This window comes from Halictus rubicundus, chromosome 15 (genome assembly GCF_050948215.1).
Source record: "Halictus rubicundus isolate RS-2024b chromosome 15, iyHalRubi1_principal, whole genome shotgun sequence".
NCBI classification, from domain to species: Eukaryota; Metazoa; Arthropoda; class Insecta; order Hymenoptera; family Halictidae; genus Halictus; species Halictus rubicundus.
Genome location: NC_135163.1, coordinates 4415728 through 4556009, shown reverse-complemented (window position 1 = coordinate 4556009; position 140282 = coordinate 4415728). Strand labels below are relative to the sequence as shown.

General features: G+C 37.4%; 17 protein-coding genes and 2 long non-coding RNA genes across 41 annotated transcripts; 10 read left to right on the top strand and 9 right to left on the bottom strand.

The window, feature by feature from the left end:
* The first annotated feature begins 47937 nt into the window (after positions 1-47937).
* Positions 47938-49919, top strand: Smug (Single-strand-selective monofunctional uracil-DNA glycosylase). 4 transcript variants are annotated; one of them, XM_076800552.1, is made up of 4 exons: positions 47938-48115; positions 48680-49212; positions 49561-49710; positions 49781-49919. In XM_076800552.1, exons 1-4 carry the CDS (start codon positions 48109-48111, stop codon positions 49889-49891), a joined length of 801 nt encoding a protein of 266 aa, XP_076656667.1. In that variant the 5' UTR covers positions 47938-48108; the 3' UTR covers positions 49892-49919. The 4 variants fall into 4 exon arrangements, with proteins under 4 accessions (XP_076656667.1, XP_076656666.1, XP_076656664.1 ...); XM_076800551.1 differs by lacking the exon at positions 47938-48115 and adding an exon at positions 48364-48495; XM_076800550.1 differs by lacking the exon at positions 47938-48115 and adding an exon at positions 48369-48495 and having other exon boundaries at positions 48603-49212.
* A 129-nt stretch (positions 49920-50048) lies between these two features.
* Positions 50049-50582, top strand: LOC143361282 (tRNA-specific adenosine deaminase 2). The gene has a single exon (XM_076800553.1). It carries the CDS (start codon positions 50049-50051, stop codon positions 50577-50579), a length of 531 nt encoding a protein of 176 aa, XP_076656668.1. The 3' UTR covers positions 50580-50582.
* A 46-nt stretch (positions 50583-50628) lies between these two features.
* Positions 50629-52672, bottom strand: Ttll15 (tubulin tyrosine ligase-like 15). Its single transcript, XM_076800548.1, has 4 exons — positions 52556-52672; positions 51271-52451; positions 50996-51200; positions 50629-50927 (listed from the first exon to the last, which is right to left on the bottom strand). The coding sequence occupies exons 1-4, from the start codon at positions 52595-52597 to the stop codon at positions 50829-50831; spliced, it is 1527 nt and encodes a 508-aa protein (XP_076656663.1). The 5' UTR covers positions 52598-52672; the 3' UTR covers positions 50629-50828.
* Positions 52673-53184: 512 nt separating this feature from the next.
* Positions 53185-54126, top strand: Rps29 (ribosomal protein S29). Its single transcript, XM_076801506.1, has 3 exons — positions 53185-53345; positions 53723-53822; positions 53932-54126. The coding sequence occupies exons 1-3, from the start codon at positions 53284-53286 to the stop codon at positions 53938-53940; spliced, it is 171 nt and encodes a 56-aa protein (XP_076657621.1). The 5' UTR covers positions 53185-53283; the 3' UTR covers positions 53941-54126.
* A 148-nt stretch (positions 54127-54274) lies between these two features.
* On the top strand, positions 54275-57698 carry LOC143361627 (transmembrane protein 256 homolog). 3 transcript variants are annotated; one of them, XM_076801192.1, is made up of 4 exons: positions 54275-54366; positions 56935-57082; positions 57248-57366; positions 57455-57698. In XM_076801192.1, the coding sequence occupies exons 1-4, from the start codon at positions 54364-54366 to the stop codon at positions 57596-57598; spliced, it is 414 nt and encodes a 137-aa protein (XP_076657307.1). In that variant the 5' UTR covers positions 54275-54363; the 3' UTR covers positions 57599-57698. The 3 variants fall into 3 exon arrangements, with proteins under 3 accessions (XP_076657307.1, XP_076657305.1, XP_076657306.1); XM_076801190.1 differs by lacking the exon at positions 54275-54366 and adding an exon at positions 54408-54639; XM_076801191.1 differs by lacking the exon at positions 54275-54366 and adding an exon at positions 56385-56453.
* Positions 57699-58505: 807 nt separating this feature from the next.
* Ctrip (E3 ubiquitin-protein ligase ctrip) lies at positions 58506-77117 on the bottom strand. 7 transcript variants are annotated; one of them, XR_013083496.1, is made up of 26 exons: positions 76976-77117; positions 73991-74326; positions 73186-73494; positions 71270-71356; positions 69245-69602; positions 68267-68460; positions 68007-68180; positions 67202-67578; positions 66851-67135; positions 66380-66760; positions 65715-65887; positions 65452-65626; positions 65137-65359; positions 64778-65015; positions 64292-64700; positions 63643-63834; positions 63389-63574; positions 63112-63303; positions 62154-62359; positions 61642-62064; positions 61307-61559; positions 60820-61065; positions 60410-60739; positions 59887-60205; positions 59510-59758; positions 58506-58702 (listed from the first exon to the last, which is right to left on the bottom strand). XR_013083496.1 is itself a non-coding variant. In XM_076801185.1 (25 exons), the coding sequence occupies exons 2-25, from the start codon at positions 74295-74297 to the stop codon at positions 59562-59564; spliced, it is 6234 nt and encodes a 2077-aa protein (XP_076657300.1). In that variant the 5' UTR covers positions 74298-74326; positions 76976-77117; the 3' UTR covers positions 58699-59561. The 7 variants fall into 7 exon arrangements, 5 of the variants coding, with proteins under 5 accessions (XP_076657300.1, XP_076657301.1, XP_076657302.1 ...); XR_013083497.1 differs by having other exon boundaries at positions 58506-58579; XM_076801185.1 differs by having other exon boundaries at positions 58699-59758.
* An 83-nt stretch (positions 77118-77200) lies between these two features.
* Positions 77201-81680, top strand: LOC143361880 (uncharacterized). 3 transcript variants are annotated; one of them, XR_013083544.1, is made up of 3 exons: positions 77201-77360; positions 77969-78026; positions 81525-81665. It is a non-coding gene; the product is annotated as an uncharacterized LOC143361880 (long non-coding RNA). The 3 variants fall into 3 exon arrangements; XR_013083543.1 differs by lacking the exon at positions 77969-78026 and having other exon boundaries at positions 81525-81680; XR_013083545.1 differs by lacking the exons at positions 77201-77360; positions 77969-78026 and adding an exon at positions 78813-78948 and having other exon boundaries at positions 81525-81630.
* Positions 78107-81076, bottom strand: LOC143361878 (uncharacterized). The gene is made up of 5 exons (XM_076801585.1): positions 79919-81076; positions 79772-79857; positions 79401-79716; positions 78993-79096; positions 78107-78932 (listed from the first exon to the last, which is right to left on the bottom strand). Exons 1-5 carry the CDS (start codon positions 81072-81074, stop codon positions 78240-78242), a joined length of 2355 nt encoding a protein of 784 aa, XP_076657700.1. The 5' UTR covers positions 81075-81076; the 3' UTR covers positions 78107-78239.
* Positions 81681-81687: 7 nt separating the features above from the next.
* LOC143361879 (follicle cell protein 3C-1-like) lies at positions 81688-82405 on the bottom strand. Its single transcript, XM_076801586.1, has 3 exons — positions 82050-82405; positions 81911-81982; positions 81688-81826 (listed from the first exon to the last, which is right to left on the bottom strand). The coding sequence occupies exons 1-3, from the start codon at positions 82317-82319 to the stop codon at positions 81716-81718; spliced, it is 453 nt and encodes a 150-aa protein (XP_076657701.1). The 5' UTR covers positions 82320-82405; the 3' UTR covers positions 81688-81715.
* Positions 82406-82542: 137 nt separating this feature from the next.
* On the bottom strand, positions 82543-84017 carry LOC143361881 (uncharacterized). Its single transcript, XM_076801587.1, is given in 4 exon segments — positions 82543-83180; positions 83183-83462; positions 83535-83702; positions 83770-84017. Coding segments are annotated over 4 exon segments (1053 nt in total). The 5' UTR covers positions 83879-84017; the 3' UTR covers positions 82543-82684.
* Positions 84018-84696: 679 nt separating this feature from the next.
* Positions 84697-89626, top strand: Stt3b (catalytic subunit 3B of the oligosaccharyltransferase complex). Of its 3 annotated transcripts, XM_076801492.1 has the most exons (8): positions 84702-85051; positions 85143-85349; positions 85544-86242; positions 86317-86627; positions 87156-87696; positions 87785-88246; positions 88453-88543; positions 88695-89626. In XM_076801492.1, exons 2-8 carry the CDS (start codon positions 85171-85173, stop codon positions 88773-88775), a joined length of 2364 nt encoding a protein of 787 aa, XP_076657607.1. In that variant the 5' UTR covers positions 84702-85051; positions 85143-85170; the 3' UTR covers positions 88776-89626. The 3 variants fall into 3 exon arrangements, with proteins under 3 accessions (XP_076657608.1, XP_076657606.1, XP_076657607.1); XM_076801493.1 differs by having other exon boundaries at positions 84697-85349; positions 88660-88841; XM_076801491.1 differs by having other exon boundaries at positions 84701-85349.
* LOC143361807 (uncharacterized) lies at positions 89000-90774 on the bottom strand. Its single transcript, XR_013083526.1, has 2 exons — positions 89759-90774; positions 89000-89679 (listed from the first exon to the last, which is right to left on the bottom strand). It is a non-coding gene; the product is annotated as an uncharacterized LOC143361807 (long non-coding RNA).
* Positions 90775-91231: 457 nt separating this feature from the next.
* L(3)l1231 (zf-C3Hc3H domain-containing lethal (3) L1231) lies at positions 91232-97597 on the top strand. The gene is made up of 3 exons (XM_076800783.1): positions 91232-92348; positions 92844-94364; positions 94462-97597. Exons 2-3 carry the CDS (start codon positions 92984-92986, stop codon positions 94626-94628), a joined length of 1548 nt encoding a protein of 515 aa, XP_076656898.1. The 5' UTR covers positions 91232-92348; positions 92844-92983; the 3' UTR covers positions 94629-97597.
* Positions 94984-99647, bottom strand: LOC143361417 (protein phosphatase 1 regulatory subunit 36). 2 transcript variants are annotated; one of them, XM_076800787.1, is made up of 6 exons: positions 99502-99647; positions 99264-99396; positions 98694-99201; positions 98403-98609; positions 98100-98332; positions 94984-97908 (listed from the first exon to the last, which is right to left on the bottom strand). In XM_076800787.1, the coding sequence occupies exons 1-6, from the start codon at positions 99555-99557 to the stop codon at positions 97708-97710; spliced, it is 1338 nt and encodes a 445-aa protein (XP_076656902.1). In that variant the 5' UTR covers positions 99558-99647; the 3' UTR covers positions 94984-97707. The 2 variants fall into 2 exon arrangements, with proteins under 2 accessions (XP_076656902.1, XP_076656903.1); XM_076800788.1 differs by having other exon boundaries at positions 98403-98603.
* A 636-nt stretch (positions 99648-100283) lies between these two features.
* Mrpl9 (mitochondrial ribosomal protein L9) lies at positions 100284-101439 on the bottom strand. Its single transcript, XM_076800791.1, has 2 exons — positions 101254-101439; positions 100284-101039 (listed from the first exon to the last, which is right to left on the bottom strand). The coding sequence occupies exons 1-2, from the start codon at positions 101347-101349 to the stop codon at positions 100320-100322; spliced, it is 816 nt and encodes a 271-aa protein (XP_076656906.1). The 5' UTR covers positions 101350-101439; the 3' UTR covers positions 100284-100319.
* A 4068-nt stretch (positions 101440-105507) lies between these two features.
* Positions 105508-107567, top strand: LOC143361749 (mitochondrial nicotinamide adenine dinucleotide transporter SLC25A51). Of its 4 annotated transcripts, none has more exons than XM_076801358.1 (3): positions 105508-105736; positions 106148-106411; positions 106512-107567. In XM_076801358.1, the coding sequence occupies exons 2-3, from the start codon at positions 106265-106267 to the stop codon at positions 107220-107222; spliced, it is 858 nt and encodes a 285-aa protein (XP_076657473.1). In that variant the 5' UTR covers positions 105508-105736; positions 106148-106264; the 3' UTR covers positions 107223-107567. The 4 variants fall into 4 exon arrangements, with proteins under 4 accessions (XP_076657473.1, XP_076657474.1, XP_076657475.1 ...); XM_076801359.1 differs by having other exon boundaries at positions 105508-105740; XM_076801360.1 differs by lacking the exon at positions 105508-105736 and adding an exon at positions 105739-105777.
* A 491-nt stretch (positions 107568-108058) lies between these two features.
* Positions 108059-113201, top strand: Syn2 (Syntrophin-like 2). 2 transcript variants are annotated; one of them, XM_076800785.1, is made up of 10 exons: positions 108059-108421; positions 109654-109758; positions 109923-110121; positions 110218-110343; positions 110419-110580; positions 110663-110847; positions 110930-111088; positions 111199-111423; positions 111498-111701; positions 111769-113201. In XM_076800785.1, the coding sequence occupies exons 1-10, from the start codon at positions 108359-108361 to the stop codon at positions 111874-111876; spliced, it is 1536 nt and encodes a 511-aa protein (XP_076656900.1). In that variant the 5' UTR covers positions 108059-108358; the 3' UTR covers positions 111877-113201. The 2 variants fall into 2 exon arrangements, with proteins under 2 accessions (XP_076656900.1, XP_076656901.1); XM_076800786.1 differs by having other exon boundaries at positions 108060-108421; positions 109926-110121.
* Positions 113202-115367: 2166 nt separating this feature from the next.
* Pka-r1 (protein kinase, cAMP-dependent, regulatory subunit type 1) lies at positions 115368-124532 on the top strand. 2 transcript variants are annotated; one of them, XM_076800789.1, is made up of 5 exons: positions 115368-115739; positions 121545-121854; positions 122489-122755; positions 122988-123191; positions 123277-124532. In XM_076800789.1, the coding sequence occupies exons 1-5, from the start codon at positions 115575-115577 to the stop codon at positions 123447-123449; spliced, it is 1119 nt and encodes a 372-aa protein (XP_076656904.1). In that variant the 5' UTR covers positions 115368-115574; the 3' UTR covers positions 123450-124532. The 2 variants fall into 2 exon arrangements, with proteins under 2 accessions (XP_076656904.1, XP_076656905.1); XM_076800790.1 differs by lacking the exon at positions 115368-115739 and adding an exon at positions 118612-118890.
* A 1698-nt stretch (positions 124533-126230) lies between these two features.
* LOC143361414 (leukocyte receptor cluster member 8 homolog) lies at positions 126231-130953 on the bottom strand. Of its 2 annotated transcripts, XM_076800782.1 has the most exons (7): positions 130802-130953; positions 130578-130719; positions 129731-130143; positions 128470-129650; positions 127994-128327; positions 127502-127709; positions 126231-126824 (listed from the first exon to the last, which is right to left on the bottom strand). In XM_076800782.1, the coding sequence occupies exons 2-7, from the start codon at positions 130646-130648 to the stop codon at positions 126662-126664; spliced, it is 2370 nt and encodes a 789-aa protein (XP_076656897.1). In that variant the 5' UTR covers positions 130649-130719; positions 130802-130953; the 3' UTR covers positions 126231-126661. The 2 variants fall into 2 exon arrangements, with proteins under 2 accessions (XP_076656897.1, XP_076656896.1); XM_076800781.1 differs by lacking the exon at positions 130802-130953 and having other exon boundaries at positions 130578-130726.
* Positions 130954-140282: the final 9329 nt, after the last annotated feature.

Sequence of the window (140282 nt, the reverse complement as noted above, 5' to 3'; positions counted from 1 at the left end):
TATGAGCCCCTCGATACCAGGCAAGTTTGGTCTGTTATCCAGGTGACCTAAATGCTCCACCCTGTAGGCATATAAATTGTCTTTATCTTTTAGAAAATTATGAACGACAAAACCGTGCTAACCATTGTAACCGTAAAATAAATCATAGTGCAGGGCGTTCAAAAGGGAATCAAAACCACTCGATCGAATCCCGAAAGGGAGTGGGGGGCCGTTCTCGCACTGTTTATACGAATCCTTTATTCGGTCCTCCGGGTAACTAACGGCCCGTGGCTTGGCGGGGATCCATTGAAGAAAGGATCTCCGCGGGAAGCGTGGAATTTTAAGCGAGCTCTTAAATTTACTCGCCACCTCGCGGATAAGGCGCGTGGGTTATCGAGTTATCGAGTTATCGAGTTACGCCGGCGAATATAAGGCTTACAACAGGGCGGTCTTCAGGGCGAAGCAAGTTTCTCGGGTTGAGCGGGAAGAGACGGGTGAGTATTGCCGATGATTCACCCTTCGGTTTAAAATCTAGGTAGCCGGGAAACCGGGGGGTTAGCGCTCGTAGGGTCGGAGAGAGCGAGGACGAAGTTTCGGTGGATGAGGTTTATCGAAGTTAGGTTATTGAATCGCAGCGCGTTGTTCACTTTCGAGAGGCTGTGGAGTTGTTGCTCAACGGAGAGTGTTTTTCAACTTCGAGGACCGGCGCGGCGCGGCGCGGACGCGCCGTTCAGAACACGCTGATCGACGTTCTCTGAATGACCGTTGCACACGGGAAAGTACTATGTAACAACGTGACAATATTCGTAAGCTTCCTCCTCTCGAGTGATTTCTTTGAGAGCCGCTGCTTGTTATGTTTCGTCGCTGAATCGCGGAACTGTACGGATTTAGAGCGCGAAAAATGTCTCGAGCACTTGCAAAACAGACACTCCAACGTGTTTGGTTGCCGACTGGGCAATAAAATTTCACTAAATTGAAGCAATTTACTTAAGTATACTGGAAGAATACTTTAGTGAACTATGCTTCACCCTTTATATCGGTGAATTGTCTTTTATTTAGAGTGTTTACTCGATACATGTCCAAAACACGGGTCTAGCCAGGGACATAGATCGTATACATCTTAACACGCGATGTGTAATGGCGCGTATGTCATTGTCATCGCTCGAAAACAGTTTCTACTCAACACATACGTATATTAACGTCGTATTCAACATGTTAATATGGTAAAGTGAATTAATAATTTTGAAGTTATGACCTTAATTGTAAATGTAGGAGTACCGAAATTGTGAATCCTCTATTGATAAAGACCGAGGATATTACTAAAGATTTCCTCCTTACAAAAGCACGAATGGATCTTTAATAACGAATATCGAAGAAATTACGAAGTCTTGCTACTTAAGCACACGCAATAATATTAATTACAAAAGTCAGCCACTCTGCCGGAGTACAAAGTCTCCAGGCTTATTATTTCATTAATACGACCCAACTTTCGAGCCCAACTTCTCGAGCCTCTTTGTAGGTCCAAGGAAGCCTCAAATTAAAAAACTTCTTTGAGTTATTTAAATCTCTCTGCGGCGTACGAACCTACCAATTGAATTGTATTGTCGTCGAACGAATTGTACGGACCTGTGGTTTCATACGAATTGTTTGAATCATCGTGAAGTATTTCTGTCTTAACAAATTGAAAATCCAACACCAAAATTTTAATATAAATCAAATCGAATTATCGGTAATCATTACAAAGTCTTTGCAATCGTTACAAAGAATTTGCAATAGGCTATCACATAGCTTATCCGAAGAAAACACTTTGTGCCAATTTTCAACCCTGTATGTCAACGTGGGGGGTAGTAACGGGGTGACGAAGAAAATCAGATTTTTCCGTAATTGCTCTTATCCCCTTCAATTGAAAATTCTGAAATAAATCAGGCATATTTTAGCTTTCAGAATGCACATCTATGAATTTTTTCGGAATTTTCAGCTTCGAAACCGAATTTTAAAAAATAAAACAAATGTTCAAATGACGATTTCTTGTAGAAGTTACGAGATATAAATTTATATTTTTACAGTATTAACATCTCGTTATGGTTGTTATAATTTTTTCAGATTTTTCAAAGTGGGGGCACATAGTTAAAGAAATCCAAATTGTTTCGATAACTACTTTCCTCGCTACCCATTGTTATATTCATCGTTACAACCCCTAGGATGGGGCAAAGATGTCGGTGAAAGTCCAAGGTGCTTAAAACGTGAACGCGTCTAGCTCATCCATCATTCATGTCATTCAAGAGTCTGCACACTGTCAAAAGAAAATGGACCAGTAGCCATCTCGAACATTCTATGTGCTCTTATAGATCCCGGCGTGCCCTTTGTCAGAGCTAGAGACGCGTCTCGCGAATGTTACAAAAATGTTGATTTCTCTATCATTTGTGTGACACTGTTTCGAAAACATCGATCAATGGATGGATTACCAAACGGTGCAAACACAGTTTCCGTTTTTAAGTAATTTAATCAATTTTATGGGTCTATTTTCGGTAGTCTCTGGTGCGGACGTTTATCCTGCTTGCTTTAGTATGTGCATTGCATACTATGTGGAATGGAAATAGATATCATTCGTTTTCAGTACAGGTATACTAGGTTCACGACACACGTCGAAATGACGGGTTCTGATATAGTTAATTCTCTCCCATTAAGTGAGCGAACACTGTTCATCGCGACCGCAGCTCGTCGTCGAACCTTTCCGTGGAAAATCAATGGAAACGTATCGACCGTCCCCGTCGATGCAAAAACACCGTTCCCGTCGAGATTGTCGAATCAATCAACGTCCGTCGAAATCTGGCAAAAAAAAACCCCCCGGTAAAAGAAGATACCGACACGAGACACCGTGGATAGTAGCTGTTAAACAACCAGCGGACAAAATCCCAGCAGCTTGTGAGAACGTTGTTGCATAGATCACAGCCCCGCTGCTGTTCATGGATCTCGGCTGCCGGAGGGTGAGAACGAAAAAAAAAAGAAACGGGGAAAAAGAGTGGAGGAAAAGATAGGAAAGCGACCGAAATCCAGCCGAATGTGACTCCCTCCGGGTTTCTGGGCTCTGTCTCTCTCTCTCTCTCCTCTCCCTGTTTGATATGTGTAAGGGATGAGAGAACGGGGTGGAGCGGAGTGTAATAAAATCGAAATTTGTCCGTGAGGCCGCGGGGGTTGGAGGGGGTGTATATGGGGAAAGGGTGTCGGGAAAGGCGAAAAGGCGGGAAACGAAGGGACAGGGAGAAGAGGCAGAGTCGCAACCGAGGACACACAGGGTGCCAGCGAACCAGTCTCGGCTTTGTCCGAGGGCAAGTCGCATGTCGGCCGTGCCGTCTGCGACTATACTTCATAGCCTCGCGCGTCGCATGCAAGTTTAATCTTGTGGAAGTAACGCAAATGCAGTACCCACACAGTGTCGGCGTGCCCGTGCCCGCTGTCTGAATAATGCATTTATGTATGTGTCCGCGGATATGCACCCGGGCTAACGCGGATCCCCCGCGAGGATACAACCCCCCTGGCTCACCTATTCGACCCCTATTCGAGGACCAGGACACAAGCGGCGGCCGGCTACTTCGAGGCTTCGATGACCGGCTCTGCGAGAGCATCGATACGACCTCGCCGTTCCTATTACGATCGCCAGACCCTTTTCCGATGTCTATCCTGTGCCACATGATCCTTTTTATCCGCCGTTTGCGCGCCACATCTGCGACGAATATTTCCTTCGGGAGTCACTGTCTAACCGCCATGTGGATCTTCAATTGTCTTCAATTGTCTACGCAACCTGCCGGCCTTGAGGAGTCCTCGCGTGTCCGAAGTCGTTCCGGCGGAATTGCTTGGATGCAGCAATTTGCGGACGTTCGAGAGGCTACTGTGCCTCCCATCAACAGAGTCCGTAGCCGTTTCGCGCACCTTACTATGCGAGCTTCGACTTCCGTTCTATCAAGCTAGAGTACACCTGCCGCGAATGTTTACAGGGAGAGGCAAAATTGAACCAGTGAAACCATTTTCTTTTTCAAAAATTATTCTACTTACATATGTCTACCAACAGTAAACCCACCAAGCTCAGAACATATCAAAGTGAAACGTCTTATAGAAGGGAGAAGATTTACTTAAACTGTGTACGATTTTTATTATATGTGCTTAAATGAAGAAGTCAGTTCAATAATTTTCTATGAAAACGTTTTTATAATTCCAATCATTGTGAAACGGAAAAACGACCATTTTGACCGTGGTAGGTTTAGTGTCAATATTTTATTCCTGACTCGATTTTGCACCAATCCGAAATACTAATCGAGACATATATTTAATAGTTTCCTGACAGGTGCAAATCGTTTAGGAGTATTTGTTCCTAGATCTTTACTATATTCTCGAGATAATGGCCCCCATTGTATACTGAAGGGTATTTTCATTACCTTGGTGATGGTATTCGCGTTGTTATTGTCCAGCTTTTATCTTGAAAATGGTAAATATGGCATTATAAAGAGTTGCACACTGTTTGGAAACTGTTGCAATAACAATTTTTCATATTTACAGCAGCTTCTGAGAGTTTGACCTTCAGTTTTTTAAATGGAACACTGTATGTCTCCTTTTGCCATACGAGAGGGTATGTCGAGACGAATTAAAATGTGTAGTTGGCGATGTCCTTCAAAGTTTTGTAGGAAGAGAAACTGACATGATTTGAAGACTTCAATGTGACCGAAGGGACGGCATTGGAGGGGAAAGTTACCGAACTCCTATTATCCGAACAATCCAGTTATTTGGATCGTCTTATCCCCCGAACGGTTCGGATAAATGGAGTCCCACTGTATTCTAATTCCTGAACTGCTCTTCGGTGGAGCTTTCGGTAGGGGACATGCAAAGTAGGAGTACAGCCAATTAGAAACGAGGTGCGCAAGAAGGGACGAAAACTGGTACCGTTTATGGCGATGGGAAGTATAGTGGGTCACATAATCGAGTGATATTATATCACCGAGTATCGCAGTGCTCCGGTTTTAAAAATATTGCGGACGTCTTTTTTGTAATAAAAAAAAATCAGAGAACACGCGAAGCACGATTCCCTACCAGTTTCTCTAAAATCTGAAAAATCTGATTTTTAAATGTCCATTTTAGACTTTTTGCGAAACTTAACTGTCGATTTGAATTTCTCCGTTCTCGCCAGAACGGAAGCTCACTTTCAGCGGAACAAATGGTCACAAGTGTTTGATTGGATCGATGAAAGATGAACGAAGAAGATAAACGAGATGGTAACGTACCTATATATATATACTTGTTCCACTAAGTCCATATTTGTACTTGGGCTTATTGTTACGGGTAACATTCGCATAGAGGTATCCGGGGTTCGGAAATATCGATTCGCAAATAATGGATGCCGCTCCCAGCTGGAAACCGCAGTAAATCCAAATATCGACACCGGCCGCGAAAGCCTCGGATCCACAAATTTTTATCGGCGGTGAAATTGGTCCAGAGTATTCGGGCCAGGTACCTTATCACCTAGTACTCCTAGTATCCCGAAAAAAGGAACATTTTGTAGCTATACGCGCTCCGAAAATATCGAGTCGAGTTCCCGAATATTCCCTTTAAAATATTTCCATTTCAAACTGGAATAATCACTGATAAAACAGCGGAAGAACCTAACGTGAAATCCGACGCGTTATACGCACACATTTCTCACAACTATTTGAACGATTGATGATAAGATTTTTGCGAAAAACAGAAATTTTTCCATCACTATTTTTCTATCAATTGCGACGTGACAAGCTAATTTGTTAGCTGAATTGAATTGTCGATAATTACGTCTGTCCGTCTACTAATACATTTCATTGCAAGTCATTTTTCCTTTAATTAAAGAATATTTCTTTCAAAGGTTCCGGCACTCGAAATATAAAATGAATGTAGCGTAGGAACGTTTGAAGTGATTTTGCTTACGTTCGGTACGCTCTATCCAATTATAAATAATGGAATTCTGATTCGCACCGAATATTGAAAATCGTTTTCATCAGTTGATTCTGACGGTTTGTTGAAACGATACAGAAACAATGGCACACTTTTACTCGGCTTTAGTCCATCAATCAGCTTACACGTATGGAGAAGATGAATTACAAATTTGACAAACTACAAATTTGAAAAAATACAAATTCGACAAATTTGAAAAATTAACTACCTACTATTCAATAATGTCTTATTTTATTTTAATACCAATCATGGAATCATTAACGAAGGTAACTGAGTACAGTGTCGTCTACTCGATACATGTCCAAAAGACGGGTCTGGCCAGGGACATCTATCGGCCAAGAGATACTATTTTGGGGTCTATTTGGTTTATATAGAGCTTTGGGGCCCCTCACGGGGTACACCCGCGGCAGTGGGGACAGTTCTGGGACTTTTATCGGCCATTTGGGACATATATCGAGTAAAGACTAAAGCAGAAGAGTGGGGGAAGCGTGGGTGATCTCTAACTCGTGCCACTGATATGTGCAGTGTCGCCGGATGAGGGGAGGGAGCACGAATTGAGGGGAAAGAGTTGCCCTCTCCTCTCTGCCAGTATGCACGACAAAGGAGGAACGCGTCACGTGACCGGCCCGCGGCGGAGGCGTGGGGGAAAGCGCGGTAGTAGGGGAAGTTAGAGTGGGGGAACAAGTCTTGATCTGGCGACACTGGATATATGCCTCGTGGAAAGAATTACAGGAGGGGAATCTGACGGTGGAGAGGGAAGCGTACACAGACAACGCACACTGGCAACTCTGATTCCTACTCTCTCTTTCAACGAGGATCGCGTGACGTGAACATGGCGGCGTACCTTTAATTCTTTTCGTAAACTGTACGTCGGCGTACAAACGGTCAAACTGTTGAATCACTGGGCGGGTTACTTCCTCCGCAAATACCGTCCGCTTTAACAGTATGAATGTGTCTTTTATTTTAGCAGCCGATGAAACGGATTCGTGTGTCGAAATGCCACGTATCGGAAAAGGCTACGAACTTTCGTTCCAACCCAGAGGATACGTTGCATACAGTAGAATGTTACGGCTATTAATACTGAGACAATCGCTGGAACGTGTAAAGCTAGTATTCTTACGGGGCTTTGCGACCTTAAAAATGTTTGGAGCCACGAAGATCATTTTCTCAAAAACTGGTTGCATCGATTCAATTTCGCTCCTCACTGTACATCCCGTCAGCATGATTATCAGCTTGCCTACAACCTAGCTTGCCTACAAGTTCCAATTAGCGGATGGACCGTTGAGAGACGAAATGCTGGCCGTCACCGAAGATTTCGGGATCGTTCCATCATACGAGTCTTGTGCCGTGCCTAATTGTAAGTTCGGTAACGCGCCGCGTAATCTGATATAGTATCGGTAATACTGCAGAGTGGCTTGGATGTCTGCGGAGGTACACGGTTCGATCGATTCTGACGGGAACGTTGGATTTCGAGGGTCTGGACGCTGACACGGTTCCAATAGAATTTGCAGATTCTTGGGGAAACTTTGCTCCTTTAAACTTTAATTCCGAGGGCCACGCGTGAACGTTTCCTCGCGCGAATCCCGAGCAAGCGTCGTCGTCGTCGGTGGCGATCCATGGGAAAAAGGGTTCCCGGATCCACGACGGCAGGAACCCTAGGGTGCCCCGCGTGCCCCGTAAACCGGCGACCGGTGAACTTTTCATGGACGCTTAGAAAGAACGGACCCAAGTTGCAGCCCGGGTATACGGATAAACTTTCGGTCCTGCTGACCGTGGAGTTTTCCGGTTATTTGCATGCGACATGCATGTGCTCGCCGCGGAAATTGATCCATCGACTGCTATCCCACATAAAACTTCGCCTCGCCGCGCAACACTTCATTGGAGCCGAGATTAATACCGGCCTGTACTCGCGTCACCGCAGACTGTCTATTATACACCGTCGCGTCGCGTCCCAGGCTGCTAAACTTCGATCGATCCAGCTGGATTTGAAGTTCCGAGATGTCTTCTTATTGTATCCAGCCCTTGCCCTAGTCAATACCAGCATTTTCACCGGTGTTTTTACAAAAATACACCGGTATACAAATTTAACGGTCCGGAAATATTTCAAGGTTACTTCCCACCATGTCCAAGCTATTTTTCATACGAAGAGAAACTGTGAACTCAAGATTTTCATATCAAGTATAAAAAGGAAAATATTTATATTTTATTTTATATATGTTTATATTTTATTTCTTTTTATTTTTGCCGCCACATACACGGCATTGGACCCAGTAAGTAAAAGTGCCATGCCGCTTATATAGCGGCATTGGTCCGTTAAGGGTTAAACCCCGGGTCAAAAAGATAACCCCCCTCTAAGAATTATTTCATTGCTTTTTATTAAATAATTTCTTTTCCTTAATAATTGCTTTTTCCTAAATATTTCGGTAATTATGCAGATCAACCATTTCTCACCGATTTCTATGACCTTGAAATATGTCGTCAAGGACACGCCTTTTAGGACGGAGCCCCTGCACCTGCATTTTTGACGATATTATCGGTATATCGTTAAGTACCGATAAGATATCGATAATCGATAGTCACGCCTCTACAAAGGCCGTGGCCATATATCCGGACACCCCTGTAATTTAACAATGCAGTAGAACAAAACCCGACCGCTTTATTCCACGAACTTTTGTTCAAAAAACATAAATAAGGACGCGAGCTATTCCGCGTCAGGTCGCAAAAAAATTTACCGTAAAGTCACCGATTTTTTTTTTTTTTTTCGAACTAGCAGGATTTTCCGCGTTGGCTCGTCCGCCGAATGGCATGGCATACTTTTCGCGTGACAGCGAAAAACCGACAAATGACCGATTGAGCCCGTTGCGTATCTTCACGTCAAATTTTAGTACACATCGCTCGTCCGTCCACACTGATTCGAAACGGCCGCCGCAGCGACGTGAAACGCAACAAGTAAAATAGAAACGTGAAATAATGTCAGAATTATAAAAAAAAAATATATATAAAAATATAAGAAGAAGTCTTTTAGGCGACCACCGGCTGGCCATTTTCACCGTAATTGTCACAATTATTCGACTAATTGTAAGTCGCCTCATGTAATTCTAATTGTCCCGTGTATATACAGGGTGTCCCATAAATGTACTTCTGTGAAACAAATGATTCCTGAGATCATTTAAAATAACTTTTTCCTTTGCTGAAACGTTCTCCGCGGCCTCGTTATGTAGTTATTAACGAAAAACGCCGACCAATCAGAGCGCCGCTAACGTTGACGCCATTGGCCGTGCCGGGATCCGTCCTCCATAGCGGCGCTCTGATTGGTCCGCGTTTTTCCTTGATAACTCCTAAACAAAGCCGCGGAGAACATTTTCGCAAAGGAAAAAGTTACTTCAAATCACCTAAGGAATCATTCTCCTCAAAGTAGTACATTTTCGGGACATCCTGTTTAAACTGAAAAATATTAATATTCTCCAATACGAACACATTGGTTATTACAAATCATTCATTTCCATGGTGTCTTACAATTTTGTCCTGTTATCGTTTCGTCGCGGTTGACATACACTAATTATATACCACGGAGTTCGTCCCGTTCAATAATAATAACAACAATGCTTATTAAAACTGTTTGGGTCTCGGCATTTACGCGACCGACCCGATACGTACAACACCGCATTCGACCGTAATGGCGGAGAAGTTTGCGTTGCTTCTCTTGCACGAAGTCCTATTATCTTATCGTAGCCAGGTAAACACCGCAGCGAATCTTCGATAAAATCACAAGTAGACGGGTCCAAGAGACAAGAGACAAGAGACAAGACACAAGAGACAAGAGAGCAAGGGTCCATCCACGCCCCGGAATGTTCTCACGGCGAGACGGTCCGGCCAAACGAGGCTCGTCGTTAACCGGCTTAAACGCGTAAAATACATCCAAGTGGAATAAATCGGCGTAAAGCGTGGCAAATCAATTCCGTCCGCGATTTCCAGGCTCCGGCTTGTCGGAGGTACAAACCGGCCCCGAGCATTTAAGCGCATGCCACGTCGACCGGCAACCCTACCCGACACAGGGGGGAGGGAGAGGGGGGCCGGTTACATTATTCAAAAGTATCGGCGCATTGCAGGCTACGTAAGGGGGCTTGAATTATGCACGATTTATTAGCCTTAGGAGAGACTCCCTCCCTCGTGGTGATTCGTACTTGTGTACACAGTATATCTCAATTATATTAGCCTCCCTGGAAAATTGATACCCCCTCATTCTTGCTGGAGCGAGCCCGATCCGCTTGTTAATGTCATCCTCGTCCTGCGAATCGGATTTCTTGTAATTTCATTTTTGCGCCCGGCGATCATGCTCCACGGCCAAAGAGCGTCTACGCTCGACGTTGCCACGTGAAAGCATTAGGCGTTCGACTATGCTCTTTCCGCACAGATTCATGCAATACAGGGTGAGCAACCTAAAACCACCTAAATAACTCGGCTCCTCGAAGTAAAATATTTTCCGTCGCTGTTGACCTTCAACCATCTCGAATGACCTTGAGTCTTTGGTCACCGTATACCTCTTAAAACGCCGTATTACATAACACATAGAAAAGTGTATAATTCCAATTTAAAAAACGGAGCTGACCTTCATATGTCCTCTACGCGTCGACCCACAGGGAAACTATTAACACGCAATTATGCCACCCTCGGAACCACTCAAGTTTCGTCTGACACATTTTTTTCCTACCGTCAACAGCAACCGAGTTATTCTAAACACGCATAAGTTTCGAGATCCCTCACGTTAAAACTTGGATTTTTGCCATTTGCTCGTCAAAGTCTACGGAATTATATTAAAAAAATATCAAAAATTTGAGGTCCCCTAAGTGAAAGTTTAACCACAACATTATCTAGCAGAGTTTTTCGTCATTATCGAATGGCGAAGGCTGATTAATCCATCACGGTTTCCAACAGAGAATTAATAACATATTACGAAACTATAGCTCACCGATTCTTTATTCAATTTCACTATTTCGGTGCATTGAACAAATTCAGCGTGACCGGAACTCCACAGAAAGGGTTCGTTCGGGCGCCCTGCAGATAACATTTCGAACGTATCGACTGCGAATAAAAGGTTCGCCCGTTAATCAATGACGCGTCGACAGCCATTTTGAAAGTATCTGTTGGCCTGGTAGAAAAGCAATTAATCGTACATCGAAGGGAAAGAGAGCAGCCCGAAATATATCGGGACGGACGCCGGGAACGCAACAAACGGCTGCGAAAATCCCGCGTGCAACCGGTGTATAACGCGTGTTCACTATCAATTCAATATTGAATCCTCTGTGCTCATTTCGCGGTAGAATTTGCAACTTCATCCGCGGCCGTATTATTTCAAATCTAACCGAGCGACGCGCCGTTGCGTTGGCATGCCGACACGCGTTCTCGTGTTTGTATGTAATCGGAGTCGCGTGTGTGTCCGGCACGAAATCATTTCGCAATATCGAAATTGCTAGCTAATGTGCGCAACGAAAATAATATCTCTGCGGACAATGGATACGCACGCCGGTCGCTCTCGCCGACGATTCTACACGGACAATATGTATTGCAACGGGTTCAAGTTGCGTGGGGATCGATCGATCCGATCCGATCCGATCCGATCCGAAAAGACACGCGACGCCGATCCTGTCCGTGACCGTTAACCGTGCTCGACAAACTAATTTTCATTTCATTCACGGTGCCCGTATTGATTGTTTATCCTCTGATTAATGGAGTATCGAGCGCGCAGGTTAATTGCGGAACACGAGAAAGTCATGTAAATACGGTTATTCCGTGTCCCGCTCGGCATGCACGCGTCAGCCGACCTTTATTACACTAATCGAATGCAGTCCCAACGACATACGGAATGGATTCCAAGCGTTCCTCGGATCCGAGTTTCATCGATAAGGTAACTAATCATGTTTCGAGCAAATATGACACGTGCATCGGAGTAATGGAAGATAAGTTGTGCCGCAAATTCGAGGAATATTGGTTGCTCTCTGTGACCCCTCGACCTATGGTATCCGTAAGTGTCCCGGTAATTATGAAACTGGTCGTTTATGTGTTAACTGTTCTTTTACAATTTCTTTCTGTGTCTTTATCATCGATTATAGAATTAAATTTATTCCTTGATCCAAAACGATCAATTGTTGCGAATCTGATCTTTTATTTATTTACGTGTCAATTACTCAGACATAATGGCCATTCTGGCATATACATAGATAGTTTTCTTTGATTCCTTGATTGCAAGTTCCGCAGACCCGATAACAATAGGTTCATTATACCTTGCACCCAGCCAGGTCCCATTGTATGTTTCCCATTCACGAGAATAAATTTTCCAGACATTATTGCTCGTACTATTAACTCGTATCACTTCAACTAGCAATAGTGCGCGCTAGCAACTGCAAGCCAGTATTTCACGCGAACCGAGTAACATTGTCGGAACTTCTGCGTTTCAATATGTAGTAATTATAATATATTATGTGTAGACAATGAAACGCAAAATTCAATATACAACTCGATGTATTCATGTTCACTTACAATTTGAAACATGCTGGAACATGCAAAGTATGTTTGGTTTCTAAATGTGCTATGTGTACATTGTTTACAACAACTTGCATCCCAGATGCAGAAAACAGTTTACGATCGTTTATAACTTGCATGTAGTAACTTTCGCTAAAATATTTCTCTTCCTCTTTGATGAACAGTGTTTTCTCGATATATGTCAACAACATGGGTGTTGCCAGCGACATATATCGTCGAGATACTATTCTAGAAGATACTATTCTTTCTTTCCCATACTGTCCTTTTTGCGCCCAAAAGTATCATCGTTCATTAGACATGGAATCATCGGAATTATGTCATGTTTTTGATAAGTTTTGTTGTCGCATTAGTAGTGGTCTCCTGGTCTCACACCGATATACCCTCTCGAGCTTCGGGTATACCCCGCGAGGGTTCCGCGACTTTTATCAGCCATTTATTTGCGACATATATCGAGACAAGACTGTATCTATCTAGCGGTTCACGTGTCTTATAACATTTTGGCTAGACAGTTGTCTGAAGTTCGTTGGAGTTTACGAACTTGTAATTAGCTGTGCAGTCACGTTGCATACCAATGTAACCGCACGTTGCGGTAGCAAATTTGTTGAATATTAACGCAATTATGCGTTATTAAATGGATAACTTGTATTTCAGTCTTTGATCATTTAGAAGAATATCTAACCTGTTCACGCCTTTTCACTAAAATCTATGTAACACTGAAATTAAGTATTTCATACGCAACAAATCTACTATTTCTTATTTTATTTTAGCTTTTCATTTCTGGTCCGTGTTACCATCCTGGAAGTTTTTTCACACAATTTCGGAAATATGGCACAACTTCGAGACAGTTGAACCAACGGTCCCTTTTAAAACGGTTACTGATAGGAATGAAATCTCGTATCGATGAAGTTCCACTTTATGAGTAATTTGTACATTTTGAGATAGTGTGTTTCTCCTGGAACTAAATCAAAAGGTGGTCCATATTCCCACCTTGTCCCTCCCGCAGTATCGTGCGAGCGAACTCGTTCGGATATTGCTAAAAGATTCATAAAGGAATTCTTCCCCCTCGTCATCACACGGCTAACCGCGTTATCCATTTATTCATCCGTGTACTTGTCGTGTTTTATCACGTCAGGAGAACGCAGGGGAGAGAGCATGAAAAATACATCCACGCGGGCATGGCTGAAGTGCTCAATAATTCTGCGGCCGGCGGAGGAGCACCGCCCGGTCTGACGGCGAGGTCCATGAATGTACATAATAATCTTTTCGAGGGGCACAGGTATGCAGAAACTCGCAGGACCAGCACGATACGTTCCAAAATGCACGTGTACGCGCACGGTAATCCCGTAAGAGGTGGGCCCAGCAATCCCCTTCGAGTAGCTTAAAAGCACTTTGCGAGCTTAGCCGCAGACATTCGGAATTCCTGCTGCCGATCGCGTATGAAAGAACCTGTTTTCACGGATCGCCAGGTTTCCATGCGCGCCCACGTGCACTTCGACCCAATCATGGTTGCCCCGTCGCATGTTCCGAGCCAGCAGCATGTTTGCCGAAACTTGGCAAATCGGGATCAATTGGGCCAGCGGTAATATCACCCCGAACCGAAAGTGTTTTACCATAATCGTTCGCATGATCGTCGGGAAAATGATTCGCGTGCTCGCCAAAAATACAGTGTTTACTCTACATATGTCAGAAATGCCTAGCGGATAAAAGTCCCGTGGGGTATATACCCTGTAAAGGGCCATGAAGCTCGGGAGACCTCAAAGAACAGCATCTCCTGGACGATATATGTCCGTGGCGAGACCCAAGTTTTGGACATATATCGAGTAAACAGTGTATTCGATGAACTAGCCTTATTTAAAAGGCATTTCGTATTCTAAAGTTTGAGGGTCCTAAAAATTGTGCAGGGTGCCCCATTTGAAGTCAACTACTCGAAAATTTCTGAGATTGTTATTGTAATTAATATTAAATATTTTTTGCTACACGTGTTTCTAATTCAGAGTGATTTTTCACTTTCGTACGTTGTGGACTGTAACATTGATTGTTTAACCAACTTCCTAGTCGCATGGCACAGCATTTTGCAACAACAATTTACAATTTTATGCTCTATTTCTACGTAGCAACAGGTTTCATTTTTTCCCACTATTTCTGCAAGCGTGGAAAGTAGAAATAAAGTGTAACGTAGAAAAGATTGCAAAATGTTAGACGTGCGAAACCGTTAAAGGACTCGGGAAACGTTATAATCGAAACAAAAGGAGGCTGAAGAGGATAATATGGACATTACGGAACAGTTACACGTTGCAGAAATTGCGGATAAATTTCACATATTCTTATTTCATCATCAAAGCATCGTTAAGCAAAACTTTGGCCCTCAACTGCCTAAATGGAGTCTCGGGAGCTCCGCGAAAGCACTTCGGCCAACAATAATTTGAATATACGTGTTATAAACAAAATTTTAACAAAGCCACTTACTTCAACGCATCGGCCAAATCGGCTTAAAATGCTGGGCTTCGGAGAGGGTTCGAAAAGTTTTCCGTGTAAAGAAAAGATATTTAAGAAACCGTTTAAAAGCTTCACAGTCTTTAAACAATCTAAAGAAGAAGACACAACTTGTTTATATATTACATAGGCACTTGTTTACTACGGAAGCTTTTATACAAAATTTCTCTCCATAAAACGATACTTTTCCCAAAATTAAAATTTCGAAAAACCCGTATGCGTATTGTTCAATCAATTTAATGGAAAATATAACAATTTTCCCCTCTACGTCAAATCGAATGTAAACACAGCTCTGTTGCAGCCATTTTGTCGAAAATAAACATCAAAATAATAAAATAGTTTCGTACAACTCAACCCTTGCGTCATATAGGGAATTTTCTAGTTGACAAATTGAACTTGTGGCTTTTATAAAATGATCCATGCAATTTAGAATTTGCAAGAAGATCCGCCCCCTTTATTCATAACAGATTCCCAATCGATTTCACAGCTTTCCCAAGAACAATGTCGAAGAATAGCTATGATTTACAGGTCCACGCAAGCCTGTAGCATATTTCTTCGGCGAAGCACGTCCGAGGGACAGCATCGTCTTAAAATACACGCATGGTCGTCGCAATTTGAGGAATCCAATATCCAGGTATAATAATTCTCGCAACGGCAGCCTGCAGGGGCATGACACATAACCGTGTTATCAATCTATGGGCCACACATCCACGTCATGCCGCATCGCGTCGGCCTCAGTGACGGGTCCTGCCAGCCTGAAACCCAGCGAACAAGCTTCCACACTCTCTGGCTCTAAATTCCGAGCGCGAACAATTTACAACGCGGCAGTAAAAATAGAGATGCGGCGCCATAAAGATAGGCAATGTAACACCGGCCGAGTAAAAACAGTTGCTGGCAAGATGTCCCGATGAAATATGCATCTTCGAACGGGCGGGACGCCGCGTCTTGCATATCGCGTGTCAAGCGGGGACAGTTTTATTCGTCAGGTTCAAACGAAACCGTCCTACGAACGAAAATTCTCGTCGTCGATCACCGTGCTAGCCGATGAAATCTGACCGTGCAACAAATGAAAAATATTTCACCCCTTACACCTGGCGCGCCCGACGCGACGTCGTCGCCGAGGAGAGGCTGTCGAAAGGACGTGTCGAGTATCGGCACGTGTACACAGTGAATACTCGATATACAGGGTGGCCCACATAACTCTGAACAGCTCAATATCTCGAAAACTATGCCATCGATTTTAAAGTTCTTAGTCTTAAATTGCATGGAGGAACTGAAGGGCCTTTCTGACTACATAAACGTGAAGTGGCCTCCCTTCCCCTTTAACGGGGGAGGGGAGGTACCTTTGTAATTTTAAATGGAACCCCTATAAAATGTTACATATATTTAGATTCTACCGGAAAAAACAAGTCAATTTTGTCTGAAACATTTTTTTGTCAGATACTTCCACGATGAGATATAACAGTTTGAAGTTTCGAGTTGTGGGTACTTGAAGCGCTCGGAAATAGCGTTATGGAATTATACGCGCTTGAGTCCTTTGCTTATTCATGAAGAAACACAAACAATAATATTTACAATTCTTGAGTTTGACTCACTTATCTATGAAAACGTTTTCAGTTTAGAGCTGTTATTCAAGCAGTAACATTGTGATTGTGGCTACTTTTGACACAGAAGTGAATATGTTATTAACGTTAGGTGAATGCCAACAAAATTATCGGCGTGCAGCAGTGATGTTTTTTGAACGTTATGGGATCAAAAAATGTCATGCAACATTTCATAATTTAGAAAAGCGGCTTCGCGAGCACGGTGAATTGTGTAAAAGAACTCGCAATAAACCTAAAGCTGTCACTAATGAAAATAATAGTGCCAGTATTCTTGCTGCAATTACATTAAATCCTCATATTAGTCAACGTACACTTGCACAAACATCACATATTAGTCGTTCATCAATTCAACGAATTTTGAAACGGCAAAAGTATCATCCATATCACATGGTTTTATCACAAGAGCTTTCGATAGCAGATTACGATCACCGCGTAAGATTTTGTGAGTGGCTGCAGGGTGTTGTGGAAAATGACTTTTTGTGCAAAATACTTTTTTCCGATGAGGCCACTTTTATGAATTCAGGGCATGCAAATAGACATAATCTGCATTATTGGGCCGTGGAAAACCCAAATTGGATGCGATGTGTTCCCTTTCAACATCGATGGTCTTTAAATGTTTGGTGTGGCCTAATAGGAGATTTTGTGATTGGACCTTATTTTTTTCAAGAAACTGTAACATCTGCAAGTTATTGTGATTTCTTAAAAAATCATTTGCCTGCGCTTTTGGAAGATGTGCCACTGCACGTTAGAAGAGAAATGTGGTTCCAACAAGACGGCGCTCCTCCACATTTTGCAATCATCACCAGGCAATTTTTGAACGAAAAATTTGGGAACAAATGGATAGGTCGTGGGGGACCTCGTCAATGGCCTCCTCGATCCCCCGATCTAACACCATTAGATTTTTTCTTATGGGGATATGTAAAGGACAAAGTTATGTTTGAACCACCGACGACAAAAGAGGTTATGAAACAAAGAATACGTGACGCTTGCGCTTCAGTGACTCCCGAAATGTGAACAAATGTTAGAACAACTTTGATGTTTCGAGTAAATAAATGTTTACAAGCCCGTGGTGGACATTTTGAACATTTAATTTAAAGTACATTTTATTTCTTCACGAATAAGCAAAGGACTCGAGCGCGTATAATTCCATAACGCTATTTCCGAGCGCTTCAAGTACCTACAACTCGAAACTTCAAACTGTTATATCTCATCATGGAAGTATCTGACAAAAACATGTTTCAGACAAAATTGACTTGTTTTTTCCGGTAGAATCTAAATATATGTAACATTTTATAGGGGGTTCCATTTAAAATTACAAAGGTACCTCCCCTCCCCCGTTAAAGGTGAAGGGAGGCCACTTCACGTTTATGTAGTCAGAAAGGCCCTTCAGTTCCATGCAATTTATGACTAAGAACTTTAAAATCGATGGCATAGTTTTCGAGATATTGAGCTGTTCAGAGTTATGTGGGCCACCCTGTATGTCAACGACACGGGACTTGCCAGCGACGTGTATCGTCCAGGAGACCTACCCGAGTAGTATTATTAGGGGTACCATAAGTAATCAATTATTTGCGAAGAATCCGATCGTTGAAGAGGAAACACGTATTCTTTTACAGTTTTCGGTAAAGCAACCTGTGTTCAAAATATTCTAAAAAGTATGATTTCTTTTTACAACACTAATGAAATGTCGGCGTCCGTACCTTCCGAGGATCATATTCGTCATTGCATACTTTTTCATTTTCATGCGGGATTTAACGCAACGGTGACAACAAAGAAAATTACTACCTTAGTGTTGTTTACTACCGAGTCTAAGCCGTCCTTGGTGTGGATCTCGATTAGGACACCGTTATTGCCAATTTTGCGGAGCTCAATGTTTGGAGCGTTATGAATATTTATTTCCTCCTTTACATCATTGGGAACTCCATATGTAATCATACGCGGTTTTTTCTTAGCGGGAAGCTCTGCTTTGAGGCTGGCCTTTACCAACAACGAAAATTTGCGAAGTTTATGGAGATGTATTGAAGGTCGACTAGTGTCAACGTTGGTTCAGAATGTTTGCTGCTGGTGATTATGATCTCCCTGACAGGCCTCGAAGTGGACGACCACTTGAATTTGATAATGACACCCTAAAATCTCTAGTGGAAGCTGATCCAAAATTAAGTATACAAGAAAAATGAATTTAAAAAAGTAAAAACTGGAATTTACTACAAAGTTTGTTTTACATTTCAAAATAATTGATTACTTATGGGTCCCCCTAATACGTTTACACTCCTCGGCGAGGCCTCTCGAGCTTCGGGGCCCCGCACGGGGTGTACCCCGCCGGCAGTGGGGATAATTCCGCGACGTTTAGCATCGAGGCCTCGGCGACATATACAGAGAAATCACTGTAATTCGATGGCCCGGTTGTCTCGGGACCCGCTTGAGGAATAATAGGACTCCCTCAGACCGCGGACAAGCGAACCCCCACTATTTACAAGCGGATGGATCGCCATAGAGATGGAATTGGAAATGCGAGGAAGACGGCCGCGCGCCCGTATCGTCGACGAGGCTTTCGAGGTCCCGACAACTCTTTCGACGCGGAACGGAGAGAAAAGATTACCGGGAAATCAGATTCGGCTTATCTTAATTCCCGCGTTACACCCCCTCTTCCCCGTTCCCTTGCCTCCTCCCGCATCTCCGTCGCCCGATCCGAGGATGCGGCAAGGGAAAAAGGAGACGGTAAAGTCTCTCTCCTCTCGGCGGAAGTACGACGCTCAATTCAGAATCTCTTCGGACCCGCTCGAAACCGAAGCCTAATCCGGCGAAGCCTTCACGGTCCCGGTGCCTAAGTTTACCGGCACCGAAATTGCCGGCTGCACGACGTTCATAACCAGCAACTTCGCAGAATTTGTAATCAGGTATGCGATGGAATTGCGCCGCGTTCTTGGGCGAAACGGAATTTTCGACCCACCACCACCCTCCCCGTACCCTAACTCCCCCCCTCCTTTCACCCATCCCCGGCATCCTTCTAAACCCCGCCACGATAAATTCTATCGAGACACACGGTGCTGCACCTCCTTTATTGCTCGCGCTCCTTAAGGCGGATTTAACGTACTGCATGCAGTACACATCGATATCGTGCGCCTAGATGCGCGACGGGTTAATTAATGCGGCTCTACTAGCCGGCCGTCTGGCAATAATTATTGCGAACTGCGTTGAGCCGAGCTTTCTCGTGTAACGACGGTGAAAACAACTGATTTTTAGGAATTTCGTTGCAGAATAACTATTGGACGCACGGGGCTACACCTTTCGGAGATTTAAACAAATAGTCTTGGAGTAGGTTTTCATTTAGTTCAATTCTTCTTATTGTTTGTTGTCTAGTACACGCGTTTTTCGGAAACTGTGTTTAGAAAAACTAGTGAAATCATTGACTTCGGACGAAGCTCGTTCCATTCTTTATATATTTCTTTAGGCATTGTATGTTTGATTTTTTATTCATATCTTTTTAACTGTCAAGCTGAAAGCTAACTGTCAGAAAATTTAGGACTTTTTGTGCTTTGATCACTATGACAGACGCCACATTGCACGTCAACAGTGCCGAAGCTGTTAAGAGGTCTTGCATATTACAGTCTTTTCTCGATATATGTCGCAAATGCATGGTCGATAAAGGCGCAGAACTATCCCCACTACTACGACGAAACTCGAGAGGCCTCGGACGCCGAGGAGTGTAAACATAATACCGTGGATCGAAGAATAGTATCTCCTTGAGTATATATGTCGCTGGCAAGACCCGTGTTGTTGACATACATCGAGAAAACACTGGTATCTCAAGACTATCTGTTTACATACCAAAAAGGCTCAGTTCTTAGTTATTTAAATTATGCTTTTTTATTATTTAACCCTTTGCACTCGAAGCTACTTTAACGCCAAAAGGAAACATTTCTTCCCACCTAGAACATCTCCCTTCTATATATTTGTTTTCATGTTATACATAAGAAAATGATGCAATTTACTCGTACAATACCGAAATGTTTAGTAATTTATTAAATACGAACAAATTCAATAATGCAAAACATATTTTGAATAATGTTACAGTAATTTTTAGTGGTGCCTTACAGTCACCATTCGAGTGCTAAGGGTTAAATTTATGCTCTCTTCTTTCACAATTTCTTATTGACCCTTAGGCAGCGGGATTCGAGTCCGTTTTGTTGAAAAATGGAAAAATTGTATGATGCTAAACATTTTCGCGGGCGCTAAATGGCCGAGACTGCGCTGACAATAACGTTCTCAAGAATCCTGTCAAGGACAACAGCAATTAAACCTTCAGCCAAGAAGCATTCAAGATTCCGAGCATTCTCGAAGCTTTCCGTACTTCCAATAATAACAGGCTCGTGAAGAAGCCGTTCGCGTTTCGAACTTTCTCGCCCGATGGAAGACGGCTTAAAACTGTTTGAGGCGCCTTCCGCAAAATAAACTGGCGGCGAGAAAGAAGAAGAAAGGATTGACAGAAAACTGCGAGGTGGAAAGTAATTAAGCGAATTGAATCTTTAAGGATTCCCTCCTCTTTCAGCGCTTTCTATGCGCGAGTTGCCGCCACGCCGGCACAATGGGCGAAGCAGAATTGTTTGAAAAACTTTTCGAACCGGTTCCGACAAGGTAAGTCCCTCCCGCATGAGCCCGCGTCTCGTAAAGCGCACCCTGCTGCATTTAATAGCAGAAGATGATACTCCGAGAGTCAATTCAGTGGCAGGATCGACCATATGGGCGTCGACTCTTCTGGACATCTGTGTTGGCGCAACAATGGTCTCGTCCAGTGGGCCACGAGTGTTCTCGCACACTTGACTTCTGTAACACAGTTGCCTCCTCTATCTCGCTTCGAATCTAACCCCGAGCTTTTTCCCTCTCTCTCTCTCCCTCTCTCTCTGCCGGTTCATTGAGCTAGATCGACGTCCCACAGCGTGCGAGTCCTATTTCGGCCGAATGAATGTTTAATTCGAGCGTCGTTGAGGTCTCTCGCACCCTGTACGAACGCGATCAACGCATTAATTCAATTTCGCGCTAATTAATGGACTCGCTCGACCGTTGATTCAATTTGAATAGACTCCTGGAGTATGTCCTTCCTGTCTCTCTCTCTCTCTTTCTCTCTTTCTCTCTCATTCTCTCCTCTTTCTCTGCCTTTCTTCTTTGCCCGTCCGAAACGCAAGGATCCAAGCTCGTTCTTTTCCACCCTTACGTTCGCGTTTTTACTTTTCCCGTCTAGGCACCGGGTCTGTCTGTCTGATCGATCTCGTCCAGTGCCTCTAGGCTCTGGGCTCTCTCGAAAGTCGTTTCAGGGATTTTCAAGGACCAGAGGGCCAACCAGAGCTGCTGTGCAAACGGCTAGGCTGACTCACGATCGGTTCCACCTCGGAAAATACACGGAGTACATTTCTTCATCAGCGAATTCTTCTACTCTCGCCGAGACCCGGGAAAATGCTCGAACAGTCGATGGATACGAATCGTCCAGGCCGGATAACCGGTTCCGTGTTATTTTTCTCTTCCGGGATTTATATACAATATTGCTGGCTGGATTTCGAATTTTCCTGGCGGTGCTTGCAAATCAATTTTGGAATAACATTATTTCAAATATCATTTCAAGCAGCATGTTATTTTGTTTCAGAATTACTTCCGTGCCTGTGATATCACTTTTGAAATAACATCTCGCTCGAAATATTATCTCGAACAACGTGTCGTTTTTTATTCTATGATTATTTCAGATAATTGTCAGATTCTTCTTCAAAATTATATCGAGTGACCTAATTGGCAGGTTCGAGTCTCGTTTCTACCGATACCTTGTGTTGCATATTATTTTCAGGATTAGTTCTTTTGACAAAAATTGAAATATCGGAATAGTACAGGGTGTCCCAAAAATGTTCGACTTCAAATCAATCAATGTTATTCTTGTTTCCAAATAACAGCATTGAAAGTAACGGAAATAAATGATTCCAAGTACAGTGTTTTCTCGATATATGTCAACAGCACGGGTCTTGCCAGCGACAAATATCGTACAGGAGATACTATTGATCCACGTATCATGTTTACACTCCTCGGCGTCCGAGGGCCCTCACGGGGTATACCCGGCAGTAGTGGGGATAGTTCTGCGACGTTTATCATCCAGGCCTTGGCGACATATATCGAGGAAAGACTGTAGTTAGTTCTTATTTTCAGTTCAAATAAAATTCTGAAATCTTTCTTTCTCTCTGCTTGAAGATAAATGTTGACATATTACGTCTAATGAAAATTCGAATGACACGGTATTTTACTATTTCGCCTTACTCCCGCGAATGGTAAATTGAAACTCTACCTCTAATAAATCTGGGAAGAAAGAAATGTACGGACAGCCCTGTAATCCCTTCCGTTAAGGGTGGAATACTATTTAATTCGGTCATAGAAAACTCGCGTACCCCGCGTTTCATATCTTTCGGTTGACCAGTCGAATTCATCGCGCGGAACAAAAGTTCGGATTCGATTTTGTTCTCGTTGAAGCATGTTCCCGTTGCTCCCCTGCCAGTCATATAGTAACCGACATTTTCCTAATCCCTCATCTTCGTACATTACCCGGTCTGTTTCCCCTTGAGGTTCATTTCAACTCCATGCATCACGGAATCACTGTGTTGGAACCGAGTGATTTGCTAGATTAGGGGAACGCCAGGGGCTTAGAGTAACACTTGACAGGTAGAACACAGTCCGGGATCGTATTTCGCATGTCTTGTTTCGCGAAACGGACAATATTAACAGTGGCATGTGTTCCTGGTCAGTTTTCCCCCGAAAGACATCAAACTGTGTATGTAGGTTTAGTTTACTCAATAACAGGGTAAACGCGACAAAGTTGCATTCCCAAAGGAATTTCCAAAAACTTAAAAATCAAGTTTTACCAAAATCTATGAAATATTCTACATTTTATTAGAATCTATGAGGCACGAAAACGTTACGGACGTTACAAAAATCTATTCTTGTACTACAATTTAAAAAACTGGTTTGATCTTGTTGTAACTTTTGGGCACTGGTGTGTCACTGAATATGTTAACCCTTTGCACTAGGCGCTAGTTTCATTCTAAAACTAAATTTTTCTTTCGTCTTAGAATCTTTTCATTTTATTCATACGAAACTGATCCGATTTCCACATATAATACGTAAATGTTTAGTAATCTGTTAAATACAAATTTTGTAATGTAGCGAATACATTGTAATATTTTTTGTAATTTCTTTGAAATAATGCCACAACAATTTCTAGTGGTGCTTCAGAGTCACCACTCGAGTGCAAAGGGTTAACACGTTCGTTAGTTTGTTTTACTCACAAGGGAAGATCCGGAACCCGGAAATTCAAACGAGTATTAAACTTTGAGGATATGTGCAGTGTTTGCTCTATGTATGTCCCAAATTCCTCGCCGATAAAAGTCGCAGAAATATCCCCACTCGTGCGGGGTATGTGTGAGACCAACAAGCTCGAGAGACCTCAAAGAACAGTATCTCCTGGTCGATATATGTCATGACATACATCGAGTAAACACTGTATACGCCGAAAGTTTTAATTACCAGGACTTCGATTTGATCGAGCACCGTGCCGAACCCATCCGAACGACGGGTTTCAAATTTTTAGTTAATTGTTGAAATTGTAAGGATACATTTATGAGAAAGGTATAATATATTTATTTCTTCGGGCATATATTATTATAATTTTCTCTCGTGCTCCATCGGAGCGAACTCCGCGGAAGGTGAGAGAACCGGCGGAATTCTGAAGAGAAACTGGAAGAAACGTGAAAAGGAAATAAGGGGTTAACCGGCTAGCCTTTGAGGCGCAGCGAATAATCTTAACGTGCGTTCGAAGCACTCTGATAACGGTGTAAAACTCTCCTGGCATTATATTCGCGACAAAAGGACTCGACGACTCTCTGTGATCCTTCGACGAAATAGCTTTTCGAAAAACGGTAGGAAAATGAGAGTACGTATTTTAACGCGGGCTAAAAAGTTTCGTTTATCGACCGTTCGCGATGAATGCAACAAACTTTTTTAACGGATATAATTGCAAAACAGTTATCAATAATTTTTTTTGTGGGCATAATTAATGGTACTTATCCGCAATTTATTCCGATGTCCAACGTGCATTTTTTAACCCTCAGACTGCTTCGTTTGCCAATTTTTTAAACATACTTGCGAAGATATTTCTTTTAAACTCGTTAGACATTCCGACATTACTAATGTAACTAATTTAATACTATTATTCATTTCATTTAATTGTGAGAAGTCCAGTAATTATTTGATGATTTTAATACTCCAAGTCAAAATAGACCACTGTCTAGAGGTTAATCGACTTATCACGGAAAATGAGATATTTAAACGCGTAACAAAAAGTTTCATTTATCAACTGTTAAGAAATTGCACACCCGCATCGTTCGTATTCAATCCTACGAAATATCTGTTAATCTATATTTTTAATGGGAATAAATGTAAAGCTAAATGCTACGAAATATTTATCAATTTATATTTTTGATGCAAAGCACTTGTCGATAATTCATTCGTTGTCCTATATACACATATTTCGAACCGGTCAATTTCGGAAAATGAGATACTCCGACGCGTATTAAAAATTTTCATTTATCGGCCATTAAATAAATGAATACCTACATTGTTCGTGCTCAACGCAACGAAACATTTATCAATCTATATTTTTGATGAGTATAATTGCAAACCACTTGCCTATAATTTATTTCGCTGTCCGGCATGCATTTTTAATGCCTGCTGCATACGGCTTTATTAACGCGCGAGCAGCAAAATCATATCTCGATGTAACATTTCAAAAATGTTCTTGCCGATTGAAATATTAATCAGGTCGGATTACCCGAAAGCTTTTCCCTCTCTGCCCTATGAATAATAAATTTTAATAACACAGCGACGGTGCTCGCGTCTTCGATTAAAAAATGTAACATTGCCGGAATGGAGATGCGCGGAATTTCAGGAAAACATGCTACGCTGGAATTATTTACGTGAAAAAAAGCATGCAAAAAGTATCAATTTCATTTTCACAAATGAACAGACTTTTCAAGAGTATTTCTGAAGCCGTGGCCGAACTTCATTCGTTCTCTATTTCTTTTTTCCACGTTAAAATAAACTGCAAATAAATAAACAAATTAGATGCATTGAACGGGAATAATCATTCTTCGAACGTATGTGTTCTAATACCTGTTTGACCAAGAAAAAATCTATTCTATATATCTAAAAAAAGTATTTTTTAAATCTAATTTTAAATCTATTCTATAAATTATTTAAATTGTGTTATTATAATCTGTCATAAAAATACTTAACGAAAATATTATACCGAACCTAGGTAATAAGGATGCGTATATTATGTGAATCAAAAAACTACCCTCAAACTTAAAAACTACCCTCTACTATCTAAACTAGCCTCAAATAGGCTCTGCAGATGAGGTGAAACTTTCCCTCCGGAAACCAGAAATTTTTAACTTTTTTTTATGTAACCCTGCACGTTTTGGCGAGAAAATGCCGGAAATCCAAGTCACTACAGACGGTCCCTACATACCAACATGGCGGCGTCTTTACCTGAGAAAAGTGCTGAAAAATCGCACATTTCTGCACACGTATAATTCATGAACTAATAATCTCCTAGTATTGAAACTTGGATTTTCGGCGATTCCACGCAAAAATCTTTGAACAATTATCGATCGATTTGGATAATTATCGACAATTACTCTACTAATTTCGACAGTACGTCGCTCCGAAATCGAGGACAATTTTCAAAGGTGTAAAGCGAAATCGTGACCATATCGAATCACTCTACAAATCCAGGAAGATTCATTCGAATAGGCGAGCGCCGGTTCGCGGAACTTCTTTGTAAGTAATACCGACGGACGGAGCATAAGCTTCATCCGTTTCGCATACACAACAAATTTTTATCGTAACATTTCACGCTGGTAATGGTATTTTCAGAGGCGCGCGTGGGCGTCATCCTTCTCGCCACATAAATCTACTTTACGATTCAAAGTACGGGAGCTAGAGTGCGCCGGTTCCGCGATCGATTTTAAGAGTTCCAGACGCGTGTTACGTGTTACACGTTACGCGTTACGTCAGCGATACACAGAGGGAACGCGACAATGTTCCGAAGCGGAAGCGGCGCTTTTCAAGTTTCGATCCCCCGTTCGCCCCGGTTAGGGGTAACTAAATTTCTCAAATTCCTCCGGTTCTTTTTTTTTCATGGCCGGTATCAACGAGCAGTGGACTCTTATTATCATACGTCATTTAGACGCGCGAGGTCGGTAAACGTCGACGATGAAAGCTGAAAAGCTCGACTTTTGCGAGGTGGTACGGGGTGGCGCGCACGCGTGACCACGATATTTTATTTTGAACGCCGAGCGAGAACATCTTCGAAAAATTCCGGATAACAACGTTTCACGGTTCCCGCGTCCCCGTCCGCGTTTCGAATACCAACGAACGTTCCGATGATTTCTCTCGGAGTCGAGGACCGAGTGCCGGATAATAAAATGGCGCGCGGTTTAACGGGTGATATTTAAAGCGTTCGCTTTTCCGAATGTGAATCGAGTTCGCGGGGGAATTTACACGGGGGATTGTCGTACGGCACCACGTGGCACCAACCGGTCGCGCGAATCGTGCTAACCCAGTTTGCGGGATCCGACGATCCTCTCCGGTGAAAATTAAAAAATGAAACGCGTCGCTGTCTCTCGCGCGCGCGCTCTTAGCGTACCCGTCTTTGTTTGATACCCGGCTGCTAACCCGTTACCTTCCCCTTTCTCGTTCCGACACGCTTTTCACCCCCTCGGTTCTCGGTTGATGCATCGCGCCACTCTGAGGTCCGCGGACTCCTGTCGTAATTTAACCGACGCGAGTCAACCCCTTCCTCCCACCCCTCACCTACCCTCCCCTCCCTCCGCGTGTTTATATATGAATTAAGGGAGTAAGAGAACGGCATGTTACGTTAACGCGGTACATTAGTTTCCAATTGACGGATGCTGCACGCGCATCCGGCACAATGCGATACGAATAATCGAATCAGCCAATCGAGCGAGCGCCCGGCAAATTATGCAGACTACGCAGCGATCATGATTGACCAATTTGATTCTGCATTATGTTCGTAGCACGCCGAGTGCCGAGTATCCGCGGATACGCCGACGACAATGCTTACAAGACACTTGGACGAAACCGTAAGAATTTATGTTGTCGAAAACGAATTTGTTTCTCCTGTGTGTGCTGTGTGTTGTAGTTCGATCGGGAAGAATTTGTTTAATTGAAATCAAGTAGCGACGAGTGTACACGTCGAACGCAGGCCAAATGACACTATTATGAATTTTACGAAAAAAGTAAAGAAAAATGAGAATTATATTTTTACTTGATAAGAAATTAATAATTCATTAACGTCAACCGCACCGCAATAGTTTTGAATTGACGTGTATACACGTCGAACGCAGTTGACTGGTTAATAGTTTGAAGAAAATTACGATCGATTATTTTTATGTAAATCGAAGGTACAACTATACCTCTAAAACCACTCACGGGGTATACCCCGCGGTAGTGGGGATAGTCCTGCGACTTTTGTTAGCCAGGTATTTGCGACATATATCGAGAAAAGACGGTATGTCCACACTGACGCACTTCCTCTAATATTCTAATATTGTAATATAATAATAATTTCATATATATATATATATAAGATTGTGTATGCGTCTACATATATATAATATACATAATATTCTATATTCTATGTAGATAAATTACAATAACTGGAGAAAGTAGGGAGATCCCATTGCATGTCCAATCGCAAATCAAACGAAGTGGAAAAAGCTCGAGAAATGCATTACTTTAGAGTGTAGTCGTAGAAGAAGAGGATGAAGAAAAGGAGCAGGAATTCGCTGCACGCTTCTCAGGAAGAAATCTTAATACCAGGGAAGCACGTATACACCTGTTCCAGGGAAATTTTACGATTGCCGGGACAGCAATGGAATGTAAATTCTCCCAAAGGCAGACAAGATTTACGAGCGGGGATATGTAAACTGAACTGTGTCCGTGCATCTACCTGTCCACGAGAGCTTCCGGCCTGCGCGAAACAACATTTTCCGAAAATTCAGGCAAAAGGCAGGTGTGAACGTGACCAAGTAGTTTTTCCTATACCCCACGGCACGCTAATCGTAGCTACGCGAATCAAATTTTGCGAACGAAATGCTCGAACGTAATCGTGCGCGTGTCTCGAGACAAACGAAATTTAAAGGGACATTCGTCGCGAGTCCCGTGCCAAATCATTGTCACGCCCGTTAGGAACATATATTTGAAATTGCAAAATATCAAAGAAAACCTTGTATCGAATGTTAGGGTCGGGAACACGAAATTTTTTCGGGTTCGGGACGGTTACTCAAAAATTTCGAGATTCTAGAAAGTGTCGGGATTCTCGAAATAATCGCGATTCCCTAAAGGGAAATCCAAATTTTCGGGAAACCCGATTCTTTCGGGAATTTCGAAACGGGAATCTCGAAATTTTCGGAAAACCCGATTCTTTCGGGAATCTCGAAATTTTCGGGAAACCCGATTCTTTCGGGAATCTCAAAACGGAAATCTCGAAATTTTCGGGAAATCCGATTCTTTCGGGAATCTCGAAATTTTCAGGAAAACCGAATTTTTCGGGAATCTCGAAATTTTCGGGAAACCCGATTCTTTCGGGAATCTCGCAATTTTCGGGAACCCGACCCGACCCGACCCGACTCGGCCCGACCATAAGGTTCTCGCACACCCGTAAATATTACACATACAAATATCAATACTAGACCATAAAATACTAATATAAAGTGTACTTACAAATTTTTCAGAATCTTTCAGAATCACATTATATTACTCACGTGTATAATTGTCCGAATAATTGTACTCGTCTTTCGGGCTCAATGTGGGCACACGTTGTATGATGTAAGAGCAGAGTTTTCGCACCGAAATTGTATTAACCGCTCCGCTTCCACAGACGAGTTATCTCGCGAAGCGATACTGTTCGTCGAATACCACAGACGACATATCTCGCGTTTTTCATTATTACATCCGTCACTTATACGCTGTCACTTATACTACGAATTTTTAATCGCGGCACCATCGACCACTCCCGTCGAAAGCTAAACGGGTACTGACTGTCCCAGCATAGAAACAAAGGGACCCCAGACGTAACAAAAACAAGAGCCGCGTGTTTACTCGATAGCGACGTCGCACGAGCGACATTGCGTCGCGAGATAACACATCTGCGACCATATACAAACAATACTTGCGTCGCGGCATAAGGGTCGGATTATATTACGCAGGTCAAACGGTGAGGGTCTATCAATGCTCGATACAAAAACTGGGTAAACAGATTCTGCCGAGGGAATTTATTTTACCCTGTTTTTGTATTCACACGAAATTCAAAATTCATATTCGTTTACACACCCCCCGCGTCTGACTTGCCTAGTATACCATAACAGGTCCGTGGGAGGGATGCGGTTAAAATCGCAGTATTATTTTGATCGTGGTCGAGGCAACTTCTTCTTGTTCGCTGTCACGATTTTATAAAGTGTGTTTAGTGTTTAGTAATTGCGTAGAACTGTGGTTTTTTCGCGCTTTGGAAATACATTCTGATATACGAGCACAATTATTCGGACGTATTCCCATGAGTCAATAATAGTGTGCTGTGGATTCGACGGAGGAATAGATGATTCTGGAAAATTTGTAAGTCTATTTTACATTAGTATTTTATAATGCAGAATTACTATTCGCATGTATTATATTTATATTTGTATTACTTTTTCTATTATATTACTTTTACGTAATGTAATTTAAATTTCGTTCGTCTCGAGGCACGCACACGATTACGTTCTGTCTCATCGACACGGTCATTAGGACTGTAGTAGTAGACTTTTGTCTATATGTATAACAATCCACATAATTAAATTTTGAAAAAATTTTAACAACTCATATCTCGATAACTATTTATTTGCGACATATGGGGTAAGAGACCCAATTACTGTACGTATATTAATTATACTTCTTTTTACAGTTTTCTTTTAGCACAGTGAAAACACAGCACAGTTTAGATTTTTTCATTAAAATTAGTTGATATAGATGTTATGTATCTCTTCTTCAATATTCATTGTGCTTTAAAAATAAGTGTAATTAGGCACGGTAATTGGTACCCCCACAGTAATGGGGTCCGTTACCCTGGTTCCTTTCAAACTTTTTCTTTTCTCGATGTGCGAAAGCTGTTGATGTAAAAAAAAAATTTTAACAACTTCAACAACAAATTTCTTTGACAAATGTCCACCGATTCAGAGGTGTAGATCCACCGCTCGGACGAATGACCATTACCATTTTATACATCCCATCCATTATTCTACATTGTCCAGCATTTTTTGGCCGAAATAATATAATTCAAACGGAGCAGATGAGCACTTTTGCAAAAAAGTTTCGCCTATTTTTTTTCGTGCGGTCCCTGACGAGTCGAATTTCGTACCCCCTAGCTACGTACTAATGGCCTCGTCTACGGCGAAACGAGTTCACTAATCGTTCCAAGTTGCACAATTTACACTACGCGTCGCACGCGTACAACCGTTCCACGTCGCGTACGAGCGAGATGCATATCTCGGTGACCGTCTACAAATTCATGAAAATTTCTGGAACGGATTTAATGCAAGGGCAGGCAGTTTGAATCGAAAGCCCTCCGCCATTTCGTACTCGCCCGATTTAAAAGTCTGAGGAGCCTCGGGAATGCGAGAAAGCACGCGATCAAACCGTCCACCGGTCGAGCCATCGTCTCATACGAATAATACTAAATATTTTCCAAAGGAAAGTCTCCGTCTCGCACGACGAATCCGTAACGGGAAACTGCTTAGCTCTAAGTGGAATTAATTAAGTAATCGATCTCTCGATGGGCAACAGTCGAGATAAATTATTTGCGAAACTAGATATTTTTGAGCACGCAACACGGGCAGGAGGTTCCGTCTAAAATCGTACACCGGAACATTCTTTTTATTTTTAACACCGTAGATTTTTTTTTTCTTTTTTTTTACATAGTCAGTATCTTTTTGCTACAAAGCATACATCTTTTTACCACCCTTGGTAAAAGCACGAAACGCCAGCGAAAAAATTCTTCAGCGTTTGTCAATCCTCGAAATTTGTTTATATTACAGGACGATGTAAATATTAGAACTAGTTAAATGAGTTGACGATTTTACAAAACTGTACATTTTTAACAGTCGTGCGCTTTTTTAATCGAGCTTGAGAATCAATTTTTATCAGAATCTAGTGTTTTCTCGATTATTGTCAACCACACGAGTCTTGCCAGCGACATACATCGTCCAGAGGATGCTACTCTTCGATTTTCTCGATAATTGTCAACAACACGGGTCTTGCCAGCGACATACATCGTCCAGGAGATACTATTCTTCGATCCACGCTGACGTCACACCCGTTCCTGCGTTAATGGGGACACTTCTGCGACGTTTATCAGCCAGGTATTTGCGACATATATCGAGAAAAAATTGTAGGTATTTCTTATTTTCAGTTCAAATAAAATTCGCCCAGATCTGTGGCAGATGTATCTAATCTGAAATCTTTCTTTCTCTCTGCTTGATAATAAATGTTGACGTATTATGCCTAATGAGAAAAATTCGAATTAGACTCGACGGTATTTTACTAATTGACCATATTCCCTCGAATGGTAAATTGAAGCTATATCTTACGTTTACTTATGAGCTTAATTACGAGCTTCGAGGCTCTTCACGGGGTACACCCCGCGGTAGTGGGGATATATGGACGACGTTTATCTGCCAGGTATTTGCGACATATATCGAGAAAAAACTGTAGATATTTCTTATTTTCAGTTCAAATAAAATTTTCCCAGATCTGTGGCAGATGTATCTAATCTGAAATCTTTCTTTCTCTCTGCTTGATAATAAATGTTTACGTCTTATGCCTAATGACGAAAATTCGAATTAGACTCGACGGTATTTTACTAATTGACCATATTCCCGCGAATGGTAAATTGAAGCTATATCTTACGTTTACTTATGAGCTTAATTATGAGCTTTTCGAGGCACTTCACGGGGTATACCTCGCGGTAGTGGGGATAGATGGGCGACGTTTATCTGCCAGGTATTTGCGACGTATATCGAGAAAAGACTGCAGTTACGAATACCTTTTGACTCGCACATCACGAGAGCGCAGACAATAGGACACATAAGAACGGTGCAGAACGCTGTTAATACTCTTCGGCAAAGTGCCCGTTGCTCGTTGAATACGACGATACGGTAATTGCAGTGGCATTTCGACTCGCCCGGAAGTAGGACCGTGGGATCAGAAAATAAGCGGGGTATTTAGGTGTTCGGTCCGAGGTGGTTGTACGACGTGCATTAACGGACGGGAAGAGTGCCGCGCGAGGATTGCCAACAAAAATCGACAACGGCCGCGAAGTGTAAAGTGGAAAAGTTTTCCCCGCTTCTCTCCGTCAACTATCCGGCCCCGTCCCTGGCCAATCAAAATTTCGCAAAGAAACGGGCCAAGATTGCGCGCCGGATGAAAAAGTTATCCCGCGCACGAAATTGGAACTCGGCTGCAGCATCAACAATAGGGTAATCAGTCGTGCGGGAAATTTCAAGTTTGCCGGGTGAAGCCGAAGGGTAATCCATCCGGAAACAGAATCTTTTCTTACGTCGGAACGGTGAAATCTTGCCCCGAGACAATGGATCACGGGGGGTGTCCGTATCAAGCTAGTTCATCATGAGAATCCGTGTGTTTCAAGCGCATAACCGAGCGGCCGCGCAACCGTTTTTCCCGCGTATTCTTTTCGGCCGGTCGGCGGCTATGAATCAACGTTTAAAGCGCGGTCTCGCGCACGTGTGCGACCGTGCTCAAAAATCATTTTTCACGTCGTCGGCTGATTGATACAAACGCGATCTAACGGAAAAGCCGACGGTCCCAGAAAGCGAAGGCGTCGCGTGGTTTCAGGTCGAAGGGTGAGGTGGACAGGGGTGAAAAAAGAAAAGGGATGGAAGCGGGATTCAGGAAGCAAGGGCCGGGGGGAAGGGAAGGGATGGCGAGAAGAACGACGTGTCCAGCTAGTTTTTACGCCTCGTTCTTTCCAACGGTAGATCCAGACAATGAAAATGTCAGGGCTACGACACCGGCGACAAGGCGAACCTAATTAAGACGGCGACTTCGTTCCCGAATGCTAATCACCGTGCTCCCGCCCTGTATATTTTAAACGTTCATTAAACGGTTCATTGTGCCGGGCCCCGGGCCACTCTTTCAAAGGGATTAGGAGAACGTCAAAGTCCGGGAATACACCGTTGCCCGTCTTCCGGAAGAAAAGAATTCCGCGTGCGTCCGGGAACGAGAGATTCTCGCCCCGCCTATCATGCTCGTTTCGCGAACGTTTAATCGAGAATGCGAGCACAGTTGTTTCCCCGGGTGCCGCTGGTTTTGTACTTGTTGCAGCCCGGCCGCTCTTCTTCCTCGCGAAATAATACGTATACGGTTTTCTTCTACAACCATACTCTCTTAGAAAATGAACCCGGCGATATTTTATCGGCGCCTCCGCCCTCGAATGCTTCTTTTTGCCGGCAGTCCAGCGTATTATTTCCCGCTTTCCATCGCGAGGAAAAACTATACCGAAGCAACGAGATAATGAAACGTAAAGAAACCTGAAGTACCGCCAAGTCGGCCGGCTTTTCTTATGTGTCCCGCGGGACTCTCTTTATTTTATCGGTGTTTTTACTAGAACCATTTCGAAACTGCAAGCTGCGACGAAAGTGTGAGCTTGACACACGAGCGCGCACTCCGTCGCGATACTATAAGACGAATTCTCGATATATGTGTCAGCAACACGGGTCTCGATGTCGTTTATCGTGTAGGAGTCACTATTCTTTTATTCTACGCCGACCGTAGAAGTGTAAACATAACACGGGTATATCGGTGTGAGACCGGGAGACCACTACTAATCCACTAACTAAACTTGTTTATTTTTCATTATTCTTGTATGGATCTTTTTTTATCATGTACCAGAGTGAGTCGCCTAACGTTTGTACTTAATATATTTTTATTGTTTCCAAAGATACATTAAATGTCTCGAGGACAACATTGAATGGTCTAATGCAGGTCGCACAATGCCATGAAAATTATAGCTTTTACATCATCGTTTTAGAAATATGAAGGTCACGTTAATTTTTTTTGTAAATGAAACCACCCCTTTTCAAACATCCCCAATGATAGTTCGTTTCGTTAGGAATTGAGTGAGTATAATCACTGTAGGTCATTCAAGGTCACGGACAGAGGAAACGTATAAGATTTGAAATATGAGAGAAGTCCTGCTATAATTAAAAGTTGATAATTGGATAAAAATGAATATTCGAGTAAGCGAGTATGATTAATTTCAGACGAAATATCGAGCCTTCGCATGATCCACGGGATTTAAGGATTTTTCGACAGATAATTGAACGCGTTCCCTAGCGCAGGATGGAAAACAGGCGGTGTTTAAGTCGCGTAAAGCCGAGGCCGCAATTTATGGTCGGCGGAATTGATAGAAAACCATTATTAAACAATCCATCGCAATCCGCTCGAATGAGCTGACGCGCGCGCGGCCATTTAAATTATTGACGTACGAAACGCTAATTCCGCGGGCATCGAAAATCAGATCACAGTATTCTATTATCCAGCCGGTTTTCGAATTTGCCAAACGCGATAAAGTCGTGACCCGATTCTCGGACCTGGGCGGGAGTGACCGAAAATTAATGAACCTGTAGATTAATGCATGCGTGCGTGATGTGCCATTTCAATTTGTGAGCGAGTATTAAACATGCACACTTCAACAGCATGCATATTTCAACGTATACATTGTCGTCGTTTCAAACAATCTCAGGAACCAACCCTCTCAAGTTTTTCCGACATTTTTGGGGTACCCTGTATATCTCCTAAAATTTAATATTTAATTCTCAAAATTGGAAAAGGTGAAGAAAGACAACCTTAAACGGGAGTTGCGTATCGAAGTGCAAGTAAAATCTCAAGCGCTCAGGAACAATCTCTTATCAATCCTTTGTTTTACTTTTCTGGAGCGTGACTATTGTTTTTTTTTAACTGTATGTAGAGTGAGTCACCCCATTTGTCAATATAGTAAATTCGAAGCTACGGTTCCGGACATACTTAAAACCGAGATCTTGGTGTAGAGCAGGCCTGGGCAACTGGTGGCTCGCGAGCCACAAGCGAGTCCTTCTCCCCGCTCCTGAGACCCCCCACCAAGCTCCTCTGGGAAAAGGGGCGGGGCTAGGAACCTATATAGGAGAGGTTGCCTCCAGGAGAGATAAGATCATAGTGGGGTAACATGAAACAGGCAGTGGTGGGGGAACCTGTAGACTGGTGGTGGGGGTAGTGAAGCGCCAGCGGAGAAGTTGACCAGGCCCGGTGTAAAGGATAAAAAAAGGACGAAGACTCTCCCATAAATGTCGCACTGTACGTCGTGACAGTGGACATCGTGAGTTCGTCGCTACGGGTCCGAATGGACCCAGGCCTCCCGTTTGCTCGGTCGAACTATCCGCCTCGCGAGACTAGAGTAATGCGGATAAGGGGGTGACACGAACAACGCTAAACTATGGGGTCGACGGAAGAATTTCGTGGATTAATGACACAAATCGGTAATTCTCTGATTGCGTGGCAAAACCGGCCGATTGAAACGCGTTAGACCGTTCCCATTTGTCGACCGGTGGTTATTCCGTTTTATGGCGACGGGCACTTTGCCCTGGGATTAATTCGCCGTTGTACCGCGTCAGTCATGGAAACAACAACCGTGCGCAACGCGTTCGATGCCGATGAGGGGAGGAGGGAGGGGGAGGGGGGAGAGAGGGGTGGGCAGAGCTGGTTCGATGAATTTGGTTGAACGTACTCGTCGAAATGGCGGCGAAACGGGCCGAGTCCCGGGCCCGTCCATTTCATCACGTCCGTTCTCTCGGATGATTTCACCCCTGTCGCCGAAGAAAGAGCCCCACGGATTCGCCCTGGTCCGCGGCCCGCGGGCAGGAGGGAGAAAAATTGTCCCGGTTCAATGGTTTGCTAGTCGACCGTTTTTCGCATTCACGCCTCCACCTTTCATCGCGCGTAACCTCGTTCCGCGAACGACCCCGAAAAAATTGAGGCGCGCGATTTATTCATTCGACGCGACAGCGCATATTCCGGGCGTGCTTTTCTGTTTTTTCCTTTTTTTTTTTTTTTTTTTGTTCGAACCGGACGGGGACAGAGTCTCCGAACGAGGAATTGGGAACAGTTAATGAAAAGCGCAGAAACAGCGGCGGCGCGCGCGCGCGCGCGCGTATTCGCCCGGGGGTTGACAATGAAAAACAATGTAGACGGCTCCCGGTACAATGCGACCGCTGTAAAACGTCGGCATTGGAATAATGAAGCAACTTGACTGGCCTGTGTCCCGGCCCCGGCGATGCTCAAAATTAAACGGGCCACGGTGGATTCGACGTTTCGCGGCTCGTTTCACTACGAGATATCTAGACTAATTACGAGGAACATCCTTCGCGAGTGCCTCGGGGTGAATGCTTGCCTTCGGAAACGCTCCGGACAGAATAATTAAAGAAAGATACCGGCGGTCTTCTTTTCCGTCTAGTCGCGGAGAACGAGCGCATTCAACTTCGAAACAATACGCTAAAGGTTTCGCAACCGGGCGAAAGCAGAGATACCTAGATAGAGGGAAGACCGAGCGAACAGAGTCTGTACCTTGGCTGGCTACAACCGGAAAACTACATACGTGTACACGCATGCGAGCACAGAAAGTGTGCACGTGCACGCGCGCAAGCATTTCCACGTGTTGCGGGCTTCCGAGCCCGATGCAACGCGCGGCCACAGTTATCGTGCATCGACTTTAGGAGGCGAAAGCACCCCGCGGAACAACGGTCGCCTGCAAATAACCGGACACCAATGAAAATGGCCAGCCCTCTCGCAGTTTTTAACAAAGTTTCCGCGCCGCCGCACAAATACATATTCTCATGAATGGAACGGTTTATTTGATCACACTCCGCGGTGGCCTGTGATTACGGCAAAAAGTTCCGGCAACATTCCCAGCCCAGCTCTCGGTTTCATCGTAAGATACCATTAAACTGTCCGGCGTCAGTCGCGTTCTCCGCGGAGCAATTAAAAACACACAGAGAAAAAGGATTCGTCGGAAGGGAGAAACAATGACAATCTGTTCCGTATCTGTGCTGTGTTGTGACCCGCTATAGCGCTCTCACTGTCGAACTTATTGCCAGAAAAGTTCCGAGTTGTAATAGTTTGATATGCAGCACACTTTGTTATTGTACGCGACATCCCGGATGTATACTAAATGGAGTACAGTGTGTCCCACGAACTCTGTCCAGCTGGAATATACTCAACAATACTCGAAAATGCTTCACACAAAAGTTATAGGTTTTAAAATAATTAATATATACAGTCTTTTCTCGATATATGTCGCAAATACCTGGCTGATAAAAGTCGCAGAACTATCCCCACTACCGCGGAGTATACCTCGTGGTAATACGAGTTGGGTACGACGTTCAGCGTGGATCAGAGAATAGTTTCTCCTATCCGATATATGACACTCGCCAGAATCGTGTAGTGGACATTTATAGGGAATTCACTGTATTAGTAGTTGCTTTAAATCCTATGACTTTTGTTTGAAATATTTTCGCATATTGTTTAAAATAACGAAGATACTTCGGACAGAATTTGTTAGGAAGTATTGTATAATCATTTATTTCAACGACCTAGTCGTAACCTATTTTACGAATTTTTCGATTAATTCCACCAATTTTATAGAAACGTTGCAACGTATTAAAAATAGTGGACGTGTCATCTCAGAGGAACAACGCCGAAGACTCGGAATCGTCTCACGTTTTTCCAATTCCGTTTGCTTGTTTGTTGTTTTCTCCCGACCCGTCCGATTTCAGCTTGATCGAACCGGCAATTGCGAAAGATATCCACCCTCGTTAGGGAATAAGGGCTCCCGACCGTGGAGAGCGCAAATAAATGTGCACACTCATGCCCCGACAATTTCAAAAGCTGACCGTCGAATCATTTTCGAAGATAGGGTTCACATGAAAGAGGGGTTCGACTAAGACTTTTAGACTGGCGCAGGGGGGGGTCCAAACGCAATTTAGGCAGTACAGTCAAACATTCGGAGCGATGAATCTTGCTTCGCATCGATCGATGGGAAGATTTTTAATTATACGGGCATGTTTTTCTTTTTTTAATTTAACGCGAATTCACATGTTGAATACACCAGTCGGCCATAAAGAATAGCAAAATTCGCCATAGATGTTAGAGCCAACGTTGAAAATGGAGAAGACACAAAACAATAAAGGGATAAAACAATTCCCGGACAGGAATTAAAAACGCGAAGCTGTTGAACGAGACGCTGCGTAACAATACGTTCGGTGCCATTGAAAAGATTTTCGCGACGACGTCCTAAAGTGGCCGTTGAAATCTCGTTAGGGTGGGAAAATGCGAGACTGGGATACCGCGTCACCCGAAAAGCCACTCACTCGTTCTCCTTCTTCTCCGTTACTAATTCTTCTCCGTTTCGCCCTCCCTACCGTCCTATACGTTGCGCACTCGTCTTCCCCATTGTGTCGCGACGGATAGGGAGACGAGATACTGATGCAATTCGACGTGGCAGACGCGAGAAACTGTTTTATGACGAGACAGTGCCTGTGCGAGAATCGTCGCGGAAAAAGATATCGGAGATAGGGAGGAAATACGTGTGGCCGATAGAGTGTACGGTATAAAAGCGATGGGGTATAAAGCACGGGGGTGCAATAGAAAAGAAAATATTCATCAAGATTACTTCCTGGAAACATAAGTGGCTCTGACGGGCACTGATTTATTCGCGTTCTCGGGCTTTGCTATAGAACACAACCTCGTTGCGTTCATTACGCGCAAGTGTCGGTCAGAAAATATCCTTTCGCACGATTTTCATCGTCACTTTATCAAGTCTTATGCTAATTGACTGTTCACAGTGAATTCTCGATCGCATCGTCCAGTAATGTCCAGGATTCTAGTATCTTCTAGTATATTGTAGTATATTGTAATATATTCTGGTATTTTCTAGTATAGTCTAGTAGTCTATAGTATATAGTATCTAGTATAGTCTATAGTATAATCTAGTATATTCTGGTGTATTCTAGTATATTCTAGTACATTCTTGTATATTCTGGTATATTGTAGTATATTCTAGTATATTCGGGAAAATTATGGTATATTCAAGTATAGTGTGGTATATTCTAGTATATTGTAATATATCCTTGTATATTCTGGTATATTCTAGTATATTCTAGTATATTCTGGTATATTGTGGTATATTGTAGTATATTCTGGTATTTTCTAGTATAGTCTGGTATATTCTATTATATTCTTGTATATTCTAGTATAATCTAGTATATTCTTGTATATTCTGGTATATTGTAGTATATTCTGGTACTTCCTGGTATAGTCTGATATTTTCTGGTATAGTCTGGTATATTCGAGTATGTTAGGGTACAATCTAGTATATTCTAGTATATTCTTGTATATTCTTGTATATTCTTGTATATTCTAGTAGATTATGGTATATTCGAGTATATTCTAGTACAATCTAGTACATTCTAGTATATTCTGGTATATTGTGGTATATTCTGGTATATTCTGGTATATTCTAGTAGATTATGGTATATTCGAGTATATTCTAGTATATTTTTGTATATTCTGGTATATTGTAGTATATTCTGGTACTTTCTAGTATAGTCTGATATTTTCTGGTATATTCTATTATATTCTTGTATATTCTAGTATAATCTAATATATTCTGGTGTATTCTAGTATATTCTAGTATATTCTGGTATATTCTGGTGTATTCTAGTATATTCTAGTATATTCTGGTATATTCTGGTATATTCTGGTATATTCTGGTATATTCTAGTAGATTATGGTATATTCGAGTATATTCTAGTACAATCTAGTACATTCTAGTATATTCTGGTATATTGTGGTATATTGTAGTATATTCTGGTACTTTCTAGTATAGTCTGGTATATTCGAGTATGTTAAGGTACAATCTAGTATATTCTAGTATATTCTGGTATACTAGCTGTATATATATATGCCAACCATGCTATGGTGGGGATAATTCCGCGACATTTATCTGGCCATGCCTCGGCGACATACATCGAGAATTGACTGTACTCCGCTAATTCACGTTACAAAAATGATTAGGTACGCCAGCAAAATCACTTGTTCGTCGAGTTTCGAAACGACATTCGAAAACACGAGCGGCAGTGACGCGGAAATTTGTCCCGACGCGCTTAAATTGGCCACACTTCAGGAATCGTGACAGGCACGGGGCGCGCACTCGTGTAATTTCATAGACAAACCCCGGGGCAAAGGGAAGAAATTAGAGCGGAGTGTATCAACCCTTCCGATTTCGCACGGCGTATTTTCCATCGCTGGGTACGAGCTTCTCGTTTCCGCCCCCCGTTTCCCATGCAAACACACGTGCGAGGACGGTTACGAGATTAGAGCGCGGCGCGGCGCGGCGCGGCGCGACGCGAGTGCAGGAGCGTTTTTAATTCATGCGCGCTAAAGGGGAAAATGAAAGGAAAAAAGGAGGCGCGCGCGAGCGTGGCTGGCCCACAGCCGGAAACACGTGTAATTGAATCGTCAGGAATCCAGGCGATTTACATGAAGCCGCGACGAATGCTACTGCACCGTTCATAATCGGCCGTGCATAAATCGCCGCGTGGCCGACGAGCCTTTTAACCGTTGTCCGTCACTGTCGCCCGTCGTCCGAGCCGTGAGAACACCGACATCGTTTGCATTTTTTCTCGCGAGCAACGATCGGACCATCCACCTTTAATAAATCTCACCAGTGGACAGACAATGTTAGGTGGGTGAAAAAATAATTTCGGTTTCCGTTCGGGAATTATTCACCCTTTGCACTCGAAGCTGTTTCAACTCCAAAACGAAACGTTTCTTCCGACCTAGAATATTTCCCTTCCGTATATTTTTTTTCCCCTGTTATACACACAAAAATGGTGAAATTTACTCGTACGGTACTGAAATGTTTCGTAATTTATTAAATACAAACAAATTTAACCCTCAACGGACCACTTTTATCTTACTGGGTCCAAAATATAAATATTTTCCTTCCTATACTTGATATAAAAATGTTGAGTCCACAGTTTCTCTTCGTATGAAAAATAGCTTGGACCTGGTGGGAAGTAAACTTGAAATACTTCCGGAGCGTTAAGTGTTATACTGTGAAAAATATTTTTAATAATGACACAGCAATTTTTAGTGGCACCTTACAGTCGCGCATTCGAGTGCTAAGGGTTAAAGCTGCATAACCCCGAGGCAAAACTGTAGGACATAAAAGAAAATTAGTTCATTCAAGTTTATACGGTGATGGTGTGAAATTTTATTGTTAAACAGTATTCTATTAACTGTTACGGTAACTCTTGGAAACTGTAAGAGAATAGAAGAATATTTCGATTTATACAACGTATCTCTATACTGCTTCTGCGACTTTAACGGGAAAGCTATAGTGACGCCATCACTGATTACTTCAAAATCCTTTGACCATTTAAAATAAATAAACTTTCGAGTTCAACGTTTCCTTCGATGATTAAATAATTCCCTGATACTCAACTTTAAGGAATAATCAAAAACCACGTATCGAACATGTTACGGGTAGTCACAGAATTTATCAGAGATGAACACACACACACACACACACGCACACGACAATGTGACGCCTGACGGGGCTGATGTATCTTGTCAACGCGTGTGTATCAGGCTTCACGGCGTCGTTGCATGCACTTCAGATATACATTTTGCGCGAATGCTATAGAAGCCAATTCAATATTATATTGTTCAGAAACGATGCGTTCGATAACAGGCACGGAACAGTGTCCGAACAGTGGCGGTGCAGTGTAACGAAAACCATATTTCCCCGCATAGATAGCGCGCGCGGGCGATCATGTATGTATAGCAACGGCCCATTGACAGTAGGCAACCCGCCTTTCGCCGGAGACCGTCCGGCCGGCCGGGCCTTTAATGAAAACGGCATTGTTACGATTTCCAAATAAATCGCGCCATCACGCCGATTGCCATCGGTAATGCGGCCGGTTTCTATGGCGATCGAAACGCGAATCAATTCGGATGGTAATTTAATGTCGACGCCTGCCAAGGATTATACGGATCGGCTCGCGCTTCGGATTCCTCGCGGGCGCAACGGATTACGCGTTAATACGCGAGTTCTCGCGCGTCCGGAACCGGAAGCGGGACGACGCCGATCTACAATGTTTTTACTCTATACATGTCCCAAACGCCTGGGCGATAAATGTCCCAGAACTATCCCCACCAGTCGCCGAGGAGTGTAAGATCGCGTGGATCATGGTATCTCCTGAACGATATTTGTCCCTAGCTGGACCCGCGGTTTGGACATGTATCGTGCAAATACTGTACTAATTTTTCTACGCACCCGCGGGTAAGATAACTATGGCGACTATGGCGGTCCTATGGCGATTCTATGGCGATCGAAACGCAAATCATTTCGAATGATAATTTATCCATTTATCCATTATACAGGGTCATCCGTTTTTAAACGGCCAAACGTCAACCAGCTATAGAGGACCCCAAATGGAACAACTTTCACAACTTGCCCCATGTCAAAAAAACCAAGATCCAAAGGTCATACAAAAAAGTTGACTGAATAAAAAAGATGCCCCTATTTATTTTAAACCAAACAAAGGAAAAATCATCAAGATACATAATTGCAGTCCTAATATATTTAATCTTAAGTGAACGCAACAAATGACGGGTTTTTGCAATTATCTAAAAATCAAGACCGAATCAAAAAAAGTGTTAGGGGTGAAAGTTGTTTCATTTGGGCTCCTCTATAGCTGGTTGACGTATGGCCGTTTAAAAACGGATGACCCTGTACAGTTGAACTGACTCCGCTTTCGGACTATGTGAATGCTCTACTTTTACCGTTCGTAGATGTTAAGTTGAAATGTGCACCTTCGTAAGTGGACTGCGAATCTTTATGCAAAATAAAAATTGTCTGCAAGCGACAGGAGCGAAAATAGAAATGTCTTTCTTCTCTTAATAACTTTAATACCCAGAAGCGTTTGGTACCTATTTATACGTCGTCCTATTCGTTCCGAGGTGGTGAACGCGAATGTGAATTACGTTTATGATGGAAATTACAAGCTCCCGAGATGTTCGCAGAAAGCTTTCTTATATTAGTACATGAATTCTGCCCAATAGGCGTTGCGCCTGTGATACAGACGCAAGCATAGCTTACGGCGGCATGGTTCTTAAACGAACACTGCGCTGGTTTGGTGTGGGTTAAAATTTGCGGCGAAGAGGCGAAGCCACTTGTCCGTTGATAACGGACGCGGCCGACTATGCCTGCGTCTATGTCGCACACGCACACTTGCAGGAATTAGAGGAATTTTGTTCGCTTATACAAATTTTCTGCAAACATCTCGGTAACTTCAAGCACATCGAAACGGGTAAAATGACGCACACTGTTGGACAAAGTTATAAAACACCGGTGGCAATGACCCGAGAAAAGGAATTTGTGACGCACAGCTAAATAGCGTCATGTATAATATAAAACGTCTTCAATTAATTTCCATACATTTTACAAAATTACAAGATACTACCATTTTAAACGGAAAAAACAAAACGATCCCTCTTTATTTCGTGTTACCTCGATCATCCGATGTGGCAAGCTTTTATATAATGTTTTTGCACAACTTCCTCAAACATTCTCTACAATATCGAACCGGAGACCATGACTATTTTATATCGGTATATTTCCTGTACTAAAAAAGATCTTTTATAACTCCTGTGTACAACAGGTGCAGAAAGCTCGGGCGCGGGGAGGGGGGAATTGGGATGCATCGCGGACACAACGGATCACAGGTTGATCCGCGAGTTCTCGCGTTAAACGGAAACCGGAAGAGACGCGCGCCGTGTTCTCGTCGACCTACTAATTTTTCGACGCATCCACCGGCTAAGAAAACTTTCGAATCCTCCTCCCCCGCCTCCCCCTCGTCGCAGGTTTGTGTACTATTAATGCGGCCGAGTCTTGTGAAACCTGCCTCGCTTCGCGAGCAGTTAACGCGGTCGTTCCCTGTCACCCTCCCGCCCCCTCGTTCGGGTGAACTTCCGGCGAACTTTTCGTCGCTAAAACAATTTGGCCGAGGCAAGATAACGCGACCGGATAAAGCTGCGCGAACTTCTCGACGACATTGTGTTGCCTGGGCCGCGTCGCTGTAATACCTTTCACACCCCGGCCCGTTGATAACGTAATCGTTTATATTAATCCTTTTTAACGAGCGTCTGCGTGTACGTGTAGGAGGCGAGCTAACGGCGGATACGTGACTTTCGCGATCCAGCGAACCCGGGCCGAGCCGGGCTGCCCGGAGCCAGCCTGAATTTATCACATGTTATAACGACGATAATATTCCGCGGAATGTCCAATGTTTTCCTGGATAATTAAATATATGCACCGGTTATTAGGGGAGCCCCGACGGTGTACCCGCGTGGCCAGTTTCCCAAAGATTCCTCGTTCTCTTGCGAAACGAAATTCCTGTTTATCCCGATGGCAGACGCACGTGCGCGACCTCCGATTAATCTTACGCCGGATATTACAATGGTAATTACTAGACTGCGGATCTTTATGCATTTACGGCTTATGGAAATTTTCAAAAAATGCTGTATTATAAAATTTGAGGGAATTCAATATTATTGAAGATCTATTGTACAAAGGCTGTTCCCATTAAAAATAGGATTTCATTTCATTCCGCTATCTGAAAATTTGTCGATAAAAATTGGAAATTGCATAAACATCCGCAGTCTAGTAATTACCGTGACCCTCATTTTTTACCTTCTCACTAACTGTTTTATTCACCCTTCTGGGATATGATATCTGCGCGTAATACTAGGGTAAGGGGTCCAATTACTGTGCCTGTATTAGTTATACTTAGGTATTGAATTTTTCGCATTAAAATCAGTTAATCTATACATGCTGTTATACAATATTTCTTCTTAAATATACATTATGCTTTAAAAAGTACGTGACACTCCCACAGTAATTGGGTCCCTTACACCAGCTCTGAAAAATATTCCAGAATTGATCACACGTGGTCAAGCTATCATCCGTTCTTACTTACGTTTTGAAATTTCGAGATAGTTGTGAGCAGAGAACTTAATGTATTTATAGTTTCTGAAAATTTTCAAAAAATGCTAGAATAGAAATTTCAGAACTACAAAGACTACTGACACTGACACTTTCTTGAAATTTGCCTAGAAAAATTCAAAATTGCATAAACATTCGCAGTCTAGTTATGAGAGATGTCGACGAGTCTATCGCAGATAGTCTATCGCTATAATTCGCAGATTATGATGATACGTGCAACGTTGTGCAACGTCAAACTGACAATCAGACGCCATTCCTGAAGGGCTAATACTAAACCCAACGGGCATTAAAAACGGCTGGGACGTGTTGTCTTGTGGAAATAATAAAATTGAATTGATTTATCAATTTAAATTTGAATCAATCCACAATTTATCGAAATCAACTTTATGATATCGATAATTGTGAAATAAATAACCCAAAACCGACCATTTGACCGGTAGTGGTAGGTCTAGTGTTACGGGCATGAACAACTAACACAGAGACACGTTGTGTACATATACCGAAGAATTTCGAAAAATGATATTTTAGAGGTGGGAAAAATTGTACAAAATGAAATTGCAATCTGTATAAATTGAAAATTGCCATTGCTGAACACTTGGAAAAAGTATGATCTTTCGAATGTAAATAAAGAAAAATTACGTTAACAGTAAACATAATATTGCGACAGAAAGTATACTGATCATGTGAGTTGACTACGAGGCCAAACGAAACATTGACGAAATACGCGAGAGGGAACGATTTTGGCGGTGAAAAGCACGTTGACATGCGTTGCAAGTCGCTCGATGATGCTCTCGACCGCGTGTCATTGGACTAATTTCCGTTGTCTCCGAGGAAAGCGAACGTTAATACGAATTACATGATTCGCCCTCCTTTGTGCAATCACATAATGCCGGATGTACTTCACTTCCGTGCTTCAATTCCACGTGCAATTTAACGGGGCAGCGAGTTCGCCGAAAGCATGTCGATATTACGCAGCCGATGACGCCGGAAATCCATCGAAATATCATCGATTGTCACAACGGGAATACGGACGAGACATTGCCGATAATGATACGTCGACTCGGACCGGATGTCAATGCACCTGTCAAGTGTCACTGTGTCGACGAACGATGGAATTTTGCGCAAGTTATTTCTGACAACTTACCCGAGTCGCGATCGCGGAGTCCACCACCGATGGAGATCACAACCGGCACAACTGGATCTAATCTCCGTGATAGATACTTGAGGTTTCACGAAACGCAGCTCATGACCACAAACCGAAAACGATGTGCATTCGTTCGCATCTAAAATGCAACTTGAACCTTAGCCCGCGCTTTGGTGACTGCCAAAGGATTGAGAGTGGGGAGCCTCTTCTCCGCGTGACCGTACTTACACCGAATCGACACCAGATAGCTGTACAGATCTGGTGGTGATTTCCGGCCGGTATCGGCAACGTAGATCTCTATCATACGCGATGCAGTTTGTGGCGAAGGGCCCTGTTTCGACCGACGTACGCTTCTGCAGAAAACAATTTTATCACTGACTGAACACACAGACAGCACCCCGCTGTTATCAGAGAGGAAATTGTTACGTAGCCGTGTGGTGGTATTTAGGGATTTTGGCTGGTTCTCGTGGAAGACGTGTGAAGAAATATACTTTCGACGAAGATATATAGACTTTATCGACTGAGCTCTGAGATATGTGCTCTATGATTCCATAATAAAATTTGACTCGTCCTGGAGTTCTAATCTTCTTCCAGCTTCTTCATTCCCGTATTTCTTTCCACTTAGTCAATAGGAAAATTAGAATCTTTCAGCTGAGCGTTGATTCGTAGGGTGACCCCTCTTCACGAAATTGATTAGTCTCGCCAACTAGAATTTCGTCAAGGATCTCCGTGGGAACTCTCTTTTTCTCTCGTTATTTCCTTACCTATTCTAAACTGTTCTACCCGGATAAACATTACATTTTACATTCAATTTTCCCACACCTACGTTCGCGTGGTTCACGCAACTACCAGAGAGGAATTCCTCTCTGGAACTACAGACACCGAGATCTCGTCGGTGTTACAGACCACGTAAACGAAATGGGTTATGTTCCGTGCTAAAGTTAACATAGTTTCTGAAATCATCAAATATTATATATTTGTTATTATAAATTTGGCCTAAAACCAATACAGTAAAAAAAAAGTTAATGTAGGAAAAGATGGGAATACTAAAACCCCGGGCATGAGCAATCTCATTTCCTCTCTATATGCACGTAATTTAAAATAAAGAAATAATCATGATCGGTACGTATATTATTATTTGATGATTGTGCATTTTTTTAAAGAACAGAAGTCCGTACAGATATTTCTTTTCATTCTTATCTATTTCGAGTGCTATTTTATCTATTCGGCACTCTCTTGCTTTATCTCTAGTCTAACTGAAAAATCTATGGCTGATTTTTGTGAACGTGGGAACATGTACGTTTGATTTGAAATAGTAGTCAAACATACACATAGTTCATACGAATTTTTTCATTGTAAGTATCATATTTGATCTGGATAAGTGTATGTAGTACTAACTGTTAAAGAGTGCTTTCTAGCCTTTAAAAATGTGTTAATGCATAAATATATTTATATTATATCTTTGAAACGTGCTTGAAAAAGGAATATGTATTTGCTTTCACGTATGTATTTATAAACATAGAATTATATATGAATAATAACACGACATTATAGTGGCATTACAAGAGAATAATCATTAATTATTCAACAAATAAACATACTTAACCAGAATGTCAAAATCAAGAAAAACTAAAACAAGACGGGATGAATCTCTAGACGTTAATACTAAGAGAATAAAAATTTCAGAAGAAGATGACAAAGATACAGAGCATTGTGTTGCAAATGCAACTGATACAACACTTGTGGATATTTCTGAAGAATTATTATCATTGGAACGTAACTTGACTATCGAGTTAGGAAAATTTACGTTTCGTCTTCCCATAGAATATGTTTATAGTCCTCTTGAATATGCTTTTAATATACATTCTATGTATGTCAAAAAATATTGCTCTACAACAAAAAAAATCCTATTTCTTGGAATGAATCCTGGTCCATGGGGCATGTCTCAAACCGGTGTTCCATTTGGGGAAATAAATATGGTTCGTGATTGGTTAAAGATTTGTGGACCAGTTGGAAAACCTGCCAAAGAACAGCCAGATAGAAAAGTGACTGGATTTCAATGTACGCGTAGCGAGGTCAGTGGAAAGAGATTATGGGGACTTTTTAAAGAATTATGTGGAAGTCCAGAAAACTTCTTTGAACATGCATATATACATAATTATTGCCCTATTGCATTCATGGATAAGAAAGGGCGCAACATCACACCATCAGAAATAAAGGTAATATTACTTTTAATATATTAGATGTGTAAATAAATTCGGTGCCTTTTTGTAGCTTTTATTCATAACAGAAGTATACAAAATTATGTTTCGACGTATTCACCATCATTTTGTAGTACATTTTTCTATCCAGTTGGAAGATTTGTATTTCACCTAACTTTTTAAGACAAAGAGATATCAATTGCATGCAAGAGAGTATTTTTGAAGCTGAAAATTAGCACTTTAATACGGTACCAGGAACAGGAAGAAAGTATAATTTAAAGTAAAGTTATGACCAATCGAATGAAAAGGCACTGAATATATTTGTTAAATATTATGAGGATGTTCGTTAAATATTTATATTTGTAGGGAGCTGAAATAGGCAAGGTGCATTCTGTTTGTGATAAAGTTCTGGCCGATATAATTCGACTACTAAAAGTAGAAATTCTTATTGGCATTGGTATATATGCAGAAAAACGTTCGCAGCTTGTAGTACAATCTCATAAACTACCTACCAAGGTAAACATAAATACTAAAAATACTCATTGTTTTTATTATCAAAATAGATAATGGTTCCAATTATTTTTAGGTTCTATGTTTACCTCATCCAAGTCCAAGAGCTGCAAATAATAAAAATTGGAGTGAAAAAGCAACCAAAAAATTATCTGAGTTTGGATTACTTGAATGCTTTACGAGTTAAGTATATTTATTGATGATTGAACTGTGGCTTGTATGTAAGAACCTTTGTTTGTTTTCTCGTTAGTAATATATTATAAGTATTTATGTGAGTGTTCAATTTATCTAATATCTAAAAAAAAAAATTTCATTAATTTATAAATACTACAACATAAAGTAACATGATGGACATATTAGGTTGGATGGATGTTGCATTGCAAAAGGCGAATGATTCATTGAAAGCAGGAGAAGTTCCTGTTGGATGTTTGTTTGTATACAATAATGAAGTTATTGCTATAGGTAACAATGCTGTTAATGAAACACATAATGCAACTAGACATGCTGAGATAAACTGTATAGATCAGGCATTAGAATTCTGTAAAAATAAAAGTTTGAACTACAAAAATGTTTTCACTAATGTTGACGTTATAGTCACTGTAGAACCATGCATTATGTGTACTTCAGCATTGTATCAACTGCGTGTACGTAATATTGTATATGGCTGCGCAAACGACCGTTTTGGTGGATGCTTCAGCGTTTTTAGCGTACCAAACATTTATAATTCAGAAACAAAAATAATGGGTGGCGTTAAGAGTGATATAGCAATGGCTTTGCTAAAAGAGTTTTACAAAGGTACAAACCCAAATACACCTAAACCAAAAGTAAAGAAAGGTCGCAAAACAAAAAAGTGTGACAATTTAGAGTATATATGATTTTAAATGATTCTAACTTTTTTTTATAAAATTTTAATTAATAAAAATGTGGATTGTAATTTTTATTTTGACACAGTGTGAACGATACAATACATAAATACAAAAATAAGTTTTTTAAAAAATTAGAATATTATGTGCAGTAAGTATAAAAAAAATGTATCGTTATTATTAACTTTTTGTACTCATTTATAAATATCTAAAAGCATTTTTATAATAAACTGTTATAAAATTAGTTTTGCTTAAAAGTATTTATGAACACCATGAGTGGTCTATTTCACATTTTCCTTGGTACCATCTGACTAATAATTGATTTCTTAGTGTATAATCTTTTAGCACCATATCTTCCGTCTAAAAATAATCATTGTTTGTAAAGAAAAAAGATAAATTATGATAGTATTCCTCTGAAGACAACTTACTATTGGTGGTGGAAAAACTCTTTGAAAGTCCATTTTATTCTGCTGTTCGTTATAACTTTGGGATAAGACGAGTTTAGTTTCAGTCGTGAAACATGGTTTACAAAGCTGACATTCTACATGGAAACAATCATTACACTTTGCACAGAGTTCTGGCAGAACCACTAAATTCTTATCAGCCACCATCATTTCATTCTCTGGCTGGCTTCTAAAAAAGTGAGGTAAATTTATTAATCACTTTACAATTAACTTTGTATCACATTTATTCTAATCACTACCTTATTTTCAAGGAATCTTTCCTAATTCTTTGCCCAATGCCGACTAGAGCAAACAAGTTATATAGAACTTGTTCATAAAGCAATTGATTTGGCGGGTAATGCGCAGAGGATAGATTTGGAGACATATTAGCTTCCATGGTGTATACATTCAGATTCTCATCCAGAGCAAAATCGAACCGAACTAATTCAAAGAAATTTCTTCTGCTTCCATAACGTTTCATAGCTTCTTTCATGTATCCTTCCTTTGCCAAAGTTATTTCTCTTATTGCTTCATATACAGCATTCCACACTTTCTGCGAATCACTTCCCTGTGATCTCACATAAGCATCGAACGAATCTTTCATTGAAAACCCTAATTTATCGTAATAATGCTTTAGGGAAGGAACATTCCATATTGGCAAGTAGTCATCTCCAACTACATACTTGTCTAAAACCTCTGGATCAAACGGATAGTATTTGATGGGACAGAATCGAAATAATACATCACCTTTGTATACGTATACTCTAAGGGGATCAATTGAAGTGATCACAGTATACACTCCAATATCAAATTTATAACCATCAACAAGAAATGGTCGTTGTATAAATTCTTGCACAAACGAACCACTTACTGTTAGGTTTATTTCGCTCGTATTTTTTACTCTAATACCCCGATGATCATTGGATTTCTCCACAAATGTCTTTTCAGGATACTTATCAGCGTATTTCAAGAACTCATTCCGTTGTTCCGGCAGTTTGAACGCCGGAAGTATGTACTGTCCTTCAGTTGTTGACAAATCTACCTTGTTTGTAATATATCCACAACCGGGAAAATGATTAACTCGTTGATGATCTTGTAATTTACTTAAGTTAGATGATAGGACTCTGAATGGATAATCATGAGCCCATAATAAGTCCCAATTTGAATCGTTGGTTCGTTGAAAACCCAATCGGTTCAGCACAGCGAATACATGCCTTAAGTATCCGGTATCATTACTTCTTGCATATATCCTGTACGTTGGTCTCTTTTCTTCTACTTTGATTATTTTCGTGTGTGCTTTTATTAAATTTTCTTGATAATATAAATAGGCAAAAAAGAGACAGTATAAAATTATCGGACCTACTATGGAATATAGAAAAATTTTTAAAAGCGTTTTCACTTTTAAACTCATAAATTGAACGCAGACCTTGCGATCGGAATCCTGCAAGTTCAAAGAAATTGGTTAATACACTTTTTTTTTTAAATAAATAAATATTTTTCGTCAAAATAGATATTTATTATACACCGATTGTATATACTACGAACCTCAGTCTCATCCTTTTCTTCCTGTTTCTTCTTGTCGGACATGATAAAACATATGATTCTAGTATCATTTGTCGATGCACTTGCGACTGAGTGTGAGGTATTTCTGTTTAAAACGCTAAGTCGTAGCCGACGAAAGTACCGTTGCAATTACCCCCGCTATGTCGTTTGTCTCTCAAGTGGGACATGCATACGTGAAAACCGGTTCGTATTCATAGATCGTTTACTGTGCCCTCATTTTTTTACATTTCTAGTAAACAAATCGTAAACAATTATTGTACAACTATGGATATTTATTAACACAACCCTTTTATATAATACTGCTTTGACAATACTTTATTGTGTTGGCATATTTGCTTTTTTCCCATTTTTGTAAATGAATTGAAAATATCTATATTTGCAATAATTTACATATGCAATTTGTTGCTTAATTGTTAAGAACAACCTAAACTCTATTGTCAATTTTTTAGGTTTATATAAATTTACACGAATTCTACATTAGGACATTTGTTCACATTGTCTAATGCCAACTAATAAATTTGAATAAAACAATGTGATATTATATATGAAAAATTATATATCAATAAAATGCGTTCGTACCGAAAAAAATTCAAATTTGAACGGAAATCACATACAGCGCCCCATTGCGCAAACATCGTGGTTCGCGATAATGGCGTTTCCTGTCTTTTATGCCGTTGACTTGATACAGCAAGGATCTTCTTGACGAAGAAATGGGTTTTCAAAATATTTGGTACTCGCATCCGCGAAAATATGGTCAGGGGTCTAGATCCTGGTAAGTACTATCATGATTTATATTATTGTATAATAATTGTAATTGTAATTGTAGTTTATATCAGTAATTTATACGGATATATATGACCGCGTGTCGACATCGTTTACATTTATTTGTCATTATATTTCTCTATATAATTGTTGATAGATTTATTTGAGCAATTATAAAAACAAAAATGATTATTTAGTTAGTGTATCAAAATGGACTTACGTGTTCGTTAGTTCATTTTATAAATATAAAATGAGTTCTATGCATTGTTAATCATAACCTAAAAATTGTGTTATTGTGGACATTACTATAGATGTTACTGATGTTTTGCGTATTTTTCAATACCTTCCATTACGAATACTATTAAAATAAAATAATTCACTTTACAGTCGTGCTTGCGCCAATAGGCATGGATTGATCCGCAAATATGGTTTGAATATTTGCAGACAGTGCTTCAGAGAATATGCAGCTGACATTGGCTTCAAAAAGGTACAGTACCATATTATGCTTTCCATTTTTAAATGCTCATTATTATGTTAACATGTTGAAAACTTCATCATAAGTATCATATTTAATATAATACATTTTATATTTGCAGCTGGATTAATGAACAAATAATATAGCATCCAAAATGCCCCGAAAGAAATGCAAACATCTTTAGTACCATCAAAAAATGTCAAGTTTTACAATACATCTGCATTAACTATGTGAACTGGAAAACAACAAATTTGTATTGTATTTAAATTATGAATACAAAGAAAATATAATTTTATTTATATTACATCCCTTATAATTACGCACTGTTCATTTCTCTCACGATTATAAAATAAAACGAAGCAAATCTTAAATTTTTTACTGTCAATTCTGAGGAGAAATTAAATACTTTTTTTACATGCGAAATTAAAGTCATTTGTTGGCCGGCGCAAGCTTTACTGGCTTTCATATTTGCGCGCGTTATTTTCACCGTGGAAGCGCTACGAGCGCTACTGCTACGGAGAAACTTGCTATCGTTTCTTTGCGGATTGACTTTATGGTGAGTAGCATCGTAGACAGGATAAGATATATATATAGAGTGGGAGGCAAGTTTTGTTCTGTCAACACTGCACTTATGGTTACCATAACGACAAATAATCGTGCTTTTTTAATTGACCTCCGTATTTTCGTCCAAGTTTAGGTCGTTCTACTGTAGTACATATCTATTTCCTTAAGTTCGTTTAAAAAGATGGATTATCTTACTGGATTAGGTAAAACATTATACTTGCCAATTGCTGGCACAGCGGGTTTTGTTTATAATACGGCAGGACATGTAAGTATTTATTTGTCGAAATTGAAGAATATATAAAAAAGAATTTCTCGTTTAAAAGTAAAATGCATACATACGATGTACCGCTATTGAATAGAGAAATTACATTGATGCAAAGTTATATTTACATTAGTTCGTAGCCGGCAGTTAACCTCTTCAGTACAGTGCTCGCCTGCGCGTTGTATTGTTTATTAACTGCCGAATGCAAGTGTGGTACACTTGCGAAAATGATTATTTTATTGATAGAACTCTGATAAACACATAAGGAAATGTATTCGTCTGGTGGCTGTTGGCTAAAGTAGACGGTCGTATTGAAGAAATTAAATTTTCCTTAATGGGACACCTTCTTTCTCTTTCTTTTCATTGTATTTATGCTCTATCCTTGTCCACTGACACTAACATGACTTCGTTAAATTGAAGGCATTCAATGGTAGAAGGGTAGGGCTGAGTCACTACCGTATTACTTAATTGTAGAAAGATTAGGTACTTGATGGTATTGTACAGTGGAGTATAATTGGAAACAGTTATAATATCGGTTTTGGTTCATGAAACAGTTATGGAGAACTGAAAAACAGTAGCATCACAGTGATTACGACAATCTCCTACACAATGAGTGTAGAAAACTTATCTCCACTACTGCTGGGTACACCCCACAAAGCCATCGAAGCTTGACTTGAATACAACATGATACTAGGTGTCATATCGTTTTAATCAGAAAAATGTTGGTATAAATTTCATAACAGAATAATTAAAACCAAAAAGTTTTGTTATTGGATTAGTATTGTCTCACCGACACACTGGTGTTGGTCGCTTGGCTCAATGTACTGTGGGTTGAAACGCGAAAAACGCGGACAAAAATCATGGTAGATGTGTGAACAGCTGCAGCTAGCTGTAGCTCTGTACACTACAGCACTAGATTAGTTATTAGAAACTAGTAAACGCAAAATACAAGAAGATTTTAAAAGCTATGATTTTTCTTATGGGGCAACTTTCCGAAGAATCTATGGAAGCTGAAAATAAATATATAAGTTTAGAAGAGAACATACTCAGAAACATTCCAGGTACCATATCAACCGTGATTTATTCCACAGACTGTTACAACATCCGATCCAGTAATTTCACATCAACACATACCACAAAAACCAGTGACAGAATTGCCTGAAGAAGTGCTTCAGCTATTGAAAGCAGAAGATAATTTATCCATCCATAAAGGTGATGACAATGAAAAGGGATAAGGGATATGATGATGACTAAGGGATATGGTACGAAAGCGATTAAAATCAAGTAAATTATATAGATTTTAGTATATCATAATACTAATAACAATATATCTGATCAAATTCGAGATTACCGTTTATAAAAAAGCTTATGACTTTTATGGGTTTCGAATGAAACAAAATTTGATCATTAATTCGAATTCAGCACATCAAAATCTATACAGTTGCATCATATTTATTAATTTAAATTTATAGGTAGCTTCAAAAATAATTTTATCGGCGTTTCTCCGCGTTCCGACCCACAGTGCGACGGGATATGGAGTTGGTACCAACGGATGCGGTCTTATGGCGCCAATCTTGCGCCAATATGGCGGAAATTTGCTTACTGGGTGGATTGTTAGGATAATAGGAGTCTGCTAATTCTTTTCTCCACTGCCATTTCTTCGTTCTTATAATAAAAATTGGTGTTCGTGTAACTATATTTATATACTTAGCTATTTGAATCATAAATCTATTGTTGCACTTTCTGTATGAGTGGGTGCATGGATGTACGAAAGGATGCGTGGGTTAGGATATGGAGCTTGTAAACTTTTATGGCCGGTAGACTGAAAATTAATCGTTTATTTTTCTTCCATATTGTACTTTTTAAGTTATTATTTGTTTTGGTAGATGAGATAATTTTCGTACATTCACTATCATTTTCGCGTGATATTTTAATATTTTTTCTTCATTGTTTTCTGTAGTATTTATTATGGATTTTACAATATTCTTATATTATTTATATCACCCTCTCCTGTTGCCTTTCGCTTTTTGGGTTTCTTCATTTGTGGTTCTATTTTTTTATCCATAATTGGATTATTCAGCATATGAAACTCGTATACTAAACTGCACAATTAAATTAATATTGAACAGTTGTATACATGTATTAAAATAGTTCATTAATATTAATATTTTTTGAGAATAGTACATATTCTATTGTTGGGAAATTAATATTTTCATTAAATATTTAGATAAAAACTTACCTTCTATATTACAAGCATAATATACACATTTAGATGAAAAATAAATATTACATTTACAGGTAGTAAATAGTGTCATACCTGCACCACAGAAAGTAGAGATCAGGATGGAACCTCTGTGGAAATTAGCCGCAAATACAGGACCTTATGTAAAAATAGCTGCTTTGAGTGGAGCAGCAGCAGTGGGGCTGGGTGCTTATGGCTCTCACAGTAAGAAAAGAATATTTTCTTTATGATTTTCGTACCATTTAAAAAAATTCTACATTTACAGTTTCAGAGCCATTTTTCAATAGTTTATATCCGCGTACCGTTTGTATATTATAAACAAATTTTATTTTTATTCAATTAATAATATGCATTTTTTTATAATTGCAGGAAAATATTCAGATGTCGATGATGTTGGTCTAAGACAAGTGTTCGAAACAGCTAACCGTTACCATTTTATTCACTCATTAGCAATGTTAGGCTTACCTTTCTGTAGAAGACCATTTTTAGTAAGTTTAATATCAATGTAATATACAACGTAATTTTTACGAATATTTATTGTCATTATTTTACTGATGCTTTTTGTATTACTTTTAGAGTGCGGTATTTTTTATATCGGGCATAGTACTGTTTTCGGGTACATGCTATTATTATGCCTTTACCGGCGATGGGACGTACAGGAAATATACGCCAGCAGGAGGTATATGCTTAATCGTAGCATGGTTAAGCATGTGTCTTTAAGTAAGAAATATGGTTAATGAAAATATGCACAAATTTGTGTATATCTCTGTTAATGTACTTTTGAAATAATTATTTCGTAATATGAAATGCTTCTTAATAATATGGTGTACTTTACTTACGATATATGTTGACTAGAGAAAATATTTCGCCGGAAAACACGTTTGTGTTTACATTTATTGAAGGCTACCAAAGAAACAAAATCTCATTTGAATAAAATTCGTTTATGCTAATGTATCGATATAAATATATCTTTTGTTTATAATATTACCGATAAAGGTTTAGATTGTATCTTAAACCATTAGGCATTATACATTGCATCTCTATTTTTTCGTACCTTGAATATTTAAAATTGTTTTTCACCAATGATTGGTATTTCTCTATATTGTGTATACATTACCAGGTGAAATTCATCATTATCCATGTTAGAAATATAATGCAAAAATATAAGTGTAACTTGTTTTCACGTTTATCGTAAAGTATGTAAAATTACGGAATATAAGAATATAATAGATGGTGATAGAATAAACCTTGCAAGTGTAATGCTATAAAGAAAATTATCTCACAAGACATGGTACGGCGGAGCTTCGAAGCAATGTTTATAGTCTTATTTTTAAAAAATCAGTTAATATCGGTAATTAGTATACATGAACGTAATCGTTGCATTCGACGATTAACTCTTATACGTATATAAAATTAAAAATCAAAAAGTGATGTATATATATTCATCATCTCAAGCAATGGTACACAATATAAATGTAAAACAAATAGTCGCGTGTTATTCTCTTTTTTTCCTCGACTACTCTTTTGATCAGTTCGTATTTTCACAATTTTTTTTCTGTTTAGAATCACATTTCTACAGAGATATAAGAAAGTAATGTACCTTGTATAATCCATTTGATACACCAGCTTCGCTGATTTTATATCCATTCTATTTCATTTTATACATTTGTCGTACATTTTTCTCATAAATAGATATTTTGCCTGTAAGTAAGTGGGATATAAGAATTTTTTTCTTCGATTCACGTGTCATTAATGGTGACTCGGTCTGGCGATGCTGGCTGCACTTTTACACGACTAAGTAAAGTATTAATTGGACTATCTTACCTAGAATAAACATATCAAATAAGTTTAATTGGTGATACATCGAGTGAACTTAAATATAAGATTGTTTTTGCACGTCGGTTCGCGCAGTGCTCGCAGACACGCTGGGAATCAAGCAGCGAACACAACAGAGATCGATTCACGAAAATAAAAACGGCAATTGTTAATCACATCGTTACGTTCCAACTTGTAATTTTCTTTTTCAGCTTAAGTGGTGATAAAACATGGGCCACGCTCGTTTTGTAGCGCATATTTGCTTACAGATTTTGTTTAACTCATGTGACACAACGTTTCAAATTTATGAGACACGAGATTGGCGATTCATGGCGATGCTAAATGCATCACTGATATAAAATTTACTTATATCTAGTAAACGTCCCTTCAAACTATATTTTAATTATTATAGAGTTCATAGCAATATCATTTTTTCTCGTTACTATCATATAAAGTATTTATATAGACTTGCGTATATTAAACTATATATACAACTTTTTTTTTTATTAATTATTGTAACACATCAAAGATAAGTTTGCTAGAACAAGACTGCTCTCACGCTACCTAGTTCATAATACCACAAGGGGAAACTCATTATAGTAGAGCTAATATCATTTTTGCACTTTTTCTTTTAAAAGATAAAAGTCAAGATTTATTGAAACAAATTTTCACTGAAATAAGAGTAAAACCTTTCGAAAAAAATCATATAAAGTGCAAAACTGTAGTTATCGAGTTTCAAAGGAATCACGCAGCTGTTTCTTTTTGTTTTGTTTTTTTTTTAATATTTTAAATGTGGTTTGGATAATTGGTCTCAACCTGGGCAATGTGATAGCAAAAGAGCAAATGGCGCGCCGATTTCCATCCGTTTCTAGGAAAGGTGGAACGAGTGTTGTCCTTCTTGTGCAGCTATTCGCAACTTTTCCCGCATTATTTCTAAGGTTGTGTAATCGGGCAGTTTTAAGTAATTAACGCAAGTCATTACAGATGGTAAGAAATCGTCCGTCTTCATAGATGGATCAAATGCTTTGCGCACTATTGTTAATGGTGGCGTTAAACTCTTAAAACCTATAAAAGAACATTTTATTTTATTTTGTTTATAGACCTTTTAAAACTATATCAATAAATATTAGATCATTTAAATGATGCACGTAGAAGAGTAAAATTAGTTAAGAAACAAGTAGTCAATTATTTACCTCCAACTGGTAAACGAGGTGATCCCGTGACGAATTGAACAAATTGCCTTTGCTCTTCACTGTTATATTTTGACATAACTTCAAACAAAAACCGAATTGCACGAGAATCTGGAGTATATCCGTGATCAGTTCTACAACATTCCGAAAGTGTTTTTACATCCCACTTGCCACCAGTTTGTGCATGCCCGCAGAACACAGCTTCGAGTTCTTCAGGGAAGAATAGTCTTAATTGTGATAGTGGGAATACAGATTCGAATCCTTCTCTAAAAGCTTCCATTTGCCTGAAGATACCTTCATACAAAGACCAATGTACCACCAACTGAAAAATTAATTTTAAATGTCACGTCAAATTCATCCAATTTTCTCTCAAATTAGTCATTTCAAAAAAATTATTCAAATAGAATTTGTTCCCTTATAAGTATTGAATAGTTTGGGAGATCAATTTTGTATTGATTCGTATAGTTTCAAAGATATTAAAAACGATGAGAAATACTATTTTATTCCGGATATTAAATAAAGATACCTTGATATACTGGTCCAGATTATATATGTTGACGGGTATATCGCTTCCGCCTTTCCTTAATTCGATGTTCTCGTAACCTGGTAATTCAAAAATGAGGCCAAGATCCGAAATCGGACAACCATCTAGGCTTAACGATTCTATTAATTGTGCTTTTTCGTGTGGCCTCAATGTCTGATCTTTCTCGATAGATTCCTTTTGTCTAACGACTTCTTGTAGTTTGCTAAGAGTTCGATGTACTTCGGGGCTCACGTATGCTAAGTCGGATACGCTTAAAGTATGCTCTTCTCCCAGTAACCAGCGATAGAAAGTTAAACTAAATGGCAAGTCCAGCTGTAAAAAGAAATTAGAATACAATATTTCCAGTGCCGTAACGTGTATAAAATTCGATGAACGAAAAGAATTTTTAATACCATTCTTGAATCGTATATTGCTTTTGCCATGAACTTTCCAAGGAATTTTAACTTTGTTTTAAGCTTCGCAAGATGGGATACTTTGGTATTCCATGAGATTGGCATTGGGAAAAGCCCGTGCGGAGCATTAACGTATCCTGCTTCGGTGGGATTTGAACTACCATGCCACAGGTCAAGATCAGTACGTTGTAATTCTTGAGAGACTAAAGCATAAAATTCCAACGTTGGGCCAAGACCGGTGCCAACCTGTAAAATAGAAACCTGGTCATACGCTGAAATTATACACACATAAACGATGGTATATACATTATTATCAAGAAGTTTAAAATCACCGATTTTCATCTTAGATTTCACAACATTCTCCAAACCTTCTTTTCTTAGTCCTATATTTAAACAATATTTATATAATGCGACTTTAAACTTCTAGATAGTAGTGCATACATGCATACACACATAAATATGTGTTTAATAAATATAAAAAAAAAACCTCGTTGACATATTGCACTTCAAGTAAGGCTTTGCTAGACGCTAAGTCTTGTATAACTTGTTCCGCTTGTTTGAGAATGTCAGTTCTCGATATAGTTCTTTTCCTCCGCTCCAAACGCGGCGTAACGCGTTCCTGACTGTCTGATCCTGATAATTCTGGTGCAGAATCCAGAAGTCGTTGCAGAGCTCTGTCTCGATCAAACGATGTAGCATAGAGTAATAATTGTCTCGTTTCGAATGGAAACAGGAATGGACTGTAAATAATTGGTAACATATATATGTTTTAAATTATTTTACACAGCCACAAATATTCTTATCACCATTTGAAATACGAACCAGACTGTAGCGATTTGTTGTAGCCACAAAGGTAAGTTACCAGTCATGATTACCAACGGATCTTGCAATTGTCTACTTGCTTTCGCAGCTATCTTATTATTAATAAAGTCTTGCGGTGAAAGTAGACTCACACTCTTCACATAAGGGAAGAGAACACCCCAGTGACGATTTAACGCATGTAACAGACGCAGTAAGCACAAACCATCTAATGAAGCGTCACTAATGGTAACTGAAGGTGGCAAGGTTGGTGACAGATAAGGTTCGAGTGGGCATCGTTGTGCTGGAACTGCTCCTTCGAGCCACAAACTGTCTTCTTTCCTTTTAGAACTGATCTTTGTACTTTTTCCTTTGCCTTTACGGCTATTACCTTGCGAACTTGATCCAGGTTTTGGTGATGTTATAGTTTCTTCCTCTGGTACGGGCCTAAAACATTTATGGTATATAAAATTCTGCTTCATATCCATCGCTACACGAATGAATTTCAACTATATAAAATGGAATAATTAACGTACCTATAATAAATTGTATGTGTTTGCACCCAAACAGCATCATGACCAAGGGGTGGTTCACCGTCAGCTTCTGCTTCAGAATGATCAATCCCAGAACAACCAAATTGTCTGACAGCTTGATAAACCGTCATATTGAAAGGCAATACTTCGTCCCCGATCAAGAATTGCAGCTTATGCTTTGCTGATCCTTGACTTATAACTACCGCTGCCTATAAGCCCAATTGGATACAAAAGTAAGTTTATATTAGTACATAAAAGATAGACATGTGAATACAAACATATTCAAGCATCGTTCACCCTAAATGATTACTAAACTGCAAATTTCATATGTTTATTCCTTTCGTTGGCACGGACAAGATATCTCATGGATCAAAGTCGTTCACGAGGGGGTATGGACGAGATGTCCCGCATCGAAAAATCGTTCATGACGAGATATCCCGTCCATGCCAACGAAGAAGTTATGGTACAGAAGAGGATGTTTGACAGCAAATGAAAGAAAATTTAACATATTTATTATCTACGTTTAAACCTACAAAGAACAAGTTTTAAGAAAAAGACAGTTTCCTTTAGGAATGCAGACTAGCATTTCATTAGTTTCAAAATGACTTTGTGCCTAATAATACTTGTAGTATATTTTACTATGTCAAATTATCATGATCAATATGTATATTATATGATTCACGAGGCTGTGAACTTTTCCTTCTTTAGGGGTGATTTGCCATAATAAAATAATTGCAGTACCGGTGAGTATCCTTTAATTAATAAAGACTAACAATCTCTTTAATCATCGCACACCACTATTGACAGACATTTTTATTCTTTTTCTGTCTGTTGCTGAATATCCTTGTATTTTCAACTATATTATATACTTGTAAATGAATTTCACAAACCTGCGATTTTATATGACTTTTTACAGATTACTAATCACTTTGGAAGAAAAACATATGAAAAAATACATTACCAGAGTGTCGTCTATGTCGTCTTCACTGTTATCGTCGTCACTAACCATAGATTCTGCTTCGCGTATTCTACCGTATCCACGAACCATTAAATAGCGTTCGATTGCTTGTACTAATGCAAGGGGATCTATCTTGACGGTACCTCCCTTCCACTGTTTCAAATTGTTACAATCTGGATGTCGTTGGAGATTGCACTACGAAATAACCGGAAGTTGTATATAAAAGATCTACATCTAAATGATCTGTAGATCTGTAGATATCTTGAAAGGTGAAGAATACCTTAAGTTGATGCGTATTGAAGAACTTAAGAGCACTAGTGCCTCCACGGCCAGCACCAGATCCTGCCGGCAAATCATGAACTTTTACAGGGAACTGTTCCAACTGTGCAACACAACTATTCAGTTTTGCAACTAGAGCGCCAAATGCTCCAGGATTAAGATCCATAATATTGTTGCTTTGCTGCATCTGAAAGTTAGATATTATTGGAGAGGTGTATCTTTTTTTGGAATAGATGAAATTTCAATTATACTTACAATAGTTGATTCTGCGAACAATTTCCAGAACATACGAAGACGGTCGTAACGATTGCCGGGAGCTTCCGTAGTAGTGAGGTAGTTGAGCAGAGCTTTAATAAGACCACTGTAATTCATCTCGAACGGAGATATATCACTTTCGAGTACTATATCTCGCAATTCAGTAAGGGCTGACAACATTTCGTCCAATTCCTGTTAACACGTGAATTGCAGATTTAAGGTAAGCATATAGTACTATAATCTATACAAATATAAATATATAAATTAGAATATTATTAATAAATTTGATAGTACAACTGCAAGCAGAAGATCTTCATCACTGTCCCTCGAGATACTATCAGGGGTTGAAATCTTACAATATCGGTTTCGGTTCTTAAAAGAGTTACGAAGAACCTTTATTTCGAATAACAGTAATTTTGACGGTTCCCTACGGTTATAGAATCTATTCCAGATATTGTAATTTTCAAATTTACATATTGTAGCACAACCGGGGGCACATAACCGAGTGGCCCGGACTTGAGGTGAACCGTATATAACCTCGCGCGAAACCTACACGCGTTCTCCTTACTGCAATATTCTTTTACCAAAACCTTTTTGTTGTAATGTATCTGAGTTCGTTACTACAATATACTAATTATATTATACATACATTTGATTGTAACCGTTGTATAGCAGCAGTGAGTCTCGAAAGAACTGTCATCGCAGGGTGTGTGCAAGGAGCATTATCCTGGTAGCGAGTCAAGAATTGAGCAGCCTGTTCACGAACCCATGCTTTAGCCTTGTCTCGGTTACCCGCCGTTAAACTCGAATTACTCGGTGGCTTCGAGAGGCTTGTTGAGGAGCTTGAATCTCTTTTGTCGCTCGTAGAACTCGACGACGATGGTTTCCGACCCCATCTAGCGGGATTGAGATTGCCTAAGAAACGAGTATTCTTAGGAGGGAAACCAGTGAAAAGTGATTCAGGTTGTTGGGTTTGTTGTGGTGTTGTACCGCCTAGCCTAGAAAAACGACCCTTCTTGCCTTGTTGTCTCCTTCTCCTTAGAACGTCCCCAATTCTCCTAAAAATTTCACATGTTTTCATTTAATTGTGTACATATTTCTTGTTGCATACGCGTACAATTATTTATATACTTACACGTGAGCACTTTGTGGCGTTGAGACGTCATCTATGGAGTTCAATTCATTTCTAGCGTGTGCTTCCATCGACGCAGATAGATTTGGTTTTAACTGACATGTTGCTATTGTACCGAACAGTATGTTACCATTTGTTGATGGAGAAGCTATTGGAGATGTGGCGTTACTAGAAGACAACATTGTGGTGGAAGAAATTGATGTATTAGACGGACCCGGTTGTGGAGTTGGTAATGATGTACCTAAAAAAAAAAGAGAAAGAAAAGAATAGCAAAAACAATATAAGCGTTGTAATCACATTTATAAATGAAATATTATTATATTTGCTACGAAATAATTATGGTTGTTAACTTGTTAAATTACCAGAAGGACACTTGGGTGGTGAAACACCAAGAGGTACTTCAGGATCAGCTAGTTGTCGTATTTGATGCAATACACCCTCACGGTGAAAGTGAACTCCAAACACTTGTGGTAGCCTCTTCATTAGTATACTTGCCATCTGAAGAGCTCCGATAACAATTCGCAAATCTTGGGACGCCAGCATACCCGCAATGTGTGACGATACTACTTGGTTTTTCAAGACATCCTGGATGAATAAAAAGAATATTACAACTAAAGGTCGAGAATTCAAATGTAATACAAGAATATTTATCTTTTTCTAATTCATATTATATGTACCTTAAGTAAATCAGTTGAAGCATAGTAAACCATACGTAAGAGAGCTCGAAGACATTTACATTTTACAGCAGGACCGGCGGAACTGCTATATACTTCGTACAGCACAGAGAATAAAGTTCGAATGAAAGACACTAACCATTCGTTCGTTTCGATTACTGGAGGTACAACATCCATGCTGTATAAAATATATAAATTGTGATGAAGCATACTCTCATAAATGTGGTTGTTTATTTTTCTTTTTCTTTTAAATAGGTACAGCGTACCTTGACAAACATGTAGGACTTTTGCCTTCTGCGGGATGAGTATTCACTCGACGAAAAATGCTTCTTGCTACTCCAATGTCTTCATTGATTTGTTTCATCACAGTTAGATCTATTGTATAAGTTCGTCCTAAAGAAGACAGACAAATCTCATCCTCGCCATTCTGAAATGCCATCTGTAAAGGATAATTTCGTTGTGTTATATACAGGGTGTTCTAAAAATGTTGTACTTCCTTAAAAGAGATAATTTCGAGAGAACATTTTCGCAAAGGAAACAGTTACTTCAAATGATCTCAGCAATTACCCTTTTCGAGGAAGTACAACATTGAACACTTTGAATAGATGCAAAGTTTACAGTTTTCTTTCGAAATAAGACGACGATGTCTTTTTCGCAACAAGAAAATCCTTGTCCCCTCTCCTTCTTTTGAAATTGTCCGCTCGACATCGCTTAATGCCAGAACGAGAGGGTATGTTGTATTCTATCCTTTTCCAACTAAAGACATCGTTGCTCGGCCGATCATTTTATAGTTTGCCGCTATATCTGAGCCTCTGGCACATTCGGGAACAAAGTGAATAGTGATTCGTAATAGGTCGAAAGCCGTACCAATCCATCGACTTATAGCGAAAGAAAACTATAGATACTTTTTAAATGGTGAGTATCCTAATACCTCAATAATTCTAGAATCGATGGTACTAAATGGATGGTAACAGTGTCTTTCGTCACGCCATTCCCAATGAACGTTCTCCTGCTGATTAGTGGTCCTTTCGAGTAAACTATTTACACTAAATATACCGTCTGTTGGTAGCGGAGGCATCAGTTCCTCTATCAAACAAGTGATTTCAAACCACTCTTGCGGAGAGCGTGGCACTAGTTCGACATCCTCTGTTTTTACTTCCAATGAGCCGGTTAAAAGATAACTCAGCGTGAAAGCTATATTTTGTTGCAGTAGCAGCTGTGCCAAATCAGAACAGCGATTCGATATCACAGAGAGCATTCGTAGTACTGTTATGAAATTACCAATACTGTTGACCGGTGGTGTAATCATAAGCTAACGTGTGAAAGAAAAAGAAAAGAATGCACATTATAAGGATTACAGTAATCGTATCGTGGAATGCACGGAAACAAACACGATTCTTACCAGTTGTTGTAAGTTTTGAAGAAGTTCTGCATTGATGATTTTATGCAAAGTTACAGGATCATGTTGAAAACTATCAACTAAACGACTAAATGCTTGACAAACACATTCGACGCTTTTTTTATCCTGATTTGTCAGTCTACTAGTGAGTAAAGGCAAACTGTCAGCTACCAAATGAAAATCATCAGGATGGAGATTCTGACAACAGTTCGCTGTAATAGTTAGCGCTGCCCGTTGAGCCGTGATATTAAAGAAATCAACGAATTTCAGGCAAGCTGATACTCCTCCCTACAGAAAAATAAGTGAGTATATGTCTATTTTATAATAAATATATTCAGATACAATGGTACATACCGCGTGTAAAATAGTTTTACTGTGCCGACGTGATAGCATTGCCAATGCTGTCAAACATTGTTCTGCCACGTCCATGCACTCGATAGATTCTAGTTTTTGTAAGAACACTGGAACAGCGTCCACCACAACTGTTGACGATCGGGGTAGAGCTTCCATCATGTAAGTTAGAGCACGACAGGCGTGTGTCATTATTACAAAATTGTGTTCTATCCCGAGCAAATTGATTAAAGCTGCAACCACTTGTTTCACTGGAAAACCAGTTAATGTGTCCTCGTTTCCCATCACAAGAATTTCACCCATTCCGATAACAGCCTGTAGCTGTTCACCTTCATCATCAACAGCTTGTAGTCCAGCAAGGAGCTGTTGTGCTTTTGCAGCTGTAAGAGCATACACATTTCATTAAATGAAATCAATTAAACCATCAAATATAACTTTCCACAAGCTATCCAAACTAGAGCTAATACCTTCACCCAAGTACCCATGAGACACCCGGCTATCTCATGAGAAAATCGAGTACTCGGATAGCTGGCTCTATCTCATGTGATTCCCGGGTATCTCATAAGTAGACTGTGGATGTTTATGCAATTTTCAGTTTTTGTAGGCAAATTTTAGGAAAGCGGAAACAAATAGAATCTAATTTTCACAGTGGTAGTTACCTTTGTAGATCTGAAATAAATAAAAATCGTACTAAATTCTGTGGAATTTTATATTATAGTATGTTTTTGAAAATTTTCAGAAGCCATAAATGCATAAAGATCCGCAGTCTACTCATAAGTTAGAGCTTTAATCCAAACATAATTATTACCAGAACTTGCGCCCATGCTTCTATTCAACAGATGTTGCACTCGTGGACCAAATGCGCCAAATACGTGAGGAGGCAATCCTCTTGCTTCCAGTAACGCTTGAAGCCTTCCAACTTCGCCATCGTCGCTTTCACTGTCCCCTGTAGTAGCCGACATTCCAGATGGTCCACCACTTGCTAATTAAGAAAATCGAAAAAATTATGATAGAACCGTACCAACAGAATATTACCGTCACTGGAAGAACATTTTAACATCAACATACCAGTTGCAGATGTAGCTGTAGATGCGGATTCGTCTTCGCCTGTTGTTGTCACCAGTTGATTAACAGGAACAGTTGACGAGACTGATGTTGGAGTAGCGCTATTGGTGACGGATTCAGATCCTGACATTACACTTCCCACTCCTCCAGACCCGCTCTCAAACACTGCTTTTCGTGCACGTGACGAAGAGCGGTGTCTAAATCAACGCAGTAAGTAATTATATTACTTTAATGCACTTAGACCGAATCGAGCAAGCTTGTATTGAAATGTACTATCGTAGACATCCACTGTTCCAATAATTATTTCTTTCACTGCTATCTACACATTTCTTATCTTATACTTGGAAGTTTTGTTACCCTAATAGCACCCTCTAACTTCGATGAAAGTTACTACCACATAACGTACACGGTGTCTCAAAAATGTTGTACTTCCTCGACTGGGGTGATTACTGAGGTCATTTGAAGTCACTTTTTCCTTTACGAAAATATTCTCCGCAGCTTTGTTAAGGTGTTATCAATGAAAACCACGGACCAATTGAAGCGCGGCTATTACAAGCGGATTACAGCTCGGCCAATGCCAAGGCCACACTCAGTGGGGCTTATCGCCGAGCCGGAAACCGTCCGTTGCAGCTGCGTTCCAATTCGTCCGTGTTTTTTGTTAATAACTCCTCGATAAAGCTGCGGAGAACATTTTCGTAAAAGAAAAAGTTATATCAAATTACCTCAGAAATCACCTCTTTCAAGGAAATACAATATTTTTGGGGCAACCTGTAGAATTAGAAAAAGATAGTTAGAGGAAGCTTTGCTGGTAAAACATCCCTTGTCAGTAGACCTATGCGAGAACTAGTTTTCGTCCCGACTCGACATTTTCGGGTTCTGGCACGCCTCCAGTTGTTGGTGATTCAGGTGTTTGTAATGATTACAGATGCCTACGATAGTGCTTCTCAATATGATATATTGCATAAGTAACTGGTTGATTACCTGGAGCTTGAACAAGTACCCGTTGTAGTGTCTTTCTTGTGATGCTTTCCCGAAGTTTTGTTACTAGTTGGCAGTTCTTTAGGTTGCTCACCGGAGAGTTTTGCGCGAGAACGTAATATATGCTTGTGCGTAGAATAAGGGTGTGTAAGGTTGGCAGCGGCGGTGGCAGACACAGGTGGATTGGCAGTGGCTGTTGTTGTGATGCCACTAGTGCCTGCCCCGTCATGTGCCAACGCCCCCCCACCGCTCTCCACAGAATTACTGGCTGCGTTACCCACTCTGATGCTGGACTTCACACTCAAAACTTGATTACTCGCACTGCTACTCGCGCAGGTTGCACCGCCGTGAGACTTTGATCCTAAAATAGTGAAACATTGTGTCATCATTATGAGTGTTGAGTAAAAAATGAGTATAATATTTGCAATGGTCTCTGGATTTCCTTAAAACTTTAGCATCGTCAAAGTTCATTTATCACTGTTAACAACAAAGAAAAGAGAGACGCTAACATACACGTGAAATGCTTCTAGTGCACGCTAAATAAATTTTATATATATACTATCATCTCTTTCGTTGTGCATGATTGTAAGAACCAAACATTCTTCAAAATTGTAGTTCAGTATTGTAACTTTATAATACAATATTTACATTGTTTTCACAGTGCGATCTACAACCTATTCGAGCATGTATCTTCTTAAAAATATTTATTATATAATTTACTGCATTCAAATTTTTATTAAATATATTTGCAGAAACGTATGTTCCTCTGCTGTATAATAAAGTACTGTACATGCTTTGAATTCTTTCTAAATTATTTCATAGATTCATGTATATTACAGCTTAATACCTTTATAACAACATAAACGAGATATGAAAAAGTATGTCTAGCGTTGGAAATTGATAATAACATTATCTTTAAGATTATAACTATAAAAAAAAATAGCTTATAATTATAATGAAAGTACCAACGGTAAGAACAATCAACATTATTGTTAATATAGTTTTTTTAAAGGCGTATGTAAGTTAAGATATCCTAAATGAAAAACACACAAACATGTAAGCAGTAAATAATTGCATATAACGTTTGAAAGTTACTGCTTAAGTCTTTTAACTTTGGTAAATACCCTACAATTCATTAAACAGAGAATATAGTGCATTATTTAATGAATGATTTTTTGAAACATAAGTTCATTAGTACTGTGTTAATATATTTGCATTTCTACAAATTGTTCATATTCGTACATAAATTTTTATATACCTTCATAAACTCTTCAGCAGTGTTTCTTTTATCATAATAAGTGTGTGTACCAAAAATGGATTCATTATTACCACAGTTCGTTGAAACAAGAACTGTATAGTTGTCATGTATAAATTAGATTCATCGTATGTATGAACATTATACAAATCGTAAATTAAAAATAAAGCATATGTGAAAATGATAGTTTATTGGTAGAATTTAAACAATATATTGATAAATGTTTGTGCTGACAAAGTTAAACAATGAATCTCTATAAAATGATTGCATTACAAAATATCTGGTACACATTGAAGTTACTCATGATACCTGTAAAGTATGTAAAGTACATCTGATCTATAACTTTTTGTTTTTTGTTTTTTTATTGAATATTATTGTATATCAGTATTGTCATACATCTTCATACCTCATGAATTATTTTAAATCAGAATACATATAATTTTCGAATTGTAATCAAAGCGATCACAAGTGACAGTGTTTGCACTTTTACCATGAAACTTTGAATGACACACAAACGTGTCGTGTAATTGCATTAGAATCGTATTTACTATGCCTGGAGAAATGTCATGCATAAATTAAATTTGACACATACAATTTGATCTGATATATATATATATATGTTGAATACAATACTTGCATATAAATACAAGGGAATCGATTTAGTGAACAGATTTATAGCAAAACTGTATTTATTTGAAGACATCTACTCGTGGACTTGAGAGAAAAATAAGGGGAAGTAAATGTAGTACGAAGTGTGTACTCCTTAGGCTTACCTTCTTGATGATACGTTTGTGTTGATATTGGAAAAAGTGCTTTGACAGCAGACACAAATCCTTCCAGACATTCGCTCATCCTCAGGCCTAATGATACAGTCTGATCTATGACTCTTATTTTGGTAATACTTTGTTTCTTTAATTTTAAGATACTTGGTCAATGAAAAACCTAATTTTACTACCCTATTCTTTCATCGCCTACTACTTCAATAAATGAAGGTTGCAAAACATACTGTTACAACACACCAGCATGGTTTCTTTAAATACAGGATAAATCGATAAGAACTTCTACCTTAAATAACTTTATTAATTCAGTTGAATAACAAAAGTTTTATAAAAAATATATTCTACTTCAGAAAATTATTATCTTTTCGTGTATTGGATTTTCTAGAGCTGCGCAAGAACCCGAAAATGTCGGTTCGGGACGGGACGACGAGCCGAGAATTTTATTCGGGATCAGGTTCTCGAAAATTTCGGGATTCTCGAATATATCAGGATTACCGAGAATCTTCGGGATTTCTGAGCATACATCTTTTCATTGCTGCATTATAACCATTAAGTAGACAGTTTCAATGATCTAAACACATTGTTTTTCGTCAAAACTATACAAACATGAATTAAGCGTAACTATATCACTTTTTCGATGTTTCTGTTCAAACTATGTACTCGACTGTATGTCATCTAAAGTATTCGGTAAAATCCGATAAATTACATCTCTTAGTGTTTCTCGCAAAAAGAAATTCAATAGATTCACATCTGATAAAATCGCTGAGATCAATCACTGCTAATATTTGCTACTTTGTATAAAAACATTGAGTAAATGATAAAGCTACTTTCAATCTATTTTTGTTTAGTTTGTAGATTCAAGACCCCCTCAAGATCAACTTTATCGTAAGTCATTGAATTTGTCTAATGTAGTGGCCATAATTCTGAACCCAAAAATATGATGTTATTTCAGAAATAACCAAAGTAACCAAAGTCCATTCATCCGATATAGACTCAACTGTCTTGAGTAGAATATATTTTGTATGAAGCATTCTTTAACGAAACAAATTAATAACAAGTTATTTCAGATGGAATTTTTTATGGACTCACCCTGTACATTGATTATAGCACTACATTTAATATAATACTGAATTCATGTGATACTAATGTATGGAATGTATATATGCCTAGTACCAGTAAATTTCTTTGTCTGTTTTCATGACAAATTGTGTACAGAATTAACGGTGTTATTGAATCCGTTTATAAAATTATTATAGATAATTATGTATGAGTAGGAACATTTGTTTCATCTGTTTATATCGAAATATTTAAATAATTACAATGTAATTTAATTGTGGATAATGAAAATAATTTAACTTTCAGTATTCGAAAATAAATTCTTCTAAATATTGGAAAATTAAAATGTTTCTTGTGACAAATAAAATAAATAGGCTGTGGCAAAAAGAAAAAGTTGCAAATGAATATTTTTCTAAGTATGAGTTTATACATCACTGCATTAAATAAATATTGCTTCTCAATTATAACAAGCATAAATCATAGTAGATAATAACATTTAGTAAATCAATATATTCAATAGAACAAAATTGATTAAGTTTTCAGAACTTAAACTGCTAATTTCACATTAGCTTTTTGAAAAAAATGAATGCAAGTAATTCAGTGTTCTCGATATAAATTATATTAACCAGTTGCTTGCTAATTGTTATTGTTTGAGGATTTATGCATTTTTTATATATATATATATATGGAGATATATATATAAGCACTTTTCAATCATACGAATTAAGATAAATATATTAACACATTAGGTATTGGTTCGACCAATTTTTGAATTATATCAGCTGATCACTCAAATCACACATCACATCTCATTGCAACCAACACTTTTCAAATAAATAAATGTATTAACTAACCTCTTCCTCTGGATGTGGATGGATGACTAGTAAGTTGTGTAGCACTTGATGCTGGTACCAAGTTGTTATATGTTAACCCTTCGCTGTTATTGTAGCCACTGGTTAGCGATAAATCGAAACTATTATGTCCTTGTGATATGGCTTGCGAATTTTGCGGTGTTCTGGAACGAGTCCTTGCAGCGATACAGTCGATAGCTTTCAAATTTAACTCTGGTAAATTTGTTCTCGTCGTACTACGAACTCTTGTACTACTCCCACTGATATTATAATTTGATTGCTGAACCTTGTGCTGAGGCCTCCAAGTATTACCTGAGGAAAATAACAAATATATGTAGAAACACTGTTTATAAATAGTGTAATAAGCTTTTTAGAAAGCTATAGTTTTGTTTAAGTGATGATACAATAAATGTGTTATGTGGCTGGAAAAAATTAGAAAATATATGGAGCATCAACTCGATAAGATATTATTCAGAATTAGATTCTGGATATTTATAAAAATATAGATTTTCATGGACTAACTTATAGGAATTGGAGTTAAGAAAAATATTTTATTCCGTTGAAGATTCTCACGATGTAACGAAGACAAAGATCTCATTAAATTTTATGTAGCATTATACCACATCAAATTCTAAACAATCAATCCTTTTATTTTAATTTTATATAAATGCATAAAATTTGCAGTTTAATTAGAGTATAATATGATCAAAAATATATGTATATAATATAATATAGTTATGTATATTATATTAATGATATGTTAATAGTATAACAATAATTTTATATTATTCTCAATAAATATAATTACCTAGATATGATTCTAAGCCACTGCCATGACTCTTGTTATCACCTTTTGCTTTACCTACTGTTTTGAAAGTATCAGTCGTTTTTTCATACGAAGTATTATTAAAAACTTGAGATGTTTGCGAGTTATCGATAGTTTCTCTACGCCTTTTTCCTTCTACAGTGTCTGAAATAGAACCGGTGCTCTGTCGTTTTCTATAACCACTGCTACTGTTGCTAGAGCTGTTTCCTCTAGGCTTAGAGGTGCCTGCTGAAGCATCTGCCGTCTCTACAGACCCCCCTGATGACAACTGATCTTGTTGATCTGCCATAGATTAATCGACTCATGCCACTATGCTGTCTGTAAACAAAAGCAAAATAAATATTTCCATTAATTACCACGTACAATACAAACGAAACAATCAACCAGCTTTCTTGCGAAAAATTACAGGTGTATTAATCTGAGAACCAGAAATCTAAATTGCTGCATCGAAAAAAAAAGTTACTGTATAATCCATCTACCTATTATATAATAACAAGGCTATAACAAATAGGTGGTAATTAAAATTACAATGCAAAATGGAACAGCAAATTGAAATGAAAAATAATTTTCAAGTTCAAAGCATATTTGAACATTTAATTATGCAACAGTCTAATGAAAGTCAAAGTGAATATAGCAATGTACAAAAATGTTCAAAACTATTTGATCCAACTTTTTCCATATAAACAAGAAACGATATTGTTATAAATGTCATTAATCTTAATTAATACACTTACAAGGCCGACGAAATATCGAATATTTAACAAAAATACGTTTGTTACATAAAGGCACATAATCTACGTTCATAAAACTCCGATCACTTTTACCAATTCTAACAAAGGAAATGTTGCATACCCGTTTTCGAGCAGCGCATTGAAAGTAAAAAAAAAAAAGTAATACTGTACACGATATAACACTTCGATTCTGACAAACTGGATTACAAAAGAAACCACTTATTGTGGTTAAATACGTTAGATGATTGCGCACTCGGATACGAGGAGTGTAACCAAATAATTCAATGAAGGCGATGCGCAATTAATGTTTTCCTCTACGGTGAAAGAGATAGTAACGAACCCAAGAATCATAACAAACACTACAACTGGTGTCCGTTTCTAATATCGTAGGCAATGGAAAATCGTGCCGTTGACATCATACAATCCCTTCCACGAATGTTATAATTGCTCGATTGCAACAAAGCCACGAATAGAGTCACGGGTATACCGTAAGGACACAACGGAAGGCGTAAATAATTATAACAAAGAGACTCGTAAGTGAGCAAGCCACCATTTGCTTGGGAACAAGTAATGGAGGACGAGTTCTTTCTCCATCTCTTTCTCTCTTTTGCTTCTCCGTTCCTCGTCATCGTGTGACCTCAGGTTGAGGTCCTCGAAAAAGAGAATCCCACTCGGGTATGCGGGTTTTTTGAAGAGGGGGGAGACAGATAGAGAGAGAGAGAACAAGAAAGAGAGGGAGAGACAGAGTAAGAGAGAAAAAAAGAGAGAAAATTTGGAAGAAGGAAAAAAAGAACACAAAATTTATTGATAAGATTACCTGAATGTCGGAAAAGCATGCCCAGGGCATTGCGAGGAGTATGTCTTCTCGCTGAACGATTTTGACGAGCACAACAATTTCTCGTTACATACGACAGAGAAATGGATGCGAGCGAGCACGAACGTACGTTGGTGGTGAGCGGCTATGTGCACAGGCACACACCAAAAAACGCACCGAACGCACTGCCGAGGCACACTGAAGCAAATCAGTAGAATGCAACGGCTATGGGGATCGGGTTGGTTAGAATTGGGAAGCTGGAGGATGCTCCGCCCCCATCGGGAAACGTCACACGCAGAGTCAACGTCGTCGGTGCGTTCGAAAATTCGATGCCCGCGTGGAGTAAAATCACGACTCATAATGCCGCACCAACAGCAGACGCGAAACCGGCGCGAATAGCCATCTTGATGTACTTTTTTTTCAAACTGGACACTTTTACTTTCTCCTCGTCTACGGTATAAAATTAGCCACAAACAGTTGCTCCGGCGTTAATGAGAAAATTTCAACTATACCGATATACATAGGTGTGATATCCAATCGTTCGATGTATTTCTGAAATACCTAACTTGATGTGACACAAGATATCGTACGCATTCTGTTCAACGTCATGCAATGGTACAACATGCGTAGATATCTTAAACGTCTATAAATGAATACACGACATTCGTGTACTGACGTAACTCAAAATAATCTGTCAACAAATGATAGTGGCATAAGATTCTGATTAATATTTAAACGAAATAAATAGATAACGATAACGTTACGAGCAATAAACATCTACAACGAAATATATGTATTCTTGACATTGAATAGATTATTTTCAGTTTAAGAGAAACATTTCACTGCCACGAAAACATGTAGACAAGCATGACGCACTGTTCGAATATAATTTTCAAAGAATTGATTTTATTAACCTCGATTTATGGTAGTACGATGTCCGTTAAGAAAATTCTTGTTACACGCTTTTAAAACATCGTAGTCATCGTACATGTGTGAGATAGTGTTTACATGTGTCCACAATGATGCATAAGATGATAATATTCCGTGACATATCTTCTTATATTAGACGAATAGTTGCTGAACAGTTATAAAAGATTTCCAAATATTCCATCACGTTCGAACGTATCGCGAAAATAGACAAGCTTTTACGATTACAATGTTCAAAAAGACATTAAGTTCCAGTATTATTCTTTTAATCACGACAAGTGTGTATACACTAGCAACGATTGGTGGAAAATCTCATTTGGTAGCGGCCAATTGGCCGATAAAGTGAAATATTTCGTAGGCTGCGTCAAAACAGCTTGTGATAAACGATATATATGCCAGTTGATAAATTGATCAAATTTTCATCGACTTGGTCAAACGCGTAATAATCATGGAATGCTAGTTGATTTTTCATTTTATTTATGGACATCTACTTACCGAAAAAGGGAGCTCCTCCCTGGAAGTCGGACTCCAGTTACGCAATGCGATGTACGAGAAGACACGTGAAAATACGGACTATGCTGTCAAGTCGATTGGAGCGTCGTCTGCTACGATATCTCGACCAAGGATTATACACGATGCAGATGCAGGTAGTTTTGGTATGGTTTCGGTCGACTTGACAGAAACACGTGTGTTCCTTTATGCAGCAAAATGAAGCGCTTCTATGCGGTGATTGGTCAACGCTCACCATTTGTTCGTTATTAACCAATCAGTGATGAGAATAATCTTATGGCTTCATTTCATAAAAATGAGGATTGCAGGTGCAACGTGCTTTTCTATAAACAAATATTGGGACCATAATTTGAAGACAGAGCACTGTCAAGTAAGCTAAGTAATAAAATAATTTATTTCAATTAGAAGATTAAATTGACATATAATTGAAAATAACTTTGTCTTAGAGTTGGGCGAAGTTTTCTGATTTAACTGACGTATCGTCGCAATTAACTAAAATAAGTTATTAGTCATCAATTGGATTAATGATTAACCATTCAAATTCTTTTCGTTTTGACAGAAATATATTTTAATACAGAACTATCGAATATAATAATTCATACATTTATTTGTTTACATCGTTTTCAAATAAAACGAAATTGTACAATTGTTATTTTTTTATTAATCTTAGTATAAAATTTGAAATTTTGTATACATTATTTAAAGAAACACATCGGCAACGGCTTCCAACGAACAAAATATGTAAGTCGTTACATCGTCGTTATAAAATAAATAACATGTTTTTAATGTAATATATTTTTGTTCGTTTGCTACTGTATTACAAAACGATAAGTGTAGTAAAATTAATTCTGATGTACATAATTTACTAGAAACATATATACATATCAACTAGAGTTTCAATTCAATTTCGATTAAAAATGAACATTTCATAATTACCGATTCATATTTGTAATTAATGATAAAATGTTTGTTTAAAAGTTGCATAAAGGAAAAAATTTATAGGATTAAAGCAAAAAGAACATTAATCCTAAATGTTGTATATATGTACAATTATTTATCATTTCTATAAATTTAAATCACATTTATTTATCTTTAAATAAATAATCACACTATTTATATTCTTAAAATATTTGGTAGATTTTACTTTACATTTTAAATAACATAACGTTTAGAAATTTTGTCTATTTATTTTAGACAACAGAGGCTAATCATTTATATTCTATTTACTCATTAATAACTAATTTTGTAGTTATTTTTCGTTAATACCATATAGAAGTTGCTTTAAAGATTCTTCATTTATAGTTTGTAAAGTATTCGTTACGTTATCATGACTATTAAAACTTTGTTCCATTCTTGTATTGTCTATGTTTGCTTTGTGCGTTGTATTTCTAAAGCTATTATAAGATTTTAAACCATCTTCTTTTTGTGCTGGCGATGATAATCTTAAATGTTCCATTTCAGTCGTGGGAGAAGATAATCCATTTTCGAGTGGAGATATTATCATTGAAAATAAGTCATTCGTATCCTCTTGAAGTGGTTTCTCAGTTTCTGTATACAGTTTTGTAGATATTTCATCTGATTCCTTAAATATAGAATTATCAGGAATGTTATTCTTCCAAATGTTTCTTATTTCCTCGTTTGGACCCATGCACTCATCCAATTTTTGTTCTTTTTCTTGAATTACTTGCGAATTACTAATATTTAATTCCTTTGTTAGCAGGTGTTGTCCTTGAGTATTTATTATTAGGACATATTTATTTTCTTCGTCATTTATTACGTTCAAAATGGGTTGATTCTCTTCTATACAACTCTTCTGAATTTTACATGAATTACTATTCAAATTTTGTGTATTTGTTACTTGTGGTGTCTGGAGATCAATACTATTCGTTTGTTGCATGTTTCCCATCTGTTGTGCTGGACATTTATGAGTTCTCTGGCTTACCTGTTATAACAAACAGGTAGAGAAATTATAAAATATTTCATTTTTACAACTATAACATACCTTGTATCTGAAATTTTTTCCACATATTGTACACTTATAAGGCATAACACCTGTGTGAATTCTACGATGAACTAAATAAGATACACGTTGTCTGAAGCACTTTCCTAAAAGAAATAAGGACTTATCATACTTAATATTACGTATGACTATAAGTACTGTTCTTAAAATAAACATTACACAGCAATAACAGTTTGAATTGTCTTGTGTTGATATTTATTATTAATTTCAACTTTCATGTGTAAGCTACACCTATAGTAGCGTCAACGGTCACAAAACTTTGTTATGTACACATTGTAGAAACAGAACACTCCATGTTAAATCGTTAGTAATAACTGAAAACAAAACATGCTTTATTCCAAAACTCTCGTAGCATTTATTGTAGAAAATCATCTTAAAAAAGGCACATACCACAAGTTTCGCATGCAAAAGGTTTCTCCCCAGTATGAATTCTTTCATGATTATGCAAAGTAGATAGCTCTTTAAATGACCTGCCACAAGTTGCACATGTATGTGGTTTATCGTCTTTATGATATAATCTGTGTTTGTGGTATGATTGTTGGAAAGTGAATGTCTTGTTACATATATTACATTTGTAAGGCATTTCTCCTGAATGTAATCTTTTATGTTTTTTTAAAAAATATTTTGTTGTGAACATTTTACTGCATACATCGCATTCCCATTGCTTTGCTTCATGAGTTTTTAAATGCTGTATTACATGTTGCTCCTAAAATAATAAGTGCATTTTTATTTTCAAAAATTGTTTAAAATAATTGTCTTACCTTTTTAAATATTTTTCCGCATGTTGGACAATTATATTTATTCTCATTAAATATGAGTTCTACTTGTCCACCTTTAGCTAAAGAACCTAAAAACATTTCTTGTTAATATATAACAACTATGATATGTATATGACATTAACAAAGTACCTAAATTGTATCCCATATGCGCTACTCTCATGTGAACCATTAAACTACCACGCATCTTAAATATTTTAGAACATAAATGGCACGAATAACTTTTAAGAAAATTTTCAGGAATGACATTCAAATCTTTCTCATTGATCATGTGCACTAATTGTTTGTGTAAAAGTAAAATATTATAGTCAGGAAAGTGAAAGCCGCATATATTACAACGTTCAATCTTTTCCTTTGTAGGCGATGGTTTAATTTGTTTTAGTTCAGACAATATTTGTCCATTCTCCAAAATTTCAGATTGATTTTCATTACATGTAGTTAATGAATTATCTTGCTCACTTTTTTCATCGTTATACTTTTCCACCACAGTATTAGTACAAATTGTTGTAACACTTGTTACTGGATATTTATTCACTGACGTTACTTGTTCATTGTAGTTTTGTTTAGTGCTGCAGCTGTCTTTAATTTCTGTTCTTATATTTTCATTTATAGAAGTTTGTTCCTCGCAATGTTGATTCCCAGTCCATTGCTTAAAATTTTGTATATTTTCGTGTTCTCTTTGAGCATGATCTTGAACAGTGTTTGCATGTTTAATATTGTTTGTAACATAATTCTGTGTGGCATAATTTACTCTCATCGTTTCTTGTATCATTTCTTTGTTTACTTTTGGCATTATTTCATCATTCTCATGTGTTTTATGAATTGCATTTATTCCTTCACTTTTGCAAATTGAATTTGGTAGAAATGCAACTTGAGGTGTATTATTTACAGGCAAATTTTGTTCTTGTATAGAAACTCTTGAATTTAAAATTGGAATTTCATTTTCTGTAGTTTGTACATTTTTAGAAGATTTTAAATTGGCACTTTGTACCTTACATACATTCCAATCATGAAAACTTATATTTTGCAAATTATGTACTGTTCCTGAATTGTTATTGTTCATAAAACTATTTGTATGTTTCAAAGGTTCCACTGTATTGTTGCTATGCAAATTGATAGTGTGACTAAACAAATGAATGGTCAATTTATCAATACCAAGCAATATCTCATTACATACTGGGCATGAAAGAGGTCGAGTTGCTACACTTATTAATCCTGTTCGTAGTGCATCCAATGTTAAGAATCCTGGTTGAGAGCATAAAGGACACGCTAATAGTCGTGCACACATATTTTTTGCTAATTCCTTAATTACAAAATTGTTAACACAAAATATTCACTATTTGTCAGAGTAAGACTTTATTATGCTTCATTCTTGCTAGATATTCCAATTTTATTAAAATTATTTAGTGATAATTAAAAATAACAATGGCTCTTTTTCATTTTGCATCAATAAAAGTAAAATGATTCTAAAGACTAGGTAGTAACTGTTGATTGAAGTTTATAAGACATGAGATTAAACTGATCAATTTAAATTTAACATTGTCATCTATATTGTTATTAGGGTTATGCTTGAACTTGACCTATTAGCACCGATCAAAATCAAAGAACAAACTTCTACACGACATGTCAGTTTATAAATAGTTATCTTTAACGATGGAAAATATTTCTGTTTTGTGATGCACAAAGTGGAAAACAGTTTCACATCTCTGAAAGACTAATTATAGAATGACCATTTCAGATATTTATCCGGGATTCCTTTGATTCTATGTGGAGTGTAGGTGACGATCTTGAAGCTATATTTAGACAAGAAGCGGGACATTCAAGTGGAAAATTTAAGGGCAAGCAAAAATATAATTTATTAAATAAAAGGAATTTCATGTTCATTAATTTATAAAAATAAAAAAATTTACAAAATGCGTTACACATATTTTAATAAATTGGACATTTATATGGTGCTCCATCTTTACAGCAATATTCTCTTCCAGCAGACAAGTTCGTATTAATCCACTCATGTTTGCAGTTTTTAATAAATAAATGAGCCTATTATAGAAGTACATTTATATTAATTATTTTCTATTTTAAAAATAACATCTATATATAATATAATAACACAAAAATACTTACTTTCTCTTTATGGCAGTCACGTTCTAGTGACCCACACAATATTGTAGGACTATTCGGAAGGTACTTAATAATCTGTAATGAGATTTAATCATTTTCACAATAGAATAAAAAATAAATGTCTTTCTGTAAATTTACTTACAGTATCTAAACATTTATTTGTGCATTGCCTATTTCCCCCTGGAGTACATGGAAATATTCCAGGTTGCTCGTGGATGAGAGCAGGATTTCCATTAGGTTGATCTTTACTACCCTTCTTAAGTTGACCACTTAAAAAAATTCCACAAACACAACCAAAAGGAGATTCAGTAGTTTCTCCTTCAAGAGTGTTATTTAAAACTTTTGATTTTCTTTGGTTATTTGCGAGTACAGATCCAAGGCAAACTACCAGTAGTATATGTGTATAATACATTTTTTGTTTTTAGAAAAATATTTGTTCACAGTGCTAAACTTTTTATTTTATTTTTAAATTAGAAAATTTCACCTGACTATGTTAATCCAGCAAAATAAAGCGCTTGTAAATACTGAATGAACGTTAACCAGCGGCTGCAGTTGATATTAAAGGTACATGTTTCATTGTGTCAGCAATTAAAGTGGGTCAAACCTTATATGCATAATAAGCAATATTTTGTAGGTGTCTTGCAATCATTCTTTACACAAGATAATTAACTCTTTATTTATAAACAGACATACAATCTGGAAACGTGAATAAATATAACGAAGATCGTTTTCTAATGTTTTTTTTAATGACAATGACCACGATCATAACATGGTGCACTAACGTTTTATGAGTTTTGCATCTCCTTTCAAAACTATCTTTTCTCCATTTGCAATACAAACATACTCGCATTTAATAATCTTCCTCCTAGAAAGTATTTGCACTTTTATTTCTACTTTATCTTCTGCATAACATGGGTTTGGGTAGGCGAGAGTTTGTTGTACTACTATTGTTCCTGGGCCTGGTATTTTTGTACCAAGTACACCTGATACTAAGCCATTAAGGAAAGCACCGTGTACAAGATTATTTGCAGAGTCAGTATGTACTGTATTGTAATCACCAGTTAATTTTGAAAAATTTAGTATATCGTCATTTGTAATTGTTCTGAAAACTGATATTTCATTCACAGTATTCATATCTCTTAAACCTTTTGTCGAGTTAGCTAAATCACTAGACCCTGTACAATATTTTTTTAAAAATTCTAAGACTGTCTTTGTCAGCTTCATTTTCAGATTACTACAATTTCTATTATGCAATGTACTGTTTATCAATTAATAAAAAATATATTTCATGTATCTTTAGGTTCAGTTATTGTTTTCGAATGGTCGTTCAGAAACACAATCGCCAAGTTTTTTACACGATTACTATCATGATTCAAAGAAAACTCAGATATTTTGTCAATTATATCTCTGGTTATTTCATCTTTTGCTTCAGGTGTACTCAAAAATATTAAAGAAGCAATTATTGAAAGTAAGATATCTTCATCTTGTGAAGAAAGAAGGGATGTTAATAATTGAATGCCGCGATTACGTAAAATGTACAACTTATTTATTGGATCTAAAAAATAACTTTTTATTAATCATTCACCATTATTAGTATTAGTTTTATTGTAAATAAATAAATACTTACCAACACACAAATTACAAATACCTCCTGCTGCAAAACGTACTAACTTTACATTGTCTTCTGATAACGCATAAAGGAATAAATCAATTATTTGAAGTTGTCTTATATATCCATAATTAATGGGATCATAAGCAAAGTTAGCAAGATTTGCCAGTACTTGTTCTTTGGCTTCTGTGAAACCAATAATATTAATTGTGATTGTGAACCGTCATATAACCTTGTTTTATACACACTTTACCTTTAGACTTAGTGGTTTTAAATTCCGTAGCTAAAAGCTTCAAAAATTCATAACGACCAATAGCATTTTTTCCAGTACGTTTTAACAGTCGCTCCTTAGTAGTAAACATTAGAAATTTTTTTCTAGGGTATATAAAATATTTCGCCTTGATCGTTCTTATTCAGCATACACGAATGTACTTTTAATCTATATATGACTTGTATTGTTACACTAAATAAAGAAACGACGTAAATTGAAGATTTTAGAAGAATTTCAGTTTATGCCTTAATCGATGTCTGGAAGACGTTATTCATGTTCTTAAAAGAAAAAATGCATCAAAACAATTTTCTTTTCAAAATAATAATTTTAAAAATTGTAGAAAATGATGCATTATACAGAAAGGATAAACAAAAATGCGTAAGTTTTAAAAAATAGGTTGAATTAAGATTAAGATAAAGCAACAATAAGATCCTTTTTAGATCGAATTTTCTTTAATAATAGTACAGCGTTCAATGACGATTAATGCCATTGTATTTTTTTCTGTCAATTAAGTAAAATATAACAATTACAACATGGTCATGTAAAACAGCATTACAACGCTATATAGATTCAGATTACATTCTAATCTCAATCGTGTACATAATCTAACATTTTTTTTAGATCAATGGAATTGGAAGAATAATAAGAATTCAGATAAGATATATGTACATAATTTGTGTAAGTACTTATACATATTGTAATTCGCCCGGTAAGGATAACAAATTCATGTTTAAAACTTTAAACGGCAATATTTTCAAAATAGAAAGACCGTTCTGCTTTACAACCATAAATATAATAAACGGAAAACATTAATTTTGGAGCGTGCTGTAAGGGACGGTTGTTTAACTAATAAGGAGTGATAAGGAGTCAATTTATCCGGATATGACGTTTGCATGAAAACTCACTCTGTTCTTATGTCTGGCTATACGTCTTGATGTAGATCATACACTCGATGATGGAAATGAAATTGTCACGAAATTAATCTTATTGGCAGACAAATTACTTCTGGTTTGGTGTTTTGTTAACGAAACCAATCGGTGCCTTGGTACACTTCGTATCGAGCGTAGTGGGCGCTTAAAGCACATATTTGAACGTACCGTACCTCTGTCCAATTTCTTATGCGAGTGGGAACGACTGGTCGGTGTGGAAGTCATAGTTAACACGTAGCCGGCGTTTGACGTGTCTTAGCCTCCTAGCCTAGGCTTAGCAATTTGGTAATTTGTTGCTGGCTGCTTGATTTGCAACGTGCCGGATGGAAACAAACGTAAATATGTTTCTGGCAAATGTTTGGTAAAAGCTGACGGAAATATTTCTCATTACGTTCGTAAATTTCAAGAAAATATGTTGCCAAATAGATCGTCCACGACAAATACCAGAAAAGATATGTTTCCCGATAAGAAACCTACATCGAAGCAAATGAAAACTTCTACGTTAACGAATGCCGCAGGACTTAGTTCCCTCATTACATTTACTGTTTTGCTACTAGCATGGATCTCAGGATTCGCCTCTCGGCTCTTTGCAGTAATACGTTTCGAAAGTATCATACATGAATTCGATCCTTGGTATGTATATTATCACATTAAGGTTCATATATTTAACCATAATTTCGTTCAATCTTCCTCCTTCTTTTTTCACTGCAAGAAATTTGTAATATCATTGTTATTTTAATAAAACAGTTTTAATTTAAATCATATAATAATATATGTATAACGTAATAATTAATCTTTATAGTTATAAACAATTTTTGTTAATCTAGGTTTAACTACAGAGCAACGGCGTATATGGTACAACATGGATTTTATAATTTCTTAAACTGGTTCGATGAAAGAGCATGGTACCCATTGGGTCGTATTGTCGGTGGAACCGTCTATCCTGGATTAATGATCACTTCTGGATCGATCCATTATATATTACATTCATTAAATATTCCAGTGCACATAAGAGATATTTGTGTATTCCTAGCTCCAATTTTTAGTGGCCTCACTGCCATTTCTACGTACTTATTAACGAAAGAAATATGGAGTGCTGGGGCTGGTTTATTCGCGGCATGCTTCATTGCAATTGTGCCTGGTTACATTTCAAGATCTGTAGCTGGAAGTTATGACAATGAAGGCATAGCTATATTTGCTTTACAAATTACATATTATCTGTGGGTTAAGTCAGTTAAAACTGGTTCCATTTTCTGGGCTTCAATGACTGCTCTGTCCTACTTTTATATGGTATCCGCATGGGGTGGCTACGTTTTTATCATTAATTTAATTCCATTCCATGTTTTTGCACTATTGGTTATGAACCGGTTTAGTAGTCGTCTGTTTACTAGTTACACTACATTTTATGTACTGGGACTTCTGTTAAGTATGCAAATACCATTCGTTGGTTTTCAACCTATAAGAACATCAGAGCATATGGCTGCAGGGGGTGTGTTTGGTTTATTAATATTCGTAGCAACTCTCAGGTACATTGATTTGTCCTATAACAGTAACACAAAAAATTTTTACTGTACTAACATTTTTCCTTCAATGATTATAGGTATTTGAGAACTGTACTTACTAAATCTGAAATGAAATACTTTGGAGGAATAGTCGCAGTAACAGCTGGTATCCTTCTTGTGGTTCTGATCTGTTTAACTTATGCTGGTATCGTTGCACCCTGGAGCGGAAGATTTTATTCTTTGTGGGATACTGGCTATGCAAAAATACACATTCCAATAATAGCATCTGTATCTGAACATCAACCTACAACATGGTTTAGCTTTCTCTTTGACTTGCATATTCTTGTTACCACATTCCCAGTTGGGCTTTGGTACTGCATTAAACATATTAATGATGAACGTGTTTTTGGTAAGTTTTAATGATACAATACTTTTGTAAGTGGCGTTTCTAGCGTTGGTGTCAACCGGTGCTATAATTCATGGTGTCACCCCTTCTCCTTCTTCGATATATATTATATAAAATGTTTGGTCGTTAGATAGCATGGATTTTAGAGTTCATAGGGAATATCATTTATTGTTAGAACTTAAATATTACAAGCCATTGATTAATCATCACAAACTTAAATACAGAACCATGAGGTAAATAAAAAAGAACAACACTTACCAAATACAAAAACTAATACAGGGGTTGATAAATTAGGGTCTACACAGAGCACCTATTGGTCTGCATTCTCTTACCATTATCTCCCACAAGTTTCTCAACAAATAAGAAATGATCATTTTAATAAGGGCTTACTGCTCTAAAATCGTAAAAAATTTAATTTTTTAACATACGTTTGAGAACATTGGGTGCCACCCGATGCGGGCCGCACCCCCTAGTGACGCCACTGCTTTTGTTATACGTGAACTAATTTCAATACTGATCATTCTTTTACAGTTGTTTTATACGCTATAAGCGCTGTTTACTTTGCTGGAGTGATGGTGAGGCTTATGCTCACTTTGACACCCATAGTATGTATGCTGGCTGGCGTAGCGTTCAGTGATCTTCTTGAATTATTCTTTAAAGAGGAAGATAGTGAAAGAAATGACCGAAGCAGCAATGCAAGTGAAGAAGAAAGTGAGGAAGAAAGAGAAAGAAGCCCTGGAAGAGCATTGTACGACAAAGCTGGTAAACTTCGTAGAATGAAACATGAGCGACCTAGAGGAAATGGTGATGGATTAGGTATTAATCTACGAAATGGAGTTGTTTTTGGCGCATTTATATTGATGATGATGTTTACCTTACATTGTACTTGGGTTACAAATAACGCATATTCGAGTCCTTCAATTGTTTTGGCAACATATAGTAATGATGGTGGAAGAGCCATATTAGATGATTTCAGAGAAGCTTACTACTGGTTGGCACAAAATACACCTATTGATGCCAGAGTTATGAGTTGGTGGGATTATGGTTATCAAATTGCTGGAATGGCTAATAGGTACTGAAAAAATAACAAGAACATTATTATTACGTGTATCTTTGCAGAATATGCTGTTGCAGTAACATTCCTTTTTTTGTTACTTTAGAACTACACTTGTGGACAATAATACTTGGAATAACTCTCATATAGCTCTGGTTGGAAAAGCAATGAGCTCAAATGAAAGTGCTGCCTATGAAATTATGACCTCTCTAGATGTAGATTATGTATTAGTTATTTTTGGAGGAATGATTGGATATTCTGGTGATGATGTCAATAAGTTCCTTTGGATGGTACGAATTGCCGAAGGTGAATACCCGCAAGATATTCGGGAAAGTGATTATTTCACTGAAAAAGGAGAGTTTCGTGTAAATTCTGAAGGTTCACCTACCCTTCTGAATTCATTAATGTACAAGTTATGTTATTACCGATTTGGAGAAGTTAAGATCGATTATCGGTCACCTTATGGATATGATCGTACACGTAATGCAGAAATAGGGTATAAGAATTTCCAATTAACGTATTTGGAAGAAGCTTATACCACTGAACACTGGCTTGTTAGGATTTACAGGTAATAGTATAACGACGAGAGTATGATCTACACAGGGTGTTCAGCAACGTAATGGTCGTCATGAGTTTTTAGATATTTCTAGTAGTGTAATAAAAGAATGTTTCTTATTATACTGGCAGAAGTGCCTGTAAAATCGGAGCGTCCGTTACTCTGAACACTCCGTATATTATCAATTATGCGCACGCTTATTGAAATATAATTTTTAGGGTGAAAAAGCCGAACGAGTTTAATAGACCTAGTATTCCAATATCTAAGCGAGTTGTTGCACGTAACGCCAATTCATACATCAGCAAAAAGGTGAGTTCCTTAGTTCCTATGATGAAGCAAAATAGCATAAAGTTTTGTGTTTCGGAATGTGAATCGTATCGTTTTACATTTTTTGCAATAAAACATTGCGTGACCTTGAAACGTAGTTGAAGTTGTGTGGGGTTGGATATTAATGTTTCAGACACCACGCCGCAAGAAAGGTTACATAAAAGGCCGGCCAACTATTATTAAAGGACAGAAACTTCAACGAAGAACTACGTAACAAACATTTATTATCTAATTCATAACAGTTTTCAAAAACAACTTTTGTAATAAAAAAAAATTACCGTCCCTTGGATCTACCACAAACTATACCTCAAACTAAGAATTTGTTATCATTACAAATCGAATCAATCGAAAAATAGAATTAAAAAAAATTTCCAACATTTAAAACAATTGGAAAGATTGTTTTTTATAAACATAATATAAGAAGAAAGGGATCATACCTTTAATTTTTTTTCACCAAAACTGCTTATTTGTTGTTGAATTTTCAGGACTTCTAAATATTAACTAAATATAATTATCTTGCATATCGTTTAGAAAAAGTAGGCATAATTTCACTATACCACAATACATGACACATTTAATTTCGTAATGAATTCTTACAATCTGTTTGCATTATTTATGACCTTAGCCAGTTACATCTGTATATATACATCTGAAATTTCTGTGTACTTAACTATTTTTTGCGGCTTCATTTACTTCTGTGTCAATCGCTGTCACCTTAAATGCTTTCTAAGTACTTACATGCAATTATACTTTAATCAATTATAGAAAAAAAAATGCATGATAAACTTTAGTTATATTCGTGTAACACATATTAAACTTCAAGTAAAATTCACCGGTCAAAGTGAAAAACAACATTTATTAAATATTCAGCTAGCGAGGTCAAAGGGATTGAAAATGTGTTATGTGTACACAGTTTATTGTACGGTACCTTGTTGAACATTTACAATAAGAGTCTTGTCACTTGAAAATACTTGTATTATTCAAACGTTTATTTTTATTTTCTGTATAAAGAACTTGAGAATGTAAAAAACAAATTGATGTAATAGAAATATCTTTTAAAATGTATTATATCTTTTATTATCTTATGATACTTAATCGTTTATTGCTCATTTGCTTTTCTTGAAAGATAATATATTTTATTTGTATTATATGTTTATTTGTATTGTAGGTACATTTCGTATTGATTTTGTGAAGTACGTTTTTTACCATTGATGGGTACATTACGCAAACACAGTTACTAATTTTAATGGATGTATGTGTTCATACAATTACAAAATTATAGCTGAAGCAATGTTAAGTGCACAAGGTAGTTGTGTACATAGTCATTGTGTATATATATTTAATTATAAAAAGAATAAGAGAAAAATATAATTGAATAAAAGTTGTACTAAATACGTTATTGTACCTTTTGTATAGAATGAAACAAAACGATAATCGTGTCAGTAACATTGAACATTACAAATTTTCACACACAATAAAATTTAGGTCATAATACATATTGTAATATGAATATGTAACATGGTAAGTACATATTAGTTGCTATTGAATGTGTAATATTATATGCAGTATTCAATTTGTGGTATATAATATATTCATTATTCTTTCTTTCCAATTATCCTAATTATGCAATAAAACGTGATATATTGTTGAATAAATGCATGCGTGTATCCATAGAAGATTGTATATATATTTTTAAATGTAAATACTTTCTAATATTAAACTACATTTAATTTTTTAACAATGACAATAATTAATATTATAGTAAACAAACAAAATATGCACATCAACAGGTGGTCTTCGACAATATACTTCGACGCGAATAGGTTATAGTCTTTTAAATGTCAAAATCAGCTGATTGGTGGTAACAATTTTTCAAGGTTACTAGACTTATGAACTATTCAAATTTTGTTCACATTATAATTCGCATTATACGAATAGACAATTTAATTCAACAATTTATTAATTAATTAGTTGAATAATGTCATATATAAAGTACATTTTAAAATAATATGAAGAATAAAAATTGTGTGCGGTTGTAAAACGTATAAAAATTATCCGCAGTTTTAGATAGTTATTGCATGTAGTATAGTGTATTGACACCTATACCTACCTATCTTAGATAATACTTACCATAGATATTTTATACATAATTTATTTCATAATTTGTTATTCATTAATTATCTTCTTCATTTGATATGTCACCAGATGTTACTATATATTAATACCATATATCACATATTTATTATTGATACATGTACATCTACTCGGCAGGAACAATTATTATAATATATGGAACATTTTCAAATGATCGGTTACTTTATGTATACATACTGTGTTGTATTTACGAATTTTGTTATTTATATTTGTGAACAAAAAATATTTACCATTAATGAACATTATTAACAGAAAACTAACTCTTTTGCTATAAATCTACTATTAATCTGCTATAATTGTTTAAAAAACTAACTATACTTACTTTTACGTTACTTTTTACAATATTATTTTGTTAAACACTAATACTGATTGTAATCGTAACATATATATATTAACTTATTATTACATAGGTAGTTTATATACATATATGCATGTATGTGTGTGTGTGTGTATATATATATATATAAAAACTAGTATTATACTAGTTTTTATTATAATAGTAAACAATAAAACTGATGTATGTTTTATACCCGTTAATTTTATGAAATAATGCAATACATCTCTCTTTATATATCATGTAAAATTGTCTAATTTCTTACATAAAAGAATTATGAAATTATATAAAATGTATATAGTTGTGAATACAATGCAACATCGTGAACTTCTGCCATATATGAACGATTTAACATGAACATTAGAAACATGAAATGAAACAATATGTGCTTATAATGTTTTTAATCGCATTTTTAGTATTTTATAACGAAGAAAATAAGAACAAAGTGAATGAGATTTGCAACATATGTAAAACAACTAAAGGTTATGTCAAAGTGAATGTCGAAGATCAATCTAATCCTTAATGTCAAAAATGTTCGAAATCGTTGTAGAATTTGGTTTTATATAATATTATATCAAATTAGTTAATGCTTAGAATGGAAGCAAAATGTTTGTATATCGAATTCAAAGTGTTAATACAGTGAATTCAAAGATTTTTCGCATCAGAAACTGTTCGTGTGTGCAGTGTCCGCCATTTTGCTTCCCTTACATCTGACATGTCTTTCTAATGTTATTATCGATGAATGCTGGAATTTGTGCGTGAATCTTCAATCTTGTTGGAGCGTATCTTCCAAGAAAAGGGTCGGATTGCACCTGATTGGACAACAACCTCCATTACTATTGGAAGTAATCTTCATTGTCCCAACCTCGGTTAAACTAAACGAAACATTGGGTACATAAAGAAAACTTCGTGAGCGTATTCATTGAAAGTTTACCCTTGTTAATGGGTACAAATATGCGAGAAGACTCATCCGATGAGTTTTGATGACTGTATTATTCAAACTTGATTACAGTATTTTGCACAGTGTCTTATTGTCTATATAAGGAGTGAACATAACCAAAGAGTGTTGATAGCCAGCATCGTGTACTGATGTCAACACTGAGATAAAACGCATATTAATATGGCTTCGACTTGTCAAAGATTGATAGAACTCCTAGAGTTAATATTCGATGCTTCTGTGTCTCATACAACATGCATAGAATATGTTTGATGTGAATTGCTATGCGAGGCAAGGATTGTTTTTACCCTGATCTAGCCATGGACTAAGTTTACGCTTATTGCTTGAACCAGGAGACCTTAGTAATTATCTCATACAATATTATGTATAGAAGTATATGAATATAAACATCAAGTGATACATAGCTTTAATCCGTATGGATATTATTAACTGTTAAAAGTATTATTTGCACTTTTTAGAATATAGAATAAATTTTATTGTCAAATATTCAAATTTTTTTGTAAGACGCTGCATCAAACAATTTGATACTAGATAAAAACATAGCGAATTTTAATCTTTGTATCAAAACAAGAGTCCATGACAAAACCAAGTTTTTTTTGTATATATGCACATACATGTACATAAAAAATAGCTGAGTGCACATTATATCGATATTTTCACATATAAATAACGTGCACGTAACTATTTTAGAATTTATTATACTTTGTACAAAGATTCTTTTTATCAGTTACATTGTTTTAATGCATATGATAAGTATCAATGTTTCCAATTCAAATACAAAATACCAAGCTGTGATATAATACAATAAAAATAATTTTTTATTTTTTTATTCTCAGTATTATGAATTCAAAAATAGTACTATCTGGACTTGGATCTTGGCACATGGCGTGAACTAAGTTTTGTCTAGATAGGAAGAAAGTTGATTGGGAGGGTTTGAGAATGCAGGTGGAACAGGAGTCAAGAGAAGCGGTAATCAATGAAGGTCCCTATATTCGAAAACTCAAACATGGACAATAAACTGAAGTTTTCGGATCGCTTAAAGGCTTTACTGAAAACAGAGGCCCGTCAAGATGTCGATCCCTATATTTTCAGTGAACCAGAGCCATTTACAACAACAGCAGGGAGAAATGTTACAATAATTTCACCTAAAACTCCTAAAGTAATGCAAAGTTGTAAAAATATTACATCGAAAGGGAAATGTATGAAACAAAGAATAAGAATAACACCCATAGCCGATGGAGAGTACAAAGCTATACAAGATCGTACTGTAGAATTAGACATCGACAGTAGTGTTGGTGGTGGTGGCAGCGGTAGTGGTGATGGTGAAAATATAGATTATAAATTTGCTAAAGCAATTCAACAGAAGCAGCGTCATATTGACAACCTACAAAGATTAAAATCTAGACGGCAAAGTCGGGACCATACCCTATTGTATTATCCTAAAGCTGGAGATGAAATATCGGATAGTGATTCTAGTGGAGACGAAATGACAGTCTATCAACGCTATTGGTTTTCGGGTGAAACCAGTACAACATTAAATCGTTCTGCACGTCTTTCTCAACTACGTTCTCAGCTAAGACGACGATTGATTCAGTTACATAGAAGTGGGACAGATTCCGAGAACCTGTTGCGTGATAAAACTAGGTGTTTACTAGAAGCTGCTTATAAAGATCCTGCATCTACTGCTAGAGTTTTGAGCGACTCTCCAAGTACAAGCAAAGTGGTGGATGGGCCACTATTAGCTGGTGGACTCTGTGGAGCTGAAGGATGTCAACAGATATCTTTGCCCTGCACTCGTTATTGTTCTCGTCACATTATGCTGAATGGAGATCAACTCTTATTTGAACATTGCACTGCCAAGTTTAGTGATAATACACAGTGTTGTATTCCTGTGTTTGATGTTGCACACGAATTACCTTTATGCCCTGAACATGCAAGAAAAAGAGATAACTACCATCGTAAAGCCCAAGAGTCTAAACCAAAGAAAGCTCGCAAAAAACCATCATCTCCAACAATTCCTAGGCCTAAACCAAAATCTAGGCCAAAGAAACGAAAACGGCCTCCCGCAACCAAACTCGATACCAAAAGTTCTAATTTGGTGCATGAAGAGAACCAGTACTTGAGTCAAATAAACTCTAGTGAAAATCAAACAAACGCTTTGAACAATTTGAATTCAATAGCTCAAGGAAGTTCACATTCTTCTAACTTAAATCTAGGATTAGGACTTGGTCTTGGAGGTGGACTTAAAGTGGACTTGGCAGATCACGAAGTATTTCCATCTTTGGATTCTGCAGAGCATGACTTTGGCAATGTGCTCAACAACTTACCTGCTGATGCTTTTAATGATTTATTCATTGGTAATTAGAGATTTAATGAATTGTTGTCAATGGCTTGATTGAATATTCTTAAAACTATTACAATAAATTAATGTAAAAATTATTATCATGTTTACAGAAAGTAGAAACGGAGAGTATGAACCATCAAGGGAAGAAGAAGAAGAATTGGAACGGGCACTAGAGGCGGTAGATAAGGATGTACGAAATTTGGAAAGAATGGGGCAAACACATGGACTTTTAGAGCCAGCTTTGTTGGCACAACTTATGTCAGATATTGCTTCGTAGCGTCGTCTATTTTAATAATATAATTATTTGAAAATGAGTTCGCGTGTGTTCCTTATACTATAGAGAGAAATACTGTTTGTGTCTGTGCCGCTACATGTAAGATTGTGTTATTGACTTTCATTACGTAGCTATATAAATTCAAGATAATCACGAGGATTGACATGCAGAAAGTGAAAAAAGATAGTAAAGTTATTAATTTAGTATAAACATTATTAAATACATCAATACCACAACTACATTAATATGCAATGCATAGCATATTTCCTAATATGTTCTGAAAATTCCATTTTTTTCTAACAAATATTCACGGTCTCATTCAATTTATTTCGCTATATTTGTAACTATTATTTAGTAGTTCTAATAGTCCGCAATTGAAATGTTTTTTTTTTTAATTCTGAAATTAATGAAAATTTAAAGGAATATATTAGTCTTGCAAAGTCGTTATATTATAACATACTTGAATTTTTCAGGGTACATACATTCATCTTTATTTATTGTTTTATTATTTGATTCTGATATTAATTAGGTGTACAAGTTAGGTATATAAGTTTATTTAAACTTATATTATTTGCATTATTAATATAATAATTCTTACTTATTTTATTTTCAAACACCCTGACACATTTGCAAGACATATTGGTAAATATTTTCAAAACATTCAAGTATAAAAAATAAGTGAATGCTCATATATTGCACATCAACATTCGATTTATAGTTTCTTTACAATTGATAATCATTATAAATGTAATTTTTATTTTCAAGTGTCAGTAACAATTGTTTTGAAATCTGAGAACAGCTGACCTACAATTGATACAAAAGTTACAACCTGTTTCAAATGAGATTCAAACATTTATTTATAATCTCAGCCAAGAATTAAGTACAAGTAGTATATTTGATGCATGTTTTGATAAAAATGTGACTTAGTTTTTGTTTAAACAAATGTTAAAACTGTTTCGATAAGTTGCGTTTCATTGAGAAATTGTATGCATAAATACAGTTGCACGGGCACATGACTGAATTTAAGAAACTACATGTACATATAAATAGTCATTCATTTCTCATCATCTATCTGCTGTAATAATCTCTGCAAATAATCGCAAATAATCTTACTGACATACGCATAATCATCATCGTCATCATTTTCTTCATTTTGTATTATAATCATGTAGGTAAATGTTCAGTGATAGGTAGTTGTAATATACAATTAAAAACTTAAATTAATAAGAAGTGCCGAAATAGTTTCATTTTTTGATATTTTTAGTAACTGTAACACATTTAAAACTCTTGCAGCCTATGAGAAAAGATGACACGCTGTGCATTATTTTAGTATCTGAAATTATAGTAAGTAACAGTAAGGTTTAAGAAAAAATTGATGAGGCACAGATTCTGAGAGTAAAACTAGATTGCTCTTATCAATCGTATGGACGGCTCGATTGATTGACTTACTGCCATTTGACATTTAAAATATTGCGATATAGCTATAGTGTTGATACTAGTGTTGTCTGTGTAAACGTAATGCTGCAAAATGTACACAATATATTTCAAATTATCATAATTTTAATACATATCGTAATGGAGATAAAAATAAAAGATACATTGAATCACTTTATAGAGTATAAAATAAGTATGGATAAAGAAGTAAAAGAAGAAATGCATTTCACATGTAACATCAAGATTGTACAGATTTGTGTGAGATCTAGTTTTTATTGTCAAAGTCTCTGTGCCAAATACAACAAGCAATGAGGTACTTTTAACTTTTGTACCTCATACATGCGTGTCACTTACTCAATGATAATAGGTCGCAATGAAGTATACGTTGAATAATGAATGTTTTAGCTAAATGTAAACCATTGCAAATGAACAGTAAATTTGCCACTTGTAAATGAAAAACAAAAACAATATAATTTACAATTTAACCCATATTGGGATTAAATTAATGTACACATATATTGTTATTATATATAATGGTAATAAGTAGATATAGTAATTATTTATAAAAAACAACAATGCAGAATTTAATCGTCAATGAAAATGCATTGCTTCAAATGTACCTATATGTGTATCTCCTTGTAAAATATCAGCATTAGTACTCATTATTAGGCATTACCAATTATAATAAGCATATTTTTTACATTGTCTTACTGTACTCAGTTTATCCACCCAAATCACGAGTCCTTCAAAGTGTCGCTTCTTTTGAATGCATGTGTCTATATTTAACAATATCTTAAATTGAAAAATTCTTATCAGTATTCTATTCTGTTTATACTCATATATTTTTTTATAATAAAAATTATGGGTAACGTTACATGATTCATCATAATTTACTTTATCCCAAATACTAAAGTAGTATATACTTATTTAAATACCTATACACCTGTACTGCTGCTTCACGCGACAACATTAAATTAAAAATCGTAAATCGTGTATAAATTTTGTCGACTTTGAAACACCGTGTGATGTAGACACATATATTCAATTATTTGGTTGTTATCAATCCATATTAATACTACATAATTTCATGAGTAATAAAACCAATTTGAAACAGAACTTAATAGTTTTTGTTATATTAATTTTTTTATTTTGCTTCAAAAGATATACTGTAGAAGCAAACAATAATTTATTTGTCAACGTTTATTGTATTTTGTAAAAATAAGTATTTATATTACGGATTGTATATTTAATCATATAATTGCTAACATAAATGTTTTCTCTTCATATGTGTCATACATTCTTGATTAGTACTACTTCTTAAAAGTTCAAATATATTTATAATAATTGAGTTATTGAATCAGCTTGTGATACACTTGTGAATTGATAGTACATTGTATGATTTAACAGTTGTATTTTTTGTGTTTTTTTACATTATTTACATTATTCACGTATATGATGAACCTAAGGTAGTATTGGTCAATGAATGGTCAGACATATATAGTGTCCGATATAATTGTCTGCATATTTGGTAAGTAATGATGGATAGATTATATCCGTTCTACTTGATTTATCATAAAATTTAGATAACTGAATAATATCGTCATAATTTAAAAGAATAAAATTGTTATCTAGTTTTTTGTACAATAACTTATGTTGTTGCTGTGGAATATGTGTCTACGTTTTTCATATGATGACGTTTAATTTCTCTTATGTACCATTTCTTTCTTGCTTCTTTACGATAGGCTTCGTACCCTTCTGTTGAAATAACACCTGTCTTAAGTGGGAAATCAGAAGTTACTTTCAATTCAGTTTGAAGTAATGGAAGTTTCCGTGTTGCTATAATTTTTCCCTGTAATTAAAAAAACAAACATAGAACATTAATACGTTACAATATGCATATACATTAAGAAGGTGTTCTTGGTTTTCGGGCTGAGAAGAATACTTAGTTTCTTTTCGTTGATAAATAAAAGTTTTTAAATTGGCTGACAGGGAACTATCTAAACCAGAATACTTCCTTAAAAATGTATTGAAAGAACCTACTGAATCTGATGGTGTATCCTTTAAACTCTTTGCTACTTCATATGTTCCTTTATCGGATATTTGAATTTCAGAAGTTTCTTCTTCTTCGAGTGGTATCAACATTAAATCATAATTGTCTCTATTGTCTCCTAAAATCCCTATTTTAATACCTAATTCATATAATTTATCTTCTTTACTTAATAGAGCATTTTGTAAGTAAAGAATTCGTTCATCGGCAATGTCACCTCCCATACCTGTTTAATGAAATATATTTAATGATGCTCAGTGTAAAGAAACAAAAGTGAATGTTGAAAAATAACATACCTAAAGACAGGAGGCGAAAATCACAATTTGAGTATATTAGTTCTTCTATTACTGGAGAATTTCTTAATAACTTTCGCTTTTCTTGTATTTTGACCCCTTGTAAAACTGCAGTATCATCTTCTAACATATTTGGAACAAGATGACTAGGAGTTCGTCTCTTAGCTATGTTGTATGCTTCACTCCTAAATAATCTATGTAATTCTATTTCTGACATGAATATCTTTATTCTATTAAAATGTCACACAAATAAATGAATTTTATTAAAATTTCTTTCTTGGTAGACCAACTTACCAATTAAATTAAAATATTTACGTTGTAAAGCTATCCAAATTACACGTTGAGTCATACCAATTAATACTTCAAACATTCTCAAATCTTTCTCTCCCTGAGATTGAGTTAATGATGTTGTCCCCTTTTTTCCACTAGTCATATGGTGATACTGCATACTATCTTGACAACCTACTATTAAATCAGCATATTCTCTACCTACGATACAACGGAGATTTTGCATATCAATTGCATATTTAGATCTATAGCCTCGGGCTAAAGGATTTGGTGCTTTCTTCATAGTAGCTGCACGTTCTTCCATTAATTCTTCCCATATCATCACATAGTATTCGATATAAATTATCGCAGCTCTTAAGAATCGATCCACAATGGGCAAATGAAAGAAATTGATAAACTGTGGACTAACAGGAGTTGCTAATAAAAACAGTACAAGATCTTTTATATCTTGTAAAATAATAACATTTGGTTCGTTTGGAGATATTTTCCTTAAGAAATGTCTTCTAAACCTTATCTAAAATAGAAGAAATATTTATTGGTAATGTTTTGCTTACTCATTTTTTTTTTGTTATTTACCTTTTCACGTTGATTTAAACTTTCACGAAAATTTAAAATTAAATATGCATGTGGACAATAAACTTTTGAATGTGGAACAGGATCGGATGGTCCTTTATGCCTTTTAATTTGTTCATCCTCTTTTTGTTGTACACTTATATGTAAATAAGAAAAAGGATTTAATTGAATAATTACTTAATTTAATTTCTGGATCAACTGTATTATAACTACATAAGATAAAATCTCAATTATTTATTACTCTAATAAAACTAATGCATCAGAAATTTCATCCCATGCAAAATGTTTATCTTCCATATTTAAATACTGCAGTAGTAGAACATTATACAAGTTATTTATGTGTATATCATTTAAAATGATCGAAAAGTTCAGGTTAACCAAATCGAGTAAATAGTCCTAAAACGTAGTTTGATATATAGATTCATTTATTAATTGCCCATTGTACATATTTACAATAGACATTTAATAAGTAGCTGTACCAGTGGCGAGTTTTTCAAGAAGCGGCCACTTATCAAGTGACCAATGATACGGGTGCATAATATTTTTCGAGTGAAAAATCTTCGGAGATACTTATTTATATCTTTTTACATAGATTGATTCTTTGTAATATTCTACGTGATATAATATGAAGTTATATGAAACATAATGCTAAAAAAATTAATAATTCCTGGGAAAAATTTCTTTCGGCTATAGCTTCCACGTTTTTTATCGCGTTTAGTTTAATGGGATTTAAAATTTTGTTTATGGTACTCCTTAATGAAATTTTTATATTCTTCAAACTTTAATGTCGAATTTTGGGCTGCTTTTGAGCCTTTTCATACATCAATTAGAACACTGGTTGAAAACCACAGATGTATTATTTTGTGTTATACCTAACACCAACAATTTATTATTAAAATTCTTATTATTTATGTAGATGTATGATCTACACGTGTAATGTAATTAAATACTTTAGTAGTAAGCAATTAAGAAACAGCAAATAGAATTATTTTTTCTAAGGCAATAATATTCTCAAAATGCTAATTACTTTCAAGTCAAATTTTATTTACAGTAGCATATTTATTGTTTAACATTGCTTTGATTTTTACATAAGCGGTGCTTTGGAAGAGAATCTAAAACTGGTTGATCTTCTGGGAAGATTGCTATATTAGGCAGTTCCCACACACATACATCAGGTGAAATTTTTTCTATCGGATTAGCAGTCCAATGAGAAATTTTACATCTAACTTTTACGTCCCTATGATCATTAATTTTTACATTGACATAAAATTCTTTATTTTCAATAGATAAGTCTGGACCAGATATTTCTTTTTCTGGCATGGTTATTGCATCTTCAGGAACAATAATGCCATTTTTACGGAAACTTGCTCTAATATGCCATTTTTCTATTGTCCATGGCATATGCATAGACATCTGTATTTGTAAGTATAACTGAGACAGTAGATTTACTGTTCTTGTAAGAATCTGCAAATCCTTTCCACCCGTATTCTGATTCGACAGATCAACTAAATACTTTTCAGTGTTTTCAGGAGTTGCATATACAGCTAATTTTGGTAATAATAGATTTTCATAAGCTTTTTCAGATGCCATCGAAACTTGTTGCCCTTTCAAACCTACACCTTCTACATTGTCCAATAAAATTAAGTCAACTTTCGGTTGTTTTCTGTTGACTGTATTTTCTACAAGATCATAAATAAAATATTTGTTTTTTAGTGGCGGTGGTTTTCGATTTTTCTTATGGAGTGGCACTGGATATCGTCTTTTTAGAATGTATGTATTCTACAAAAAACAAAACGGCGATTATTAAAATTATATAAAAAGAATAGATCATTGAAATGTTTATTTATAGATTGTGGATTTTTATGTACACGTTAATTTTCGGAAGGATACAAAATTGTTTATATTTTAATGCATTTCACAAACTTTGGATACACTAAAAATATGTAAAATTCACAATTTAATCGCTACTATTTGAATAAAAATAAAACGTTACCCGTGTTTGCTGTGCTAATATATCAAATTGATTAGACAATAGTGTCGCTGATTGCGTTTTTAGATGATTTATAAACATTTTTGTATAAAGTAACATTTTTTATCATTTATTGGATGTATACAGAATATTATTTATGTATGTATGAAGAGTACGGCAATAAATTGAAGTCTGAAGTTAGCTGCAATGTTTTACAAACAGTAATGCCACACGTATAAAGAGTAAGATACCTAGTAAGGATTCCACCTATTCCCTGGTTGCAGGGTGGCCACTTTTTGACGCTCAGTCAGGCTCAATGTTATCAGAGAGGAACAGAGACAAAGAGCATACAAGAGTGCTCACGACCGCGGTTTTTGTGCCTCCTGTATAGTGCTGCTAAAAGTTACCCTGTATCTCGAGTACTATTAGCGATTTTTACTAAAAAAATTAGGTGGTAAGATAGCCAAGGGGGTATTCGACTGCATCATTGGCAAGAGGAATTCTTATAATCGTTAAATAAGCAGAGATAATAAATTTATCAGTGTATTGTATTTAATTTATTAACCCTTAGCACTCGAATGGCGAGTGTAAGGCGCCACTAAAAATTGCTGTATCATTATTCAAAATATTTTTTACATTATTAAATTTGTTTGTATTTAATAAATTACTAAACATTTCAGTACTCTACGAGTAAATGGCACCATTTTCGTATGTATAGTATGAAAAAATATATATAGAAGGGAAATATTCTAGGTCGGAAGAAATGTTTCGTTTCAGAGCTAAAATGGCTTCGAGTGCAAAGGGTTAATGCGTGCGAATGTTCATATGGTTTAAAAGTTATTCTCTATCTCGAGATCTATTACCTATTTTTATTAAAAAATTAGATGGCAAGATGGTCAAGGTAGTGCTTATCGACATAGTTGGCGAAAGGAATTGTTATAAACATTAAACAGCCAGAAATAACAAATTTATCAACAATTACTATCACGGCGATCGAGATCTACCGAAATTAATTGGGGTGGGGGAGTTGCGCACCGCGCACCGCGCAACCGATCTCGGCGGCCGCGCTCGGTCAGTCAGTCGAGGCGCGCACTCAGAAGGGAGCGCATGTGCTACGGGACGAGAAGGGCGAAGGACCTTGGAGCTGCCCTGGCCCACCCTGACCACCCCGGTCTACTCTTACATACCTTCCAGTTGACCAGGGATTCTCCAGAACTGCACTGGACATCACTGGCCTGCCTTGGTCTACCTTTAGCTGGCTTAAGGTGGACCAAGGGTCATTTAACACTTCCCTGGTCCACCTTAAGCTAGCTCGTGGTGGGCCAGAGATTCTTCGAAGCCTTCACCGCTCACCTTGGTCAACTTTCAGCAGCTCTATGTAAGTAACAATTCAAACATACACTTTTTGTTTTGGAATAAGTGTTTACTCAACGAACGCCGTCAATTATTATGTCTGTATTTCTAATTCGAATTTGCGTCGCGACTTCTCAAGAGTTTCTCTTCTTGAAATTATATTATATTATTGTTTTGACATAAAATTGGTATTCTGAAATTATATTATATTATAATTTTGATATAAAATTGGTATTCCTCCGAATGGAGGTCCCTCAGGGGCTCACTCACGGATGGGGCCGTGGGTGAGTACGGGTATTAGCGAACCCGGGGCGACCCAGCTTGTAGGTCGTTGCGTCCCAATTTCGTTCGATTTATTTTTGATTGAAATTATTCGTCTTTCGAATTGAAAATTACTTCTGAACTTTCACAAGTTCCTACTCTAAAATTTATATATCTGATTTAAAATTGGTATTCCTCCGAACGGAGGTCCCTCAGGGACTCACTCACGGATGGGGCTCTTGTTCAATTGTTGTTGGTTAGGCCGCACTCGTGTGCGGGGTTAGCTTGGCTCTCGTGAGCTGGTATTAGGTTGGCTCTCGTGAGCTGGTAGATTCGCACTCTTGTGCGTGCTAGGTAGGCCGCACCCGTGTGCGGGGTTAGCTTGGCTCTCGTGAGCCGGTTAGATTCGCACTCTTGTGCATGTTAGGTAGGCCGTACTCGTGTACGGGGTTTAGAGTTTGCATCTCGTAGTTTCTTTATTCTCATCGTTTCTTCTCATCGTTTCTTCTCATCGTTTCTTCTCATCGTTTCTTCTCATCATTTCTTCTCATCGTTTCTTCTCCTATTCATCGTGATCTTCTATTTTTGTTCCTGCATTGAATTGTGACTAATTATGATTTGTCTGCTTCAGCTGGAGTACGACAGCTCATCATCTTTGTCATCGTCGGAGGACAACACATTGACCGAAAACGTCAACAACATCAACAACGAACGAAGACGTCAACAACATCGTGTCTAATTATTGTTAGTCTGTTTCAGCTGAAATACCACAGCTGAGCATCTTGGTCGTCGAGCGAAGACATCACATCATCCAACGCATCGACGAAGACCGATGTAATTGTAATTTAGAATTAGTTTAATTGTTAAGATCGTCGTTGTAATTATGTCGAGTAATTATTGCCCTAACTTCACTTTGCTCGACTCGATTGTTAACTCCGACACAGCAGAAGGCTGTGTCGGACCTTGCTTGCAAGTTTTGAACCGGTCCACGTTGCGATACTCGACGTGGATGCACTGAGAATTGATGGTCAGGGAGCAGTACTCGCCAGGTAGATCCCTTCCTTCGTAAAATGTCTGCCTAAGTCATGTCGACGCTGGCGTGGCTCGCGCCGGGAGCAGGGGTTTGATTCCCCGTAAGTCTTTCCGTCGCCTTGTTGCGTCAGCGTCGCTCGTGGCGGGTAGTTGGGGTTAGGTTGATCTACCAAAAGGTGGAGGCGTCCCTGGCCATCGTTCTCTGTGAGGAAGCGTCGGGTACCGTACTGGTCGGCAGATAGCTTGTAAGCATTGTACGCGTCGCGTAACCCTTGAACCAGAGCCTTCTGCTCTGTTTTGTTTCTCGCTTTGAAAGAATCAGAGCCTTCTGCCTGATTCGTTCTTGATCCCCCGTGGATCGGAGACTTCTTCTCCGATTTACACCTTTCCCCTGCAATAATTACTCGACATACGCTAAATGGTAAAGTGAACTTTTCTTTCTGTGGAAAAGTGATCTTTTCCATTTAGCGATCTGCGAAATTTAGTTTGTAAGATTGTAAATCGTCATTGTAAGAAAGGGAGTCAGAAGGAAGCGTAGTGAATTCCTTCTGGCTTCCTTTCGGGTCTCTTGTGCAGCAACCTCCTCGTGGTGAGACCTGGGCAATCGGTATTATTCTCTATTTGTAAGAACTTCTAGTAATCTTACAAATAGAGAACAATACCGAGCTAATAGCTGCTTGTTTACAATTTACGATAACATTGTAAAATAAAATTTAAGACTTACTAATTATAAAAACTTGTGTGTTTAATTGAATTGTGTCTGAATTTACTTTAGATTAGCTCGGGACGGGCCAAAGGGCCTTCAATGCTTTCCTTGTTTACCCTGGGCCACCTTCACCTTCTTGGTAAACTCCTTTCAATTATTAACCAAAACACACAGTCTTTGTTTCGGATTACCTTGTCATTCCTTGACAACATCAACTGTTTTTCTGGATTTCTAATTGAAATTTGCTTCTGAACTTTTCAATAGTTCCTTTTTTTAAATTTGCATTCCTCCGATCGGAGGTCCGTCAGAGCACCCGAGGTACGCGAAGCGCCTATAGGTCGTTGCGTCCACATTTCAATAGCTTCAAGTTCGATTTGGGTTCTTTATCTTGCTCTTGTCGAATTCATGAAATTTCTCTGGTTTGTTTAGGCCGCGCTAGTTCCGACCGATACGGTAGGATGTGACACAGAAATGGTAAAGGAGCTCTAGAGCCCCGCGGACGTGAGACAAAAAGATGCGTTGGGTTACTGGTCTAAGGGAGTCGCCCTAATTCGCCACGCATAATTCATATCTTACAGGTCTGAGGTGGCTCGAAAATTTTGAATGTCACGGAGAGCGAGACGCGCGGCCGGGACAAGGAAGCGTAGCCTCCGAAAAAGACTCGGATCGAGCAGCTAATTCCGAAGTCTGAATATACATATATAGTATGTGCGTATCATGCATAAGTCCCATTTCAAATAAATACAATAGGATAAGATTGCGTGTAACTTTAAGTTCTTTTTCAAATAAAAATAAGTCATCTTATCTGCATATACACAATATAAACGTTATATAAAATATAGAAAACAACATATATATGCACAGAATACCGTATTCTGTGATCTAATATCGAATACTTTCAGCAAGATTCGCAAATTTTCATTGGTCTGCACGCGAGGTTTCGATTGGCTTCGTCGATATCTGACTTCATAAGAGAATAATTTTTAAAGTTTGATAACTGAACAAGATGTGTTAGGTGTGTGTGTTAAATACTGCTTTTGTGAATCTACAAAGGAATATGGAAATTATAAAATAAATCTGGAAATTTGGCACTGAAGCTGAGTTTACAACATATGTGAACGGTGAATATGGGTCGAGTCATAAATCGCACAAGATGTGAGTAGAGCCTATCGAAGATTGTATCATATTCATAACGTGTAATGAGTTTTTATTATAATGGAAATTATATAATGTGGTCAACAATAACATGTGTTGCATATTGAGCTTCATTTATTTTCTTACCGTTCAGTATACACAACAATTGCATTTTATTCGAAATGTTTACATTATTTTGTTGAATGTCATTTTAATAAATATATCTATGATTAACATATATCGCTTAATTTTCTTGTCTATGCTAATTTTATTTTTACCTAAGTAATTTATTTCGTACCATTTCATCACTTGGATACTTAGTACATACTTTCATAGATATTATGTTTACAAATTTCTTTGATAACTTATTATCAGTTGCTGTAAAAGTTTTTATGTAGTTTATAGAGGATATAAATACTTTAATCGTTACAGGTAAATAATTTTCTCAGTCGAAACAGTTCAGAAAGGATGATGTAGAGGAGAAGTAAACATGATTGACTGTTCTAAATTGTAGCACTATATGAATAAATTATTCTACAAAATACTAAAATGAGTAACATTACTTCGCAAGATGTTTCATTAAAGTCAGTGTTTGCATTAAACAATAATGATTTGAAAGAATTTATTTGTGGATGGGGGGCTGCTGTTATTAACGTATCTATTACCTTTCCTATTAATAAAATCATATTTAGACAGGTATGTGGAAAAGTATTTACTACTATTTTTAGTGATATTTACAAGTATGTAATAAAAAGATCAATTTCTTTCTCTTTAATTTTCAATTACTATTGTACAGATTTTGGAAGATGTACCAGCCAATACTGCTTTCAAACAAATATCCAAAGAAGGCATACGATTGCTATACCGTGGAATTTTACCTCCTCTTTGCCAAAAGACTCTATCTCTTAGCGTAATGTTTAGTATGTACGAAGGGTGTAAAGAACGTCTGTATCTGTTAACACAAAATGATATGTTAGTTAGAATATTAGCAGCCCACATTGCTGGTACTGCTGAGGCTATACTTATGCCACTCGAGAGAGTACAAACACTGCTACAAGATTGGCGGTACCATGATAAATTTAAGAATACCTCTCATGCATTTAAATATTTATTGAAGAATTATGGTCTATCAGAATGTTATCGTGGTTTAGTTCCAATTGTATATAGGAATAGCTGTTCTAATCTTATGTTCTTTGTTTTGAAAGAACAATCGAAACTATTAATGGGCGAACAGGAGACGTTAATAACAAGTTTTATTAATGGTGCTTTAATCGGCGGTTTTACAAGTACTATATTTTATCCAATGAATGTAATAAAAATACATATGCAATCAAAGATAGGTGGTAACTTTGAAAAATTCTTGACTGTTACTCATGAAATATACACAGCAAGAAATAAAAGTATAATGTCATTTTATAAAGGAGTGCAATTGAATTGTATAAGATCATTTATTAGTTGGGGAGTGATAAATGCATCTTACGATTTGTTCAAACAAATCATATTTTAACAATATTTAGAATTAGGATATGAAAATTATTATTTATTTTTAAAGAAATTTATTTATTAATTAGCTAAGTTTTAATTGTTGAAGCTCATGATCGCACACTTCTTTTGCAAACTCAATGAAAAGTTTAGCATAAAAAAATAGTAGTTCCATAATCATATTCTTGCAATCATTGTGAAAATATTATATTTTTTATCGTGAACAAATAAATATAAATTGTGGCAAATACAACATGTAATTAATGTTTTAAATGGTAAAAACATGTTACAAAATTTGATTTTTTATTCGTAGTGAGGGAGTAGTGTCTTTTTTATTCAATTATGCATTTATAAATAAAACATTATTTCGGTATTACTTAATCTTCAATCGTAAATGTAGAAAATGAATGTAATGTGGCTTCAAACATTAAACTTTATAAGTGATAGACATTGAAATTCATATTTTCTATTATGGTAATATGTTATTGATTTGGAGTATCTATAACGAATGTAATATTTTATTGTACAAACATAGTAAAACTAATAAAGTTTTCTATTTATATGAATATCCTACTGTACGTAGTTTACTTGCAAAATACCCTACATTGGAATGAATTCGTGAAGGAAATCGATAATTGCTTATAAATCGATTCAACAAGAATAACGAGCGGATTGCATTTCGAGGGGGATGGAATTCCGTTTATGTTTCCCGCGAACGGAAAGAAAACGAAGCGGCATCGGTGCGCGACATATCCCGCAAATCGATGCGCCTCGGCCGCGGGCTTTTAGCTACTTTTAGCCCACTCCAATTCTTCTGCATCCCGGTTCAAGCTTTTCGTTTCCCCCCGGAACGTCTCGAAGCGTCGCGATGCACTGTACCCCGCGGCTTTAATTCCGCATGAGCGTGCCGCCGCGTCGTCGAATATCTATATCCGAGTCCGGCGTCAGTCGGTGCGTTTTTCTTTTTCTTTTTTTTCGGAAAAAGGACCGTCGCTATGATCTTACCGTCTTCGAACGGCAGCCGCAGTCGTGTCGGGCAATCCGTATGAAATTAACATGCGACTCGTGGTGTCGAAGAGAACCGAAATTCTCTCGGTCCCGGTGATTCGCGGCTGGCAATACGGGGAGCTGTTTCCGCGGACCGCATAATCGGATCGAATAATGAGAATCAACGCAACGAAAATGAGCACTCCGATCGAGGAGAAGATTGACCAGAAGCTGAAGGTGAGAAATCGTATGCAGTCTTCCTTTTGTTATTTTCAGCGATGGGAATCGAGTATGCGCGAATCTTTAGGAAATTCAAGCGTTCCCATCGAAAGCGTCAACGTCGCAACGTATATAGTGACAGAAAAACTGTTCGCAGACACTTTTGACCTTTCGTTTAAATTGTCAATATGCTTTTCGGTGAAACGCTATGTCAAAAATCATTCACATCAGTCTGCTTCGCTAGAATACGATTGTTGGCGATGTTAGAAGCTGATGTAAATCATTTTTACTGCAAGCGACATATTAAAAGATCGCATTGCCAATCGAAAGCGAGAGACAATGGTGCATAAACATTTCGCTCTCATGCTATTTTACTGCATAGTGATTGCATACTGCTCTCGATGTCTGTAGATTTTCTTATTAGCGACCGTCAATTGAAAATAAGGAAAAATTCTTCTCGACATTGTAATCAGTGCGCTGCAGATGCTCATCTGAATGTACAGTTTCGTCCATGAATTTTACGAAAATGGAAAACAAAAGAGGAAATTGTATACTTTGTAAATGATTCCGTTTAACTGTCAATATAGCGTAGTTATTAAATTAATAAGAAAACAGAATTTTCAAAAATCGTTATATATTATAATTATTTAAAATCCGGATATTAAAGACTCGAATGACAGCCGGGCGAAGTCATGATGTACGCTACTGATTTGTTTGATGATTCGCGTTTTCGATCATACAATTGTAAATTGCAGAATTCTGTTCATGATATGTAGATACGCGGGGAGAATTATGTCGCGCAGAATTAGGTCTTTCAGGATGGGATTATTGACATTTCGAGTCCTAATATTAGTACGTCTTTTTATATTATCTTGGAAACGTGTTCCAATTTAACTCTGTGCTCGTTTCAGCGTCAGAATGAACATGGAAATCGATTTTATTTGATTGGGAATTTCACGTGAATTATTTCAATGTTAAATGAAATGAAACCTTTCAGAGTTAAATATTATGCACAGAATGTCAATTATTAAACAAACTTGACACAAACTATAATTAATAAACATAGTTAATTAATATATGAAAATACTTCCGTACAGAAATTAAATTACCAATTCAAGTTTGCTATTTGACTGTGATTATTAAATATTTTTTATGAATCATTCTTAAGAAGGTATAGAAGATTATTTGAATATATAGTATAACACTTTTTTCAAACAGAAAGTATTACAATTATTACTGTTTTCAAAAAGGTGAGGACCGGAATGGTAAGCGTTAGCGATGGGAAAAGCAAGCCAATACCAATGCGTTTACATTTGTCCATGGAAGTTTTAAAACTTCAGAGAGAAGATTTAGAGGTAATGTTTAGCGCATCTGCATTTTTCCTTAATCAATTTCTGATATTTAACTGATTACATAATCAACCTTATAGTATAATTTATTGTATTTTAATACCGATCCTAATACATCTATAGTAGCTGCAAGAATTGGATGATTTTTAACGAGTAACACTGATTTCTAGCAGGCAGTGAATCATAATAAGCCACCATTGGATGCTAAGGAACGAATGGTGCAAATCACCAGACAAAAAGTTGGAGGCTTAGGATTAAGTATAAAAGGAGGAGCGGAACATAAGCTTCCTGTTCTTATATCTAGAATTTATAAAGGTCAAGCTGCTGATCAGTGTGGCCAATTATTTGTAGGAGATGCAATTATTAAAGGTATGCTCTTCTTTTCAAGTAATATTAATCTTGTTTCCATTTGTATTAAATTATGAAATCTGTATAAACGTGGATTAACATTTAATTCTAATACAGTGAATGGAGAGTATATAACTGCGTGCAACCACGACGATGCTGTAAACATCCTGAGGAATGCTGGCGACATAATTGTTTTAACAGTGAAACATTATAGAGCAGCTAAACCATTTCTACAGAAAAATGGTGAACAAAGTTTTATGTTATTAACACATTTTTGCGCCTTATGACTTTATAATACTAATTCAACGTTATTTTTAGAAAAAGAAGAAAAGTTGGATAATGTTCCGAACGGTGGTTCAGAAGATGAATGGCTCTCACCCAACAGACAGGGCGGCAGTCCTAGGTGTGGTCACAGTCGACAAAGTTCAAACGCATCTGTAACTTCAATACAATCTAAAAAATGGGTGGATGTTATAACAGGTTGTGATAGCTCTATCAAATTTTAGTTCTTGCTTGTTTGTGTTCAATTGTAAATAATGAAGATGACGTCACAAATTTTCAGTTCCACTAATGATGGCGTATGTAACAAGATACATCTTCGGAACAGATAAACTAAGAAGAAATGCATTTGAAGTAAGAGGATTGAATGGTGCGCGCACTGGTGTCATACACTGCGACGATAGTGCCATTCTAAGTCAATGGTTGAAATACATTACTGATAATATTACTGGCTTAACACATTTACAAGTAAAAAAAATTTCATACTTATAAATCTACCTATTTTGTTAGATTAACTCAAAAAACTATGTACATAAACTCTTTTTATTAGATGAAATTATATAATCGGAATTTCGGTGTGGGTGAACGTATAGAGTACATGGGATGGGTAAATGAAGCAGTGAGTAATAGTAATCAGCCATGGCAAAGCTACAGACCAAGATTTTTAGCGCTGAAAGGACCTGATTTATTGTTATTCGAAACACCTCCCGTAAGTATAAACTAAGACACAGTGAGGAGCAAAATTGAATCAATGAAACCATTTTTCCTGTATTCTCTAATGAAACAAGATCTTTAAAGTGTATGTGGTTTATTTTTCAGTGCAACATAGGTGATTGGTCTCGATGTGCATTAACTTTTAAAGTCTACCAAACGATGTTCCGTGTGATGAGAGAATCTGAGAACGTAGATGAAAGACAACACTGTTTCCTAGCTCAGAGTCCCGGAAAACCGCCACGATATTTAAGTGTTGAAACTAGACAAGAACTTTTAAGAGTCGAAGCAGCGTGGCATACTGCCGTGTGCTCAGCTGTTACACATTTAAAAGTTTGTGTCGAATTTTGTTCGTAAACTGTGAAAGTAATTTTTGAAATTTTTTGCTATGTGTGATTCTATTACAGAGTAAAACATTTCCCGTCACGTTCAATGGAAGAAGTGCAGGATTAACATTAGAATGGACTCAAGGCTTCACGCTTTCTTACGAGGATATTGGAGAGATCGTATGGCGTTATAAATTTTCTCAGTTGAGGGGATCCAGTGATGACGGAAAGAGCAGGTTGAAGTTACACTTTCAAGAACCAGATAGTATTGCGATTGAGACAAAGGTATTCGTATCTTGCGACGTGCATGAAGCAACGATGTTCATTCGTTAATTCCCTTTTTCATTTGTAGGAATTGGAATGTTCTCAGCTACAGAATTTATTGTTCTGTATGCATGCGTTCTTGACCGCAAAAGTTGCTGCGGTAGACCCAACCTTTTTAACGTCAACTACACCGTAAGATTGAAGTAAGTATTATCGCCAATAATGAAAAACATGGATCATTGTTCAATATTCATATAATTACATAGACGTACAGAAATAATAATAATTAATGAACTAGAACAAAGACATGTCAAATACTAGTCAATTCCCCAGTGGAAATATCTTTATGTTTTCTAAAAGATTACATGAAACATTGTTTATTTGAATGCTTCCGTTTTTATTTGTGACGGATACCGACGAACCATTATGTAGATAGTAATATCAATTGCTAGATGTTATTTTATTTATGTATATATACATATATATATATATATCGTTATGTACTTCGCGATTAATTAAGCACTGCTATTTATTTTTTTACACTGATGAATTAGAAGTTGATAGGAAATTGATATTTCATTGCGACATTTCAAGCCGACTTTGAGAGCGTAGCTGCTTTACTTTTTAAAGCATATTGTTTTATATGATATTCTTATAATATGAGAAACATGCATTTATTATATAAAAAATGGAAATATTAAGTCGGAATTAAAAACTTATCAAAGCGCTCGTTCATGATTTTTAAGTTCCAAAGATAAGGCAATCTTCTTTAAGCAATGATTCATATAATTCATGTGTTGAGTTACTTTTCATGTATATCTGGTGCCTTAAAAACCATGAACAAGGTGTAATTAATAATAAGTTACAAAAGTGCATCGAAGTTGTATAGTTCATTAGAACAGCAAGTTTTATGCATCTAATGCCGCGGTATACATTTTACTAGAAAATTTTATCTTACGTTAAACACGGAAATATGAGATTATATTAGTCTAATATTAATTTTAAATCAGTATTAATTCAATGAGATAAAAATCGTGGAGGAAAACCTAATAGCAATAAGGAGTATCATTAGACCATGGTGGCCATCTATTTAAAAAATTTATTTATTAACGCGTGAATAAGAGTGAATAGATCACAGGGAGCAAACATACAAATGATATCACGAATAATTCGTTCGTTCATTTTTCTTTTTCATAGAAGTTAGCAGTGCATTTTACAAAAAATTCCTGTTTGTATTTGTAATGTTTAAGTTAAAAAACATATTCTAAATCATAAAATCTACGGATCAATTATGCTTTTATATCGTTTTTAATCGTTCTTGCGCCGAAATATTTGAATATATGAAAGTCTTTGTTATTGCGTTATAAGAATCTATTCTTCTCTTTCTCTATAAAAGTTCTAACGTTACTAATTATGCAAAGTAATTTTCAGAACTAATACCACACTCTGTGCAATTAACCTACCAATTTACAATTATATTTAGAGCAATAAATGTACATTGGATGAAGCAACAAAAAAGAATGCTGTTTAGAACACAAACTGCACTTTATATTAATCATAACACACAATTTCTATTGTTAAGATTTTATGGGAGTTTTATCATAATCATCTCAGAAAGTAATGGAAACTGTATGCGCCCACAGTTGAATACTTGTATACAGTCTATCGATCAATCATTCGATATTTTATTTAATTGTAAGGAGATTGACAGATATTTAATTTGCATTGCACATTTTAAGGGTCTCCAGTTACTCGTAGAAAGTGCCTATACGATTATATATAATACAATAGGAATTATTCATTTTCACCAATTGATTCTCCTAGTCTAAATAGTAAGAGCGTTACCATTGTCCAAACTTTGAAGAACCTACTGGTAATTACTACGGAGATATGCAGAAATTATTATCGTAATTTCATTGTAATTGAAAGGCACTCTAGGAAGACAAGCATCACTTCATTGTATTGCAATGTTTTCTAATATCCAGCGTGTACCAACGGGTCTTTTATGTTATTTATTTAGAAAATGATCATACGTGTATGGTAAAACAGAAGAAAGATTAAATGAAACTCACTACTGAATTTAATTACAGATGCATCGCGGTGAGTTTTTATAAACTATAATATTGTTAGCAAGGGCCAAAATAGTTCAGTATGCAAGTACCGAGAAATACTATTTATAGGCGTCCACTTGTTAGATTTGCAAACACAATAAAACTGTATCCAAGAGCATACGAGTATTGACTCATGGTCAGTACGCTCGAAAAGCAATTATAAGTGTGTGTTACATTTATTAAGCGCAAGATATGTTACAATGTTCCATAATGGCATTGCTGTTTTCTATTATATATGTGCATCGCATGCATTCTATAGTTAAATTTAGATTATAATAAAAAAAATTGCACAATTACAGTGTATAGGTAATATAAGCCAGAGAATGTGAAGCTGATCTGCAGAAGTTGAATATAATGCTATTCATAGTCGTTTAATATTAATCTTTCTTTTTCGAACCTTATTAATCATTGAAGAATCCATGTCACGATTTCTGATTTAATAAAAGAAATTCTAAAAACTTTGATAAAAACGTTCATCATTAGGAAAATTATTATCATTGCAACGTTTTTTATCGCAAAAAACTTTTTTACAATTCGGTAGAATTTCATAACATAACGATATTTTAATGGATTCTACAATGTGTGAACAATTATATATATATATATATAAGTATATCGAATCATTCTATGTTGTTCAGCAATATTAATGTAAATAGGAGAACATGGCCATGCGTTTTCTAAATAATAAGCTTTAAGTTAAAAACGACTTGTTATTCTGAAATCCCATTTCTTTCTGTATACCATAAGCTGCTAGAAAAAATTGATTTCATAATATTAGATAGATATGGGATTACAGAATTACTGATTGCTAAAAGTATAAAAAAAGAACACAAAACATTCTTATCTTATATTTTAAAATATAGTTTATGTGTTATAATGTCTATCCTCCCATTGACAATATGTTTTAAAATATATTATTGTTAGAAGTTAAAAAAAAGACAATTTAAATATTTTTTAAAATGCCTGTTCCCATGTATGTCTGCCGCGTGTATTACCACCATTGTATAAATTAAGCCAACTTATCTTTCAGCAATTTATTGAATAAATTTTCTTTATTAGATAAAAAGAGTATTCATTTATACTAATTTATATTAATTTCTTATACTTTTTAAAAATACAATAACATGTATACTTATGTATACAGAATAATTACTTACAATTGCGTGATTTTTAAGCTAAATTAATACAAGAATTAGGAGAAAAGGATTCATCCCAAGATTAGGCTTTAGCGTTTTAAATATCTCGTACATACGTACTCTTAAATGTTGTAAAACACATTGAGATTGAAATAATACTAAGTTGACAAAATACAAACTGTACAGGACGAGCAGTATCGAGAACTTCTATTTAAAGATAACGAGTTCCATTGTAAATTAAAGTGGGTCAAATATATTGTTTATGAATTCATATGCACTATTTCTGGTGCGCAATTATGTATTTTTCGAAATTATTGATCCAAAAGTTTGAAATATTTGATATAATATACATATTATACAAATTAAACGAAAGTTGATGAAATTTGATTCGGTTAATATTTTTGTGACGTACTGTATATACATAGACGCGTGAACATCGATGGCGTTATATTTGATTAATAATTATTGCTTCGAATCGTATAGTTTTCTGCTACTGACGGTGTACCAAACAATGCATGATAACGCTCGTGCAAAACGTGCCAATATTGTTTACATTAAGAAATCGAGCTGTAAACACGAAAAAGTGCGTTCAGCGTTCCCTGTCGTGAGCGGAATCGTTGAGAAGGTATTTGGTTTTGTGCATCAATATGGCGGCGAATCTTGAGGAAGAGCAAAGTTTAAGAGAGTGCGAGGAATACGTGCAAAGACACAATATTCAACAAGTTTTGAAAGACTGTATAGTGCAACTGTGCGTGGGTCGCCCTGAAAATCCCATATCTTTCTTAAGGGAGTATTTTCAAAAACTAGAACGGGTACGTATTGAATCGCAACGCCTGAAAATAACCTCGGATTTCATTTTGTCTGTTCGTTTGACTTCTGCTAGACGATTAAGCATTTATCAGTTCATTCGGTGAACAATGCAGTCTTCCAACAATTGGATGGAAGAGCAACAAACCACGTACAATGTAAATTTTATCTATTCCGTATACAAATACTCATGTATATACAAACAGACTTCAGTATCATACTATACGCATACGTAGAGTTTGACAAGTGTGAGTAATATACAGTGGGTAAAAAAGTTTTACACCGACGAATGTTACTTTCGATTACTATGACGGTTTTTAATATATTATTATATTCATAAATCAAAGACGATTTCCGGTAGATTATTTAGTGAAAAAATCATTTTTATAATAAAATATGACTTTATTGGAGTCATTATTGATATAGTAACTCTAGTATAATAATATTATCATTCAAAAGTAGCTGATGTCAGTGCAAAAGCATTGAAGATTTTTTGATCGGTATACATAAATCGTAAAATCTTCACTGATTTACACGAATTCTAGTATTTTATTTATTTATTAAAACATAGTCTATCCTTACTCGGTTTGCCTATTACATTATTTTAGTACAATAAAAAAAGCTTCAAAACATCCTATGCTAACTTATTGTACTCTAATACAGTGATAGGCACGGTAGGGGCCCCTCAAACCCCTGCTTCTCCCACCAACCCCCACGGCAATGGCGCTTACTGGAAGGGGGCAGGGGACGCTAATATATTCTTTCTCAAAATCAACATAAACGAAAAATATCAAATTTTTAACAATCCAAAATTATCGACCGACATCTAGTACAATGTGCTTAGTAAGACAAATGCTCTAGTAGAAAATGTTCGGTATTCCAAATACTGCAATGAAAAGTTCTGTATAAAACAACCCCCTAATCTTTTTCTGACTAAACGATTAGTAGTTTAGAGTAAACCCTCTAAAGGGTTTTGTTTCTTTTCGCTTGTAAACACGACACATTGAGTACAGATATTAAATTCATGCGTCATTGCATCCTTATTTTTCATCCGAACTGTATAACTCCGACCTTGACAAGATTTTCATATCTTCGAAAACAACGGAGAGATTTAGGTGGCCCCTTTCTCGCAGTCTAGACGGTTGAGAGCGAATGATCGATACCATTTGCCATTTTCCAGCAAACCACGCGAATCGCAGCACACGAGAGTCGGATTTAAATCTTGAGAAATCAGGGGCACGCCATAACGTACGGTCAAGGGTTCCCTCAGTACGCGCGATATACAGGATGTTCATAATAATGATTAATCTGTTAACTACTGAACACGAGTCATCTCATCGTTTGAATATATCTGCGTACTATCGTTCGACCATTTTTTCATTTTCCTACGGAAACCTCGAAAAATTCTTTGTCTAATTCTATCGCAGCATCTGTCCTACTTTATTCATTCCTGATTCTGTTTACACCGACGTTTGACGGCTAGGAATCATCTGGTCACCAGATGATACCGGAGTATAACTTTACCTATGGTTATCTTTCATCTAATGATCGCGAAAACTTAAGAAAACCACGGAGACCGTCACGACGAGCACTGTGTGTATAGGGCACGCTCTAAATATAGAAGTACGCTCGAAATATAACGAGGCGCGCAACCTTAGCCAACAGCCACGAAAGTCCGTGTGTAACGCGTTCCGTCGAGTCGTCCTCGAAACATGTGCAAACGGGACGTGCTGCGACGGAAATTTTCGACAACATCGGAAGCACATTCCATCCCGACGTTCGGTTCCGTATCTGTCTTAGTTGTCGATCGATTCGATTGGTAACGTCGCAGAAGTATCTCAGTTTGCGTTTTCGCGGTACTCACGAAATTCTATATACACTATAAGATCTAAAGTATATCCTTGACGTTCTTATTTTTATAAGACAACACAAAATTTACGTTCCCCCACGCGATATGAAATGTCGGATTTCTAGTCATTCCTTGACAAGCTCTATTTCTTCTAAAGTTTGTACTACACTTTGTTAATTACCATTATTGATTCATTTTGGCAACATTTTTACACAAGTTTTATATAATGATATCAACTAAACAAATAAGAGCGATTTTATAGGATAGACGCGTGCCTACATTTGCATTTTGAAAATTAAGAAAATACATTTGAAAATTTGCAATATGAAATGTCGGATTTTTAATCATTCCTTGACAAGCTCTATTATTTCTTCTAAAGTTTGTACTACTCTTCATTAATTACCATTATCGATTTATTTTGGCAACATTTTTACAGAAGTCTTATATAATGATATCAACTAAACAAATAAGAGCGATTTTATAGGATAGACGCGTGCCTACATTTGAATTTTGAAAATTAAGAAAATACATTTGAAATACATTTGAAAATTTAGAAAATAATGTATTAACAATAAAAACGCTTAATACCAAAAGGAAGCTCGGAAATTTTCTTTTACGCGACCAGAGGTGACTTATTCATAATTATAGCCATTAATTGTAAACTCTTAAAAATTATGAAATGTTTAGTGGAAAAATTGTAGATAAATGGTATAAACAAAAATCATACCTCTTTGGCGGAACCCATCCTCCTTGTTGCCGAAATTGAAAGAACGTAATGGTAATTGCGGAGAACGAAAAATACCGGTTGTTTATGTGGACACCTTAGTGCGTATAAGTACGACTGAAAGGAATCAGATGCGATCGATGTATATGACTGAAAGTGGAAAGGTTGTTTTGTTTTTTTTTTTTCGGTGATTTGCAATCGCGCTTATTGTTTCCCTTCCACGACATCAGGCGACCCTCCCCACCCTCTGACATCACGCAGAGAGCGCCGTGCCGCGAAAGATCGTTGTCGTATTAATCGAATTTGGCGAGGCCTTAGAAAATTCCGAAGCGCCGCGACGCGAGACGTCGCGATCAGACACGTTCGTCCTCTCGCGCGCGGCTCGTGCTGTCGGTTAGTTCCGTCCTCCGTAACTTTTCACACGGAAAAACTTCGTTCCCCGTAACTTCCGCCATCGAAATTCCGGAGTGTGTTTGTGTTTGTGTGTGTATGTGTGTGTGTGTGACGTGCTGCCAGTGAAGGATATATTTGATAGAAAATCATTTCGCATCGGCGCGTCGTATTTGGATAAATAATGGACGAGGTATGACCGTGGATCTTATTATTATTATCGACAATAAGGGTCCGCGATCCGGAGATTTCTTTACTTTATTTCGATTACGAAACTTGATTGGAATATTTTCGAGATTTTCTTTCTCGGTTGATTCTTTTAATAGATCGCACCGCTAAGGTCAGCGGAATTGTAGTTTCGTCTTATTACGTGGGCTCTGAAAGTTTCGCGTTTGATTGAAAAATCCTTGCCGGTGCTGCGGTATGGGTTACTCAATTACTGTGGGGATGAGATATTAAATTTTTTCCAAGTAAAATCAGTTAATGTTGTACATCTCTTTTTTAATATTCATTATGCTTTGAGAATAATTAATATAAGCTCAATAATGGGCACCATCACGGTAATCGTGTCGTTTAACCTAGTATTTTCATTCGAACGAAAAGAAATATTTTCGATTCACTTTCAAATAGGTGTAAGATCTTTATTCGGGATCCGTGGTATATTTACGTAGCTTGTTGGTTTTTCGAATTTATCTTCGGCAGAAAGAATTTCGTAACGTCTGACGAGTTTCGAAAGACCGCGCGGACGAAAAAAAGCTGCAAATATTTCGATTATTAGATGGATCGTATAATAATTTGACAAGAAATCTTGTCGTTGTTTTTTAACCCAATTGGCTAAGAGTACAATACTGTGCCACCACGTGCTAAGACCATTGACCGACTAGTCTTGACACTGTCCTTTTAATTCGATGCTATTGTTAGAGTTTAGTTCGACTGTTCGTCACGAGATAGTGTTATTTTAACGTTTCCGTATATGCACATACAGGGTGTACGGCCGCGCGCGTGACTTTTGATTCACCGATTCGTCGAATTAAACGGTAGAACGAGAACTATTATTTTTACAGTGTTTATTATCTTCTGAACAATCCTAAAAAATCCTTTTTTCCTCGCATACGATTCACGGATTCACTTATTTTCTGTCTCAGATACCTCAAAATCCTTTATATCTCCGCCATTATTTTTCTATGACGTAACTGCCTAAAATGTGAAATTATGAATTAAATACGACTATTAAAGTGTAAAACGGAAACGAGTGAAAACTCGCGAGGATTTTTTGTGGAACTATTTTTGAATATCGTAGGACAAGGGACCCAATTACTGCGCTTATATTAATTATACTTTTCTTAAAATATTAAAAAATAGATATATTAACTGATTTTAAGGAAATAATTGACTCTCTCTTTTTTAATATTCCTTATGCTTTAAAAATAAGTATAATTAACATAGGCACAGTAATTGGGTCCCTACGGGGGTTAAAATAGCGAATGTCCGGGACACAATCTCAATGGGGGTGTTGCGTGGGGATATTGTAATTAGCGGGAATTTCGTCGTGTATTATTGAACGGGATTAATATTATTAATGTAGCCCCATGGACGTAGTTCCTTCACATGTAAGAATGTAATGATCGATGCAGAGGGGTGGTATCGAGCAGCTAAAGAACGTCTTATCCCGCGATCGCTGTTTGTCGTGAAAACGTTGGCCATGTAAGACTTTCGCTTGGAATGGAACGAAGCTGATCGAAACAATGGAAGCGAAACGAAAGATTTCTCGAGCCGCGTGGAACTGCATGGCGATCGTTTCGATGTTTTTTACGAAGGCGTTTGCCACACGAGACACCGTTCATCCGTGAAAACGCCAAGTGACCTATGGCATTATTTGCCAACCTTCTTCAGCCATACTCGTCGTTCGTACGCCGTGTAACATTTTCTCCGCGAGCTTGTATAATTTTACAACGGGCGTTGTCGAACTTCCGTGACGACAGGAAGTGGTTATCGAACAGATTGAATAGATCATTTTCACTTCCCGTTGTCCCCTCCGCGAATGTACCGAAACGATCCATAATCCATAAACAAATGAAGTGGGAAGATTCGATCATTCGTCATTCGTCATTTATTTCTGTTCTTCGATTGCTCTTTAGTGTTATAATTTAGAATCTCACGGACTTACGAAACTGAATTCTCCTCCTTTTTACTTCAAGGTTACTTTGAGATCATCTTCGCGAAAGAGGAATCCCTACACCCGTCTCGTCTGACACTTGAGACATCCTGTATACTCAGGAAATTTCAAGAAGCATGTGATTTCATTAGGGGAAGGGCGCGTAGTTACTTCGCGCATGTGTAAACAAAATTGACTTATAAAAGCGTGTTCTCTCTCTCTCTCTCTCTCTCTCTCTCTCTCTCTCTCCTTCTTTTCGTATCGGGGCTCCTGTCGTGGTCGTTTTTGCTTAGAAAAAATCAAATGAAAAAAACGATATTGATCTTGTGTGTGTATGATCATGGTTAGCGTGCTACAAAACAACTAGGACGACTCTATCGCGACGTTGCTGCAACCGAGTAGAACGATATAAGATATAGGGTAAGGGATCCAATTACTGTGCCTATATTAATTAGACTTGCTTTTAAAGCATAATAAGTATTAAAAGGAGATATATAATATTAGCTGATTTGAATGAAACAAATTTAATATCCGTTATGATTTAAAAATAAGTATAATTAGTATAGGCACAGTAAGTGGGTCCCTCACCCTAAGCAACAAGAAAATTTCGATTCATTTAAACAAAGGGCTAAAGAATGATTTAGCTTGCTGTATAGCAAGAATCAACTAGTTAATTTCCACTACGTTTTTAGGAACAGGCCCACGATGCCAAGCAACAGATCGCGACCAGTCCAGAGGACACGGAGGACATACCCGCGGGACAGCAAGGTCCTCAAGTACCAAGGCGCAGAGGTGGCATCTCAGCGGAGCCGGTCTCCGAGGAGGATGCCACCAGCTATGTCAAGAAGGTCGTGACTAAGGATTACAAGACGATGGCTGCTCTGAGCAAGGCCATCGCCAAGAATGTTCTTTTCGCTCATTTAGATGAGAACGAACGTTCCGACATATTCGACGCTATGTTTCCAGTCACGTTCTTGCTCGGCGAGGCAATTATTCGGCAGGGTAATTATTTCTTCACTCAACGGAATTTCCCTGTTGTTAATTAACGAATTTTTATGAATTTATTTCAATCGGACTATCGAACTGATCTTCTTAACACTAGGTTTACTGAGCATTAAAAGTGAGCATTTTACATTACTTTATAAAAATAAGAAGAATGTGTTTATCCAAGTTTTCAGGCATTTTTTACATAATATATACCTAAGGAAATAAGTTTGTTGAGTAATTCCACGTAGATGGATCTTCACAATCTCAATAATCGTAAATTAAAAGTATTAGAACCCGTCATTTTGACGGGTCCCGTAAACCTACTGTTAAAATAATAGGGACATTTTGTCGCACTATTGAAGTGACTAAACAAATCTGTTCTCTTTTCGAATCTTTTTCGAATTCTAGTATCGAACTTGTTGTTTCGGAAATTGTAGGGGTCATAAAACCCTTGGCCTTCGCGTCACTGTTGCACGGTCGAACGTTCGAGGGTTAATTACTCGCTGGTTAGCGTAAAGGTTAAGTGGTTCCGTCAAAGGATTCACTTAAGTGTCTGGCTATTTATGACGTACCGCTTTATATACAATAGAATTTTGTTGAAACGATTAAGCACGGTAATTTAACTTGAAATTGTGTTACACCTGATTAGGGGACGAGGGCGACAATTTCTACGTGATCGATCAAGGGGAAGTCGAAATATTCGTTAACGGAGAGCTGGCCACTACGATCGGGGAAGGCGGAACTTTTGGCGAATTGGCGCTAATTTACGGCACACCGCGTGCAGCGACTGTACGAGCGAAAACGGACGTCAAGTTGTGGGGCATCGACAGAGATTCTTACCGGAGAATCCTCATGGGCTCCACCATAAGAAAGCGAAAGATGTACGAAGAGTTTCTCTCTAGAGTGTCTATTTTAGGTGAGTCTGAACAGCGAGGTAGTAAACACAACGGGATTATAAGCAAAAAAAGAAGCGCAGCCCCCTCCTGCGAGTAACTAGATCAACTAGGATTTTTCACCGAGGACCATCTTCGGCATTTGTTTTTGTAGCCTGTTTCAATTTGATCCGACGCTATATCCGTTACCTCCAATTACATATTGTGGACGATATCGCTTATAAATAGATTGCATAATGACTGGTCTATGTTTAGAGTCTCTGGATAAGTGGGAACGGTTGACTGTAGCCGATGCTTTGGAACCGGTAGCATTTGACGACGGCGAGACGATAGTTCGACAGGGTGAACCCGGCGAGGACTTTTATATAATTGTAGAGGGCACAGCTGTAGTCCTTCAACAGCGTTCGGAGAACGAGGAACCGGCGGAAGTGGGTCGCTTAGGGCCGTCCGATTACTTCGGTAGGCGTGGAGATGATCTCGGGCGGGCGAAATGTATCTTGTATTTGTAACGGAACGTTACGTTTAACCCTGTTATTAATTTCAGGCGAGATTGCATTGTTGTTGGACAGGCCAAGGGCTGCGACGGTTGTGGCTCGTGGCCCCTTGAAATGTGTAAAACTGGATAGGGCAAGGTTCGAGAGAGTTCTGGGCCCCTGTGCAGATATCCTGAAACGCAACATTACCCAGTATAACAGTTTCGTGTCTTTGTCCGTATAAATTGCTGTCCGAGTGTCAGTCGCCCTGATTTTCTTCGTGGAACTACACGGTTTCACTATACTGTTAACATTTTTTTATTTAAGTAATATGTAAGTAACAGCTAGACCGCGGATGTTCATGCGAGTTTACATTTTTCTAGATCAGTTTAGCAGAACGGCGATTAAATCAATTTATTCCCCTCGGCGAAAGAATCAATTAAGGTTGAGAGTAAAATGAAAATTTTATCGGACTCCGGAAGTTTTTCTTATTTTGTTTTGCTTTCTAAATTGGTATACGCTGCAAATTCATGAACCTCTGTAGTCTAGTAACAACTATATTACGTCAGCCAATGCGCGCGTCAAGAATTATGGTATACGTTTTACCGTCTTTTGAATGTTATCCGTGTTATCGTCGGTTGTGTTCTCGTTAATGTCTTACTTTGGAGACACCGGGGGTTTTTGATTCGTTCATAACGAAAAAGTTTGAAGTTTGTTCAGACTGATTCTTTTATCGATGCTCCAACGTAAAATGGAGGTTGATTATTTGTTCAAAAGTCAAATCGATTTTGCCACGCCGTTGCTCAGCACCGTAACAAACGTTTGACGTATCGTTACTCTTTCTGTAACGCAAGCGCAATTGTTATTTATCCTGTTGGTACATTGGTTAAACCGGTACACGCTAATACCCTTTGAAAGACGGTGATAGTATATGTATATGAAATTCCGATTTACATAAATTAAACGATTAGAAATACCGCGACACGTAACGTTATCACGCACTTTGTAACTCGCAACACGTCGCTATACGACCTTGATCTTTGTCTTTTACACGAACTTTTCTTGAAAGTATTATGAACCAATTCACGGGAGCTCGAGAAGTTTGGTAAATCGCGTGTTTATTTTACGAAATATTTATGTTCGGAGGAACGATGCAAAGAAGTAATTTTATCATGTTATTACAAAGTATTCGGAATTCGAAATTCTGTACCTTCAATTTCTTTGTTATGACAGTATTTAATTTGTGTTATTTATTGTGTTAAATTCTATTGAAGCGAACTTGATCGTTCTGTAAGAATGTTTGGAATATATATAATTATTATATGCATTTCATGATGTAGCGATCAATTCGTGCACGTATATGTGTATGATTTAGGAAGAAAAAAAATATAAAAAGAAAAATATATTAAACCTGAATACATGTTTGTATAATATTGAATCTGAATGGCAGCAGCTCTAATGTAGCTTCGCACAAGTTTATCGATAATTTTTTTTAGATCTGCACAATGAATGAACGAAGAAAGTAAGGATGGTCCTTTTAGAAGCTACGTATACATCAACTACTGTTAGTAAAAATTGCATTGTGCTACTTGTGCAATTATTATTCAGTTAGAACTGTATCAAGTCTAATTATTAAAAACCGTAAACGATTATATGATTTCTACAAGTGGTTTCTGGATAATGTTTTTTAATTCTCAACTGCATAATAACATACTAAATCAATATTCCTATTTCATGTACTAACTTCTAACATTTTTAATCTATTAAGCAGAAGATTCGAACCGAAGAGTTTTCCTCTTTATCATCTTGACTGCCATGTGTTCACATATTATAATTTAATTTTGCGTAATCGGCTGTGCTTTATTAACGCTGTATACATTTAATCAACATCATTCTATTAGAACGGCGAATCAGAAAATTAATCACGCTGAAGGATCAAACACTTTTTACGGACTATCACGAATACACTATCGAATTAGTAAAGTAATATCTAATCTAACGAATATAGAAATAACTTCGCCAGTGCTCTTCCCTATGATGTTCAGGTCACGAAGGAAGTTCAAATTACAACATAATAAAACGTTTTATTTCAATTTACAACAGATGCCCTGTAAATCCGTTAGGTGCCAGTGTATAATGCATTAAAAAGTAATATAATATCCGAAAAATTAAATAATTTATTATGCACAGTACCCATACTCGAATGCGATCGTACAGTGTAAATTGTCCCTTTTTTTCTTTTCTTCTCCGAATTACGATGCTATACCCGGTGTGGTTCCGAACGGGTAGAAGAACCGAGAGAACATTCTCGAGAACCGAGAGAACATTCTCGAGAACCGAGAATCGATAGCAGAGATTTAATCAAAGGAGAAGAAAAAATATTGTCCTGCGATAAACACTTAAAAAGATAAAAATAAATCACTTATATCACACGCGATTGGCGAGTCGACGCCAAATAGATTTTGTCCCGATTAAAAGTTCCTAGCCGTCAATCATTGAACACGATACGCCAACTGCATCCACAGAGTCAATGCCTTATATCGTATCCACAATAAAGGCACAACCCGTTGGTCTCCAAGTCGAAGATGTCTTCCTTCTCTTCTTCGTTATTTTCACACAGCTGGCCGGTCTCCTTTCGGGCTCCTCGATCTCTTCCACAAAAAAAAAAAAACAACGCCTCGACACTCGTCATCCATCCATGGGCAGCGTGGCGTTCTTCATCCCCGTGTACGAATCGTGTTCTGTCGAATCCTTTTTTACTTCTTTCATCCATAGAATCTCAAAGCTCCCCGGTCGAGGTTAACCGTGAAGCATTTTCAATCGAGCGAAAGGATTGGCAACCAGGTTTAAAAAATTCCGGTTCCGTCGTGGGCAACGTTTAAAAAGACGTTTACACAATTTATCAGAGACGACAAGCGAAAAACACGCAACGATCAACGAACGGGAGGGACCTTGGCTGTTATCGAAAAAGTCGAAGCTTGTTGACCCGACGAGACTTTCTTTTTTTCCCCCGAAAGACGATTCGTTGTTTTTATTTTTTTTTTTGCATTTTCGTATTTGCTACGAGCCCCGGCTTCATACCGAGTTCGGATTGAGGTAGTTGAGGATGATCGGGAACCAATCATCCCTGATCCTTTGTACAATTTGTTCGAACCCACGGAACATCTTCGCCTCGAGGTTACATGTTACGGTGGGTCGAGGATTTGAGATTTGTATTATGTACAGATTTATCGTGGGAGGGATTCTCGTATAGAAGATTGTTGTTCGACCGATTGATGTCGATCAACGAAGAACAATGATCACAAAGAGAACTGCGAGAAGAATCATCGTAACCAGGGCGACGTGCATATGGGGCACATGCACGAGGAGCAGTTTTGCGCCTACCAGTGTGCACGACGAGGAATAATCGATTTGTTTATGCGGCTTCCACGAGAAACTAGAGGATTGATGTTGCTTTTACCAAGCACCTAGAGAACCACTGCTTGTCTTGCAGTCGATTAGCTGTTGTTCAGGATCAGCATAAACGAACCCGAATTCATTGACAAATTCATAAAACTTGTCCAAAGATTCAAAGGCCAATTCTGCCACGACGAAATCAACCGCCAAATTTTGCCGGTAGCTAAACAGCAGAAGAAATGTATCATTAGACAAGTGTGCGTGAACGGTGTGTACATTAGAAAATTATAGTAGTGATAAATAGCAAATGAACATATATATGTACATATAAAATTAATTATTTTTTCAGCTACGATGTCCTGTAACAGAAATCTGTGTATGATTATACGTGATTAAAAAAAAAATTGTTCACTCTTCCAACCTCTTCTCCGCACAACGATATACACCTGTATAAATTTAAAAAGTTGACAATTTTCAAAAATGAACTATGACGATGACAAATATATTTCCAATGGAAGTATGGAAACATATTTCATAACTATGAGCTACTAGTACGTTTAATTTACTCGTATCTAGGAAGCAAAACAATTTATGGTTTTATGAATGTTACTCAACTACCACACCAATCCAAATCAAATTAGTTTAATTGTAAAAAAAAAAGGAGTTTCAAATGTGTCATTATGCTAGGCGATGTAAAATATTAAAAAAAGAAAAGAGAAAAAGAAAAGCGATACAGATAATTTTAAGACAATGTAAAAAAGAAGTTTATAAAATGTGATTTAGAAAAGGAGATCGTTTACCATTAATGATATTAATGGTTGTAGAGTACCGTCAAATACTGTTTGAAGATGCTTCAACAAGTATAAATGGATAAAGGTTAACAAAAGGTTTAGTACGTACGACTTTAGCATGCACTTCAATGCATTCTTGCGTTCTCTTGCAACAAACCAGTCCATCAGGAAGGCTGCCATTCTTGGAGCGATGGCGTACAGTTTGAAGAAGGCATGGAAGTTGCCTAACCACCAAGCCGAACGCACTTTCAGTGCATGTTTTATGCACTCGTCGTTTTTGTCTTCCTTAGATAAAGCGGCTAAAATTGTTGTTAAATCTGTAAGAGAAAATATCATTAATTGCCTTTTCTGGATAAGTTCCAGGTATTTTTACAGATGAGATCCAATACATTCAGTACCCATCACTGTTACTTAACACTAACCGTACCACGATCGGTTTCACACTTTTTAGTTTTTCATTATTGAAATTATAAAGATGCTTCCAGTACACTATTTATGTTGTGGTGAGTATGAACATTTTTAGTTGCAAAGAACGTAACAAGATGTGTAAATAATATATATCCTGCATCTCATCTGAAAGATTTCTGAGCGAGTTTGTTACCTTGGGAATTTTTTGTGAAAATATAATACAGTATTCGGTATGCGATAAATTCGCACCGATTTTCTCCGCCGACATCTTGATACAGCATCCTTAGCTGTGTCTGACATTGATTGAACTCTTCATGATCGCCTTTTTCTAAAGCTACACGGGCATGCGTTTCATACACATGGACTGTAAATGCATCTCGGATACCTTGGACGGTAAGATCTTGCCGAATGGATTTAAGTTGATCACAAGCATATCTATAGTCTTGTTCAGCCACCCAACGTTTCTTGACATGTGCCAAAGAATTTTGGAGTACACTTACCGGACGTACAGCGGAGGGAGCTGGAGCCTGTAACGTGCAAATAATATATATTTAATAATAAGTGGAAATGAGGTAACCTTTAGAGGTGTGCGAGAACCCGAAAATGTCATTGTCGAAATTCCCGTTTCGCACAACTCTAGTAATCTCATTAGCAGGAATAGAATCTTACAGATGTCAGCCGCAAATATGGCTTTTCTATATCCTTGCATGTGCCAACAATGTGAAGACCAGTTAAGTCAAACTCTGCCGAGGAATCATCTTTAACACCGTTGCTGACGGTCCTGGAAATACTGTCGTTGAATCTTGCAGCGCGTTGTTGCAGTTTCTCCTTGGATCCTAGTTCCTCGGTGTTGCCTGTAGCTAAACCAAACTCTGAATAGAAATGTGATTTCATCTGTTTAGTCTTCTTTGTTTTCTTGCTGCTGTGATTTTGTTTGCTTTTATTGGATTTTTTCGTCTTTAACGACTTATAGTCGTGTTCCCGGTCGCTAACGTTGGACGACGACGATGTGCTACGTCTGTACTTTCGGGATGGCGGGCTACGTGTGTTGGAACGCGATCTCGACTTCGATCTGGACCTCGACCTTGATCTTGACTTCGATCTGGATCTTGATCTTGATCTAGATCTAGTCCGCGACCTTGATCTCGATCGTTTGTGACTGACAGAGAGACGCGCACCAAGCCGAGCCCCAAGAGAAGTAGAGAGGCCTGGCTTGCGCAAGCCTCCCTGTGCAGTGATCAGCGGATTTGCTATATTGTTCAACTTTAATGCCGGTTTTTGAGGTTTGATCGTCATGGTCATGCGTTCACTGTGGATGCTAGGTAATGGCTCTTGGTCCCAATCCTTCACCCATAGCGAGCCATCGTTTGCCGCGCGTGTAATCTTGCCCTTTAATATAATCTCGACTTGATCCTTGTCCACGGCCGTTTTGCACTTTTCGTAGCATCTGTTCACGTAGTTCTTCAAACTGTCAGGCCAATCTCCGACTGGGCTGGGGGTTGTCATAGTAGAGGGAGTACCTATCGCTGGAGTACCAGCACTAGGAGTTGTGTTAACGGTAGTAGTAGTAGTAGCAGGTGTAGAAGTGGGAGCAGGGGATTCTTCAGTCGGTGGAGGAGGAGCTGCTACTTCACGCTGTGCCGGGGGTAGGGGTGGTAGTTCTGTCTTCAAATTTGGACCCGGTACAAAAGTAGTAGTGGGACTGTTCGCCTGAAAGCTATTGTTGAATTGTGCCGCTAAGTTTTTGTTCCGCTTACGTTTTTTCTTCGCAGCCCCGCTATTGCTGGACGGAGTGAATGTCATGCCGTTCTTCTTGTTTTGTACGTTGAAACGAATTTGATTGTTGTATTCTAAAATCAAGAACGAACAGTAGTTAAATATTTGTTAGGGTAACTCAAGAATATTTTCTTACGTGTCGGAGAAAACTTACGAGACATGTCACTGTGCATGCCATTCCAATTTCCATAAGGGAAAGAGTTGTACATATATGCTGGATGCGGCTGCATAGTTTGCTGCACTTGATTGTTGTGCTGCTGAGATTGCGGCACAGATGGAGGTGGTCCAGGTGGAAGAGGAGGCAGATCTGCCTCATCCTCCAAAGACATTGGTGTCCCAGGTACAGGAGGCTGTTGATGCAGTTGTTTTCCTTGATTGTTGCCCTGTTGCTGTGGTTGTTGTTGTTGCTGCTGCTGCTGTTGTTGCTGTTGTTGTTGTTGTTGCTGCTGCTGCTGTTGCATCTGCTGTGGATTAAAAGGTTGTCCATACCCAGGCATCATTGTATGATAATAATTAAATATTTGCCCCTGATGAGGTACACCTTGGTATCCAGGACCATACAATTGCCTGCAACAAAGAATGTAATAAATTAATATTTTCTCTTACAACAAATAAATTTTTAGAATTAATCTAGTTATCAATAAGTTCGATAAACAGCACAAAATGCGAATATATATTAGTTGAAAATGCGAATATATATTCATGCATTCTATATATTGCTCCAAAATTAGGTCAACCCCAGTATTTTTTTTTTAACTCATCAATAAATTTCCTAATATAGATTATATCTGTACACCCACATTTTTCTTCTCTCGAAACTTATTTATTTGAATAAGGGAAACGTTTTCGATTTATTTGAAAGCGAATACATGAATTTCGAACTTTCGTTCGTGTAACGTTCTTCGACGTTGCTCCGAACACACGTCTACGGGTGACTCATTCCACTCATTGTATAACGGGCGAGGATATTAGTATATAAAATTATTGTAAAAAATATTTACCCCGAATATGGAGGAAACATGTTGTGTATATTGTTTGGCGAAGGATATTGCCATGCCATGTTTGTTGCCATCAAGCCTACTCCGATTTGTGGCTGTTGCTGAAATGGCTGCTGTTTCTTCTGCGACGCTGTAGCCTCACCCTCTGACATACCGTGGAAAAAATGAGAATTGCTTAAACAATTTTACGCTTTACGTTTCACCGCCGTAAACACTGTTTGCATTACCACGAATCAGTCCAAGCAGAAGAGATTTTTTAAAACATATTCACGAATACAACAGTATTTTGTCGAATTGTAATGCGTTGGACAAACGACTGAGCTTCTCTGAACAAGATAAAATGGAGTCGATGAGTTATGCGATTCTTCATTCCTAGACGGCAGCATCGGCGAAATTCATATAGCTACCGGTGTCGTTGGCGCCTGTCGCGCCATCTATAACGTGTGCGTAATTAAATTAAAACGTTACTTGGTTTTGAGATAGTTGCATACTAATTCCTAAATTAGTTTTTACAGTTTCTAAGATTATTTGTAAGTTGTACAAAAAACACAGAAGAAGCAATAGCTCTACACCGAAAGCGCGGGAGTGCAAAAATAAACGAGGAATAACGGATTTTTGATATAACGCGTTAAGAGATTGATTTTCAAATTTATAGTAGTTCTATTGTGATTATTTTCTTTATTTCCGCTAAATTATTCGTACATATTTATTCTACAGAATATAATTACACATTCAATGTTAGTTTTAATCATGCTTTGAAATGCTTGTCTGTAATGGACAAAATTAGTTCTAATTTTGTTCAGAACGGATAAACTAGCTTGATAGAGAAATTTTTACTTTTCACGTACATATTTGTTTTAGATAATATCATTCCATGCCTTTTATCAAAGAATTGACAATTCTTCTTATTCCAAATTTAAATACTGCTTCTCCGAATATCAAGCATTTAGTTTTTTTATTTAATGGTAAATCGAAGAACTAGCGGGAATAAATTGTCATAGGCAGCTCTGTAACGGTTTTATTAAGAAGACATTACTAGTGCCCTCTTGCGGTTCTTCCCCGAACTTGCGACTCAACAAGTATGCACTGTTTGAAGAATAATGTGATCGAAGTTGTACAGATTTCGAAAGTTAATGCATTCTTTTCTTACGAAGCGAATCGGAACAGAATCGGTGATGTTTCATCGAGCGAGAATGAATCGGTAAGTAAACTATTCGCTGTTTATACGCGTGCATGTTCAAAACTAACGAAATTGTAATCACTCTTTTGCGCAAGTACATGTAAAACGAATTGTTACACGAAAATTGTGCGAAGTGTTGTTAAATATCCTAGTTGTTTACATTCTCGTACGCCTACACAACCCTTATATATAAGGGTCACATTCGATTAAAAAAGAAAAAACCAATGAGACAAGCATTTCATTATGCTTAACATACCATAAATGATCTATCGACCCAATATTCACAGTTAAGAAACATTCGAAGTGAAAGTGTGAACAAAATCGCGATTTATCAAAAAAAAAATGTTTACTGTTTGGTAATCATGGGTCTAGAATGTATGCTTGAAGCGAAGGCAGCGGCGGACCGTTAATTTTAGGGCTCAATTAACCCAAATTAACTCAGGTACCAAATATGTTTGGATAATTTATTTTTTGATCGCGAAGGGTCTCTTTTGACTGAACGGGGCCCTGGGCAGCGGCCCATAAAGGCAAATTAGGGTAAGGGACCCAATTACATTGGAGGTACCAGTTACCCCCAAGTAGAAAAACAATTGCAAAAGTGTGAATAATTTGAATAAGCTAGAAATAATTCATCAATATTCTGTAATTGTTTTAATCATTCTACTTTTTGCAGATTTCTGTTATGAATAAATAAAGCCCAGTGATAATCCACGTTTGTGCATAAAACAATTATCTCTCGAAAAAGGGGATAAATCTTCCATTAAGAAAAAAAAAAAAAATTGCATTTTACAACTGTACCGATGCACTTCTGTAAAAATTCGAATTGTTCGGCGATCGAGCTTGATGAACAACGAAAAATTGCATTATGCAATCCATTTTTTATCTGAAATAGAAACGGACAGAGGTGTATCTGGTGAAATAAATATTTCAAATACCGTTTAATATTTCAGATTTTATTTTGCTTAAAAAAGAAATAGTATTTTGAATAGAATATTTTTTGTTTGCAGATTTACTGTACACTTATTGCCACCTAATCGTCTGTTTAAACAATCGCTTTGACCGCGTCATCTGGGAGTCCACTGTAGACGATTAGTTAAACGAAATTAAGTGATTGGACGATTATTCAGGCGGGTTGTTTCGCTTGTTCGCAATCGCGAAGAATTTGTAAAGAACAATTGCCGATAGGTGTTATCCAACGCGGACAGGGTAAGGTCTGGGTAACGAAACACCTCGGTAGTTTTGCAACGAAATGGTAGAAATGGAATATGGGCTGGCGCGAGTGTAACACTATATTCACAGGATATCGAATGGAGTTGTAGGCAGTCCTACTGTTTTTTCAGACCGGAACTCGAGCGAAGATAGATTGGTAACATTTAAGCAGAATAGTAAACCTCTGGCGATCTGTTGCCTCTCCTTGATCCGTGATTTAGTGGATTGAATTTCGTTCGCCGGTCTCTCCAGCGTTTCTTTTTTCTTTTTCTTTTCTTTCTTGCGCCAAACAGAATTTCGTCGTGAAAACTGTACCGCCGTTTTTCTGATCTCTTTATCAGGACCGAAAGTTTTATCGCCGACCGCTAATGGGTCTCCGTGAATCTGAAAACGTTGCAGTTGCGTTCGGCTAATTTTACGATACGCTTTTTCAACGATAAGCCACATACGTGTTTTGCATCGTTTCTAAAGATCGAAAATATCTTTCCGAGCGAATTGGTTATGACGCAACAACGGTTCGTTCTTTCATGTTGTTTTGTAGATGAAATATCGGACAGTTAATCGATAGTTTCATATAAAGGCATGTTGTTTGCCTTGAACGAGTATCCGGACCTTCCCTTCAAAAATATTATTTAAAAAAAAAAGCCACAGAAATCGTACAGGCAACAATGCGAGAAAGTATCGGCCTAATGTTACGCTGTGCTTAGAAAGTAATTGAAGCGTCCGGAACAACTCGCACAGCTGGACGCAAACATTGAACTCCCCAAAGCGAACTGTGGTATCGTTTGTACATTATAGCACAGCAAAATGTACAGGGTGATTCAGCTAACTGTGCCACCTAAATAGGGACTTGTAACAGGAACTTAATTCCTACGGTAAAAAGGTGTACGGTGTTTAGTCGATACATGTCCAAAACACGGGTCTAGCCAGGGACATATATCGGCTAGAAGAGATACTACTCTTTGATCCACACCGAACGTAGAAAAGGACCCCTCACGGAGTATAGCCCGCGGCAGTGGGGTAGTTCTGGGACTTTTATCGGCTAGGCATTTTTGGGACAAATAATAAAATTTTCATTCTGTTCTATTACTTTTTGCCAGTACTTGCTTAATTGAATAAATCTATGAATCTTAATTTTATTTTTGAATTTTAATTTAAAAACGCTACGAACTTTCGCTTCAAGAATAGTTTACATACAATTTAGGTGGCACACTTGCGTAGCTCTTTCTAAAAGAAATGAACCGTCAAACAGGATTTTGATTGCATTCCGCGGATCACTGGACAGTTTAATCGATCTAAGAGATTTTTCCTTGACTTTGACATCTACGTGGTGCTGCATGAAAGTGAGAAATTGAACATCCGCAGGCCGTATGATACGCGGCTCTGTGTTCGAGTTGGTAATATGAAGCACAACAATAAGACCAAGTAAAATCAAGCTATAACGGATTTAACGGAAGTTCTTCTCACGGTGAAAGACATTATACACTGACTAGTACAGTCCGGAGGTATCCTCCGGAGTCGTTAAGATGATAGGTCGCGCTCTGAACGAACGTTTATGGCAATTTAGTTGCTCCTGAAAGATTGAATCACTTTTGACGTTAACACCGCTGGGTGCAAGAACTGTCCAAGACAACAACAACAGTTGTTTACCAACTGTTTACGAAACTCGTTCTCTCTACCAATAATTTTATTGTAAAAATTTATACTTTTTAGGGATACCCTGATACCCAATCAAACATTGCCACCTTATTCGCGGAGAAATCGGGTTTATTAACATTTAGTTGGCAGTGTGCTTATTGTGGAATTGAACTGCGATTAATTAATCAATACCCAAATGCGACCGTAAAATTTTATACAAATACTAATCCGCGACGTTACTTATGGGTACCTCGAACAGTCTGGTTTACCAACAACAAAATAAATCGTCCGAGGTAAACACACGCGGCAACATTCTCGACCCCCATGAGAAATTCCTGGGTGCACGGCTAGAAATCAAACTCAACTATCGTTGCGCGTTGCATCAGCATTTGCGACTTTCGTCTTTCGACGAGCTGCAACGGTGCACCAGTGTCCACTAACCGTAATCTTATCATAGTGTAACAGACTGGTGAGTAATAGCATTAGAAAGTTCGCGTAATTGTCGAAAAGGATACACATTAAAATCCACAGAAATACTCGACCGGGATATCCAAAGACAGTGTTGTTGTGTGTTTAGCATCGCCGCAACGATCACTATTCTTAGCGATTCAGCTAGTAAACGCACGGCGCCCGTGCATACAAGGTGTTCCGTTTCAAGCGAGCACAATCGATTAGGCCTAACTCACGCCATTTTTACGAGTGATAAAATGGCAATATTTTATTTTACGATTCAGATTTACGAAATAGAAATACTTTACTCTGTGGTGTAGATCGTCAAAGTAGAAATATCCTATTTTTCACATTATACATCCTATTTGAAATACTATTCTTTTCCCCCGAGCCAAATAAAATCTGAAATATCAAACAGCATTTGAAATATTTATTTCGACAGATATTGCCCACCTCTGCTTGAATCCGACAATTAAATAATGTTATATAAACCGGGAGCCTCGGGCTTTACTGATCAAATGCGAGAGCTGTTCTAGCTTCAGACGCAACTCAAATTAATTTATAATTAATAAATCGACTGTTTGTAGAATCGGGAAATTTGCAAATTTAATGTTTCATGATTTATTATTATATTGTACGGCAGAATCTCGATTATGCGAACTAAACAGGGAATGTGACTGTCGAAATATTGGAAAAGTTACTCAGTTTATAATGTTGGATTCAATTTTTATGAATGTTTACAATAATGTTGCATACGGATCGCTTCACGCCGAGTTATTTGTATCTGGATGGAATGAATGTTCAAGGATAATCGAGGATTAAGGTCTTTTTAATTTACAAGTGAATTACAAGACACCCTGTATAGAAACAATTCCGAAACCATCGGACATTTGATAAAGCATCTCGATTAGACCCATTTCTCTAATGTCTGTTACGAGATACGTAGAAAGGCAAAATTCTTCTCTAATATGAGAAACGGTTATCGCGAACGTTTCCGTTCGAAAAAATTCCGCCATCTTGCTTGCCGCTCGTTTTCCTGATTGCGGTAATCTCAATTGTCCCGGGCAGTCATTTACGAGGTTTAATTAAGAGAAATTAGCAATAGTTACAGTTTATTTTGCTCTTTTAAACGACCGGTACAAATACTAGTATACACGTGTAGTACAAAAGACATTACTTCTACATTAAATATTACAAAATGGAGAGCAAAAGTCGAATAGAACGCGTTATAGGTTTTCATTGAATATAATGATAGCAAAGTCGATGGAGCTACGCGCATTCAACCTATAATTTTAAACAGTTTCGAACCTTCTTCAGCAACTGTTTGATGTTAATTTATAGTCCATTCGAAGCAATTTATGTCGCTTATTTCTCCTTATCCTCTTGCTTCTCGACCGCTGTTTCGGTCGGAATAACGTTTGTCGCTTTAGGTTGCTCCGTTTCTACGTCTGTCTTCTTCGGTTCTACTTTTCTTCGTGGCTTCCTGCTTTTCTTCGGCAGCTCCTTGGCAGTTTCTCTTGACGACCTTTTCTTGATTACCTTTAACAGACAACGATATATCGGGTGTAACAATACCGACGATCCAGCATTCCCGATTACGTCCGTCGATCAACAATTTCAATTAACAATCTACGAGCAACGTTTCAATTACAGGGAGCTTCATTTTGTTCTATCTTTAATAATTCGAATAAGGTGAAAATTATATAGACAGTAGATTCGAAAATTATTTCAACACTAAATTTTCGATTTTTAAAAAATTGTCGATATTCAACCTGTGGTGAAAAACAATATGTAGCATGGAAATCAATTTTCCAGGAACATTTGCTCATTCTCTTTTAAAATGCTTTAAAAATGTTCAAAAAATGCTATAAATTGAAATCTCTGTAAAAATATTGGAAAATTTTTTTCTGGTTGAATTTACCACAGATTTGAAGGTTGAAGCGTACCTAATAATTTTTGTTATAAATGCATAAAACCCGCAATCTATTTGTCACTATTGTTCATATCACAGCCGTAAGTTATCACAGCTGTACTTATAAAGTAGAACTTTGTGAATTAAATCGTTACTATTTATTACAGGCAATATTCAGCAATGAGCATAGTATCCGGTATACACATAGTATCCGTATGTTCTTAGCCGTTCCTAATTCGTCACCGATAAGATGACTATACTACTTATTTAACGAGGAATGTTGCATGCGATTCTCGCATTGCAGAAACGAAGAACGGGCGTAGAATAACGCCTGTATCTTAGCGTAACGAAGAAGGGAAATTAAGAATTTTTTTTATTAACAGAAAATGCATAAAATTTTAATTGATCATACACACTGACATTTTATTTGCGTATGAACGACCGTTTCGGAAGCTATGAAAATGCTGCATGTAACTAATTGTATACGGTCTCATAGCAAATGTTGGAAGAGATTATCTTTCTGCTATGACCATGCAAATACCATACGTCGGGGAAAAGATCTGCGTCGCATAACTTATTCTTAATTAGCTGAAAACTAGCTACAGAAGAACAATTTTCCGTTTCTTACGTTCCTAATGCTCGACAGTGGAACTAAATGCATCCCAACGGTAATTTAATAAAATCAAAACGAATTTGTTTCTGCGAACGCGACCCTGTTCCGTGGTAAAGTGGTTCAAAAAAGTATTTGAAAACTGCATTTCCGATTCCCAAAAAATTGTTGATACAAATCAATCTTTTCAGTGTTCAAATAGCTTTTGGATCCACTGTATGTATATCTTTGGAGAAGGCGAGGAAGAGTAAAATGGCCGCTCCTACTTTGCGCTGCAACAATTTCTTCGTAGTCGGCGTCGCGTTAAATCTTCTGTCCCACGTTTCCTTCTCTTGCCACCAAATACGCTGGTACTCGTTTGTTAACAACTGCTCCATACAAGGTCGTTTTTCTCTAAAGACAATTAATATTACGATTAGTGACAGCGTTGTGCAAATTTTAAAGAAAAATTTCCAGAAATACCCATCAAACTTTAATCTCTCTTCTATCGATTCAGCGAATTTATTAAGTAAAATATTCTTGAAAACAATCACCCTGACTCACCCTGTATGGACATTACACAGCTCACAGGAGTTAAACAATGTAGAGAAGTATAAATGGAATTATGATCACATTGAGAAAAATGTTGCAATTGAAAGGGGAGGTTCCTGGGGTCATTTGAAGCAACTTTTTCCTTTGCGGAAATGTTCTCCGCGGCTTCGTTAAGTAATTATTAACGAAAAACACTTACCAATCAGAGCGCGGCTGCAGCGGAGGGATTCCGGCTCAGCCAATACCAACGTCGCGCTCATTGGGTTCCGTCGCCGAGCCGGAATCCCCATATCGTAGCCGCGCTCTGATTGGTCCATGTTTTTCGTAAATAACTTCTAAACAAAGCCACAGAGAACATTTTCGCAAAGGAAAAAGTTACTTCAAACGATCCCAGGAATCTCCCCTTTCAATGAATTACATTTTCGTTCACTCTTACAATCTAAAAAGATCAGGCGAATCTCGTTCGATTAAATCCACGAAAAATCTAAACAGTTACTTTTCGTAAGACGGCACGAAAACTTTGTGCAATGTAAATTGCGAGGACACGATGTTGTCGGGTGCTTTCAAAGGAACTGCGGGCGACCACATCCTAACTTTCATGTCGGTCACAGGCGCGTTCATGTTTGCCGATTCAGTAATCTTCCAAGTCTCCGAATCTTCAAAATTCTTTTCGTTCAAGTTGCTCCTTCGACGATGAATCAAAACGCTACAAAATGGCGCACCGTCTAGGCAGGGTTTCCGTGAACAACAACTGAAATCGGGGACAAAACTTTCTCGAAACGAAGTATCGAAAGTGCGATTTGGTAATTCCTTTGTTTCGTACAGGGTGGTCCAATAACTTTTATCGAGCGGGTCCGTTATCTGCAATAATATGAAAAAATTATATATACGAAACTAGCAGAATATACGAAGTATTGCGAAGCACACTTTCTTTAACTAGGAAGGCGTTTCGAAGATTTCAAGGTCACCTTGATTTCTTTAAATGGAATCACCTACCTCCGTCTGTTGAAAATTATTTAAACTAGTTTAGGACAGACGGAGGTCAGTACATTTTTACATTAAAATATTATTTCGAACACGTTTTACACGACATGAAATATTTGATCTCCTCAAATAATGTTCTGCCCCATCGATGGTCGGGTGTATCGATAGTTTAACGTGACCATTAACGGAAAGGGTTGATACCTGCGTGAAACGGGAACCGACATAAAGTGGTATTTACCCGATAACCAGCTTGGAAAACGTTTTCGCATTACGTTAATGGACTTAGCACCGACCACGTGCCCCGGATGAGGCAAATGTGGCCCACAAACCTTACGCGGCAGTTTACATCCTAATTAGCAACATCCACAAAGTAGAGCGTCACTTGCTCCCAACTTGAAAATCAGGATTTGTGTTTCGTGGAACACTGCATCGAAAGTGTTCGACATCGAAAACGATTCACTTCATTCGCATAAATATTTTCTCGTTTGTTCGAAACCTGAAATTCAACTTTTAATACAATCTATTACCGGAAGAAGTCCCAATAAATCGATACGAAAAATCGAAAAATTTCTCCTTATAAATCGCTTTTAAAAAATAAAAACATTTCAGATATATATTTTCAAACTTGTCCCTATTTGCAAGCCTGCCCGTGCTTTCCGAATAATAAATCTTGTATTTTATATTTTTATATTGCGAATTTTCGTACGGCAAACAACGCGTTGATACGAATTGGCCATTTAAAGGTCGGTGCCATTTAAAGTACATCAAAACTTGTTTCGTCCGAGATAGAAATTGGAATCTATCGATCCAATCTACCGTATAATTCTCTGAATATCCCGCTCATTATGTTTTTCTGTTGCTGCTACATTTAAAAATTGTAGCAACCGAGGAAATGGCGAACCAATCAGCGTAACATCGGGCGGAATCGTTGCACGCGAAACCACCATCGGTAATTATCGATTTCTTCTTTGTTTCCAATGTAGCTATTACAATTATCAGTTTGGATTTTCTGCGATACGTTCCCCACTGCATTTTCTGTCAATTAAGTTGATATTTATGTCCTCAGCGCGGCCATTACTCTGTCGTCCTCTAACGCATCAAAGTTTATAGCAACCGAAGAAACCACGATCGAGTCCTCATTAGCAACAATCATTAGAAACATCCAATTCCTAGCTTATTCGTTACGACATAGCC

Bases quoted from the DNA above. Each gene is read 5' to 3' on its own strand.
- Smug (XM_076800549.1), top strand. From the start codon at position 48,604: ATGTCAAAATCAAGAAAAACTAAAACAAGACGGGATGAATCTCTAGAC. The intron at 49,213-49,560 runs GTAATATTACTT...TTATATTTGTAG, and splicing joins TCACACCATCAGAAATAAAG to GGAGCTGAAATAGGCAAGGT. The intron at 49,711-49,780 runs GTAAACATAAAT...AATTATTTTTAG, and splicing joins CTCATAAACTACCTACCAAG to GTTCTATGTTTACCTCATCC.
- LOC143361282 (XM_076800553.1), top strand. From the start codon at position 50,049: ATGATGGACATATTAGGTTGGATGGATGTTGCATTGCAAAAGGCGAAT.
- Ttll15 (XM_076800548.1), bottom strand. From the start codon at position 52,597: ATGTCCGACAAGAAGAAACAGGAAGAAAAGGATGAGACTGAG. The intron at 51,201-51,270 runs GTAGTGATTAGA...TCACTTTTTTAG, and splicing joins AAAGATTCCTTGAAAATAAG to AAGCCAGCCAGAGAATGAAA. The intron at 50,928-50,995 runs GTAAGTTGTCTT...GATTATTTTTAG, and splicing joins GAGTTTTTCCACCACCAATA to ACGGAAGATATGGTGCTAAA.
- Rps29 (XM_076801506.1), top strand. From the start codon at position 53,284: ATGGGTTTTCAAAATATTTGGTACTCGCATCCGCGAAAATATGGTCAG. The intron at 53,346-53,722 runs GTAAGTACTATC...TTCACTTTACAG, and splicing joins GGTCAGGGGTCTAGATCCTG to TCGTGCTTGCGCCAATAGGC.
- LOC143361627 (XM_076801190.1), top strand. From the start codon at position 54,556: ATGGATTATCTTACTGGATTAGGTAAAACATTATACTTGCCAATTGCT. The intron at 54,640-56,934 runs GTAAGTATTTAT...TTACATTTACAG, and splicing joins TTTATAATACGGCAGGACAT to GTAGTAAATAGTGTCATACC. The intron at 57,083-57,247 runs GTAAGAAAAGAA...TTATAATTGCAG, and splicing joins GGGTGCTTATGGCTCTCACA to GAAAATATTCAGATGTCGAT.
- Ctrip (XM_076801185.1), bottom strand. From the start codon at position 74,297: ATGGCAGATCAACAAGATCAGTTGTCATCAGGGGGGTCTGTAGAGACG. The intron at 69,603-71,269 runs GTAAGCCTAAGG...TCACTATTTTAG, and splicing joins ACAAACGTATCATCAAGAAG to GATCAAAGTCTCACGGCGGT. The intron at 67,136-67,201 runs GTATGTACCATT...ATTTTTCTGTAG, and splicing joins GTAAAACTATTTTACACGCG to GGAGGAGTATCAGCTTGCCT.
- LOC143361878 (XM_076801585.1), bottom strand. From the start codon at position 81,074: ATGTGTGCACGACTATTAGCGTGTCCTTTATGCTCTCAACCAGGATTC. The intron at 79,097-79,400 runs GTATGTGCCTTT...TATTTCTTTTAG, and splicing joins TTTTGCATGCGAAACTTGTG to GAAAGTGCTTCAGACAACGT. The intron at 78,933-78,992 runs GTATGTTATAGT...TTGTTATAACAG, and splicing joins GAAAAAATTTCAGATACAAG to GTAAGCCAGAGAACTCATAA.
- LOC143361879 (XM_076801586.1), bottom strand. From the start codon at position 82,319: ATGTATTATACACATATACTACTGGTAGTTTGCCTTGGATCTGTACTC. The intron at 81,983-82,049 runs GTAAGTAAATTT...ATCTCATTACAG, and splicing joins CAAATAAATGTTTAGATACT to ATTATTAAGTACCTTCCGAA. The intron at 81,827-81,910 runs GTAAGTATTTTT...CTTCTATAATAG, and splicing joins GTGACTGCCATAAAGAGAAA to GCTCATTTATTTATTAAAAA.
- Stt3b (XM_076801491.1), top strand. From the start codon at position 85,129: ATGTTGCCAAATAGATCGTCCACGACAAATACCAGAAAAGATATGTTT. The intron at 85,350-85,543 runs GTATGTATATTA...TTGTTAATCTAG, and splicing joins ATACATGAATTCGATCCTTG to GTTTAACTACAGAGCAACGG. The intron at 88,247-88,452 runs GTAATAGTATAA...TATAATTTTTAG, and splicing joins TGGCTTGTTAGGATTTACAG to GGTGAAAAAGCCGAACGAGT.
- LOC143361417 (XM_076800787.1), bottom strand. From the start codon at position 99,557: ATGGAAGATAAACATTTTGCATGGGATGAAATTTCTGATGCATTAGTT. The intron at 99,397-99,501 runs GTAATAAATAAT...TTTACATATAAG, and splicing joins GATGCATTAGTTTTATTAGA to TGTACAACAAAAAGAGGATG. The intron at 99,202-99,263 runs GTAAATAACAAA...CTTCTATTTTAG, and splicing joins GTTTAAATCAACGTGAAAAG to ATAAGGTTTAGAAGACATTT.
- Mrpl9 (XM_076800791.1), bottom strand. From the start codon at position 101,349: ATGTTACTTTATACAAAAATGTTTATAAATCATCTAAAAACGCAATCA. The intron at 101,040-101,253 runs GTAACGTTTTAT...TGTTTTTTGTAG, and splicing joins TATTAGCACAGCAAACACGG to AATACATACATTCTAAAAAG.
- LOC143361749 (XM_076801358.1), top strand. From the start codon at position 106,265: ATGAGTAACATTACTTCGCAAGATGTTTCATTAAAGTCAGTGTTTGCA. The intron at 106,412-106,511 runs GTATGTGGAAAA...ACTATTGTACAG, and splicing joins ATAAAATCATATTTAGACAG to ATTTTGGAAGATGTACCAGC.
- Syn2 (XM_076800785.1), top strand. From the start codon at position 108,359: ATGAGAATCAACGCAACGAAAATGAGCACTCCGATCGAGGAGAAGATT. The intron at 110,848-110,929 runs GTAAAAAAAATT...TCTTTTTATTAG, and splicing joins CTGGCTTAACACATTTACAA to ATGAAATTATATAATCGGAA. The intron at 111,702-111,768 runs GTATTCGTATCT...TTTCATTTGTAG, and splicing joins GTATTGCGATTGAGACAAAG to GAATTGGAATGTTCTCAGCT.
- Pka-r1 (XM_076800789.1), top strand. From the start codon at position 115,575: ATGGCGGCGAATCTTGAGGAAGAGCAAAGTTTAAGAGAGTGCGAGGAA. The intron at 121,855-122,488 runs GTAATTATTTCT...ACACCTGATTAG, and splicing joins CGAGGCAATTATTCGGCAGG to GGGACGAGGGCGACAATTTC. The intron at 122,756-122,987 runs GTGAGTCTGAAC...GTCTATGTTTAG, and splicing joins CTCTAGAGTGTCTATTTTAG to AGTCTCTGGATAAGTGGGAA.
- LOC143361414 (XM_076800781.1), bottom strand. From the start codon at position 130,726: ATGTCAGAGGGTGAGGCTACAGCGTCGCAGAAGAAACAGCAGCCATTT. The intron at 130,144-130,577 runs GTAAATATTTTT...TCTTTGTTGCAG, and splicing joins ATGTTTCCTCCATATTCGGG to GCAATTGTATGGTCCTGGAT. The intron at 128,328-128,469 runs GTAAGATTCTAT...TGCACGTTACAG, and splicing joins CATATTTGCGGCTGACATCT to GCTCCAGCTCCCTCCGCTGT.